Source organism: Artemia sp. Qi Xiang Cuo, chromosome 21 (genome assembly GCF_049724085.1).
Source record: "Artemia sp. Qi Xiang Cuo chromosome 21, ASM4972408v1, whole genome shotgun sequence".
NCBI classification, from domain to species: Eukaryota; Metazoa; Arthropoda; class Branchiopoda; order Anostraca; family Artemiidae; genus Artemia; species Artemia sp. Qi Xiang Cuo.
In genome coordinates this window covers 53992856-54137034 of record NC_142814.1, presented here as the reverse complement: position 1 = coordinate 54137034, position 144179 = coordinate 53992856, and positions in this window count along the sequence as shown.

Genomic DNA, 144179 nt, shown 5'->3' with positions numbered 1-144179 from the left:
TAGTATACTACCAAAATGGCTCCTGGTTGTGTAAGATCATGTTGTTGGAGCTACAGGCTATTGGAACTCTGTATGACTCAAAATAACTAAAATTATGTATAGAATGTAAATCTTCATTAACAAAATTAATTTTCGTTTGACACATTCAGAAGTCTTATATTATTTACAGTTCTTTTGATATGGCTCAATATGTCAGGTATTTCGCCCAAAATCTCGATTTTTTCAAACATTGAGCGACGCACGCTGTTTGATCGAGCCAAATTTAGACCATCACAATAATCTGAAAATGGGAATCATGTTTCGTTTTGATCGATAAACAAACTTGACATTGAATTTTCGATGTCGCCAATAATTTTCAAAATAATGCAACACCTTGAATTCGTGTAGGCCATTTAAAAACAAACAATAATATAATACATCTCATAAATAATGAGAAAAAAAGAAAAAATATTGATAAATATTTTATACTATCTATACAATTTTTTTTCAATATTTATAGATTTCTAAACTAAAACTTGGGTGGCAAAAATAATAAATTATAAAAACAATTCATAATTCTTTTTTTGACTGAAAAAAAATTCCTGAAAAAATTAAATTAGACATCTCTGCAGATCAAAATTAAGTGAGTTAGTTTAATAGGGGGACAGTGGTGATAGTCTTGTTCGTTTATTTTTGTCCCCTCCCCCCTATCAATAGTTCCCAGAGGATCCAGTGTGTTTTAATTGACACATGCTTTTTTTTTAGTATGTTAGTGAAAAAACTTAAAACAATTCCCCGCACAAAGATTTTGAAAAAAAATATATTTTATCACTCAACAACATTCGAGAAACTAACACTATTTATTTTTTTGAAATTTTGATAAATTACATAAATTTTCACCATAAAAATCTACTCGAGTATACAGATGACCCTACTACTACGTAAACGGTGGTTTTTAGTACTAATGAGAAAACAGCTAGGTAAACATGTGCTAGAAAAAGGATGCGATTAATCAGATTAGTTTTTATTATTTGAAGAATAGGACTCAACATGGTTGCTTATCATTAGAAATTCGCCTGTATTCAGTAAAAAAATTCAGAATCTCCAACAATAAGGCATTCAATCTACTGACGTTTTTACTGCACCGAGTGCAAGCATCGAAGTAGGGGTGGTGACGGCAAGCGATGATAAAGGATTTTTTTTCATGGGGGTTTTTGATTCAGTTTTTGACTAATTTTCATGATTTTTATCTCGGTTTTACTAAATTTAGACTTGTTTTCGACTCGGTCAAAAATATTGGGGAGGGTCAAACAGGGTAACCCCCCCTGGAGATGGCCGGGGGGGAAGGGTATGAACAACGGACTGTGTTTTGCCTGGAAATGGGGAAGCCGGGAGAGTCAGGGTAAACTATGAAATTCAATAATTTTTCATTCTGTGACGTAGAGATTTTATGCTTTTGTGCTGCAGAATATTCATTAACGTGCAGCAGTGATCTTGCCTTTATTTTTCTTTTTTAAACTCATATTTTTAGAAATTAATAAAAAGCAAAAAGGAATGTCTAAAAAAAAACATAAAAAAAAGTAGCCTACACGGGAACCCCATCCCCACCGCCTCCCGGTGTGGAAATTTTCAAATGATGAACATCCGGGAGGTTACAATTTGAAAAAAATTATAAAAAATACTATATCCCAAATATTTATAGAATAATTATAAAAAATTACTCTTTTTAAGGCTAAATTCATTGCTGAAATTTCCCTGATTATCACTTACTCTATGGGGGTTTTTAAAAACATTTATAAAATTCAGGTAAAAAAGGCTTTTTCCAGAGAATGAATACGTTTGACCCCCCCCCCTAATAATTTTAAAAAAAGCATGTCTGATTTTTAAATTGTTTTAAACCTCCCCTCCCCCTTCCATGAAAGGTACAAACCCCCACATCCAGCCTCCCCCCCCCGAAAAAATAGTATAACGTATTAAAAATACTGGATGTGGCCCTGAAAGCAAATATTCTCAGGCTTGTAGCTTTTGATAAAAGAGCTTAAATCTGATAATTTTAATATATCTAAAAATACCATAAATATACAATGTTGTTTTTTTTTTTTTTTTTGACTGCCAAGTTTTTAAATTTAAAATATAAAAAACATTTAAAAGTTTTGTTAAATTGTTGACGTAATTGAATTAGATAATTAAAATGTTTCAGCAATTCTCCAAGGCAGTGCTCAAAAATATAGAGCTGTTATAGAATTTATAACTATGCATCCTAAAAAATTTTATGCAATAAACAAGATTTTATAAAGTTGGTTTTTTACATTAATCTATAAAAAAAAATCAAAAACAAAAATAATTAAAATTTTAAAAATAATAAAAAAAAAATAATTAATTTAACAACAAAACCTCATGCAAAGAGTTATTTCAGAGAAAAGTAAAATTAAAACGGAAGACGAGACCAATTAATAACAGTAAATATTCGAAATTAGAATTAGAAATTAGAAGGGCCAAAAAAACTCCCATATGAAAAAATACACGAAATACAACACCCACCACTTCTAAAAAAAAAAATACCAGATACAGTCAATAATAAACATAATTATAATTATAATAAAATACATTTTAAAACTTATGGAAAGTAAAAATCATACTCAGGTAACTTAAAATTAAAAGAATTTATAACCTACAAGATTTTGGCAAGTGTACACTCCCCCCTCACCACTATAAGTTTATTTTATATTTAATGTATTTAAACTTTATTAAAATCTAACATTTTTATTTATTTTTTTTAAGTTATGTAACCAAAGTCCGTTAAATAAAGTATGGATCCTTGAACTATTGAAATTTGCAGGAATTAAAATCATTATATATTAAACATTCATTTTTTTTCATTACTTCTTTAAACTAATATTAATATTTGTATTATTTTTATTTTTAGTGTCTGTAAAAATATTGCTTAAATAAAGAAATTTTCAAACATCCGCCCAGTTCCTGATATCAAAACCCGACGTACAAGGAATTAAAAACGTCATGAAGGGCAATTGGTAGGGGGCAGGGGCAACGAAGGTCGCTGACATTATTACCCGGACTTAAGGGGGTAGTGGAAACTGCACCTGGGAGGGGGGCTCTAAGGCGAAACCAGGTTTATTTTAGGGGGGCGCAAAATAGGATGATCCGATAAAAAAAATTTAGGGGGGGGGCAAAAGCTCGTTATTAAATAAACGGTACATCGGATAACGTTGAATCACCGTACCAGTGTCTTGAATATGTAACACACACTCCTGTATACTCCGCTAGGGGGGCAGTCTGCGACCTAATTTCTGCGACCACACTTTCTAATACTGACAAAACAAACGAACATTAAAGAAGGGAGACCAATGATAAGACCAGTCAGTAACAAATCGATGAAAAGTATATAGACATTTTGGTCGAGGCCTCGGTTCGACCGTCTTGAATGCTGAATAATAAAAAAATACTGGTGAAAGAATGATAAAGTAAAACATCCTAAAAATTTATTTTTAATCTTAGATTGGAACAATTTTCGAAAAAAGATTTTTTGTTTCATGGCACAAATAGTCAATTTCCTTATTAAATTTATATTTTATTCTATTTGTTTCATTTTATTATTGTTGTGGTAATAATAAAATTAAATGTTTTAGCTATTTCAGGCTTTTTTTTTCAAGTTAGCATTAAAAAGTTACATACTACAAAATATTACAAAAATTTATTAGTTTTTAAAATTTTTTACAATTTTGTAATTTTCTGTTTACGAAATTAATCTATGAATCACCTAAAAATGCCTAAACATGACTTATCAGCATTAATTAAGCAGTCACTCTAAAGTCGTACAAATCTCTATCCCAGTTAAGATTAGATGAAATTTTCATTGTATTTATTGTTCAATTCTGTAATTCTATTGTAAATTTAGATTTCGGGTATTTGAACTTATATAATAATAATTATTGAAAAAAAATGTAATTGATGAAGCGCATTTTTCAATTTTATGTACTAAGTAAAAATCTACGTTTTTCGCGGTTGTTTAGACGATTTTTTTTTGGTAAATTAAGTTACAATTTATAAATTTTTTTAAGTCTTTTAAGACGGGGTTTGTTTTAGCCTAGGATCCGGTGTTTGTCTTTAAATCAACCCAAGACTCTTGGCAAATCCTTGCAAATTTGCGTGATTATTATCCTGTAATTATTATTCTTTAATTATTCTTAAAAATTTGTGTGATTGTTATCCTGTAATTAAAAATTAATTATATTATATTTCAATTTATTATCCTTTTCGGTGCTAATCTGTCATTATGCAGCAGAATGCTACATGGTTTTTTACATAGGTTTTTTTTAATTTTTTTTTTTTTTTTATACTTTTCTTTTTTCTCTCTCTCTTTTTTTTCAATTGCTTTTTCTTGTTATTTTATATGAAAAATTATAATGTCTGATAAAGACCGATTTAGTCTTCATTATTATTTCTTAAGAAGTATTGCCGGCGATGATGATATACATATTTTTTAGCTCTATACTAAGAGGGAGAGTAATTATATTTGGTTGACGTACATTAATGATGTAAATGAAAAATGTTTCAACTGTTTTTTTGGACTGTTCACGTGCCTACAAGTTAGCTGGATATTTTAGAATTAATTGAACAATTTTATTCTTCTTTTAATATAATAGGATTATGTGAAACATTTTTTAGCTCAAACCAGTCTCTCTCACTGTATTCATTTCCAGGTTTTGATCTCTGCGTTAAGAATCGAGTGGTGATGGGGCATCACCACTAGACAAATATAGTTTCCCTTAAAACAAGTGATTGGATACTGCCTCCTTTCCTTACTGTAAATAAAAACCAAAAGCCTACTGCTTCACTGTTTCGTTGCTGAAATAGGAGTATATTAAGAAAAAATTATTTTAAATTTATTAAATAATTTAAAAAAAAAATAAAGATAAAGCTAAATAATTTATTTAAATTATTTATATTTAAAAAATTAATATCATATTCAATAAATTTTTAATTATTTTATTTTTAATAGTTTCTAAGGCTTTTAAAAACAAATGTAGTTTTCAGAAACACGCCAATGACGCAGTAGGCTTTAGACTCTTACAGTGAGAGAACAAGGTCATACACAACCTTTGTTTTGTGGTGATTTTTGTTCGTTTCAAGCTAAATTTGCATGATAAATTCAAGCTGCAATCGTTTTAAGATTTTTTTTATTAATTTGTTTTGATATCTATTGCGTTTTTGTTTGAATTGATAGTTTAATTAATTTATGTTCATTTTAATTTTCATTTCCACTTGAATATGGAAATATTTTTTCGTCTTAACATTGATATTCTTGCTCAGTCTAAGCCTTAATCGTTCTAAGATATATTTATTAATGTATTTAATTATTTGTTGTATGTTTTTGCTATGATTGTTTATTGCATTTATGTTCGTTTTGGGTTAAATTTGTTCTTTGATGGTAATTTTTGTTTGTTTTGAGTTTGAATTTTTAAAGATATTTTTATCAAAGTAAAAATATAAAATTGAAAAAAATTTGTATGCGTCAGCTTAGGAGTTCTCATCGTATGACATTTTAACTGTTCTTAACAAAATTGCTATCGCAAAATTTTATTAGATGGGTTTTGGGAAAAAGGGCGTGGGGGGACTAGATTAAGCTTCGGTTTCCTTTGACTCTTTAAAAGTGACATAGAACCTTCTATTTTCAATAAAATGAGCCGTCTCGGAAGTTTATATGAGTATCCCTCTTATATAAAACACGTAAATACTCAGCGTATAACTTGCTACGCCTGTCCTTGGGCTCTGGGATGGTGTGTCCACCCATGAGTTTTGATATCTGATGGTTGAACTTTTTTTTACCGATATCAAATTAAGTAAGGCAGTTTTATTATATAATCTTTGAACTATTATTAACAAAATTGTTCCCTCAATTTTTTTATCAGAGGTATTTGGGGGGAAATGTGCATGGAGGCCCAGTTAGCCTCTGATCAGTTTTGACGATAAAAAGAGATGGATTTCATTATCCAATCAAAGGCGCCTTCTCTGGAGTTTATACGCGCATCTCCTTCGGGCGACCCAGATCGGATCCAGGCTATAACTTACCCCCCCCCAGCCGGCGCGGGGGGGGGGGGTTGTTATGACACCTGGGTTGTGGCTGTAGGATTTTTAATACATTTCTAAATTAATGACTGTAAAAAAATTTTACTTGTTGCTTTTGGGGACGAGGGGTGTGGAGGAGAGTTGCCGTCCAATTTTTGGAGGTGCCCATCTAGCCTTCCCAGAGTTTTAGGCAAGTGACCCTAAAATTGATATCAAGTGGAACTTTGCTCAGATTTCTGAACTGAACTGAGGCAATGACTAGATACTATTGGAAAAGGGAATGGAGACTCTGGGCATCCGTGAACAAGTACTGCATTGAGAGAGGACTTTAGGAAACTTTATGGGAGCACCCAACAGCCCAGAGTCTCAGGCAAGTGACCCAAAAATTAGAAAAATTCAAATTTTTTTCAGAATGTGGAGCTGAGATTAGGCAATACATAGGTACTATTTATAAGATAAAGACGGCTTTAAATGATTGTTCACCTGCTACATAAAGAAAATTTATTGTTTAAGTTCTTTGTGAATTATAAAGTTAAGGTCACCCTTTTTGAGACCATAGGCAACCGTGTCTTTCTTGCATCTCATTACAGGCAATCTGACGGTGTTATGTCAATTTTAAATTCTTGGTTAGCCTGCCTGAGACGCTTGGCAAACAAAACTAGCAAACCTGTATGTCACCAATAAGAGAGTCAAGCACACTCTTGTCATTTACCCATGAAACTTCAATTTAAGCATTCACGTCTCAAATGCTTTGACTATGTGTTTTAGCTTTTATCTGTCTACAATTTAGCCATGTCTTGATGCAGCCTATGCAACCTACCGCAAAATACTTGATAACTTTAAGTCAATTCAATTCAATTCAATTAATTCAATTTTAGTATAAAGATCAAGGCACAGAGGAGTGGGGCAGTCCCCTCATATACAAAATAAAATAAAAAAATTGTGAAAAAAATCCACTAGTATAATTATAGGATATTTTCAATTCATCGATGAATATTCTACCAAAAAGCGTTTTTTTCGAAATTTACAACAGTATGATACGACTTTCTCTTATAGTATCAATCATTAAATTTCTAAATTCACGAAATTTTTTTTGAATTTCATATAATTTATAACCTAAGATCTATATTTTTTTCGTGATGATGAACGAAAAGTTAAGTGTCCTTTTTGCACGTCCTAAATTTATGAAGAGATGTTTTCCTTCTCAAATCGCGGGTTATCAAATTTAACATCTCGTATCTTTAACAATGTCATCGGGGTTAACTGAGGAGCATTCCGTTTTGGATGTCTTTAAGGAGTTCTGAGGGTAGAAGTTTATTTTGATTTTTTCTTCAAAAAGCTCGATGTAGCTAATGCTGTATTTAATCCGTAGCTTGCTGACTTCTAAGTGCCAAGGACATTTTCGGAGGGAGGGGGGTGAACAATCTATATAATTAGTCCAAAATACTTTTGGACAGTGGCCATCTCATGGTTCAAGTGTTAAGCTTCCAGATACAAGCGATTCATTCTGAAAATAAAATATTTGATTTTCATGTAAAGTATCTATCCCATGTTTAAAAACTATCGTCAACAAAAGTATGTTATATTGAGAAACTATTAGGAAGTTAATAAGTGTCTCAAACTTTAACGTAAATATTTTATTGGATGGTCCGGCGTTCCACCAGCTCTGGAAATATGCTTTCATTCCAATTAGTGTATTCACTCCACGTACCAGTGTACACACCATTTTCAAAATATTTCAATAACTTCTTAGTTTTAACTTTTAATCATCGATCCTCTATGTCACCATATTCCGAATTTTCACCCTTCCCTGGTACCGGTGCCATTAAACACAGGGTAATAGAATGAACCAAGGAGGTTCTTTTACCTTTCAAGTCATGAACTCCCCCCCCCCGCGCTATTCGTATTAATAACAACATTTTCTATTTGGTCTATGTAGCAGAGCCTTATTCAAGTTTATGGTCATGAATTTGGTAAAGTTAGAATCAGAGAAAATTCATTCGAATTCTTTGGTGCAGGTTACAACGTTTCAAAACGATATGGTTCTTAAGTTTTCAATCATTTTATCTTGACCTGAATTTAAAATTAGTTTATGCAATTGTTTTTGAATTAATCTTTTTGACTTTGAACTTTTATTGACAAAAGATTCAAAATACGATTTCAAGTAAGGTTTCTGATCAAATTTCAGGGTTCTGTGTATCCCTGTGACCCCGAAACCGTTAGTTAACATCTACCGCAATAGGACGTGGTAACAACAATATTCTGTTTAGGGTCCAAATCTGCACTTAGTTTTTGCTCAGAAGGGGTCCAATGCATGCCCATATCCTAGACGAAAGACCGATTTTATGGGCTCAAAGACTCCTTGGTCACCGGTCTATTTACACACGGAAAAACAAAATCTTTTACAGTGTCGTGGAGTTCCAATGTTATTTGACCGTCAATTTCAAAAATCCATCCTTGGGGACCATTTTCCTCGACAGTGTGAATGCGAGATCCATATAGGGCACAAGAATTTTCAAGCCAGCTGTAATTGCCACATGGTCAACTGTAATGAGACATTGCCAAAGAGTAGAGTGAGCTCATGTCAAGAAAAACAGCCTCGGACTTTACATCATCAACAGAGTTCTGCCCACTTGGATCTGTTGTTAAGATGCGATCCTCGTAAAAAACGTATTCTCCTTGATAGGTCTTTCAACAAATGGGTTCTGATCCACAACAGTGATCAGATCTATTTCCTCCCTACAAATTTTTAGAACTGATTCCATAACAAGGTGTGATATTGAAAAATAGTAGACTATGTCTAGCCTAAATTCTTAATAAATTTGGTTAATATTCTTGCAGACAATGTTTAAAAGAGTTAGCGCCTCGCTTACCAAGTATAGTCTACAATAATCTCAACTGTTTTTATAGCCAACCTTGGCGCAGGCTATCTTAGCAAATTCATAGTTCTCGACAGTGCATTCACTATCGGTAAGTGAATTATAGAATGCTTCAATGGGGGAAGGGGGAAGTTATTCCTCACTTAACCTTGCACCAGAGTTGCAATAACCATACGCATACATGCTTTTACAAGTCATAAGCTTTTACAGTATATGCCTTTAATGTCATATGATTTTTGTTAGAACATTCATCGATGAATTGAAAATTTACTATAAATATGGTAGTGTTTTTTTCACAGTCCGTAATAAATTCTTTAATCTTCAACATACAAATGAAAAATTGAGAAAGTCGTAATTTTCGGCTACGAAAAAAACAGAGATTGCTTCAGGTGAGAGTGAGTTCATAATGATTCAATTTCATCATCCATAATATTCAAATGTATAGCTCAATATTTCTATGGACCTTTCAGCAATAGGAATATTAAAAAGTCATAGAATTTTATTTGAAATAACTAAAAATAACACTTTTAGAGGAACATTCACAAATCGAATTGGAAATGTACCATAATGATACTACAGGATAGTTCCCTGCATTATTTAGCTGCGCAGAACGTCTTATATCTCTTCCTTTAAACAGATGAGAAAGTTTATATTTTTTCTGCGATTCTATAAGCACTTTTATGAGATTTCTTGTAGCACGAGAATGTTTAGTAATATACAAGGGGGTATTTTCATTATCTATTTTTCCTTGCTCTGTCAGGCATCGAAGATTCTCTCTATTATGAGGTGGTGCTGTGGTTAATTTCATTGAAATAACTTGTTGTATAACCGGTTTTATGGGGGGATCTCCCTCGACAAGTTCACACAATGCCTTTTCTTCTTCTCCACTCAAAGGAAATGTGCCCCAATTATCATCATCGTCATCATCAATAACATAATACAGCGAAAAAAACCATAACATGAATAAATACTGTTTTTACTTGGAAAAGAAGAAGAAAAAAAACAGTGGTGTATAAAAAAACATTTAAAAAGAAAAGTTAGAATATGGATCTAGTTCGTAACATTGTGCTTGATGATCGTAATTCTTCACGAAACTACTCCTTTTTTAATACTGATTGTGCATTATATGATTTTTGCTTCTTCCTCATTGGTTATTGGAAAGACACTTCTTAGACTGTGTTATGGATACGTTATTTCTATTTCAAATATTAGTATTATCTTTGCCGAACTGAATGATGTTAAATATTTTTCCTTAAATATGAATTAAATTTAAGTAAAATGATGTTGAAGCATTGAATGTAAAATAAATAGAACGAATATAGCATTGCATAATGCACTTCTCTCTTAAATTTGCAATATTCATTATAACTTCTTAGTTTTTCTTAACAAATAATCTAGTGGAAAGAAAAAAATAAAAATAAATGCGCATAATGTGCTGCTGCTGTCCACACTAAAGTATAATACTCATAAATTTACCATTTTAATTATACCTTCTTAGTTTTCTTATCAAATTATCAACTAGAAAGAAAAAAAATGACAAAAAGAAGCAGCGTATAATCCGATACTGCCCGTATTAAAACACTTAAAATCAAAAACCATATTTTTATACGAATTTACTCAACATGACCAGATATTACCAAATTAAAATATCTATCCTGTGAAACATCTACCCCCCCTTTTTTTCAAGACTTCAAATACAATTATCTTAAGTTTCTGATATTTTACCTACTCAATTGTACAAATGCGAGAAGTTTTATTTTAATTTAATTTAATCTATAAAAAAATATCTAAAATTCTGTCATTAAGATAAGAGGAAGGATCTGTGTACTTGGAGCAAGTCCTGTCTTTATAAAGAGATATTTTTCGTCTAAAATATCAGGTTATCTAATTGAATGTTGTTTGTTTGAACCAATAAAATATCGTATATTTGACAATGTCATCGGGGTTAAATAAGTAGTATTACATTTTGGAGGTCGGTAAGTAGTACTGAAAGTAGAAGTTTGTATTTATTTATTCTTTAAACAGTTCAATGTATCTAGTACTATATTAAATACGTAACCTTTTGATTTTTAAGTGCCAAGGACAATTTTGGAGGGAGGAGTCTATAATACTTTTCATCTGTAAAAAATAATTTTGGACACTACCTGTCACATGATTCACAGGCTGAACTTCCAAAAAAAAGCAAAATTTTAATAAATTGAAATATCTTAAACCCATATCCAGTCTATAGTCTAGGTTTAAAGACGATGGTAAAAAAAGTATTTTATATCGAGAAAATATAAAGAAATTTATATATTATAGCATGAATGACATGCAAAAACATGAAATACTACTACTACTACTACTAGCAGCCTACTGTAACATAAGGACACCTGATACAATACAACTACGTTTATGAATGAATGCTTATATCGACACCTCTCTTAGAGGTACTTATAGTCATCCATATACCACATCCACAGGGCTCTTTTGCCATAACCTCAACCGTCAGTCCCCTCCTGTGTAGATATTTAGATACATAATCGACCTAAGTAGGATAGAGCAATGCAAAATGAATATACAATTGAATTTTAATAATTCAAATTAAATATAATTTATAAAAATGAATTTTTCGTTCAACACTTCCCTGACGAAAATAACATCATGATCGTTATCAGTGATAATGTAACAGCACGTTCAGACTTGATTGGTGCAATGCCTGACTTCTCTTGTTGTCGAATCTCTTGGGTTACAGCATGAGTGTTTAACCTGATAATGCGCTCCAACTTCATTGGGGCCAAGCCTGACTTCAATTGTTGCCTAATTGCTGGGATTTCAGCTAAGGTGGTGATAATGTCCCTCTTTAGCTCCTGTATTATAGAATATGAATAAGTTGTTTAATTCAAGAATCCAAATTGAAATAAAAAAAAAATTGGCTAAGGACAGTTAAAATGCTTATTTCTAAGGAAAAATATAGTTTTTTCTAAATAAATGGCGAGCAATACTGGGCCTATATATAATTAATTTAAAAGTCTTGATATCTCGTAATGTATAGGGACAGATAAAATTTTTTGTTTCTAGCTGAAATTATCGTTTATTATAAATAAATTGTGCGCAATAATGGGTTTATAGATCCCTAATTAACAATTCTGAATATTTCGTAATTGACAAGGACATATTAAAACTATTTTTTCTGTAAAAATTTTAGTTTTTTCTAAACAAATGTTATTCAAACATGGGTTTATAGGTCTTTTAATTACAGGTTTGGCTATGTCTTAATAGTTGTAGACATACAAAAACATATAATTATATAAAAAATCACCGTTTATTATAAATAAAATGTACGCAAAAATTGTTCTATTGATACCCAATTGACAGGTTCTGAATGTCTCAAAATGTCTGAGGAAAGATGAAAACGTTTATTTATACCAATAAATTTATTTCATTGTAACTAAATGTTACGCAAAACTTATTTTATAGATCATAAATTCACATGACTGGCTATCTCGTAAATTCTAAGGACAGCTAAAAATATTCATTTCTAGCGTAATAGCAAACTATTTTTATCTCGTCTGCCAAATGTCCATTCTGTTTAACCAATACAATCTCTGGCTGTCTCGTAATGAGTAAGGACAGGTAAAAATTTTCATTTTTAACAAAATGATATAATTTATTCAGAGCGAATAATACTCACGCATGGATTTACGGATAATGAATGGACAGGTCTGACTGTCTCGTACTGGGTCAGGACTGCTAAAAATGTTTATTTCTAGAAAAAATACAGTTAATTCTAAATAAATGGTACGCAAAAATGGGTTTATAGATACTTAATTTATAGGTCTGTCAGTCACGTAATGGCTCAGGACTGCTAAAAAAGTTTATTTCTAGCAGCAAATATAGTTTATTCTAAATAAATGGCACGCAAAAATGGGTTTATAGATACTTAATTTACAGGTTCTGGCTATCTCATCAAGGAGGCACACTAGTGCCTCTATAAAGAGCCGACCCACCACAATGTTAAGCGATTTCCGGTCCTAGCGGTTGCAGAGAGACAGCGGTAATCGCATTTTGTAGCCCAAGCTCAAACTAAGAAACGTGCAAAATTTCACCCACCTCCGACTTTATCTTCATAGGTAAAAGTGGGCCGGAAGTTTCGATCCTCCGACCACAGCCCCCCTTTAACGTTGTCTGATTGGGTTGAAATTTAGAATTTAAGCTTTCCTAGGGCTCGGGAGCTTATCCTCAAAATTTCAGCTCAATGCGAGCACTCCTTTCTTGTTTTCCAAAAACCAAATATAGCCACTTAAAGTTCAAATTTTTTTTTCTTCTTAGCCACGCCTACAGGCCACAGTTGGCAACTGATCCGGGTGAATGAGGACTCATTCGAAACAAAATTTGACCTTTTAGGGCCTTTTGATATTTTCAGACCGAAAAAATTATCCCCCGAATTTACATTTACGAAAAACCTCGTTTTCCTATAAGAGCCCGCTATAAGCGGGCTCTTATCGTTTTCCTATAAGAGCCCGCGAAAACGCGGGCTCGTTTTTCTATAAGATCCCGCAAGCCCGCAAGCTGTCAAATCAGCTAACAGTTAGTCAAGTAATAATAAGTAATAAATTGTACAAAAACGTGCAAAAATTATTTGAAAAAAACTACGTTTTCTAAAGAGTTAAAGAGGCTGAGTTACAAGGTCGAACCTTAAAACGTACAGGGATTAGGAGGCACAGTTGGGGGCTGCCGCCCCCAAACCCCCACTTTCGCAGCCTTTAAATAAAAAAAAAGTTTTTTAAACTGAAAGTAAGGAGCGACATTAAATATTAAAACGAACAGAAATTATTCCGTATATGAAAGGGGCTGTGCTCTCCTCAACGCCTCGCTCTTTATGCTAAATTTTGAGTTTCTCACAACTCTTTTTTTAAACAATAAAAACTTTAGCGTAAAGAGCGAGGCGTTGTGGAGGGCACAGCCCCTTTCATATGCGGAATAATTTCTGTTCGTTTTAAGATTTAATGTCGCTCCTTTCTTTCAGTTTAAAAAACTTTTTTTTTATTTAAAGGCTGCGAAAGCGGGGGTTTGGGGGCGGTAGCCCCCCAACTGTGCCTCCTAATCCCTGTAAGTTTTAAGGTTCGACCTTGTAACTCAGCCTCTTTAACTCTTTAGAAAACGTAGTTTTTTTCAAATAATAATGGCTAAGAACAGCTAACAGTGTTTATTTCTACAAAAAATATATATCCATTCTAAATAAATGATACGCAGAAATTGATTTATAGATGCTTAATATACAGGTCCGGCTGTCTCTTAATGGTTAAGCACATATAAATTTTTTTATTTCTATCAAAAAATATAGTTAATTTTAAATAAATGGTACGAAAAAAACTGAACATTAATTCACATTTCTGGCTACCTCTTAATGGTTAATAACATATAAAAATGTTAATTTTCTATCAAAAAATATAGTTAACTCTGAACAATAGGACCCATAACGGGGTTTATAGATGCTTAGTTTACAGGTATGTCTATCTCAAAATGGTTAAAGACAGCTAAAAATGTTTATTTATAGCAAAAAATATAATTAATTATAAATAAAGGGTATGCAAAAATGGGTAATATATACCTAATTTTGAGGTTTTTCTATCACTTATTGGTTAAAGACTACTAAAAATGTTTGTTCCTACCAAAATATTATTGATAATACTAAATAAATGTTACCCAAAATGGTTGTATAGATACTTAACTTACAGGTCCAGATATTTCGTAAAGGCTAAGGACAGTAAAAATGTTTATTTAGAGGAGCAAATATAGTTTATTATAAATAAATCATATAACCACATGTGTGTATAGATAATTAATTTGCAGGTCCGGATATTTTGGAATGGCTAAGGACAGTAAAAATGCAATGAATATTTTAACCACAGCTTCAACTATTTATATCGTTTACAGCATAGGTGGAAGGTCCACACCTCAAGCAAACTATGAGATTTACTTTTTAATTTGTTTGACAATTTACATATTTTAAGGTTTTCTTTTTTTTCAAAATTTTTTTAAATTATAATATAAAAATTTTTCTAAACTTTTAATGTGCGCTATTTAATAATTTTTTTCAGGTTGACGGGAGTTGGAGGACTGAGCCATTTCATCCCTCCCAAATTGTCTAGGACGTTGATTTTCTCTGTATTAAATTACTGAGTTTCGAATTATAAGCAATAGCTACTTAAAATAAAATTCCTGAACCTTTTTTGAGAATTTACTTCATTTAATTGTTATCTTCAGTTACAAGATGTTTTCGATTTCTTACCGCTGAAAAGCTTAGACATAGTTCCAGCTAGTTATTTTCTTGTCCGGCGTAGTTTAAAGGTCCATACCTCAGACAAACTAAGAGATTTTATTTTGACTTAGTTCGACAATTTAACTCTTCTAAACAAAAAAAAACAAAAGTCTTACATCGGTTGAACCATTCATCACTGTTCTCTAGTTAATATATCTTTAGTTCGAAGTAGACATTTCTAAGAATTAACAGACACAGACTTATATTATGAATGAAAGTAGTGGTATACTACATGCAAAATTTAGATTAGCCTATGTTATCAGACAAATAGAAAAAACAAACGAATTTTTCCTATCGTTTCCACGAAAACATAATCATAACCCTTAATTCGCTGTACTCATCATATGAAAAACTATAATTTAATTCTCCTCTATAAATCGAGAAAAAATTCGTTATAACACATAAGAGATGAGAACCCCCTCATTTGAAAGATAATGGCCATGGAAGGAAGGGTATATTGAAAAAGTGTGGTCCCCCACACATCAAGTACTTTTTTTGAATTTAAGTTAATTTTTCTAAACAGAGTTGTTTTCGATATTACATCAGTAAACTAAATAAGAAGAAAGGTAGAGGCCGCGGGGGACTACCCTTACACCATTCTTGAGTACATAGACATTGTCAGATATGCAAGACATGGCATTTTTTTCACTCTAACAGTATAGTTCTTATATTGTAGAGAGCGAATCCCCATTACTTTTGCTCTTGGCACTAGACAACAGTCCACACATTTTTTGTAGACACTAATGTCGAAATTATTTTTTACAAAGTGTGTAGGCATCCCTTTCCCCGCCTGTTTTACATCCTTGCCGTGTGTTTCCACACAGTATACTTTTGGACCGGGGAACAAACTATTGGATGTTAAATCGCTCCCTGTCTCCGAGTTTAAAATTAATAATTGATTGGGGACCTTGCGTTTCACCAACTCGGGATAGATGCTCATATTCCAATTCGTGTAGTCCATCCGCGGGCCAATGTACACACTATTTTCCAAATCTTCCAATAAATTCTTAGTTTTAACTTTTACCGATAGATAAAATGCGGCCCCATCGTAAACCAGCCCCTCCCCCTCCCGGTTAACGGTGCCCGGACCCACGTTGAACCGTAGTAACCAATTATGGTCGTGTACCTTTCCCTTCGTGAACTCCCCCCCCCCCGAGATCCTTCGTCCGAACTACATCTGTCTTTTTTATGTATAGCAGAACCATCTTCGGGTATATAGTCGTTAATGTTTTAAAGTTAGGATCAGCCAAAATTTAGGCACAGTATTTTGGACAGGCTATAAAGTCTTAACGAGATATGTTTTTTACGCTTTCACACCGTTTTCAAACATCTGTATTTAATATGAGTTTATCCATTTATTTTTTAAAATTACTTTTGGACTTTGAACATTTACTGACACAAGTGTCCAAAAACGTTTTCATTTAGTGCTTCTGATTGACCTGCAGGACTCTGTGTATCTTAGTGACACTGAAAAAAATGGTCAACATCCTCCGCAATAGGACATGGTGAACAACATTATTCTGTTTAGGGTTCAATTCTGTGGTTAGTTTCTGCTTGGAGGGGATCTAATGCGTGCCCATATCCTTAGCCAAAGACGAATTGTATGGGTTTAAAGTTTCCTTGGTCACTGGCCTATTTACTAACAGAAAAAAATCTCTTACAGTGTCGTGTAGTTACAATGTTATGTGACCGTTAATTTACAAAAACCATCCTTGGGGATCATTGTCCTCGACAGTGTGAATGTCAGCAAAATCTTGGGCGCAAGGATTTTCAAGCCGTTTGTAATTGCCACTTGGTAAACTATAGTGAGACATCACAAAGGGGTAGAGTGAGTTCATGTCAAGAAAACAGCATCGGACTTTACACCATCAACAGAGTTCTTCCCACTTGGATCCGGTTTTAGGATGTGACTCTTATGAAAAACATTTCCCCCCTTATAGATCATTCGACAAAGAGGTGTTGATCCACTTCGATGATCAAACATATTTCCTCCCTACTGATTTTTAGAATTAAGTCCATGACGAGGTGCGGTTTTGAAAAATAGTAGCCGATGTATAGCCCAAATTCTGAATAAATTTGGTCTTTATTCTTGCAGACAATGTCTAAAAGAGTTAACCCCTCGCTTCCCAAATATATTCTACAATAATTCCAACCATTTTTACAGCCAACCATGCTCTCTTGGCAAATTCATAGTCCTTGACAGTGCAATCACTATTGGTAAGTGAATTATAGAATACTTCAATGGGGGGAGTTTTTCCTCACTAAACCTTGCGCCAGAGTTGTAATAGTCATACGCATATTTGCCTTTACACGTCAGTAAGTCATATATTTCACGGTCTGGAAAGCGCTGTTTAAGCAGAGGAAATTATCGAAATTGTCACTTTTCTGCACTTGAATTAGTTGACTGAGAGAAAAAAGTATATATTTCCCCAATTAGATAGAAAAAGTTCGTTAACTTAGCTTATAGGCCTAAATTTATATCAAATGACAGTTTGAAAAGCTAGCCTAGTAGAAAATACATGCGACCAGATAAAAAATGCTAGCTGGTTTACACTTAACATAGACTTCATGCAAAAAACCCCCTCTAATTTGCGAATATATACTTTGAATTTGAATATATTGGGGTGGTGGGGCTAAAATTCATTTCCGACAAAAAATGATTATATTTGGAAAGAGCATAAAAAAGGGACATTGAGTTGTATATCCCCATTAGTCAATAATGGGATTTAGTAAAAATTATAAAGAGGCACGTGATCTTGTATAGTTAGTATTCAATGAGCGTATGGATGTGATGTCACTCCCGTTATTAATCAATACTCGCCCCCAACTGATTTTTGAATTCTTTCGGGTTTGTTCACCCTTTAAAATTCTAAATCAACAAATCAAGGGCTTGAATTTTAATCGTACCTTTGCAATACCTAGCCACCACTCTTTCCACCAACACTACTCACTACCGGTGTGCTCTCAACCCCCCCCCCTCCCTGTTAACCAAATATTGTCTACGAAAAACAGTTTTGAGTTTTGAATACAGCCTATGACAGAAAGGATGGAAATACCATTGTGTAAATAATAATCATTATATTCATCCTGTATTTGGGAAGAAAGCTTTAACTGCGATTCTCATAAAAAAAAATCAAATAATCCATACAAACCTTCTATTAAACAGCAGCAAAAACTAAAAATTTTAAAAGCCTTATCGTCAGTAATCCTTGGAATTTCCGCAAAGACAGATGTTAGAGACCACAAATTCACGAAGATTGATTTTCGCTCTTACAGAGCAGCCAGTTTATTACTAAGAGACTGTTTAATGATAAATCACCCGTTTTATTAATAACTGTCCTAGCTGAATTCTAAGGATTAGTGTCAATAAGGATGTTTGAGTTTTACTTTTGAAGTTTTTTTTATTAGAAAGTTTGTGTGAATTGTTTGCTGTTTTTATCGAGTTCTTTTTTTTATATTTTGAAAGACTTCGTGGCAACAAGTTGTAAGGAGCGACGCTGCTCAATAGTAACCAAAACTGTAAAATGGAATTAGACATCAATAAATACATGAAATCGACTTATTATTCTAATTCCAAATAAATAAGATTTAATAGGTTTTATTGTTACCCATTGAAAGCTATGAGCCTAAGAATATTTTCCGAATTTTTGAAAAGGGTGGAAACAAACTCTGAAAGTCAAGGAATGGTAATGGAAATCCTACAATCAGATTCAGTGTGTCAGAGAACTCTACAGTTGAGAAATCAAGGTTCTCAGTTGAGGATTAAAGTTGAGGATTCAATAGATACATCCTAAAAATTGAATTATTACGTTAATTTCAATTATATAAGATTCATTATGTTTGTTGTTACCTATCAAAGTCTACGAGTCTGAGAAAATTTGCCTAATTTTCGAAAAAAGTGGGGTGGGCACCCCATAAAAGTGAAGAAGTCTTAATTCATCCTCCCATCTGTTGCTATTCAGTCTCTGACCTGTGAAGACCAATTTGTTCTTTTAAAAGGATACAATCCCAGTTTTAAACAAGTGTTGAAAACGGATCATATCCGGAATCAATTAGAGTCCGTAGCTAATTCAGTGACTGTTATTTCGTAACATTTTGCTGTAGGTTAAAGTGACCTAGATTTAGGATATTCATTTAGATTTTGGATAATTTTTACACCCAACACCCAATTGTTAATGGTGGCTTGTGCTTAACCCCCCCCCCCCCCCCCCGGCATCCTTGGAAAATACTTCCGAGGCAAGACCTATTTTCATTTCACCCGTGTTGTGACGTAATAATCGAGTGAATACCTGTTTTGGTTTATGCATTAGCTGGCTGGCGCTGGACTTATTGAATATTTATTTGGAATATTTCGTTTGTCCTCACGTAAAGATAAGTCTTTTACTTTTTTTTATCTTGCTACTGATAATCATGGCTTTTAAATAGTTTGATCTTGCTCTTGCAAAGTTCAAGGATTATCCCCTCTGTCCAGTAAGAATAATCAAAGCTGGTAAGGATACACGAGGCAAGCCGTTTTATACGGCATTTTGCTATGGATCGCATGATGAATTTCGCCTCGTGGATGCAAATCTCCATGTTTATGATCCTACCACTGTTAATTTGTCTGCTCCTGCTTCAAAAAAAGCTTTTGGAGAGCTTAATACTACGCCTGATATTTACATGAGACTGTCAAAAACACACCTTGCACTGAGAGGTAATGATAAAAGCAGAGCAAATTGCCCAGCATTAGCATTATCTAGCAGTATTATCCCGATACAACAGAAAACTGTAGCTACCCAAGCTGAACTGGATAAAACCAAAAATGACCTGATGGAAAGTATAACTCAAAAAGTTTTGTAAAAACTGGCTAGCTCAGACTCTCTTAAGGAATCGACTAATCTTATTGCTAGTCAAACATATGATGCTCTCACGATTGAATTTAACCCCAACTTTCAGCGAATTTAAAAGTCGCTAAAGGGACTGAGTAATGAACTTGAAAATTTAGGGGACAGACTAAACAGGATTGAGAATAAGTTGGATAGTTATGAACCAGAATCACTACTAGACAGCCTGGTTTTTCACGTTGTTAGGGAGAAAACTGGTGTTGACACTCGTTCTGCTGTGTTGCTAACTATTAATCAAAAGATGTCCTTGCCTGAAATTAGTACAAATGAGGTCGTGAACGTGTATAGACTTAGGCTGAATAATGTTGCTACAGCTGATTCAACTCAGGCGGTTCCATCTGCACCAAGGGTTGCTCCGATAATAGTGAAGCTTTCGAGCAAAAGCGTTACTTGTAAACTGTTCAAGACCAAATCCAAGTTGACCTCTAGTGGTATTTTTGTTATTGAGTCTCTGACCAAGCAGAGACGGGATATTCTGAATGCGGCGAAAGACAGATTCGGTCAGCGGAATGCTTGGTCTGATCAGGGTCAAATATTGGCAAAGCCTAGTGACGGGACTCCAATAAAAAAGAAAATGTCTCTCGCTGACTGTATCTAGTTGTTTTTTCTTTCTGTTTGTTTTTGTTTTTTGTTTTTTACTTTCTCATGGATTGTTTGTTTATTATCCCTTTTCTTTTTTTTCGCTCTACCAATTCACTAGCTTTTTATTCATTTTTTACTTCTCTGTTTTTTAAAATCTTTTTTGTATTAATTTTCTCAAAAATATTGTTTGTTTCTATTTATTTTTGGGTGCACTTTATGGTATTTTTTCTCTTTTTATTACTTCGGTTGTGTCATTTTTCGATGTTAATATTTTTCTTAATTTGTAAATGCCTTCCTCAGGTAATTAATTTTAATTTTGTTTTGCTTTATTTTTATTTGTTTATTTTTTTAATTTTTTGTTTCTCCGTCCGTGCTAATGGTTCTTAATATGGTTCCGTCTGGTACCTGATGTGCTATTAGTTAGTTATATGTTTGTAATCCTTTGACAGGTTTTTCTTTTGTAATTAATCTAAGTAATGATTTCTTTTTGGTTCCTCTGGTGACTTGAATGAACTCCAAGTAAAACCTTCTCTTATGACTATTTTAGGCCATGAGAGTCGCCTTTGCGAGCTTGAAAATAATCCTTTTGATGTAATTAGTATAGTAAATATTTCTGTGGGTCAGGCTAATAAAAATATGATTAATATAAACCCTATTTGTAATAGTAAATATGTTAATACATTCTTAGACCACACTGGCTATACATGACAAATGAAACTCAGAGAGAAAAGAAACTAACAAAATGAAAAATAAAATCAAAAAGGGTGAAAAACGAGGATTTTATCAGCCAGTGGTAAACCATGAAGAAGACAAAATATAAGCAAATATTTCGACAACAACCTCCAGCAAGTCGTCCTCAGTGCTAAACAAAAAAAAAGAAGAAGACAAAGAAACAAAAACGAAAATCTAGCCTTTCAAAGTTTACTATACAAAGACAGAACTGACACTGAATAAAAACCAGGCAGGAATCAATGAAAAAGAATTTACCAAGATGAATGGGCAAGAACCTTTTGCTTTGCAATAGTTTTAGCTGGTCTACATTTTCGTTTTTCATTAGATGTGCAAATAGGTTCTTTTAAGTTATACCGGGTGAAAATATTGATTGAGTCCTTCAAAATTATAATGTCGTAAATTGGGCTTAATGAAATATCTCCAGTATCTCTATTTAATGCTAAATTTTGGTTCATATATTTTTTTTATCTCAATTAACTCTTTAAAAGTTTGTGGTACGCCATTTACAGTTGATATTAAGGTTGCCTCGTCAAAAAGAACTAGATGGGTTGGATTTACGAAAATATGCTAAGCCAACGCCGAATCAAAGTTGTCATTGTTATTTTTTAATATCAGGGACTTTTCTATTGTAATTTTGTCTTCATGCAAACTTTACCTAGTTGTTGATGGGTCCTACCAATGTAAAATTTCCCACAAGAACACGGGATTCTGTAGACACCACTACCCAGTACAGGGTCAGTTTTATCCTTTCCTGAGTTGAAAAAGTGCTCAACTTTTTGTTCAGTTTTGAAAGAAACAGAGAGATTTTTTTTTAATTTTTCCTAGTTTATCGCCAAGTTTCGGGATGTATGGTAAAGCGATGAAAGTTTTTTTCTCAATTGCCGGGGCAACTGAATCAAGGGGGGCAAGCTCCCTATTTCGTTCTTTTATCTTTTTTAATCGTCTATCTATGATATTTCAATAAGTTTGATTGGGTAGCCGTTGCAGAAAAGAGTATCCTTGACATAATATAATACAGAATTTATAATATTACGGGAACAAATTTTTTAAACTCTGTCAACTAGAGACTATTACCCCTCTTTTCACAGAAGGAGGGTGACGAGAAGAGAAATGTAGATATCGATCATTATGAGTCGGCTTTCTATATATAGAAAACTCAAGGCTATAAGTAGTTTTTATAATCAAAACATCCAAGAAAGGCAGCTTACCTGAATCTTCGAGTTCCATTGTGAACTGGAGAATCGAATCAAAAAAGTTCAAATGTACCAAAAAATCACTTAGAGAGTCTTGTCCATGTTCCCAAACAGAAAGGATATCATCAACGAAACGAAACCAGATAGAGTGTTTTAAGTGGAAACTATTCAAAGCAGACTGTTCTATGAAATTTATATAAAAATTTGCCGAATAAGGAGACAAGACAGTGCCCATGGATAAGCCCATTATTTGAAGGAAAAATTTGTTTCGGAAATTAAAATACGAGGAGAACTTGTTGCAATGACGGACAAGGGTCATTATTGTATCAATTTCCAAAGTTTTGTAATCCGACCGAGCTGAATTTTCCTCTAATTTTCTTTGTAAGGCCTGTTCACATTTATGGACATCGCAAGAAGTGTACGTAGAAACTGCATCAAAACTAGATTAGATAGTTTTTTCTTTTTTAATTTGATTTTTTAACTTATCAACAAGATCTATGGAGTTTTTTTATATAGAATTTCTGTGTGCTTTATAGAGGATTAAAATGGTGGCTAAGAAATTTCCTATACCCGTAGCTGGAGAACTATAGCATGCTACAATAGGCCGCAACGGAATATCTTTCTTATGGATTTTAGGCAGACCATAAAACTTTGGGGCTGAACAGCCTTTGGGGTAAAATTGTCTGTACATTTGAGGGGTAATAAGTCTAGCATCTTTTAAAATTTTAATTTCTTCCTTTGATTGAGTTAAAAGTGACAAAGATGGCCTATAATCAATAATACTCTTTACAATTTCACCTCTGAGTAGGTCTGGATTCTCAAATTCTCCATGAGAGCTAAAAATAGCAGACTCCACGCCCGTAATAATTTCTGATGTATTTACGTGTGTTTGAGTCATTACAAATTTTGGTCCTATTGAAAGAATACTTAGCTCCTTGGATGTAAAAAACCTTAGAGAGGATAGATTTTCCAAAGGAGGGCCAGGACAAAATCTAGGAAGGAAAATCCGTGTTTGTTGAAACTGTTGAAATTATAGTTTTGAGAATTTTTCCGATAAACGAGTTTTTGTTAAATGGAATATGTGTCTGAAAGACCTATGTGAGATTTGTAAAATCTGGTGAAAATTTTGAGGGTACAAAATCTGATATAATAAGGATTTTAAATTAAGTATTTTATTACTAAGGACGTATCTTCTGGATCTATGGTCTTTTTAAATATGTGTTAAAGTTTTGAAACCTATTCTCTGAATAAACGGGCTCTCCGATTGTGTGCCTAAATGTAGGTTGAACGTAAAGGAGGTGGAAGTTATTCGATGTCTTTTAACAAGTTTCTAAGAAATTAAACTGACAAATAAGATTAGTATGTTTCTTAACACAATTTAAAAAATCTAAAACAATATTGGTCCAATGCTCCCCGTAAGCTTGACATAAATACATTCTTAGACCACACTGGCTATACATTACAAATGAAACTCAGAGAGGAAAGAAACTAACAAAATGAAAAATAAAATAAAAAAGGGTGAAAAACGAGGATTTTATCAGCCAGTAGCGAACCATGAAGAAGACAAAATATAAGCAAATATTTCGACAAGGACTACCGCCAATTCGTCCTCAGTGCTAAACAAAAAAAAAAAAAAAAAGAAGAAAAAAAAATTCCTCAAGAACACGGGATTCTGAAGACACCACTACCTAGTACAGGGTCAGTTTTATCCTTTACATTTACATTTCGTTTTTTTCATCAGTTTACATTTCGTCAGTTTACATTTTCGTTTTTTTCTTTGTCTTCTTCTTTTTTTTTGTTTAATACTGAGGACGACTTGGCGGAGCTTATATTTTGTCTTCTTCATGGTTAGCCACTGGCTGATAAAATACTCGTTTTTTCACCCTTTATGATTTTATTTTTCATTTTGTTAGTTTCTTTCCTCTCTGACAGCCTGATGTTGTCAGTTTGTGTGAGAAATTTATGGATTCTGGCAATTAAATCCTATTGGATATCCTTGGTTTTAAAATGGAACGTATAAACCGCTGCAAGATGGCTAAGGGAGGTCTAGCCATGTATATATCTTTCAATTTGCATCCTTTTTTCATCCATCCCCCCAAGAGTAACTAATGTTGCAGCTTCTTTGATTGACAATATCTTCTCTACGCTTAGTTTGATGGAAAACCCAATTTTAGTTAGTGACATCTCCGATCATTTTTCAGTATATTCTCGATTCAGCTTTAAACAAGGGAAGAGTGACCGGGCTCAGGTGTTTAATTCTTATTCTGTTACGTTTGGCGAGAAAGAGTTATCTCTTCTTGGGTCCAAATTAGTGGAAAATTCATGAAGCTTGCTTGATAATGATAAGGATTTTTCTTGTTTATTTGAGTCCTTCTATGGAACCATAAAAGAGGCTATTCTTAGCATTTGAAAAGTATCACCTTCTAATCATAGGTCTAAAAGGATTGTTCCTCTAAGCCCATGGATGACATCCGGACTTCTCAAAAGCTGGAGAAGGAAGAATAATCTCTGGAGAGCTTATAAATGCGCTACACTTTCAGCAGGTGCTATTCGTCTTTGTCAATTCAAGATCTACCGAAATATAATTAATTCCTTTTGTAGGAAAGCCATGTCTCTGTATTATCTAAATAATTTTGCTACTTGTGGCAATGATATTCGTAAAACTTTGAAGGTGATAAATTTTGTACTTAAACCCGGTTTTCAATCTAGCTCTTTACCTATGAGTCTGGTCATCGGTGATAAAGCTGTGGAGAGTGAGCTTAATGTCCAAGAGGCATTCACTTCATTCTTCGGTAATCAAGGAGGCACACTTGTGCCTCTATAAAGAGGCGACCCACCACAATGTTAAGCGATTTACGGTCCTAGCGATCGCAGAGAGACAGCGGTAATTACATTTTGTAGCCCAAGCTCAAACTAAGAAACGTGCAAAATTTCACCCCCCTCCGACTTTATCTTCATGGGTAAAAGTGGGCCGGAAGTTTCGACCCTACGACCACAGCCCCCCTTTAAAGTTGTCCGATTGGGTTCAAATTAAGAGGTTACGCTTTCCTAGGGCCCGGGAGCTTATCCTCAAAATTTCAGCTCAATCCGATCACTCCTTCCCTGTTTTCCAAAAACCAAATATAGCCACTTAAAGTTCAAATTTTTTTTTCTTGTTAGCCACGCCTACAGACCACAGTTGGCAACCGATCCGGGTGAATGAGGACTCATTCGAAGTATAATTTGACCTCTTAGGGCCTTTTGATAATTTCAGACCGAAAAAATTATCCCCCGAATTTACATTTACGAAAAACCTCGTTTTTCTATAAGAACCCGCTATAAGCGGGCTCTTATCGTTTTCCTATAAGAGCCTGCGAAAACGCGGGCTCGTTTTCCTATAAGAGCCCGCAAGTCTGCAAGCTGTCAAATCAGCTAACAGTTAGTCAAGCAATAATAAGTAATAAACTGTACAAAAACGTGCAGAAATTATTTGAAAAAACTACGTTTTCTAAAGAGTTAAAGAGGCTGGTTACAAGGTCGAACCTTAAAACGTACAGGGATTAGGAGGCACAGTTGGGGGGCTGCCGCCCCGCAAACCCCCCGCTTTCGCAGCTTTAAAAAAAAAGAAAGGGTTTTCAACTGAAAGTAAGGAGCGACATTAAATCTTAAGACGAACAGAAATTATTCCGTATATGAAAGGGGCTGCGCCCTCCTCAACGCCTCACTCTTTACGCTAAAATTTGACTTTCTCACAACTCTTTTTTTAAACAATAAAAACTTTAGCGTAAAGAGCGAGGTGTTGAGGAGGGCACAGCCCCTTTCATGTACGGAATAATTTCTGTTCGTTTTAAGATTTAATATCACTCCTTACTTTCAGTTTAAAACACTTTTTTTTTATTTAAAGGCTGCGAAAGCGGGGTTTGGGGGCGGCAGCCCCCCAACTGTGCCTCCTAATCCCTGTACGTTTCAAGGTTCGACCTTATAACTCAGCCTCTTTAAGTCTTTAGAAAACGTAGTTTTTTTCAAATAATATTGGTAAGAGTATTACTTCTTCAGTTACTTTGTCTCGGCCTAAGCCGGACTTTAGATCATACCTCGGGCTATCTTGTGTTAAGTCTATTTTTTTAGAGCCTGTAACAGTAAGTGAAATTACTAAAATTATTAATCGCTGAAAAAACTTGTCTTCATCTGGGCCAGATTCTATCCCTACTAAGGTAATTAAATCTATTCTTCCTTCTATAGTATTGCCTCTAACAAAAATTTCTAATCTTTCATTTGAATTTGGATTTTTTCCAGATGCTCTCAAGCGTGCTCGGATTATTATTTTGTACAAAGGTGGACCAAGAAATGATCCGGCAAATTATCGACCAATTTCAATTTTATCAATATTTAGTAAAATATTTGAAAAGGCTATGGTGTCTTGTCTCCATACTTTCTTAAAATCTATAAATTTTCTTCATGATTTTCAATTTGGTTTCCGAATGAAGCACTCCATTGAACATGCCTGTACGGCTCTTTTGAATTTTATTCATTCTGCGTTAGATTCGGGATTGATTCCGGCTGCTGTATTCCTGGATTTTCGTAAGGCTTTTGATTCCTTAACCCATAGAATTCTTCTATCAAAGATGTCTCATTTTGGCATAAGGGGAAGTGTATTTTTTTGGTTCCAGTCTTATTTGAAGGATAGGTTAATTTCTGTTGATCCACTTTTCCGATCACCCTCGCAAGTCAATTTTGGTGTCCCCTAGGAATCAGTTTTAGGGCCAGTGCTATTTTTGATTTATGTAAATTATCTTTATTATGTTGTAAAAAAGTAGAAACTTATTAATTGCTGTAGACTTTGTCATCCTAAGCCTTCCTTTGCCCATAGTGGCAACTATAGTTCACCCTCTTCCGATGTCCTTGTTTGTTTTGCTGATGACAGCACACTTGGCACTTTGGGAAACTGCGAATCCGAATCCGAATTTTATGGCTTAGTGCTAATTATCTTACTCTAAATTTTTCCAAGTCCAGTTTTTTTTTATTTTTTCGCGGGTTTCTCAGGTTTATCCCCAGTTCTCCGAAATTCGCCAGCCAAATGGAATAATTCATAGATCTAAAGACCGGTATGTTCGTTTTTTGGGCATTCTTGTTGATGAAAACCAATCTTTTAAACGTCACATTCATTTTATTAAAATGAAGATATGCAGGAGTTTTGGTATTTTAAGGAAACTCAGACATACTTTTCCAGGATCGATTTTGAAAATCCTTTTTCACTGCTTGATCCAATCTTACGTTTCTTACTGTCCAATTGTGTGGATGTCAAATTTTCCTTCACCGTTGATATCACTTTCTATGGTTTTTATCAGCCAGTAGCGAACCATGAAGAAGACAAAATATAAGCAAATATTTCGACAAGGACCTCCGCCAATTCGTCCTCAGTGCTTAATAAAAAAAGAAGAAGACAAAAAAAGAAAAGAAAATCTAACCTTTTGAAGTTTACCCTACAAAGACAGAACAGACAGTGAATACAAACCAGGCAGGAATCAATGAAAAAGAATTTACCAAGATGATTGCGCAAGAATCTTTTGCTTTGCAATAGTTTTAGCTGGTCTACATCTTCGTTTTTCATTGGATATGCAAATAGGTTCTTTTAAGTTATACCGGGTGAAAATATTAATTGAGTCCTTCAAAATTAAACTGTCGTAAATTGGGCTTAATGAAATATCTCCAGTATCTCTATTTAATGCTAAATTTTGGTTTATATATTTTGTTTATCTGAATTATTTAAAAGTTTGTGGTACGCCATTTACAGTTGATATTGAGGTTGCCTCGTCAAAAAGAACTAGATGGGTCGGATTTACGAAAATATGCGAAGCCAATACTGAATCAAAGTTGTCATTGTTATTTTTTAATCTCAGGGACTTATCTATTGAAGTTTTGTGCTCATGCAAACGTTCACATAGTTGTTGATGGGTCCTACCAATGTAAAATTTCCCACAAGAACACGGAATTATGAAGACACCACTACCCAGTACAGGGTCAGTTTTATCCTTTTCTGAGTTGAAAAAGTGTTTAACTTTTTGTTCGGTTTTTAAAGAAACAGAGAGATTTTAAAATTTTTCCAAGTTTATTGCCAAGTTTTGGGATGTATGGTAAAGCGATAAAAGTTTTTTTCTCAATTGCCGGGGTAACTGAATCAAGGTGGACAAGCTCCCTATTTTGTTCTTTTATCTTTTTTAATCGTCTATCTATGATATTTTCAATAAGTTTGATTGGGTAGCCGTTGCAGAAAAGAATATCCTTGACATAATTTAATTCAGAATGTATATGATTACGGGAACACATTTTTAAAACTCTGTCAACTAAAGAGATTATTACCCCTCTTTTCACAGAAGGAGGGTGATGGGAAGAGAGATGTAGATGTCGATCATTATGAGTCAGATTTCTATATATGGAAAATTCAAGGATAGGAGTAGTTTTTATAATCAAAACATCCAAGAAAGGCAGCTTACCTGAATCTTCGAGTTCCATTGTGAGCTGGAGATTCAAATCAAAAGAGTTCAAATGTGCCAAAAAATCTCTTAGAGAGTTTTGTCCATGTTCCCAAACAGAAAGGATATCATCAACGAAACGAAACCAGATAGAGTGTTTTCAGTTGAAACTATTCAAAGCAGACTGTATCTTTTAAAATTCCTAGTTCGTTTCTTAACTGCTGTGTGCATTTGTCCGTGGGATCAATTTTTATTTTTTTTAAGTATTAAAAGATACTTATTTTAAAAGACACTAGACTAATTACCCCTAAAATCTACAAAAAATTTTACCCCAAAGGTTGCTCAGCCCCAAAAGTTTTATGGTCTTCCTAAAATCCATAAGAAAGATATTCCATTACGGCCTATTGTAGCATGCTAATGTTCTCCAGCTACGGGTGTAGGAAGTTTCTTCGACACCATTTTTAAGCCGTTTTTAAGCACACAGAAATCATATATAAAAAACTCCATAGTTCTTTTTGAGAAGTTAAAAAATCAGAGTACAACAGAAAATACTATTTTATCTAGTTTTGATGCAGTTTCTATGTACACTTCTTGCGATGTCCATAAATGTGAGCAGGCCTTACAAAGAAAATTAGAGGAAAATTCAGCTCGGTCGGATTACAAAACTTTGGACATTGATACAATAATGACCCTTGTCCATCTTTGCAACAGGTTCTCCTCGTATTCCAAATTCCAAAAAATAAGTGTTCCTTCAAATAATGGGATTATCCAGGGGCACTTTCTTGTCTCCTTATTTGGCAATTTTTTACATAGATTTCATAGAACTTTCTGCTTTGAATAGTTTCTCCACGCAAAACACTCTATATCTGGTTTCGTTTCGTTGATGATATCCTGTCTGTTTTGGAACATGGACAAGACTCTCAAAGAGATGTGTTGGCACATTTGAACTCTTTTAATTCGAATCTCCAGTTCACAATGCAACTCGAAGATTCAGGTAAGCTGCCTTTCTTGGATGTTTTGATTATAAAAACTACTCCTAGCCTTGAGTTTTCTATATATAGAAAGCCGACTCATAATGATCGATATCTACATTTCTCTTCTCGTCACCCTCCTTCTGTGAAAAGAGGGGTAATAATCTCTTTAGTTGACAGAGTTTTAAAAATTTGTTCCCGTAATCATATAAATTCTGAATTAAATTATGTCAAGGATTCTCTTTTCTGCAACGGCTACCCAATCAAACTTATTGAAAATATCACAGATAGACGATTAAAAAAGATAAAATAATAAAATAGAGAGCTTGTCCCCCTTAGTTCAGTTACCCCGGCATTTGAGAAAAAAACTTTTATCGCTTTACCATACATCCCGAAACTTGGCCATAAACTTGGAAAAATTTAAAAAAAACATAATCTCTCTAGCACGTTCAAAACCGAGCAAAAAGCTGAGCACTTTCAACTCAGAAAAGGAAAAAACTGACCCTGTCCCGGGTAATGGTGTCTTCATAATTCCATATTCTTGTGGGGAATTTTATTTTGGTAGGACGCATCGAAAAATATGTAAACGTTTGCATGAACACAAAACTTCAATAGATAATTCCCTGAGAATAAAAAATAACAATGACAACTTTGATTTGGCATTGGCTTCGCATATTTCCGTAAATCCGACCCATCTAGTTCTTTTTGACGAGGCAACCTTAATATCAACTGCAAATGGCGTACCACAAACTTTGAAAGAGGTAATTGAGATAAAAAAATATATGAACCAAAATTTAGCATTAAATAGAGATACTGGAGATATTTCATTAAGCCCAGTTTACGACGGTTTAATATTGAAGGACTCAATCAATATTTTCACCCGGTATAACTTAAAAGAACCTATTTGCATATCTAATGAAAAACGAAAATGTAGACCAGCTAAAACTATTGCAAAGCAAAAGATTCTTGCCCAATCATCTTGGTAAGATCTTTTTCATTGATTCCTGCCTGGTTTTTATTTTGTGTCCGTTCTGTCTTTGTGTAGTAATCTTCGAAAGTTTACATTTTCGTTTTTTTTTCTTTGTCTTCTTCTTTTTTTTTTGTTTATTACTGAGGACGACTTGGTGGAGGTCCTTGCCGAAATATTTGCTTATATTTTGTCTTCTTCATGGTTCACCACTGGATGATAAAATCCTTGTTTTTTCACCCTTTATGATTTTATTTTTCATTTTGTTAGTTTCTTTCCTCTCTGAGTTTCATTAGTAAATATGTTTCGGATTTGGGGGAGGAGGAGATTACCAAAAGAAATTATTCTCTGACCGCACTTCAGCTTAATATTCAGGGTCTCTCCTCGTCAATAGATAATTTGAGACAAATTGTTTTTGATGGACAGCCTGATGTTGTCAGTTTGTGTGAGACATTTCTGGATTCTGGCGATGAAATGCAATTGGATATCCATGGTTATAAAATGGAACGTATAAACCGCTGCAAGATGGCTAAAGGAGGTCTAGCCATGTATATATCTTGCAATTTGTATTATTGCTTGCGTGATGACTTATCAAGGAATTTTGAAGGTATTTTCGAGTCGCAATTTATAGAAATTAGATCTAATGGTATTGATCTAATCATAGGCAATATTTATCGTTCTCCTAGTGGTGCTATTCCATTGTGTCTTCGGAATCTTGAGGAAATACTTGACATGATACTGAAACATCCGTGTCAGTTAATCATAATGGGTGACTTTAATATAAATTTGAAGGACTCAAACTCTTCGGCTTCAGTTGATTTTCTTTCAACCATGCGTGCCGCAAGAACTCTACCATCTACATCCATCCCCCCAAGAGTAACTAATGTTGCAGCTTCTTTGATTGACAATATCTTCTCTACGCTCAGTTTGATGGAAAACCCAATTTTAGTTTGTGACATCTCCGATCATTTTTCAGTATATTCTCGATTCAGCTTTAAACAAGGGAAGAGTGACCTGGCTCAGGTGTTTAATTCTTATTGTGTTACGTTTGGAAAGAAAGAGTTATCTCTTCTTGGGTCCAAATTAGTGGAAAATTCGTGAAGCTTGCTTGATAATGATAAGGATTTTTCTTGTTTATTTGAGTCCTTTTATGGAACCATAAAAGAGGCTATTCTTAGCATTTGTAATGTATCACCTTCTAATCATAGGTCTAAAAGGATTGAGAGTGGAGAGCTTATAAATGCGCTACACTTTCAGCAGGTGCTATTCGTCTTTGTCAATTCAAGATCTACCGGAATATATTTAATTCCTTGTGTAGGACAGCCAAGTCTCTGTTGTATCTAATTAACTTTACTACTTGTGGCAATGATATTCGTAAAACTTGGAAGGTGATAAATTTTGTACTTAAACCCGGTTTTCAATCTAGCTCTTTACCTATGAGTCTAGTCATGGGTGACAAATCTGTGGAGAGCGAGGCCTAATGTCCAAGAGGCATTCACTTCATTCTTCGCTAATATTGGTAAGAATATTACTTCTTCAGTTACTTTGTCTCGGCCTAAGCCGGACTTTAGATCATACCTCGGGCTATCTTGTGTTAATTCTATTTTTTTATAGCCTGTAACAGTAAGTGAAATTACTAAAATTGTTAATGACTGAAAAAACTTGTCTTCATCTGGGCCAGATTCTATCCCTACTAAGGTAATTAAATCTATTCTTCCTTCAATAGTATTGCCTCTAACAAAAATTTCTAATCTTTCATTTGAATTTGGATTTTTTCCGGATGCTCTCAAGCGTGCTCGGATTATTATTTTGTACAAAGGTGGACCAAGAAATGATCCGGCAAATTATCGACCAATTTCAATTTTATCAGTATTTAGTAAAATATTTGAAAAGGCTATGCTGTCATGTCTCCATACTTTCTTAAAATCTATAAATTTTCTTCATGATTTTCAATTTGGTTTCCAAATGAAGCACTCCATCTAACATGCCTGTACGGCTCTTTTGAATTTTATTCATTCTGCGTTAGATTCAGGATTGATTCCGGCTGCTGTATTCCTGGATTTTCGTAAGGCTTTTGATTCCTTAACCCATAAAATTCTTCTATCAAAGATGTCTCATTTTGGCATAAGGGGAAGTGTATTTTTTTGGTTCCAGTCTTATTTGAAGGATAGGTTAATTTCTGTTGATCCACTTTTCCGATCACCCTCGCAAGTCAATTTTGGTGTCCCCCAGGGATCAGTTTTAGGGCCAGTGCTATTTTTGATTTATGTAAATGATCTTTATTATGTTATAAAAAAGCAGAAACTTATGAATTGCTGTAGACTTTGTCATCCTAAGCCTTCCCTTGCCCATAGTGGCAACTATAGTTAACCCTCTTCTGAAGTCCTTGTTTATTTTGCTGATGACAGCACACTTGGCACTTTGGGAAACTGCGAATCCGAGCTTTGATTGAATTTGGAAAATTTGTTTGAAAGGGTGATTTTATGGCTTGGTGCTAATTATCTTACTCTAAATTTTTCCAAGTCCAGTTTTTTATTTTTTCAAGGGTTTCTCAGGTTTATCCCCAGTTCTCCGAAATTCGCCAGCCAAATGGAATAATTCATAGATCTAAAGACCGGTATGTTCGTTTTTTGGGCATTCTTGTTGATGAAAACCAATCTTTTAAACGTCACATTCATTTTATTAAAATGAGGATATGCAGGAGTTTTGGTATTTTAAGGAAACTCAGACAAACTTTTCCAGGATCGATTTTGAAAATCCTTTTTCACTGCTTGATCCAATCTTACGTTTCTTACTGTCCAATTGTGTGGATGTCAAATTTTCCTTCACCGTTGAAACCACTTTCTGTGGTTTACAATAAAGCTAGAAACCTCATACAGGAAACCAATCGTTCATTAGTTATACCATTACTTGATCTTGAGTCACTATACATTCTTTCATGTGCATGTTTTACTTTTGCTCAGCTTCATGGTGACCTCCCCCGGCCCCTAAGTGTTCCGCTATCTTTTACCTCTGATCAAAATAATTATAATCTTCGTAATATGACAAATCATGTTCAAGTTCCATTTACTCCTTGCATAAGGTCAGATTTTAACCCTCTAATGGCGTGTCATATTGTTTGGAATAGGTTTCCTGAATCAGCTCGAGGGTGCCACTCATTCGGTTTGTTTAAAAAATTGTTAAAAATTCTTTTGCTCCGTAGATGTTATTTTTTTTAGTCTATTTAATCTAATTAATTAATTTAGTTTATTTATTTATTTTTTGTATAGTTTTCATTTTATTTATATTTTCTTTTCTTCTCCTTCGTATATGAGTAAGTGATCATTTTACATTTTCTTTTGTATTTCATCTCTGAGTAAGCATTTCATATGTCTTCCCCCTTTGTACAGGCCAATGAACGTTTAGGGGAATAATAACATGTAATATTGTATGTGTATATAATGAAGAATAAAACTTATCTTATCTTATCTGCAAAATGTGAAATTCTCTGTTTTTACCAGAAGAAAGATACGGAAGCGTGTTTATTTGTTGTTTTTTCTTTGATAGGAGGATCGCATCAAACAAATAGTCTTGGAATATTGAGAGAGAACTCATTCGAACAAAAATCAATAGTTCTAGTGCTTTTTTAAGTGATCATAAGGATTTGAGGGCAAATAGTCCCCCTCCGACGCCCCTTTTTTCCTCACAGTTGTTCGATCAAAATTTAATGATAGCCGTTTTGTTCAACCCAGTTGAATGATACAGTAACTATGCCTTTGGGAATAACATACCCCCTCAAAGTCCTTGAAGATAGGTTTGTATTTTATAAAATTGGTCCATTGTCTACGTATACTATTTGCTTTTGGGAAGCATACAGACGTTTTTCAGGGAGGGGGGATTTTCTGCTGGGGGTGTTCCAAGAGGGAAATTTGTCGTGGTGAAGGAAGTTTTTTTTTTTTGGGGGGGGGGGGGTGAATTGCAGAAAAATCTTTTACATGAAGGAGTGTTGTGATTTTCCGAATGATTTTTAAAGAATCATAAATTAAACTTTGTTTCAAATGAAAGTGGGCGTAGAAAAATGTTTCACCCGGAATCCCCCGACATTTTGCGGGGGAGGGTTTTCCGAAAAAAATTAAATTGTCTTTGCAAAATTTTCTTGGCGGGTGAGATATTCTACGTGGAAGAAACTGTCTATGTAGGTGTTTTCCGGAGGGAGGGATTTTCCATGGAGGGGGAGCTGAATTACCTGGCATTATTTAAAACGGATTTAAAATTGGAAAAGAAAACAAGTTTTTTCAAAAGATAGTAAGGATCAACATTAAAAAATAGAGCGGACGGAAATTATTTACCTATATTAGGCAGGTTGCGCCCTCTTCCATACCTTGCTCCTTCCGTAAGGGTTGCTCTTTACGCTAACTCTAAACTGGTTAAAAAAGAACCAATTTCAAAGGGAGCAATTATCTGAATATTTTTTTTGCATATTAGGCCCTTAGGCTCAAGGACTTATGGCTTTAAATTTCAAATTGGTCAGGAAAAAAGTTCTTTTGGGTTAATTTCCGGGCCTCTGACCCCTCCCCCTTCCCATAGCGAAATGTTGATGATCATTTTGACGAAAAAAATAACACCTAAAAGTTTCATGTCACTGGACTCCCGAGATCAAACTTGACAACTCATTTTTTCCACTATAAAATATATCTGTAAAGAATTGATAGTTCATATTATTACGGTCCTTATCCCATGTTCTCCTGGAGCTACGTCATCCTGGGAAACAAATTTATTGACATTTTCTCTTTCTAACAAAATGGATACCTCAAAATACATATCAACTGGGCTAAGGTGTTACAAAGGGACCTGATATAAACATGTTTCTTGAAAAAGAGATAGTTGCCCTCCAATCACTTTTGACTTTTAAAAAGGGCACTAGAAATTTCAATCTCCGATCTAATGAGCATCCACTAAAGTTTTCTACAGCCATGATGCAGGCTTAGGAAGGGCAGCAACCGTCTTTTTTTTCTTCTTTTTTTTGGGGGGTGGGTGGGTGGGTTGGTTCGTGGAGGGAGGGCCAAGGGTTGGCTCCAATATTTTTTGAAATAAAATATGGTTAATAAGTTTTTTCGAGGGGGGATGGGCCATGGAGGGATGACCAGTGGTGAGTACTAGTGATTTTTTTAATAAAATATCGTTAATATGTTGGTGTTTTTTTGGGGGGGACGTCAGGCCACGGAGGGAGGGCCAGGGGTCAGCTCGTATGATTAATCATTGATAAGTTTTATATTAGATCTAGTTTTAATTTATCATAGATGAGATGTAGGGGGAGGTTGGGCCACGGAGGGAAGACCAGGGGTCAGCTTCCATAATTTTTGGAATAAAATGTCATTAATAAGTTGTTGTTTTCTTTTGGCAGCGGGGGTGTCGGGGCCGGGGGTGATTTCCCATAATTTTTGGGTAATAATGTTGCTAATGAGTGTTTTTTGTTTTATTGGGGGGGACCTGCAGAGGTCAAGGGGTTAGCTCCTTTAAATTTGAAATAAAACATCGTTTATAAGTTATTTTGAGGGGGGGGGGGGGTCAGGCTTATCTGATCTTTGAACTGCCTTGAAACCCTTATGTTAAAACCGTATACGCCCCCAGGGTATAATATTCAGCACCTGCCCCCGGGTTCTGGGGTTTTTTGTTGACCCTTGAGTTTTTGTTTTCTGATCTTTGGACTTATTTTAACAAAATGGCTATCTGAAAAGTTTGATCAGATTGAGGGGGGGTAAAGAGGGTAGGGGGGCTAGTTGCCCTCCAGTCTCTTTTTACTCTTAAAAGGGAACTAGAACTTTCAATTTCTAGCAGAATGAGCCCCCTCCAAAGTTTATGCGACCATCCCTTCCATAAGAAGCCCCCACCCCCCAAGAGCTCCCGGGCTCTGGGGGGTTCTGTAAGTTTCAGATTTGTATTGTATAACCTTTGGTCAATTTTGGAAAAATGATTATTTAAAAAATTCAATCGAATGCATTTGGGGAAAAGAGGATTGGTGGAGGCGGAGGGGCTAATTGCCATCGGATCAGTTTTGAATCTTAAAAAGGGAATTAGAACTTTCAATTTCTAGTCATTTGAGTCCCACCCGAAGCTATACCCCCGGGGTATAATTTTCAACCCTCCTCCGGGCTCTGGGGGGATGTTGGCACCGAAGTTTTTGTTATATGATCGTTGGACTATTTCAAATAAATTGTCTATCTCAATTGTCTATGCATTTGAAGAAAAAGAGAGTGTGCGAGGGGGAGGTAGATGCCTTCCGACCACTTTTGACGCTTAAAAATATAACTAAAACTTTCGACTTCCAATCAAATGAGCCACTTCTGAGGCTCAGACGACCATCCCTTGCGTAAAAACCTTAAATGATCCCGGGGCCTGACTTAAAACACCTTGCCCCAGGCTCTGGGAGGTTGTGTCGACCCTGCAGACGTGTTATTTGATGTCTGAACTATGTTTAACAAAATGGCTATCTCAGAATTTTTATCCGGTGGGTTTGGGGTGAAAAGTGTGTAAGGGGGGATTAGTGACCCTCCGATCCCTTTTGACATTTAAACAGATAACTAGAACTTTCAATTTCCAATCAAATTAGCCCCCTCTGAAGCAAATACGAACACCTCTTTCATATGAAGCATCTGTGAAAAAAAAAGAATAATGCTCCATGGCCTTTACTATAGGCAACGCTATAGCGTCGCCTCTGATAATTACAAATGTAAAAGATATGACACGGGGCAAAAGCTTAACTTGTCTTCAGTTATATTAAATAAAAACAAACAAATTTTTGTAACTGAAAGTAAGGAGCGACATTAAAACTTAAAACAAACAGAAATTATTCCGTATTTAAAAAATACAAGGCTGTCCCCTCCTCAATGCCTCGCTCTTTGCGCTAACGTTTTTTATTGTTTTAAAAATAGAGGCATTGAAGAGGGGACAACCCCTTTTATATACGGAATAATTTCTTATCGTTTTAAGTTTTAGTGTCCCTCCTTACTTTAAGTTAAAAAAACTGATTTTTTTCATTTAATTTCTGAACGTTTTTGAATTAATGCAGGTTTTGATTTTGGCTCATCGTATATGAATAATTAAAACAAAATTTGCACATTAATTTTACTTTTTTTTGGTTAAATGGCTTTCTTGAAAGTTGTTCAATTTTCTTTACAAACGTTTTTATTAGTGATAAATATACGTAACTTACGAATTAACTTACACAACGAACTTCTATTTTCGTATATTTTTATTACGTATATTAGGGTTTTGCCCCCTAGTCAATACCTTGATTTTTGTGCTAAAGTTCAAATTTTGTTCCAATTCTTTAAGAATGATCCTTTAATCACAAAGGCCGTTAATTAGAATACATAGCTCTTATGAAAGTACTAAAAAAAAATTTTAGCGTAAAGAGCGAGGTATTGACTAGGGGGCGAACCCAATCATATACTTAATAATTTCTGTACGGCTTAAGTTTTGATGTTGCTCCATACTTTCCGTTGAAAAACTTCTTTTTTTTTATTTAGTTTCTGATCGTTTTTAATAATATAATGCTATGAAATCCAGTGCCCCCTTCATAGCCATGTCTCTTCCCCCATGAAAACTTCCTCCATGGAAAGATACTCCCACATAACCCTCGAACCACTCCCCCCCTCTACCAGAAAAAAATCCCCCCTGAAAACGTTTGTGTACTCCCCAATAACCAATACTATGTGTAAACATTGGGCAAAGTTCATAACTTGCAGCCCTTCCCCTGGGGACTGTGGGGGATTAATAATCCTCAAAGACATAGTTATTATAGTTTTAGACCATGTTGAACAAAATGGCTATCTCAAAATTTTGATCAGGTGACTTTTGGAAAAAAAGAGCGTGGGAGGGGGCCTAGTTGCCCTCCATTTTTTTTGTTACTTAAAAAGGGCACTAGGACTTTTAATTTCCGTTCGAATAAACTCTCCCGAGATATTCTAGGAGCAGTGGGTCAATATGATCACCCCTGGAAAAAAACACAACAAAAAAAAAACAAATAAACACGCGTCCGTGATTTTTCTTCCGGCAAAAAATGCAAAATTCCACATTTTTGCAGATAGGAGCGTGAAACCTCTACTGTAGGGTTCTTTGATACGCTGAATCTGATGGTGTGATTTTTATTAAAGTTCTGTGCTTTTAGGGGGTGTTTCCCCTTTTCTCGAAAATAAGGCAAATTTTCTCAGGCAAGTAACTTTTGATGGGTAAGACTAAATTCTGTTTTTTAGAGTTTCGGTTACTATTGAGCTGGGTCACTCCTTACATACAGTTCGTGACCATGAACTGTTTGAAATCACAGAATTCGTGAACACTGCAAGAAGTCAAGGATTAAAACATTGTAATAACGAAGCTTTATTAGGACAACATCCTAATTTACACCACTGGTCAAAAACTACTTGTAATCAGTATAACTGGAACCTCAAACATTGAGGGATAGTAAATACCATTAATATTTCTTAATTTTAATATGTTATTTTTAAAACAAATTTAGGGCAATTTCGAAACTAAAGCTCACTAAAAAAAATTGAGTCGCATCAAAAGAAAAGTACATCACAGACGTTGCCATGGCCAAAAACCCTATTCAGGAAACTCATATTCCCAACTGGTGCGTTCTTGTTTTCTTGTTGTTGTACTGCTAGCGGGGCAGTGGAACATCAGAGGGAGCTGTTTAGGGGATCTTTTAAAGAGAATTGTTGCATGTATGTGTTTTTTTTAAATAACAAAACATAATTTCGAAAATGAAATATATTTTTGACTAAATTATTTGAATTGGTATTTGAATAAATTTCACCAGTAAAAGTATTGGTCGTTAAAAGTACCAGGAATAGTCGGATCGGAATAAAAATTGAGTCGAATCGAAAAAAAGTACATCACAGGCGTTGCGATGGCCAAAAACCCTATTCAGGAAACTTATATTCCCAACTGGTGCGTTCTTGTTATCTTGTTGTTGTACCGCTAGCGGGGTAGTGGAACATCAGAGGGAGCTGTTTAGGGGATCTTTTAAAGAGAATTGTTGCATATATGTGTTTTGTTTTAACTAACAACACATAATTTCGAAAATGAAATATATTTTTGAAAAATCACAAAAAAAGCTGCTTTGTATTGCACACAAGAGAGATGAAAGACTAAAAAATGATCCAATAGTAACCAAATATGAAAAAATACCTGAAACCCCCAACGTCATACCCCAAGCTGCTCCTGAGATACGAACAATGCATGGATAGAATACTCGCTAAATTTTTAGTATCGGCTTAAACTATTTCATAGAATTATACGTATAAAGGGGTATGCAAGTGAGCACAGGCTATTACGAAGGAGGGGTGGTGAGTTCTTTTTTTAGACGGGTAGGAGGGGAATTCTTCAAAAAGTTCGTTGATTTTATTCAGATTCTTCAAAGAGTTCATTTTCCCAAATGCTCTAAATTTTAATAAAGCCTTTGGTTAAGCATAAAATAAATTTTTGGTAAGGGGAAGGGGGCTGTACAAAAATGTTTTGTTTTATTTTTAATCAAGATCTGACCCTTTGTGAGAAAGTTTCATTCCTATTTAAAGAAAAAATTAAATAAAAAATAAGTTTTTTTAACTGAAATTAAGGAGTGACGCTAAAACTTGAAACGATCAGAAATTATTCCGTATACGGAAGGGACTGTCCCCTCCTCGACGCCTCGCTCTTTACGCTAAAGTTTTTTATTGTTTAAAACCAATAGATTTGTGGGAAAGTCAAATTTTAGAATAAAGAGCGCGGTGTTGAGGAGGGGACATCCCCTTTCATATACGGAATACTTTCTGTTCATTTTAAGTTTTAACGTTACTCCTTACTTCCAGTTAAAAAAAAACTGGTTTTTTTTGTTAAGTTTCTGAACGTTTTTGAATCAATGCAGCTTTGATTTTGGCTCACAGTATATGAATAATTGAACCGAAATTTGCATATTAATTTTACTTTTATTTGGTTAAATGGCTTTCTCGAAATTTGTTTAATTTTATTTACGAACGTTTATATTAGTAATAGATATACGTAACTTACGAATTAACTTACTTAACGAACTTCTATATCCATATATTGTTAATACGTATATTAGTGGGTTCACCCCCTAGTCAATACCTCGCTCTTTACGCTAAAGTTCGAATTTTGTTCCAATTTTTTAAAAATGACCCCTTAATCACAAAGACCGAAAAGTAGAATAAATAGCAGTTATGAAAGTACTAAAAAATCTTTAGCTTAAAGATCGAGCTATTGACTAGGGGGTTAACCCAATCATATACGGAATATTTTCTGTTCGTATTTAGTTTTGATGCTGCTCCTTACTTTCAGTCGAAAAACTTTTTTTTATTTAATTTCTGATCTTTTTTTTAAATAATGCTGTGAAATCCGACGCCCCCTTCATAGCAATGTCCTTTCCCCCATGAAAACTTCCTCCATGTAAAAACCCTCCCACATAACCCCTGACCTCCCCCCGCCTCCTCCCCACCTACTACCAGAAAAATTCCCCCCTGAAAAAGTCTGTGCACTTCCCAGTAACAAATACTAGATGTTAACATTGGGTATAGTGCATAACTTTCAGCCCTCCCCCTGGAGACTTTGGGGGATTAAGTCATCCTAAAAGCCATAGTTATCATATTTTCGACCATGTTGAACAAAATGGGTATCTCAAAATTTTTACGGGGTGACTGGGAAAAAAATATTTGGGGAGGGGGCCTAGTTGCCCTTCATTTTTTTGGTCAATTAAAAGGGCACTAGAACTTTTAATTTCCGTTCCAATGAGCCCTCCCATGATATTCTAGGACCACTGGGTCGATACGATCACCCCTGGGGAAAAAAAATAACACGCATCCGTGATCTTTCTTCTGGCAAAAAATGCAAAATTCCACATTTTTGTAGATAGGAGCTTGAAACCTCTACAGTCGGGTTCTCTGATACGCTGAATCTGATGGTGTGAATTTCATTAATGTTTTGTGATTTTCATTAAGGTTCTATTTTAGAGGGTCTCTCCCTTTTTTCGAAAATCAGCCAAATTTTCTCAGGCGCGTAACTTTTGACGGGTATGACTAAACTTATCGAAATTTGTATATTTTAAATCAGCATTAAAATTTAATTCTTTTGATGTATTTATTGGTATCAAAATCTTGTTTCCTAGAGTTTTGATTTCTTTTCATCCGGGTCGCTCCTTACTTACAGTTCTTTACCACGAACTGTTTGATTATGTACATTTTAATGTTCAAATATGTTTTACTTAGCAATACTTACAAAGAACTAAAAGATCAAGAAAGAGATTTTGAAAAAAATACAAAAAGGTAAAGGGATATGTGTAATTTTTCTTTGATCAAACCTAGTCAGAAAGAGATATGGGAAAATCAGAAGGTCAACAAACATTAACTATGGAAGTTTGCCAACAGCAAAATATAATAATAATTCAGCTAGTGGAATGAAAGTGTTAACGCAGTTTTACACGAAAGTTATACAATGACAAAGAAACTTCCTGAATTGAAACTCACTGTATTCATGGAAGGTGACTATATCCTGTGTATCTCTAAGAATTTCAACAACTAACCGGAACAACCAAATCAGAATTCTGGGATACCGCCTATTCCTAAATCTTTTTACCAACCCAAGGAGAAGCGGGTCCAATTACATAGGAGATGGAATACAGGTTGGAGATTTATCATTTGTTAAAGATTATTATCAACGAGGGCAAATCATTTCTGGTAGGTAGCAAATAAAGAGGCCTTAGCTACCCGTACGGCACCACCTTATACCAAGCACTAATTCAGCTGGCTGAAAAAGCATTCCAATAATAATAATCACCAGTAGATTATTCTTGGAGACCTTAATTTACCGGAAGTCAAGTGGGTTGGGGGCTTAGGGTATCATAAAGACTCTATTGCCAGCAATCCGTTTTTCGAGAGCTTTGGGAATAATAACCTGTATCAAGTAATAAACCTGTATAATCGTGTAGTAAATTTTACGGTGTTATGAATGCTTTAGGCTCCATAAATAAGACAATTAAAAGCCTGACAAGATAAAATGACAATTGAAAACTTTGAACGTCAATTCTTAATTTTGTGTAGTTTATTGTTAGGTTTCATTAGTCAAAAATAAAAGAAAAGTTTTTTTAAATATAAAAGCTCAACTATCATAGGCAGCGCAATCGTGCTGCCTAGGTAAAGAATGATGTTGGCACAATATATTATTTTTTATTTATTTATTTTTTTTATACCAGGGCACTTCGTATCGAAAGAGTTGTCGTAGAAACTTCAAAAAGGGCTCATTCGCTTAGAAATTGGAGTTGGCTAGTGGCCTTTTTAATAGTCGAAAGTGATTAGAGGGCAACTAGCCTCCCCCCACGCCCATCATTCCCCCAAACACATCCAATAAAACTTTTGAGATAGCCATTTGCTCCAGCGTAGTTGATTTCCAGATAGAAAATATGTTGTTGAGGAGTACACTTCCCCACAACTCTCAGGGAAAGGGTTTAAAGTGATGCCCTGGGGGCAAATAAGAACGATGTTGGCACAATGTATTATTTATTATTTTTTTCCTTTAGGGCACTTTGTATCGAAAAAGATGTCGTAGAAATTTCAAAAAGGGCTCATTCAATTGGAAATTGGAGTGGCTTGGGCCCTTTTTAATAGTCGAAAGTGATTGGAAGGCAACTAACACTCCTTCCACCCCCACCATTTCCCAAAACACATCTAATTAAAATTTTGAGATAGTCATTTTGTTCAGCGTACTTGATTTCCAAATAGAAAGTATGTTTTTGAGGAAGACCCTCCCCCAGAGCCTTCAGGGCAAGGGTTGTAAGCTATGCCCTGGGAGCATATAAGGTTTTTATAGAAAGCGTTGTGGTAGAAACTTAAAAAAAGGCTCATTTGATTGAAAATTCAAAGGGCTATTGCTCTTTTCAATAGTCGAAAGTGATTGGAAAGTGATTAGGGCAACTAACTCCCCTTTTACGGCCATCTTTTCCCCAAATAAATCCAATCAAAATTTTGAAATAGCCATTATATTCAACATAGTTTTAAGTTCTGGAAATTAGGTCTTTGAGGATGACAACCTCCCCACAGCCCTCAGGGCAAGGATTATAAGTTGTGCCCTGGGGGCATATACGGTTTTTACTCAACGCGTTGTCTTAGAAACTTCAAAAAGGGCTTCAAACTTCCACTTCCACGCCCATCATTTCCCCAAACACATCTAATCAAAATTTTGAGATAGCCATTTTGTTCCACGCAGTTTAAAGTTCAGGAAATTATACCTTTGAACAGGACACTCCCCCCACAATCTTCAGGGCAAGGTTTATAAGTTATGCCCTGGGGGTATATAAGTTTTTATTGAAATCTTTTTGTTGGAGAAACTTGAAAAAGGGCCCATTCGATTGGAAATTCAAAGGTCTAGTGCCCTTTATAATAGTTGAAAGTGATTTGAGGGCAACTAACCCCCTCTCACGCCCACCTTTTTCTCAAACACATCAAACGCCCACCTTTTTCCCAATCAAAATAATTAGATAGTCATTTTGTTCAGCGTAGTTGATTTCCGGGTAGAAATTATGTTTTTGAGGAGGACACTCCCCCATAGCCCTCAGGACATGGGTTGTAAGTTATGCCCTGGGGGCATATAATGTTTTTATAGAACGCGTTGTCGTAGAAATTTCAAAAAGGGCTCATTCGATTGGAATTGAAATGGCTAGTGCCCTTTTTAATAGTCGAAAGTGATTGGAGGGCAACTAGCACCCCTTCCAGGCCCACCATTTCCCCAAACACATCCAAACAAAATTTTGAGACAGGCATTTATTTTCATCGTAGTTGATTTTCAAATAGAAATTATGTTTTTGAGGAGGACACTCCCCCACAACCTTCAGGGCAAGGGTTGTAAGCTATGCCCTGGGGGCATATAAGGTTTTTATAGAAGGCGTTGTCGTAGAAACTTCAAAAATTGCTCATTCAATTGGAAATTCAAAGGGCTAGTGCCCTTTTTAATAGTCGCAAGTGATTGGAGGGCAACTAAACCCCCTCTTACGCCCACCTTTTCCCCAAACACATCCAATCAAAAATTTTAATATAGCCATTTTATTCAACATAGTTTTAAGTTCTGGAAATTAGGTCTTTGAGGATGACAATCTCCCCGAGGCCCTCAGGGCAAGGGTTGTAAGTTATGCCCTTGGGGCATATAAAGTTTTTATAGAATGGGTTGTCGTAGAAACTTCAAAAAGGGTTCATTTGATTGGAAATTGAAATGGCTAGTGCCCTTTTTAATAGTCAAAAGTGATTGGAAGGCAACTAGCACCCCTTCCACGTCCACCATTTCCCTAAACACATTCAATCAAAATTTTGAGATAGCCATTTTGTTCCACGGAGTTTAAAGGTCAAGAAATTATACATTTGAGCAGGACACTCCCCCCACAATCTTCAGCGCAAGGGTTATCAGGTATGCGCTGGGGGCATATAAGTTTTTATTATAATCTTTGTCGCAGAAACTTGAAAAAGGGCCCATTCGATTGGAAATTCAAATTTCAAGTGCCCTTTTTAATAGTTTAAAGTGAGTTGAGGGCAACTAAACCCCCTCTCTCGCCCACCTTTTCCCCAAACACATCCAATCAAAAATTTTAGATAACCATTTTGTTCAGCGTAGTTGATTTTCGGGTAGAAATTATGTTTTTGATGAGGACACTCCCCCCCAGCCCTCAGAGCAAGGTTTGTATGATACGCCCTGGAGACAATTAAGGTATTTATTGAACGTATTGTCGTAGAAAATTCAAATAGGGCTCATTCAATTGGAAATTGAAACAGTTTGTGCCCTTTTTATATGTCAAAAATAATTGGAAAAAAACTAACACCCCTTCCCCGCCCACCACGCCTACCCCTTCCCCAAACACATCTAATAAAAATTTTGAGAAAGCCATTTTGTTCCACGCAGTTCAAAGTTCAGAAAATAATAGCTTTGAGCAGGACGCTCCCCTCACAGTCTTCAGGGCAAGGGTTATTAGTTTGGCCCTTGGGTGATATAAGGTTTTTATTGAAATCGTTGTCGTAGAAACTTGAAACATTACTCATTCGATTGGAAATTCAAAGGGCTAGTGCCCTTTTTAATTGATTTATGCAATGGTTACTTATTTAATATATGTAATGCTTTAGCCTCACACCCCAATGTTGGCATAATGTTTTATTATTTTTTTTGTTTTTTCTATTTCTATTTTCTTTTTCCCTTACAGTGCACTTCGCATCGAAGGAGTTGTCGTAGAAATTTCGAAAAGGGCTCATTCAATTTGAAATTGGAGTGGCTTGTGCCCTTTTTAATAGTCAAAAGTGATTGGAAGGCAACTAAAACTCCTTCCTCGCCCACCATTTCCCGAAACACATCAGATCAAAATTTTAAGAGAGCCATTTTGTTCAGCATATTTGATTTCCAGATAGAAAATATGTTTTTGAGGAGGTCACTCCCCCACGACCCTCAGGGCAAGGGTTTTAAGTTATGCCCTGGGGTCATATAAGAACGATCTTGACACTGTGTATTATTTATTATTTTTTTTCCCTTTAGACCAAGGCAATTCGTATCGAAGAAGTTGTCATAGAAATTTTGAAAAGGGCTCATTCAATTGGAAATTAGAGTGGCTTGTGCCCTTTTTAATAGTCGAAAGTGATTGGAAGGCAACAAACACCCCTTCCTCGCCCACCAATTCCCGAAACACATCAAATCAAAATTTTGAGATAGCCATTTTGTTCAGCTTATTTGCTTTCCAGATAGAAAATATGTTTTTGAGGAGGTCACTCCCCCACGACCCTCATGGCAAGGGTTTTAAGTTATGCCCTGGGGGCATATAAGAACGATCTTGGCACTATGTATTATTTATTATTTTTTTTCCTTTAGACCAAGGCAATTCGTATCAAAAAAGTTGTCATAGAAATTTTGAAAAGGGCTCATTCAATTGGAAATTGGAGTGGCTTGTGCCCTTTTTAATAGTCGAAAGTGATTGGAAGGCAACTAACACCCCTTCCACGCCCACCATTTCCCGAAACACATCAAATCAAAATTTGAGATAGCCATTTTGTTCAACGTGGTTGATTTCCAGATAGAAAATATGTTTTTAAGAGGGCACTCCACCAAAGCCCTTAGGGCAAGCGTTGTAAGTTATGCCCTTGGGGCAAATAAGGTTTTTTTTATAGAAAACGTTGTCGTAGAAATTTAAAAAAAAGGCTCATTCGATTGGAAATTCAAAGGGCTAGTGCCCTTTTTAATAGTCGAAAGTGATTGGAGGGCAACTAACCCCCCTCTCACGCCCACCTTTAACCCAAACACATCCAATGAAAATTTTAAGATAGCCATTTCGCTCAGCGTGTTCAACGTAAGGTTTTTATAGAACGCGTTGTCGTAGAAACTTCAAAAAGGGCTCATTCCATTGGAAATTGAAATGGCTAGTGCTCTTTTTAATAGTCGAAACTGATTGGAAGGCAACTAAAACCCCTTCCACGTCCACCGTTTCTTCAGACACATCCGATCAAAATTTTATTTCACGCAGTTTAAAGTTCAGAAAATTATACGTTTCAGCAGGACACTCTCCCCACAGTCTTCAGGGCAAAGGTTATAAGTTATGTCCTGGAGGCATATAAGTTTTTATTGAAATGTTTTTCGTAGAAACTTGAAAAATAGCTCTTTCGATTGGAAATTCAAAGGGCTAGTGCTCTTTTTAATAGTCGAAAGTGAATTGCCATTTTATTCATCGTAGTTGAAAAATTTGGAAATTAGGTTTTTCAGAATGACAACCCCTCCCCCTAACAGCCCTCAGGGAAAGGGTTGTAAGTTATGCCCTTGGGGCATGTAAGGTTCTTGTAGAGAGCGAAGCTGTAAAAAATTCAAAAAGGGCTCATTCAGTTGGAAATTGAAAGGCTTAGTGCCCTTTTAATAGTCGAAAGTGATTGAAGGGCAACTAACCTCCCTCTCACGCCCACCATTTCCCCAAACACGTCCAATCAAAATTTTGAGATATCTATTTTGTTCAACATAGTCGAAAGTTTTGGAAATTAGGTCTTTTAGGATGATAACCCCCTCAGAGCCCTCTCTGAAAGGATTGTGAATTATGCCCCGGGGGCATATAACGTTTATATAGAAAGTTGTTGTAGAAATTCTAAAAAGGGCTCAATTGATTGTAGATTGAAATTTCCCTTTTTAATAGTCGAAATTGAGTGGAGAGTAATTGACCCTCCTCTCACGCCCACTATTTCCCCAAACACATTCAATCAAAGTTTAGAGATAGCCATTTTGTTCAACGTAGTTGAAAGTTCTGGAAGTTATGTATTTAAGGATGACAAACCTGCAAATGGTATCAAGTTTTTGATTTCAGGTCAACTAGAGGAGGTATGAAACGAAAGTAAACACTACTATTTGTTTTCAGATTTTTAAAAGGGTGTATGTAGTTAAAAATTGCTGAAAATTTAATAAAAAATACAAATGAATGTGCATTGTCAGTTTAATATACATATTCTGATATTTCGCAATCAAAATGTTAATATTATTTGATTTATTAAAGTTATAAAAGTAAAAATATTTTTTTCAGTAAAGCACAAATTATGTTCGGGCCTTGGGAAGGCATTGGGGTTTTGAGCCAAACCTATTTTAATTTCTTGTCGTTTTGAGTTTGACTAGGTTATTTATTGTTATTTCTGTTCGTTTTGGGTTTTATTTATTTATCGATGCTGATCTGAGGTAGTTTCACGCTCGGTAGATTATTTGATTTTATTTTTGCTCATTTTTTGTTCAATGGAGTTCTTTACTTTTCTTTGAAAAACTTATTTTGTGGAAAAAGTTTTTTTAATTATTTGAAAAAAACTGACATTTTTGCTAGCATGCAAAATATTTAGGCCGCTTAATGTCGTTTTTTTTCTACTTCTCTTTTATTGCGTTGTATGTTTTCATTAATACTCTAGTTTTTAGAAGGCTTAAAATACAATTAAGCATCGTTTACAAATAAATAAATGAATAAATAAATAAATAAATATATATATATATATATATATATATATATATATATATATATATATATATATATATATATATATATATATATATATATATATATATATATATATATATATATATATATATATATATATATATATATATATATATATATATATATATATATATATATATATATATATATTAGGCCTTTCGACTATTTTTAAGAAAATGGCTGTCATGAAACTTTAATGAAATATCTTCGGGGGAGTAAAGGAGGCTGGATAGCTAAAATTGTGTTAGGGGGGCTGGTGGCCATTCGATTATTTTTTACTTTAGAAAAAAGTACACTTGGATTTTCATTATTTCCAATGGAATATCTCCCCCCCCCCGTAGGTTTTATATCAACTCACATGGTCAAAAAAGAAACACATGAAAGTTATATAGTTTTTACTTAAGGGTATCTAGTGAACTACCACTGATAAAGCAAATCTTTTAAGCTTTTCTCTTGACATACAATTTTAACTTGAACAAATGTTACGTATTTGGGATCAACATTAATAGTCGTCATTCCTTGTCATCAATTGCATATCACGATTAATAGCCTCCATGCCTTCTCAAGACGAGGACACAATTTGCAGTTTACTGAAAAAAGACCGTGGATTATCAGTTTAATTGACATATACTGACATTTCTTCCTTAAGGTTTTGATGATTTTTTATTTATGAAAGTAATAAAGGTGAAAACATCTCAAATGTTTTTTTTTTCATTAATGTGCAAATTGTGCTTTGGTCTTGAAAAGTCATGGGGTTATCAGCCCTAATCATGTCAATTTTTGTAATTACTGTAAAATAATTTTTTATTGTAATTACTGTTTGTTTATAGTTTCATTTACTTACTGATAGTGATTTGTGGTAGTTTTACGCTTGGAAGATTATTTGACTTTATTTTTGCCCATTCATAGCTCAATGGAGCTCTTTACTTTTCTTTGAAAAACATGTCTTGTGGAAAAAGTTTTTCTAATTGATTTCTGTTCATTTTTTATTGGCAATGTCTTTTTCATAGAAACAAAAATATGGTATATCTCCAGTTTCTGTCTATAAGTTAGTTATTTGTATTTGTATGTATATAGGTTGCTATTTGTATATTGAAGAAACTTTTTCAACAATTTTTAATCCTGACGCAATAAGTATTTTTTAATTTAATTTTATAGCTTCTGAAGTTGACCTGAAAAATAAAACTTTATATTATTCCCAAGAGATTCTGTCTATTCTCTTTGACAACCTGAATACAGTTACACTCTTTTTATTTATTTAAATTGTAAGAGCAGAAGAAATAATTGTAGTATCCCTAAAAGTTTCAACTTAATACCCCCTCGTTCTCTGTACATTGTTGAGGTGTCTTATTGGCAACCATAAACAAAATGCATTTTGATTTATTTTAAAGTAACATTTAGTTTTAAAGCATAATAGACCAATTGCATAATTATGGGGGGGGGGGGCACGCCTGATAAACCTAATGTCATAGTTGCTAGACTGTTCGACTATGCTGAACAAAATGGCTGTCTCAAAATTTTGACTGGATATGTTTGGAAAATGAATGGGCTTAAGAAGAGGGCCGCTTGCCATCCAGTCTCTTGTCTAATCCAAACCCCTTCTGAAGCCTATTGCTGATTCTAGGTGGGAGCAAAGGGCTAGCTAAGCCTGGAAATTTCCACGGTGGTGGTGGGTATTCTGGCAATGAGGCTTGACCTTCCGTCCCTAGGCAGCATAGAAAATTTTGCTAGCGCACCTCCAAGTGGTGAAGGGGTGTAAACATCACTTAGCTCCACTCCGAGCAAGGTAATAGCCATCGCGCTTCGGGTGACCGCAAGACTGGGGACCTTTTGGTGTACCTTATCCCCAAGAAACGCTCAATGATGACGACAAATATTATGATGAAAAGCTTGACTACGGCATCCCCGGTATTATGCAATGTGACGAGAATGGCGCTCTCGTCGAAAAGTATGCTAGCTACCGTCCTATCAAGAAGACAAGGTCTGAATATCGGCTGCTGGAACCTGTGCTCGATTAAATGTTCATTGACATAAGCTTTTGTAGCTGATGAATTTTATCTTTATAACCTAGATATTCTTTGCGTTTCTGAGACAAGACTAAATGGACGTAACATCTTGACCCCCGAATCCTCGGCTGGGACGGCGGTCTGTTCTTATAACTCGGGACCATTAGATGGATTTTGGCCGAGCAGGAGTAGGCATTCTTTTTTCCCCCACAGCAGTCACTGGGCTCATCGAATATGAGCCTGTGTCTGAGAAAATCACACAGGCAAGAATTAAAGGTCGGCCGAACAATCTGACTGTCCTTAGCGCTTAGGCCCCAATAAGAGATGCCACTGAACAGCAAAAATATAAGTTTTACTGTGCCCTGCAGACAGTCATTGATAAGGTTCCCCGGAAAGATATCCTCCTAATTGGAGGTGACTTCAATGCCAGAATCGGTGGAAAGCTGAAAAACTCAGAACAGGCGATCGGCAAGCGTGGCCTCGGAGACGGGTGCACAAATGAAAGCAGGTTCTTGCTATTCGTAATGCAGAACAATTTCGCTGTGGCTAACACTTGGTTTAGGCACAAGCCGTGTCATATGTATGAATGGGAATCCCGCGAGGGAAGAGTAAAGGCCCAAATAGATTATCTCCTTGTATCCCGACGATGGAAATCCATGGTGTTGGACTCGAGAGCGCACAGAGGTGCTGACACGGGATCGAAAAATGGATCTGACCACATCTTGCTGAAGACAAGGCTAAAGCACAGACTTAGCTCAAGGAAGACTACTATGCTATACCAGAAAATAGACGTGTCGAATCTGAAAGTAGATGAGTACCGAGGAGCATTTGTCCTTGAACTCTCAAATCACTTCGCTGTCCTTCAAGATGACACCGAGGAGGCAACCCCGAGTGATAAGTGCCCCAACTACCCCAAGATAGAGATTGAGAAGAAATGGAGCAAATTCAAGGACCACATCAATGAAGCTCCCTCAAACATACTTAGGTTTGTCAAGCGTAAAACCAAGAAATGGATCTCAGAAAAGACACTCAAACTATCTGCCAAGAAAAAGAAATGACCAACAAGAAGTCCCCCACATACAAAGTGCTACGACAAGAATGTCACAAATCGGCAAGAGCTGACAAAAAAGCCAACTGGTCAAATGTTGACAGGGACATGGAAAGACCCGCGTCACGGAACGATACAAGAAAACTCTATCAGATACTTGGAGAATGCACTGGGAAGAAGAAGCAAACTACCACCCCCTCCCTTAAGGCGAAGGATGAGAAAATACTCACAATCAGCGAGGAACGTATCGAAAGATGGTGAGTTCACTTCCAAGAGCTATTGAGACCAGGAGACAATAGTAATCGAAAGCAGACACTTACAGCACCGCAGAACCTCCTGCAAAACCAGGCTTATGAAAATGTATGTACGGACCCCCCCCCTCCAGGGATGAAGCAATTAAGGCGATCTGAGTTTTGAAAAACCATAAAAGCCCAGGAATAGATGGGATTTCTGCCGTGGGCGGGTGTAAAAAGGGAGGCTTTGAATAGATTGGGGTGGAGGAGGAGCGTGCGTAGCTGTGTTGGCCTCAGGCGGCTTGGTGCTGCGATGAACTGTTAGTAGTAGTAGTAGTAGTTAGTAAAAGCTAAGTTCACTACACAATTTATGTTTGTTTGATGCGTGTGCAATATTTATTTATTTATTTTGTATTTTTTTTTAATTTAACAAAGTAACGTTTTGCTAAATAGTAACTTTTCTTTGTTTTGGCTTGAAGAAAAATGTTCTATAGAAGACTTAGCGAAGGATTAGACTATCTTTACTTGGTAACTGATTGGTACCCCCCCCCCCCCCCGATCAAGTGGATGAATGCATGCAAGTGTGGTCCCAGGATCGGGACAGCTGGGCTGCTACATATTCTGTAAATTATTAATTCCGAATAAGTGTATCGTAATGTGAGCAGTGTGAGACAGCCTAACTTTTGGTTCCTTAACCAGTTCCGTAAAAACTAGCTTTTTCCAGCTCTCAACTTTGATGTATTTTATAAAGTTATTATTAAGTGTATAATTTGTATTTATTTTAACTGGTTATAGCAGGCTAATAAAACCAATAAAGGGCAGAGCTCCTTACTTTCTATCTTTGGCTCAGAACCAAATTTAAAAAAGCAACAAAAGTAGAACAAGAAGCTGAATGTAATTTTAAGACATCTATAAACTGCATTTAGACGTGTGTCTTTCACAAGTTTTCCAACATCTCTTTCTTTACAGTGGTCTTAGAAGAAGGGGGTTGAGGGGGCACTCACCCTGGGTGCAAAAATTTTAGGGGCACAAATTTGAAATAAATAATAAAACATTTATAATCGTTTTGTGGTTTTTGAAATTGTATCTTTATTAAAATAAAGTAGAAGTAGTAGTTGGCAGTAAGTTACTTACTGCAATGCTTATATTATAATACCTAATAGAAAATGTAAATATAAGCAAATTGAAGAGGCCAGAACCGCAACTGGCTTCCTCTGAATGCCAGTCGATGCTCAATGACTATCTGGATGTGGACCCCCTCTTTCTCCTCGCTAATAAATATTCTTCAGCTATGGCCCTGAACAGCAGGATACGGAACTCCCCGAACGTGGTTTCCCCCCGCCCAAGTTAAATATACTTGTATGCTAATGACCCTAAGCAATTATACGTAACGTTTTTAGCCTTAACTGAATTTTTTCATTCATTCTAAAACCCTCATTCGTTTACAACTCAAAATAATTTAAAATGTGGGTAATTTAAGTAAATTTATTGCAATTTCACAAGAATCAGACACAAAAATTCACAGATTAGCTAATTTTCGCAGATAGAGCTAAAATTCCTAAAGAGCAGACAAATGCAGCTAAAATTATCATTGTAATAATGACGCAGAATATCTTGCTAATCCGAGTTTTAACATCGTCAATCAACTTTGAACACATTTTATGACTTGCTGATGGTTTATAACCAGGTTATCAATCTAGTTCCTTTTCCTAAGAGTTAAACTTCCCATCTTTGCTACTATTTGAAAAAGCTCAGAAATATTACTTATGTTTGTTTAACCCTATTTTTGGTCAACACATCCTTCATACCTCAAACAATTATTTTAGCGACAGTCTCTTTTTAGCAACATTTAAGATAGCGCTGAAACATCCCCTTAGTTTTGAAATAAGATATTGAACATCTGTTTTAAAGGAAAATTGAGATTTTTTAAAATGTTTTCATCTTTTTATTTTTTCCTTTCTTGAAAATTTGCTCTTTCTAAATTATAATCACCTTCTCAAATAAACCTAGAAATATAGATGGAAACACAGTAGGTAATTGGGTGGGTTTTCCAGGGTTGAACACTTCTCCGTCAACAAGAAGCTGTCATCAGCCCAAAAATACTGTAAACGAGAATGCAAAAGCTACCAAAAAAGATAAATCAGTCAAATTAAAAAGATACAAGTTTTCAACGAAAAGATTTTACAAACTTCAACGAGCATAATTCAGCTCACAAGTATCAGTCGGGCTAATCCCTTTTCACACCCCCAAACAGCTAATGTCATTGTATCAAGGCAGCGCAATAGAGCTTCCTAAGTAAAGAGCGGTTTAGGTATAATATATTATTATTATTATTATTTTTATTATTATTATTATTTTATTATTATTATGGTACTTTTTTAAACCAGGGCACCTCGTATCGAAGTGCCTTGTCAAAAGTACCCTGAGTTGTCGTAGAAACTTCAAAAAGAGCTCATTCGATTGGATATCGAAAGCACTAGTGCCCTTTTTAATAGTCAAAATTGACAGAAGGGCAGCTGACCCCCCTCCCACGCCCATTATTTCCCAAACACATCCAATCAAAATTTTGAGATAACCATATTGTTCGTAGTTAAAAGAACCGAAAATTATGTCTTTGAAAAAGACAACACCTACAAAGCCCTCAGGGTAATGGTTCTAAGTTATGCCCTGGGGCATTTACGGTATCTATAGAAAAGGTGGTCGTATAAACTTCAGAGGGTGTTCAATGAATTGTAATCAGAAGTTCTAGTGCCCTTTTTAAAATTCAAAGTGATCGGAGGGCAGATACCCATCCAAGGTTACCGGCAGAAAATTTTCCAGGGGGAAGGGCGGGCACACGCCAATAATAGTAGTGGTGGTTGGGTGACAGCTTATGTGGCTTAGGACACCAAACTACGACTCTAACAGGAAGAGGAAGGATTTGCAATCGATTTAAAATCCTGAGAAATTAGCAGATTTAAAAGTATCAGTAACTATGCTTCAGGCTCCACAGTTGCAAAAGAAATAATGCCACACGGTGGCAGTACCGGATTTAACCATGTTGATTCACTTTATTTTGAATAAAATTAGGCTACATTTGGTGATCTGTAATTGTGTATCAGCTATAATGAGGGAGGAGGGAGAGTCATTGTTTAGGTGGGCGTAGTGTAGATTCCTAGAAAAGTACATTTTAATGGACAAACTGCTTACTCTTCATGAGGCTTCAGATAAATGTTGAATTTTAGGAATTAATTAATATTTTTCTTTACAAAACTAATATACTACATTCCCATATCTACCAGCAGAGGTGGAAAAGGCAAGGCAGGTCATTATCAGCCTCGCCAGGCTGATGAGCAATAGGAACTTAGTTTTAAGCAATTTTAAATGGTATTATTTTTCTTTTTCTATTTATATGAAGTACTTTAGTTTATTTAAAAAAAATGTATACAATTCATTTATCGATAAGAAAATCCTATTGTGGAGGGTGTGATGCCCTCACTTATGTATAAGATCAAAAGTCTTACATAATTTCCATCCATACAAACATTAATACTCCTTTTCATCGAACCGAAATTCTTTAGTATTAATATTAATAAGGACTTCTCACAAAAATCTGTATTCATCGCCAATTTTTTAAGTATATTCAAATTAAATCCAAAATTGAAATTACAAACTTAAACGTAAGATGATACTAATCAGCGTACAATTATTGATTTACACATTTTAAAAGCAATTGACCAGGGATTTAAGGGACCGGTACTTCAAATTATATCCGGGTTAGGCTTGGGTATGATTTGGCAAACAATAAGAAATTAAATAAAAAAAAATGTTTTCAACTTAAGCAAGGAACAGATTTAAAACCTATAAACAGATTATTCTTTGTATAAAACGGGTTTTCTCCTCCTTAGCTCCTTACTCTTTGCTGTGAAGTTTGCCTTTTTTCCAAATTTTGAAAAAAAAATTGCAATTAGGCAAAAAAAATCATTTTTCAAAGCACTAAAAACTTTTGTTTAATGAGCAAGGTGTTGAAAATGGGGCAGTCCCCTTATATACAGAATAATTTATATTTGTTTTAAGTTTTAAACTTGCTCCTTCCTCTAGTTGAAAATTTTTTATATTTGTTTAATTGTATTTCGTGAAACGGTAAAGTTTTATGAATACAATATTTTCGGTAATGCAGAAGAAACGACTAATATTTCAATGATCAGTGTTTGGATTTTGATGGGTAATTAAACAGTTTGTAGTTACGAACTGTAAGTAAGGAGCGACCTGGCTCAACAGTAACCGAAACTCTAAAAAACGGAATTTTAATACCAATAGATATATCAAAAGAATTGGCTTATTATGCCGATTCCAAATAAATAAGTTTGATTAAGTTTAGTCTTACCCAAAAAAAGCTAAGAGCCTGAAAAATGTGACTGCTTTTTGAAAAAATGGGGAAAGACCCCTCTGAAGTCATAAAATTCTTATGAAAATCGCACCATCATATTCAGTGTATCAAATAATCCTACTATAGAGGTTTCAAGCTCTATCAACCCAGGAGGATCGTATCGACCCAGTTGGCAGAGAACGTCGGGAAAAGGCTTATTCTAATGGAAATGAGAAGTTCTAGTGCCTTTTTAACTGACCAAAAAAATTAGAGGGCAACTAGGCCCCTTCCTACACCACTTTTTCCCTAAACCGTTTGATCAAAATTTTGAGATAGCTATTTTCTTCATCATAGTTTAAAGGCCCAATAACTATGTCTTTGGAAAAAATGACCCACTACAGCCCCTGGGGAAAGGTTTAGAAGTTATAAAATTTGCCCATTGTTTTATTTGTTATTGCGAAGTATGCATACATTTTTTGGGTGGGGAGGGGAGAACGAAATTTCTGCGGGGAGAATATTCCATCGAGAGGGCATTTTCCAGGGGAGTGAACTTTTCAGGGGAAATTTTCCAAGGGGTGAATTTGTCAGAATTAATATACAAGATTTTTTTATGTGTCTTGCTTTCTCTTTACCGATTCAATTTTACGCGTGGAGACGTTAAGGGTAATTGTCCGGGGTAAATTTTCGCCAAGATTGAATTGTCCAGAGGATATTTCTATTGGGAGAGGGATTATACAATCTGAATTTCAAGATATCTTTTTCCCTTTCCAAGAAGACGAAGGATATTTAGGCGAGGCTTTCAGAGAATTTAAGGGGAGTTTTGCACTAAATCAAAACACGTTATGTGTATGCGGATTGTCAAAAGGGTGTAACACAGGAATAACTGAGTATATTAAATAGGGGCCGGCGCCGTTTCTGTTTCTGTTTCTGTTTCTGTTTTTTTTTTAACGTTTTCTGTTCTGTTTTTTTTGGGAAAAAGAAAAAAAGAGAAAAAAGGTAGCCGTTTTTTTATTACCGTTCCTGTTTATGTTTCGTTTTTTTCTGGCCGTTTTTGCCGTTTCTGTTTTTTTTAAACCCGTTTTTCTTGATTTTACGTGTTTTTATTACGAATATCACCATAGCGCAGTCTGGCGACTTTTATTGGATTAGCGATACTTGCCATCTATCAAAAAGCGCTGTCTTTACGTCTTCCTAAGAAAAGATTTGCTAATGAAGAGAATGAGCTTCTGCATGAGCAGAAGCGGAACTGGATTAGCGATACTTGCCATCTATCGAAAACCGCTGTCTTCGTCTTCCGAAGAAAAGATTTGCTATTGAAGAAAACATTCGCCATAGTAAAACTTAATCTAAAGCAGTCTACTTGGATTTACACCCTTTGGTTAGTCTTGGTAAGTAGATGGTTACCTGGTTGGGTAAAGGTGCAGATTAACTACCCCAGTAGCGTAGGGTGCAGAGGCCCTGAAAATAGAACCAGGATATACACTAAGAAGTGATTTGTTTACATCCAGCTTCTACTGAACCCTATCTGAACAAATTTACAGCCCAATTGACTGAATAATATACAGTAAGTAATAAGTTGTTTTTATCAGGGGTTGCTAAACTGCACCTTCACCCAGATTAGTTCCCCCTGTAGTGTAGGGCACAGAGCCTACCAACAGAACCAGGATATACAGGGTGAGTTCCAACCATTTAATTTTCACTACCCTAGTAAGCCCTGTAGCACTAGCAGAAGCGGAACTACAGAAAATCTTTGATATCCAATGGTCAGATATAGGAGCTACTCAACGAATCTTGCTGATTTTGCCTCTGCTAGTGCTGCAGGGCTTACTAGGCTTACGAAAAGTAAAAGGTTGGAACCCAGCCACAGCAAGAGATTTTTTTTTATCCTGTTTGTACTGGACAGTATATGTGCAACTTTACAGCCCAATTGAGTGAACAATATACAGAAAGAAATAAGTTGTTTGATCAGGAGGAACTAATCTGCCCCTTTACCCCTGGTTTCTCACATCAACATTATTGAATTAGTTGATTGAAATTTATAATCAAGGGACTGTTAAACAAAGGAGTAGGCTGAACGTGTTGATGATCTACCCTTCAGCATGAGGGTATAAAATTCCCAAATGACATGTTGATTTTAGGCATGTTCACTTGCAGCACCCAGGAAGGAAATGTGAATAGCTTCGATATTCTTTACCGTAAAAATGTCATATACTTTAGTAAATATTTGGAGCAGCTTATTTCCAATGGTCTAATTAGTCAATCTATTATCTGCATTATAAAATCTTCTAGCTACATCAGAGAGTCCTGGGCCTACGCTTTACTATTTCCTGCTTTTTTTAATATTATACTTTTATTTCCCTTAATATAACATATGAGGAGTATTCACTAATACAGAAAAAAGATACTTGCTTATGGAATAAAATTATGCTCTGTCCTACAGAGAAGCGTCTTTTTTCCTTGAATTGTTCTTCTTTCATACTCTTATTTGCAATCACAGGAGTAACTAGACCTGCACTGCTCCATGCACTTAGTAATGATAAGCTTTGCAGGTACCGATACACATGCTGTCATAAATGGCATCAAATCTGACATGAAATATTTCATCAAGTTCTGACTCACAACTTGGAGAGGGCCCTCCATCAAAGAAAGTCAAGTTCTGGGAGCAACTTGGGACCAGGAATAAGAAAGCTACTCTAATTACCTGCAATTACTGCGAAAAAGATGTGAAGTCAACAAAGGGGTCTGCAACATCGTTTAAAAATCACCTTATGGCTAAACACAAAATTGCTGAACAACCTAAACCAAGTACTGTTCCAAAGAAGTCACATTCTACAGCCTTGTCTCAGCTCAGCATGCCTGCACATCATGTGAAACTAACCCAATTCGATTTGAAGGCACTGGAAAGAAAAGGGATATATGAAATTTTTAGAAGTCAACAAAGTAGCAGCAGCTGAAGCTGAACAAGTTGTGTAGCAAAACGGTTTGCATTGACAAGCTTCCTGTTTCAATATTTAAAATACCAGGAGTAAAGGCTCTAATCTCTAAACTTACAGGGGGTCTTACTGGCCCCTTAGCTCGTACTGTTGCAAGACATCTAGTTACAGCAAAGAAAAGGAAGGTCAAGCAGCTCAAAGCTGAACTCCAGAAAGTCCGGAAAGTGAATTTGACCCTAGACTGCTGGTTTTCAAGAACGGGGTCTGGCTTTCTAGGTATTACAGCTCATTATGTGATGAAAAGCACTGACGGCAAGCTCACTTTGGTGCATAGAATCCTTGAGTTTAAGAGACTAAAAGTTGCTCACACTAGCGCCATTATTCTTCGTGCAATCCGTAGTAGCCTCCAGAAGTTCAGAATTCTACGGAAAGTCTACTTTATAATTACTGATTCGGGAGCTAATATAGTATAGGCTCTCAGAGACGGTGCCATTATGCGAAGCTCATGCTTTGCACACAACCTGCATAATGTGGTGACTAATACCCTTAAGCTGTGGGAATGCAGAAACCAGGTAGATTTAGTGAGTGTTCCCCACCTAAATGATTCAGGATCCAGTTCAGAATCTGATGACAACGTTGATACTGCTGAACAAGATGACTTTCCTGACCTGATTGTAGGAGATGATGACATTGAAGAAACTGAGTATACCGACTGCGGTAATGATGATGATAGTAGCTCAGAATTAAATGATCCACACCTTGACAGCGATAGTTAGAGCTCAATACCTAGACAAAGAGGCGTCTCTAGTGAAGTATTGACGCTTGGACCAGCACTGGTAAAAATACGAAAGCTGGTTAGAATCCTGAAAGTATCTTCCAAATCCCACGATATTTTTGATGCTATCTGCAAGACATATAATGTTAGTCCATCCATCATAAAAGACATGAATGTTCGATGGAACAGCACACTTACCATGATAGAAAGGTATTGTTCCCGAAAAGAGCCACTGCGCCACTTCTTCAACCAAAACCTACGTGACACTAAGATTAGAGAGCTTGAACTTCACAGCAATGAGGGGTCCATCATGGAAACTGTCATTGAGGTTCTTCGCCCGTTCAAACAGGCAGCAATGATAGCTAGTGGATACAATTATGTTTCGGCAAGCAAAGTCATGCTGATGATCAAGGGATTACTGTTGTTTTGTCAGACTCCAGATACTAGTATTATGGCTGAGTCAATCAATGGGCTGAAGGAACTTCTAGTTGTTCAGCTCAGGAGATATTTTTCAGTCAGTCCTAAGTTTGATATGATGCTCTTCACAAGAGCTGGCTTTTTGAATCCTGCAATTTATGAAAAAATGACACATGTAGACAGAGAGTCAGCTCGTCAGTCCATCTGCTCGCTTCTCCAGCAATTCATCTCCGAGCAGAGAAGCACAGAAGAACTCGATCCAATCCAATCAAACTCTACGTCTTTCCCTATTGACGTCGCTCCTACGAAGGCAGAGACTAACTGAAAAGTGTCACCAGAGACTCTTGATCAAGAAGACAGCTTGTTTTCTAAGTTTCGCGACATGACTGGGTTACGGATGAACTCTACGAGGCAAAATGCCAACAGTATGAGCATTGACCGCGTGGCAGCAAATATTATCAGGGCATATGAGGAGAGAGTTCCTGTGTTTTTGAGCGAGAGACGAAGATCAGGACAAAATAATTCCAATCCACTAGAACTTTGGTCTGAAAACTTTTACGCTTACCCGGAGTTAAGTGAAATTGCATGTATGCATCTATTAGTCCCTGCAACTTCAGTACCCAGTGAGAGTGCTTTTAGTATTGCTAGGTACTTTACGCGAAAGCAGTGCTCACGAATGACTGCAAAGTCACTTGAACTCTGAATGTTTTAAGTGATAAATTTTAATTTATGTGGTCTTTTCATATATTTGGTCTTATTGTATATTTGGTCTTTTTTATTAATCTATATTAATAAATATTCTCTTTACTCTCGTAAATCTAAAGAAACTGAAAAAAAAACAGAAATATATGTTAAAACGGCCGTTTTTTAAGTAAAAACAGGTCGTTTCTGTTTTTCGGTAAAAAAACGGAAAAACATAAAAGGATTTCCGTTTTTTTTGAACGTTTTCGTTTCTGTTGCGTTTTTTGATTGCCGGCTTTTTCCGTTTCTGTTTTGGCCAAAAACAGAAACGGTGCCGACCGCTAATATTAAATTGGAAAAATTCAGGAAATGATGAGGGAGGTGATCAACAAGGCAATATTTGCGTAATACCAATACTATTGCAACTACCATCACTACTACTACCACACTACTCCATTTACAACATTGAACGGAAGTTTGAACTATTCAAAAGTATCAGAGCCCACACTATAGTAAAGACCATCCGGCTCCAATGTTTTATTATTTATTATTTATTTTTTTCCCAGAGGCACTTCATATGGAAGGTTGTCATATGAACTTCAAAGGGGGCTCATTTGATTGGAAATCGAGAGTTCTAGTGACCTTTTTAAGGGCCAAAAGTGATGGGAAGGCAATTAACACCCCTTCCACACCTACCATTTCTCCAAACCCATTCAATCAAAATTTTGAGATTGTCATTTTGTTCTGCGTAGTTGATTTCTAAATAGAAAATTATGTTTTTGAGGAAGACACTTTCCCCACAGCCCTGAGGGCACGGGATGTAAGTTATGCCCTGGGGGCATATAAGGTTCCTTTAGAAAGGTTTGTTGTAGAAACTCCCAAAAGGACTCATTCGATGCGAAATTTAAAGGACTAGTGCCCTTTTTAATAATCGAAAGTGATTGGAGGGCAACTAACCCCCCTCTCACGCCCAGCATTTCCCAAAACACCTCCAATCAAAGTTTTGAGATAGCCATTTTGTTCAACATAGTTGAAAGTTCTGGAAATTAGGTCTTTGAGAATAACAACCCCCCCCCCTAGCCCTCAGGGCAAGGGTTATTAGTTATGCCCGGGGGGAATATAAGGTTTTATAGAACACTCTGCCGTAGAAACTTCTAAAACGGCAAAGTTTATAGAAAATTGAAATGACTAGTGCCCTTTTTAATAGTCGAAAGTGATTGGAAGGAAAATAACACCCGTTCCACGCCCAACATTTCTCCAAACACATCCAATCCAAATTTTCAGATTGCCATTTTGTTCGAAAGTAGTTGAAACTTCTTGAAGTTATATCTTTGAGCTGGACACTCCCCCCCCCCCATAGTCATCAGGGCAAGGGTTATAAGTTATGCCCTGGGGGTATATATGGTTCTTATGGAAGGAATGCTCGTAAAAACTTCAGAGAGGGCTCATTTGATTGGAAATTGGAAGTTTTAGTTCATTTTTTAAGCGTCAAAAGAAATCGGAGGGTAACCAGCTCCCCCCCCCAAACCTCATTTTTCCAAATGCATCCGATGAAAATTTGAGATGGCTATTTTGTTAAAAGAGTTCAAAGATCATATAATGAAAACTACGGTGTCGACACAACCCCCAAGGGCCCGGAGGAAGGCTTTGTAAGTTAAACCCTGGGGGTCTATATGACGTTTATGGAAGGGATGCTCGTATAAACTTCAAAGTGAGCTCATTTGATTGGAAATTGTAAGTTCTAGTTCACTTTTTAAGAGTCAAAACAGATTGGAGTGCACCTAGCCCCCACCCCCACCTCCACGCTCTTTTTTCCTCAAAACCATAACTTTGAGATCGTAATTTTTTTAAATAGTTCCAAGACCATATAACGAAAGCTCCGTGTTCGACACCCCCCCTCCCTGGGGCCCGAGGGCAGGCGTTGTAAGTTATGCGCTGGGGGAATATTTGGTTTTTATGGAAGGGATGCCTGAATAAACTTCAGAGAGGGCTTATTTCTTTGGAAATTGAAAGTTTTAGTTCAGTTTTTGAGAGTCAAAAGAGATTGGAGGGCAACTAGACCCCCCCCACGCTCCTTTTTCCCCAGACGCATTTGATAAAAAATTTGAGATAAGTATTCAGTTAAAAAAAAACTAAAAAGTCAGATAACAAAAATGCAGGTGTGGACACAATCCCTCGGGGCCTGGAAGCAGGCGTTGTAAGCTATGCCCTGGGCTATATATGGTTTTTTATGAAAGGAATGCTCGTATAAACTTCAGAGAGGGCTCGTTTGATTGGAAATTGGAAGTTCGAACTCTATTTTTAATACTAAAAAGCGATCCGAGGCAACTAGCCCCTCCCCCCCCAGGCCACCTTTTTCCATACCCATCTGATGAACATTTTGAGGTAGACATTATGTTAAAAAAAGTTCAAAGGTTTTATAAGAAAACTCTGGTGTCCTAACAATCCCCACGGGTCCAGGGGAAGGTTTTAATTTATGCCCTAAATGCATGTATGGTTCTTATGAAAGGGATGCTCGTACAAACTTCATAGAGAGCTAATTTGATTGGAAACTAAAGTTCTAGTTCACAGTTTAACAGTCAAGAGAGTTAAGGGCAACTGACCCCCCCCCTCCCGCCCTTGTTTCATTAGATATTCTGTTAAAAATAGTTCAAAGGTTGTATAAGAAAAACTCTGGTGTCCTAACAATCCCCCAGGGCCCAGGGGAAGGCGTTTTAATTTATACCCTAAATGCATGTATGGTTCTTATGAAAGGGATGCTGGTATAAACTTTTTAACAGTCAAGAGAGTTAAGGGCAACTAGCCCCCCCCCCTCGCCCTTTTTTCCCAGACTCATCTGCTACAAATTTCGAGACAGCTAGTTTTTTGAAAATTGTTCAAAAATAAAATAAAAAATATTCCGGTGTCAACACAACCCCCCTGGGCCCAGAGGTAGGCGTTGTAAATGTTGTCCTAGGAGCGTATATGGTTTCTATGAAAGAGATGCTCGTATAAACCTCAGAAAGGTCTCATTCGATTGGAAATTGAAAGTTATAGTTCACTTTTTAAGAGTCAAAAGATATCCAAGGGCAACTAGCCCCCCCCCACATACCTTTTCCCCCAAGCCCATTAAGTAAAGCCCACTAAGTAAAGAACGATGTTGGCACAATGTATTTTTTTCCATACCAGGGCACTTCGTATCGAAGGTGTTGTCGTAGAAACTTATAAAAGGACTCATTGGATTGGAAATTGGAATTGCTAGTCCCCTTTTTAATAGTCGAAAGTGATTGAAAGGCAACTAAAACACCTTCCATGCCCACCATTTCCCCGAACACATCCACAAATTTTTGTATATAGTCATTTTTTTCATCATAGTTGATTTCCAGATAAAAATTATGTTTTTGAGGAGGACACTCCCCCCAAAACCGTCACGGCAAGAGTAGTAAGTTATGCCCTGGGGGCTCATAAGGTTTTTATAGAAAGCTTTGTCGTTAGAAACTTCAAAAAGGGCTCATTCTGTAGCGATAAAAAATCTTTTTTTTTGCTGATTAAGGACTTTTCATTTTTGAAACTAGGTTTAACTTAATTATAGGAAGTCGGAATTATCTTTAGAAAGAAGAAAATTTATTTTGGTATTTTAAATACATCGCATTTTACTCATGGTACAATTCGATTGGAAATTCAAAGAGCTAGCGCCCTTTTTAATAGTCGAAAATTATTGGAGAGCAACTAACCCCCCTCTGAAACCCAATTTTTCCCCAAACACATTCAATCAAAATTTTAAAATAGCCATTTCGTTCAGCATAGTCGAAAGTTTGGGAAACTAGGTCTTTGAGCATGACAACCCTCACAGACCTCAGGGCAAGGGTTGTAAGTTATGCCCTGGGGTCATACAAGGTTTTTATAGAAAGCGCTGTCATAGAAACTTCAAAAAGGGTTCATTCAATTGGAAATTGAAATGACTAGTGCTCTTTTTTATAGTCGAATTTGATTGGAAGGCAACTAAAACCCCTTCCACGCCCACCATTTCCCAAAGCACACCCAATCAAAATTTTGATATAGCCATTTTGGTCAGTACAGTTGAAAGTTCTTGAAATTATATCTTTGAGCAGGACACTCCTCTCACAGTCTTCAATGGTAGGGTTGTAATTTATGACCTGGGGGCAAATAAGGTTCTTATTCAAAGCTTTGTCGTAGAAAATTGAAAAAAGGCTCGTTCAACTAGAAATTCAAAGGGCTAGTGCCCTTTTTAATAGTCGAAAGTGATTGGAGGTCAACTAACCCTCCTCTCACGCCCACCATTTTCCAAAACACATCTAATACAAATTTTGAGACAGCCATTTTGTTCAACGTAGATGAAAGTTCTTGAAATCAGGTTCTTGAGGAAGACAACCCCCCTCCCTCTCTGCAGCTTTCATGGAAATGGTTGTAAGGTTTTTCTTATAGAAAATACTGTCGTAGAAACTTCAAAAAAGGTTCATTCAATTGAAAATTGATAGGGCTAGTGCCTTTTTTAATAGGCTAGTTGAAACTGATTGGAGGGCACTAACCCCCTTTCACGCCCACCATTTCCCCCCGCACATCCAATCCAAATTTTGAGATAGCCATTTTCTCAACGTAGTTGAAAGTTCTGGCTATTATGTCTTTCAGGATTATAGCCCCCCCCCCCCCCAGACAAACACCCCTCATTGCAAGGGTTGTAAGTTATGCCCTGGGGGCATATAAGGTTTTTATAGAGAACGTTGTCATAGAAACTTTGAAAACTTCAAAACTTTGAAGGGCTAGTGCCCTTTTTAATATTTAAAGTGATTAGAGGAAAACTAAGACCCCTCTCAAACTCACCATTTCCCCAAAAACATCCAATAGAAATTTTGAGATAACTATTTTGTTCAAAGTAGTTGAAAAGTCCAGAAATTATGTCTTTCAAGATGACAATCCCCCCCCCCCAGACATCAGTACATGGGCTGTAAGTTATACCCTGGGGGCATATAGGGTTTTATAGAACGTGTTCTCGTAGAAACTTCAAAAAGGGCTCATTCGATTGGAAATTGAAAGCACTAGTGCCCTAATTAATAGTCAAAAGTGATTTGGAGGGCAACTAACGCCCATCTCACGCCCTCTATTTCCCCAAACACATTCAATCAAAATTTTCAGAAAAAAGTTTTGTGGAAAACTGGTCAAGGGTTACTCATTCACAAATTAGAACTTACATTTTTCTTATTATTGGTCAAAATCTATTGGGAGGCAGCCAACTAGGGGGCAGCAAACCTTTTTTCCATGGTTCTTCCGTATTCTGCTCTCTTTCCTTTGGTTTCCTTATAATTACTCTATAGTCAAAAATTCCAGGGGGGTCATGCCCCCCTGCCCCCCTTGCCAGCTCCCATGTCCGTGGTGGCAACCGTAATTACAGGTGAGCCTGTTCTTCATAATCTGTAAATAGACTAACTTTAAAAAAAATTTCACAAAAAAGTTTTTCAAAGAAAAGTAAAGAGCTCCATTAAGCCAAGAATGAGCAGAGATAAAGTCAACCAATCTTCCAAGCGTAAACTACCACAAATCACTATCAATAAATAAATTAACCTCAAAACAAACAGAAATTGCAATAAATACCCGAGTCAGACTCAAAATTTGCAAAAATTAACAAAAAGCTGATAGGTGTGAGACCAGCATGCCTTCTTGAGACTAGAACATAATTTGCGCTTTACTGAAAACAAAATACGTTTTAAAAGTTTCCATTTTTCTTACCTTCATAAATAAAAATTATCAAAACTTTAAGGAACGGATATTAGATATTTGAACTGTCAACCGAACTGAAAATCCACGGTCATTTGTTTTTTTTATTAAAGCGCAAATTATGTTCTGGTCTTGAGAAGGCATGGGGGTTATCAGCCTTACTCGTGTTAAGTTTTGCTTTTTTTGAATTTGACTCGGCCATTTATTGTAATTTGTGTTCATTTTGAGTTTACTTTATTTATTGATAGTGATTTGTGGTAGTTTTATGCTTGGAAGTTTATTTCACTTTATTTTTGCTCATTCTTGGCCTAATGGAGCTGCTTACTTTTCTTTGAAAAACTTGTTTTGAGGAAAAAGTTTTTTAAAATTAATCCCTTTACAGATTATTCAGAAGTGTCTTACTTCAATCATGGTTGCCATCACGGACAATTGGTTGAGTGCCACAATTGCCGAAATATGTGTCCTGCAAAGTCTGTTTTGGTGCTAAAGTCAAAAAATTTTGGCGCGCACTGTCCGTTTAAGTATATTTAGATTTGTTTAATGTCAATATTTTTGTTTTTAATGTAGAAGTAACAACTGTCTTTGGCCTAATAAAGTGAGTGGAGGGGGGGGTATGAAAAATAAAAACTGTAACATATCTTTCAATAGCAGTTGGATAGGACCTTAATAGGATTTTGAAAATATAAAAATTAAAGAAATTTAATGTCAGAAAACTAGGAGAGGGGCTGCCCCCTGCCCAGGTCTAGAACTAACTCTGTGTAAAAGAATGAAAAATGTATCCTGAGCTGATCAAAGCGCTCATGGTAAAATGCAAGCGCACAGCTCGTATTTAAGTGTATTTAGATAACTGCCATCTATAGATAGATAGATAGATAGATATTTATTGCAGAACAAAAGCCTTTTGGGCCATGGCAAAAACAAACACAGTTGCATATAAAGTCAAAACACATGATAATAACATATATAACAATAACTAAACATATCCCATAGCAAATAAAAATAAAATAACATAACAATTGCAACACAAAAGCACACATAATACTATAAAACTAACTCACATAATTACACACAATGTCACACACATAATAATAATAATAATAATAATAATAATAATAATAATAATCCTGTATTCAAAAGCCTTTCTACAGGGCCATATACACTATACATCAAATATATCAGGAAAACAAAAGTAAAACTCCCTTCAGCATTCTTATTCCAAACCATAACAAACCTTCTTCACAATAGTTCCTTTCTTATCTTTAGTGCCTGATCAACAAAATCTACATAATCTACACATGAGGCTAGGTACTGTCTGAGACAATATGCCCCGAAGTGAAAAATTACTTTTCCCCAAAATACCCTCCCTCAAATCAGTAAGCCTCTGGCACCGGCACAGAAAATGGTCCAGATTTTCCTCTTCAATATTACAAATGGGACACGTGTACCTAGATGCCGGGAACCCCTTACCTCTCTCAAATACTTTACTCCTCCATCTTAAAGGCAAACAGTCGGCCCGCAGCTGAAACCAATATGACAAATACTTACTTGGCAAATTAAATTTAAAGTAAATCTCCTGGCCAACCACCTTTTTAAAATCCTTATAAACGCTTAATGTCTCGGATCTCTCAATTTCATTCTCCCATGTCTGTATCTCCTGATCTTCTAATCTTTGTTTAACTATTCCTATTATATCAATCTGACTAATGGCGGGACCTCTACCATCATTCCATATATATGACAGTCCTAATCTGTCTAATAAGGATTTAACCCTAAACGGCCACGACCTCTTACGCCCTGAAGCAAGTAGCTCTTCATAGGCCTCTCTAATAGGTTTACCTCGTGGTGCCTGCACTATCTTCATCCAAAATCTAACTACCTGAACCAGTCTATGTTTACGGAGCGAAAAAAGCCCTAGCTCCCCTTTCAAAAATTGGGTATGCGTAGTCCTATGGAGGCCGAAAAGCCTTTTGTAATAAGTTACCTGAAGGGTCTCCAGCTGTTATATAAAATAATGATACATTTTATTTTGAACTGAGACACAAATTTAGTTACATTTATTATGTCTGCAGCGCATCTAAGCTATCCGCTTTATGGAAAAAATAGGACGTAAAACTAAAAGCAGGATAAGCAGCATAGGCTAGCAGTTTGTTTTTCTAGAAATGTCTGAGCAAGTTGATCCACTATCCTAGGGCCGTAACCAGGATTATTGTCGGGGTGGGGGGGGGGGTGACATATTTTTTTTTTAAAAGCTTAAAAATATTTTTATATGGAGTTTTGTAGGACAAAAATTTTTGAAAGAGGGGAGGGGGATAAAAGATGCATTTGGGGAAGAGGGAATGGGGGAGGCTAGTTGCCCTCTGATTGCCTTTAACTCCTGGCCCTATGGCTCCTGGCCCTTTAGCCCTATGGACTTTACTATAGGCATTGCTATAGTGTTGCCTTTGATTTTCTCAATTTCGGCCATTTTTTCTGTTTAACTTGAAAGGGGGTAAGTTTCTTTTGTCCACTTTGTGAAATTAATATTTATTAGGGGTGAGGGGGAGGGGGTTACACACGCTCCTCCTATATACCAATCTATTCAAGCCTTACCCTTACAGCCTTCCAAGAAGTTACCAATTCATTTAACTATTGACATCCTACCACCCTATTCAGGGACAACTTGCTTTTCGTTCGGCCCTAGACGGTTGGTCAACAATATTAATCTTTGGTAATGTATCAGCAAATATAAATAATTAATTACTAGTAACAAAATTTAACAATTGGAACGCATCCGATGAAAGTGAAAAATGCAGAGTCAAATAGTTGTAAATGCAGAATGCCAGAAGGAGCATAGTTAACTATAGTTTAAAATGGGTTTCCATTTACCCCCCCCCCCAGAGAATACCACCCCGGAAAAAAACCCTGGAAAATACCCCCTCCGGTAAATAGCCTCCTCCCTCCGCGGAAAATGCCCTCAGAAAGTACCCCCAGAAAATACCCCCCCCCCCCACAAAATACCCTCCATGGAAAATAAGGCTTTCCTAATCTGAGAATTTTATTTGATTTTTATTTTTAAATTTCATTAGGGGGAAGAAATTTCGGTACTTGTGTATTACGCGCCACTCACTCAAGTTTATGTTTTCTGGTTTTTTCGTTAGTTTCTTAATTACTTTAACAACAAATTTGGGCAATCGATTTGCACATTAGGGGGGGGGGGGTAAATTGTAGCGGGTCTGTATGCAAAATTTGTTTGGTACAATTATTCTGCATATTAGATATATTGATAGATAAGTGTGTTTTAAAGTCAAATTTCGTATTGCCGAGCAAATGAGCCCCTCCGAAGTTTATACGACTGCCTTTTCCATACAATGTGCCTCTGGGGGAAAAAATTCATTTATAGATAAGTGTTTTATAAAGCCAAATATATGACCCGTAAAATACACAAATACACACAGTATAATAACATAAATAAAAAGTACAAATACCATAAACTTTGATCAGCGATCATCTTAAAACACTTAAATGAAATACTACATTAACCTAATAATTTATTTACTTATCTACTATGGGCTAATTTAGCTAATTTACCTGTTATGGGCTGCCTCCCCGTAGTAGCATCATATATGTAGGCATGAATATATAATGAGTTGGAGGTAATAGGTTTGGTATTGTCTGTGCAGGATTTCAACTCTTGTTGATAGAAGAGCATCGCCAAGTGCTGAAAAACAGGTTGTTACCAAAATGGGCCCAGGATTGCACAAAGCCTCCATTGATGGAGGTCCCAGGGACTTCTTGCTGTCCGGTTTTTAGCGGGCTTAAGCACTTTGGTGTGTTCTTGAGAAGATATGTGATCCCCGTCCTGCACTGGTGTCCGGGATCATTGCTTTTCCTGAGGCCAAAATAATTTCAATGATCTCAATAACATGAAAATTGGAACTTTGAATGTTACGACGTTAAAAAATGACCATCGTATTGACATTTTGACTGACGAATTTAGACAATCCGAACTGGACTTATTAGGAGTTTCAGAAACTCATATCCCAGGGGTAGCAAGCCTAAAATTAGGTGATATAGAATTCGTTTACTCAGGCAGGAAGGACGGGGTAGATAGACAGGTGGTAGGGCTCATGATGAATAACGAAGCTGCTAAGTCTTGTTTAGGATGGGGAGATATTAATAATAGAATATTAATTGCTCATTTTATGACTAAAAAGTTAATGGTATCAGTTATAGTAATTTAAAGTGTAGGTGGCATCTAGTTTTTGTAAATGTTTAAATAGTTTTTTTCTAATTATTGGTGCCATAGGAGATGAGGTGGGATTAAAAAGAAAATGAAAGCTCAAATCGTGACCTCAGGGCAAAATTGTCCTACTACATTAAGGATTTTTTTAGATGCTCTACATCATCTTGCGCATGTTTTACCCGCTTTCGAATGGTTTAGGTTGCGTTGCTGTACGTTCCATAGTTTTCCCGCTACGAAGCGTGCAGTTTTGTTCTGCGGTAGCAAATTCTAAAAAATTTGTGAGCAATTTTGTCCTACGAGCAAAAATATTCTACTTGGCGATTTTTTCATTACTGACATCAGCGAAAGAAGAAAAGAAGACTGTTTGTTTTGGAAGGAGAGAGTTAGAAAACTGCAATCTTACTTGATTAGATTCTGTTGTGAGGTATGTATTTAGAGTTTTCTTTTTGCTTTATATCTTTGTAATACAGTCCAAGTGATTAACCTATATTTTCTTTCTGGAATCTGCTGGATGGAATCAACATTCTTTGCTTTAGGCTGTAGGTACTGCAACTGACCTGGGTGGATTTTTGCCATCCAAAGCGAAATAAGAATCAGAACCCAAGTTTGCCCAGCTGAAATTTATTTTCTGCAAAAAAACTTGCCAAAATTAAGATAAACCTGCATAATTCAAGTATTTAGAGAAACAGGTCAGTTTTCTGACTTGTGTCCGGTTTCTTGGAAAATTGACTCCAACTTTCAATCTCTCTGAAATGTTTTTTTAAATAATGCTGGGAAATCCAGCGCTCCCTTCACAGCAATATCCCTTCCCCCATGAAAATTTCCTCCGTGGAAAGCTTGTTAAAGATTAGGTAATACCCTCTCACCTTGTGCACCAGGAGGAAAATGGGACACCGTCATCTACTTCCTGAGTGTTGTGATGTAGAGGCATCAAAAATTGTGAGAAGTGTAAGATGTTCAATTAGACAAGTTGATGGTTGACGGCATACAATGAAGGCTGTTAAAGCAACAAAAAGAAGTCTAATCCAACCTTTGCCACCTAACATTAGGTTATGCCACCTAATAAACAGTTAAATGAATAGAAGTATATTTCCCAGGGCATTAGAAGTGGCAAAGTTAATTTTGTTACACAAGTTGGAAAAAAAATGTACTGAAAAATGGGAGGCCAATTTTAATTCTCGCTTTTTTCACACTTCTACGCGAAAGCTGTTTTTTTATATTTATTATTATTATTACAGAGCATGACCCTAAACATAAGAAAATATTAAAGTGGAAGCTCTGCTTTTATATCTATGAAACTCTAGTTCAGTGATATACTTTGAGACTCTTAAAAATTTCTGAACTTACTAATCGGCTGGTAAAAGCACAACACAGCAAAACAAAAGAAAAGATTGTTGTTTTAACCGCAGGAAAACTATTTGCTAACCCTTTACAGCTGGCTACTACTGTAAACCACTGCTATCTGCATCCTATTGGGTCTGACAGGTGGCAGGCTTTTGAAATAGACAACAGACCATTTCAGAATAAATAAAACGAAGAAACAAAGAAACGAAGATTAAAAAATAAAGAAACAAAGTTAACGAATGAAAATACTAGACGAAACAAGACAAATAGTTTTCTCACTATTTAGATCTCACTAGATTTGTTTGAAAGGTTACTTAATAGCTTAATACTGAATAATTACTAATAAATTATACTAATTATTAATAATTACTTAGTAAGTAAAGTGTGAGGTCTATAAATACCAAAGGATGGTTCATTCATCTTTTTATTGCAGAGGCTACAGCACTGGGACTTGACAGAAGATTCACTAGCAGATTAGTCTCCTCAAGGGTTGACTTGGATATCATCTTATAATGATGAAGAGAGAGGCTAGAGGATTTAATGCTGCAGAACCAGCCCAATTTAAAAATAGGCCAAAAATTGGCCCTACTGTCCGCCTCCGTTTTACTTCTTTTTTTTCTCAAACAATCACAACCTCTTTCATCACCTCATCGTTTACTTCCTTAGCTATCATTCTTCAGTTGCTTGACCGTGAATTGATTTAGCCTCATATTCTATTGCGTGTCATAATAGTAAAATATCGCTGACCAGGTTGAAGTCTGTGCCGCTTTGGAGGCGTCCTGTTAATCCTGTATAATACATACCTGAAAATTTTTTGTATATATCTTTTTCTTTCAGATGCCACAACCAAGTAGATTGAAGCTTTTAGATGTTGCAGAAGTTCTCGATAATTTACCTTCTGGCAAGAGTGATTCTGGAGATAGTCTTTCTGAACTTTAAGATCTTGAAAGTGATAATGACGAGGACAATAACAAAACGTATGTTCCTTCTGAGGTAACCTCGGATGATGACAATCAACCTGAGAATGTTGCTGACCTCTCCAGTATGCCTGTTACTACAACTACATCATACAGCACTGCTGATGCTGCAGAGGTTCTCTGCAGCATCAGTAGTATTCTGAAAAATCAAGCTTTAGATCAGTTTAACTCAGATGTAAGATCGACAGTTGAACTTGGTACAGATGTGGCTGACTGTAACCAGAGTCAGGCAGTGGTAATGACTGAGGTGACAGTTGAGACAGAATGACTGAAGCGACAAAATAAGTGAGGTGACTGGTGATAAGGTTCCTATAGAAATGTTTGTCGTAGAAACTCCAAAAAGGACTCATTCGATCGGAAATTTAAAGGACTAGTGCCCTTTTTAATAGTCGAAAGTGATTGGAGGGCAACTAACCCCCTTTCACGCCCAGCTTTTCCACAAATATATCCAAGTGACAAGGTAAACTATGACAAAGCACTACTGAAATATTCCAACTCTTGCATTTCAATGAAAGAAATCCATAATGAACTTTGAAGCATCAAGAGAATGTAACAGTGGCACGATAAACCACCACATAACACTACTGAAATATTCCAACTCTTACATTTCAACTAAAGAAATCCAAAAATGAACTTTGAAACATCTTCAGAATGTAATAGTGACCAGGTAAACTATGAAGAGATGTAAAAAAAAAGTTGAAAAAAATATAATGTTAAAAAAAAGAAAAGTTAAAAACTAAAAAAAGCATAAAAAATGGGGGAAGGGCCTAAAAAGTTGGGTGGCGGGAGGGGCCCAAAAAGTTGTGGGCAGGGGGCCCTTCTGTGTCTCAAGTACGCAAAAAAGTATTTTAAAAAATGGGGAGAGGCGGGGGAGGGAGGCGTTTTGGGGCCTGGGGGGAGGGGGGCCCTTTTGTGTCTCAAGTGCGCCAAAAAAAGTGTAAAAAATGGGGGAGGGGCAAAAAGTTGGGCGGGGGTCCCCTTTGGGGTTTGGGTAGGGGACCTTACAACAGTATTCAAATGGAACTTATGTATTATAACGACCACAGAATTTCACGTCAAATCATCTCCTAAAATGTATCAAACTATTTCGCCCAAAAAATCCCTTAAATGCCGATGAATTTGTTTTCGCCCAAATAATCCCCTAAAAATAATTTCTGCGTGTTCCTTTGTTTCGGCCTCCCTGCAATGGCACATTTGAAATTCCCAGGAAACCATTTCCCGCGTAAAATATATTCAATCTGTCATGATCTCGTATGAATTTCTGAAAAAATCTAAGGTGTTCCTAGTTACACTATTATGGCTTCGATTAAATATTAATATTTATCTCTCAGACCTAAAAACCAGAGAAGCCACATTTAAAAATGAAATCCCCTCATGTTTCTTGTGCCAGTCGATTATGCAAATCAATTTCCCAGAAATCTGCTCCCCATCGATTATGGAAATCAATTTCTCAGGAATCTGTCCCCTTAGTGGATCAATAATCCATGAATAAATTATGTACGTTCTGTATTGGATAAGGGTGTTCTACTGACTTGCTCAATTAACTCAACGTAGCAGGAAATGGTTTAAGGAATTTTACCAATATTCTTCCCAGGGATATATGAAAATTCCTTTCAAGCAAAGTGGAATTTGACACTTTTACGATAGTGAAAGGTCATAGAATATATGTCTTTCCTATGTCAATGAGTTTATTGGGCTATGGGGACTAAAAACATGTTGTCTTTATGGAATTTCAGATGAAATCTGATGATACCCAGTCAAAACGCAATAAAGAAAAAAAAATCGACGTTTGTATGATGGCAAAGGGTTGCGAAATATAGCGAACAAAAGAATGGAACGCTAAATTTTTTGGATGTTGCCTCCAAGGATATTTTGCTCTTCTTACCAATTAAAATTTATGAAATTACTGAAATACCTTAAAACATGAAACAAAGGAGGTCACAAGGTCAAGTCAGATTTTGATTTCCTTTTCGTATTACTTAATTGCTTCCTGATTTATTTTGATTTCCCTGTCGCTATTACTTAATCTCTTTGGCATCTTAGTTTTTTTCTTATTCAATCTGGGAAGTGAGTGTGCACAACACCGCCACTTTATTTTTGACAGAATAATATTAATAAAGATAATTTATATTTATTTTATATAACCCCTGTTGCTGTCACTTTTTTAAGCAAAATAAAATGTCATACACTATCATTTAAAAAAAAATAAAACGAATATATACTTAATTATAGTGTCCCACAGAGTCAAAATTAGCCTGAAAACTATTGTAGTGTTCAAAGTAGAGGCAAAATAGAGATTTTGCGTCTAAGTTTACTAAGTTAATAAGGACGCACCTTTTAAATGGGAGAATGAAGCACCAAATCAGATCGAAATATTTTTATACAAACAAAGTGTAAATATTTTTCTGTCGAATATAAACAAAAAAAAATTATTTTTCATTTTAAAACGTACTAAATTCAATTCATTACCATAATCTAAATGTAGCTGAATTTTACATCCTTTCATGATTCCGTGCTCTCCAAGAGCCATAATTTACTCCCCTCCATAAAATATCCCTCGTAAAAATTATCCCTACTTTCGACTTATAAGAAAAGTACTAGAAATATCAATTTTCAAGGTAATGAGTACCCTCCAAAGCTTCTGCGGCCATGAGGTAGAGGTTTTGATTAGGAAGGAAGGTCCACTCTTATACGGAATAAACTCTGCCAACTGAGAGGTTTAATGTTATTCTTTACTTTCTAGATAAGTGTAGACCAGAAATATTTTCAGAAATCAAGAGGTAAAAAATTTCAAAGCCACATTTTTCATTATTTAAATTTTGTTGTGTCCTGTCTCCCTCCAAAAAAAATTAACCCCCAAACAAAAGTCTTGGCTACGGCGCTGGGGACTCTACATCAATGTCTATCTCCAACTTCCAGCCTCCCCTCGTTTTCCCCTCAAAATTCCGAATTTAAAGGCTCAATGAGAGCTGGGATACTTTGGCATATCTCTTATATCAGCTGAGTTAAATATTTAATTTTAATTAATTTAACTGAAGTCTAGATAAATTTGATGACTATGACACATACAATTAAGAGTCCAAGAATTGAAATCGTTCATTTGGTTTGAGTGGGGGTCAGTGGTATGACTTTGTAAGCTCAGCCACAGTTAACCCAGTTCAAAATGTGAACGAAGCAAAATCTGGAAAAGTTAAACAAGTCAGGTGTACGAAAGCACAAGATAGCTGACCCTTGTCCCTCCCCCTATTGAAATTCCTGGCTGAAGAGCTGTGAAACGACGATAAACACCTTCATTTATTACCAAAAACCACTATGATATTTTGACTCAATGAGTTGAGAGGACAGCACAACCCCTCCGGTAAAGGTTTTTTTGTTAAACATTCACATAGTTCTTCTATTGTTTGTGATAAAGTATTTTTCTTATTTATTTAATGGCAAACATTAGCATACAATGATTACTTAATTATAAAAAATAAAAAAATCCAAATCGGACCATCAGAGACATCAGAGATAATTTACAAACAAACATAAAATAGATGAAGCCGTGACAATAAAAGCGTCGACTGATTTGAAACAGATAGAATAAGTAATTTTTACATTAAATACAAAAAAATAATGTAGCCTAAATAATTATACAAAGTTTCCAAAAAACGATTTTGTCAGAATTAAATCAAGAGCCATATTACACTTATGATGGCCAGAAATAAGGTCCCATAATAATTCAAATATATTTCAACCAGAAATTGCTGCCATCAAATGCCCAGATTGAGTAAAATGAAATGATACTCAATTAAAAACTCGAGAAGTTGAAAGAACATCACAGTGTGCGAGTAACTGAACCCCCATGCAACAGAACTCTCGTGCAACGGAACCCTCGTGCAACTGAACCCCAGTGCAGCTAAACCACATTTAACTAAACCTCATGAAACTGAACCCTCTTGTGACTGAACCCTTGTGCAACTGAACCCCAATGGTCAGTTTTTCAGTATTCTACAAAAACCATTACTGTTGTAACAAACCATTAAAGGTGATTAATTTCCCTTGTTTTCAGATGAATCACACTTTTCCTGAACGTTAAGTAATAAATATCTGCGTTGCAAATCTTTGAACTTCTTTGAAATCTGTCAACTTAAATAACGAAATTTCATCAGATATCTGACAACTGTTCTTAAGAAACTGGGACAAAATTCAAACATTAGCGTAAAAAGCAAGGTATTGAAGGGGGCGGCCCCCTCATATACGTAATAATTTATATTCACTATAATTTTTATTGATGCTCCTTTGAAAAACTTTTTTTCTATTGTATGAATTCTTAGTTTTAATACTTGTATATAGACTAGCTATTAATATAATTGTTACGGATAGCATGAAGAGAGTTTACGCCTGGATGAGGATGGCCTGAGTTGGTAAAGATGAGTGAGCGTAAAGTTGCATCACTCTTCGATTAGAAGGATTTGGAGATCAAATTAACTGTTGGAACTGAAGGTTTCGATGACTAAGTAAGGTTTCGTAGAAACACTAATTTATTATTGCAGGCTAAATTGTTTTTTTTATTTGTATTTTAGGTGCGACAAATGCGGCAATAGAGGTTGCAAAAGATTGGCGAATATAGTTGGATTTCCAAGTCTCCTGATTGTCAAGCTAAATCGGTGAGTTCTTATTATTTGGTCTCATTATTTCTGTTAGTGATAAATAAACTCTCTAGAAGCCGGGAGCCGGGTATAGATCTTTACCCCCCCCCCTGTAAAATAATCCCCGTAAATTATCCCCACTCCAGTGGAAAATATCCCCATCCCGTTGAAAACACACTCCCCTATGGGAAATAGCCTTCCAGAAAATACTCTCGTAGAAAATACCTTCCCTTGCCTAGATGGTCGCCAACCACTTTCGACTTATAAACAAAAGACTAGAGCTCTCTCTAAACCTCTAAAATGGGGTTATCTGATTCTTTCGCAATTAGGAAGGGAGGGGGTGCTTCAAAGGGGACATTTTAATGTCAAAATACCATAACCATCATTGAACCTTCAGATAAATTCAGAATTAGTCCTAAGGTACAGACACGGTGTGTATGGTTATAAATTGACGTATAATCCCGAGGGATGTATCTTTGCCTTTTTTTTAATTCTTTAATTTTTTCGGGGGAGGGGGGATAAAAGCCGGCTCCTATGGGAGTCACAGACCCCCACAGTGTTTCACCGTTCCAATTCAGAGATGTTTCTTCATTTATTTAGCTGTTAAGCTGGGCTGTTGAAATTGGGTCTTTCGTACAGTGAATTTTGTTCGTTTATTTGGTATAATCAATAAAAGTGTTTTTGTTTATTTGGTATATATTTATTTGGAATATATAATATTTATTAGCATACTTCAGGTACCGGGTTTATACGAAGTATGCGGATACACAAAACTTTGAAAAAGATTGTGGAATATGCTAGAATGCTAAAACTGCTACAAAGAAATAAAAAAACAAAGTTTAGCTTGTTATTGCATACCATTATAGACCCTAGTTAAAGTTGCAAGGACCAGAGAATTGGAATATCTGTTTAAGCGCTTTAAGGCCATTAAGCTGGAAAAAGAGCGTTGTAATGGCATAACTTCTCACTATCTTTGACTGATAGCAGATAGTGTATTTAGATATATGTTCTATTTCCAAGAAGTTAGGAGCTCCCATCCCCTCTGATGAAGAAGGCTAAAATGACTAAAGGCAACAAAAATGACCCTTTGGATTTACTTTCTAATCTGGTTCGGTTTATATGTGACCACCTCATTTCAGGCATGTGTAACTTATTCCTCTTTTTAGGCCTGGGTACGCTATTTTATTTCCTTACTCCTCTTGAAAAAATGTTTATAGCATACTTTTATTGGAAAAAAAAGCTCTGATCGTTTTTCTGATCACTCCGGAAATCCTTCCGTCCATGTAAATTATTTCCCAGTAATTCAAACATGCTGAAAGTTTCCCCCGAAACATACCCATATGTAAAATTGAGTAGACAAAGAAAAAGTAAGACAAATAAAAATAATTTCATAAAAGTATTTGGTCGAAGTCCTCCAGTGTAAAATTTACCGTGGAAAATTCACCCAAGAAAATTTACCTCCAAATAAAAAATTATACCCATGGAAACCAACCTAATGCACAAACCCCCCTCCTCTCCAAAAAAATTGCATACTTACCTAACAAACTATGTGTAAACAAAGGACAAATTTAATAACTTCAAGACCTATCTCCAGGAGCTGGGGGGGGGATCATGTTATCTCCAAAGGCATTGTTGTGGGACTTGTTAACTATGCTGAACAAAATAGCTATTTTGAAATTTTGACCAAATACTTTTAGGGAAAATAGACGTGAGAGGGGGGCTAGTTACCCTCCAATCTTTTTGGTTTAAAAAAGGACACTAAAGCTTTTAATTTCCGTTCAAATTAGCTTTCTCCTGATTTTCTAGAACTATTGGCTCGATATAATCTTCCCTAGGGAGAAAACAAACAAAAAATTGAAATAAACACGCCTCCATGATCTTTTCTTATGACAAAAAAATGCAAAAATCTACATTTTTGCAGCTAGGAGCTGGAAACCTCAACATCAGGGTTCTCTATTACGCTGAATCCTATGGCGTAATTTTCATTAACTTTCTTTGACTCTTAGAACCTTTTACCCCCCCCCCCCCTTTTTTGAAAATCAGGCAAGTTTTCTCAGCCTCATAGTCTTTCATGGATTCCTTATTAATGCGGAATTTTTCCACATTAATAAGGACTCTCATGAGTCCTTATTAAGGGGAAATACCGCTTTTAGTTCACAATAGCGAGTCCTAAATGCCTCCTAAAAGCTATTTTCATTGGCCAATTTTTCTAATAAGCTTAACTCTGTAGGGCAGATTTGACCATGTTCTGTTAAATAAACAAGAGATTACAGAAAAAAAGAAAGCCATTTCTGACTTTACGGCATTAATATTAAAAAAAAATACAATCTTCAGCATAAATGTCGAAAATTTTACCTCTAGTTGTTTTCTTTCTCTCGACTTCCTAGTTATTTTCTTGTTTACTATCTACTGATTTTTCGGTTATTTTTGTAGCTATTTGATGTTCAACTGACATTTTTATTGCAAATAAACAATATAAGCTTTGAATTTTCCTCAAAATGAAAAAATACAACATTCTTTTTAACCACAATTAAACTTTGTATCTTCAACTCATTTGTATACCCTACATCTAGGAAGGTTGTAGCTCCCGTCCAAATAAAAAAAGAAATTAATGAAATGAAGTTCAAATTTCCCATTCGATCTTATATTCTTCAAATTTCTCTTGTAGTGTTGAAGAAGGGACGGCTCTTTTCGTCCGTTATTTACTTTTCATCTCATATTCTTTTTGCCATTGTTTTGCTTTTCGTCTAATATTTACTTTTTTCATTTGATAATATTGAGATTCTTCAAAAATGCAATTCTTGGCCTCTGTTTCCTTAAATTTGTTTTGTTATAGGAAGACAATGTGGCTGACGAAATTATTTTCTCCATTTAAGCCCTCTTCTCTCCCAAACTCTGCTGTGATCTTAATTAAAAAAATCTGAAACAATAATTTATAAAGAGAGATGAAAATCGAATCCAGTCCTTGAGGACAGAAACTAAAACAAGCAAGTATATTTCGACTCATTACTAGCACAAAGGGCGCCAGATCGATGTTTCGGTGGCTGGAGGATAGAAATAAAGGTAAATTGTATTCTTAAAAGGGGTCAAAGTCAAAAGCTCGAGCAGAGGTTGGAAGAGAAGATTTTGCTAAATGGAATGGGAGATGATGGTTTTGGTTGTAACGTAGCAACTCTAGCTGCTTTAACGACAATGCATTTACTAACACTTGTTGATGCCTGAAACAATCGACAATTCATAATAAGTAAAATATGCATTGAAAAGATTTCAGAAGTCTACACTTTTCAGTTATGAGTCTTATTGCCAAGGTCTGGTCTGGTCATTCTCTTATCATCGCAAAAACCGCAAAATCACGGTATAATTCTTTAAAGCATTATTCATAGACATTTAAAAAAATATTATTATCCTAGACAATGTGCTTCCTGGGGAATTATCGAGTTATTTGCTGCTTTTACTTGAATATTAATTAAAAAAACTTTTTCCACAAAATAAGTTTTTCAAAGAAAAGTAAAGAACTCCATTTAACAAAAAATTAGCAAAAATAAAATCAAATAATCTACCAAGAGTGAAACTACCACAAAATAGCATCGATTAATAAATGAAACCCAAAACGAACAGAAATTACAATAATTAACCGAGTCAAACTCAAAACGAGCAGAAATTAACGTAAATTGGGCGCAAAACCCGTATGCCTTCCCAAGGCCAGAACAAAATTTGCACTTTACTGAAAAAATATAAATGTTTTTACTTTTATAACTTTAATATATCAAATAATATCGACATTTTGATTGCTAAGTTTCAATATATGTATATTGAACTGACAATGCACATTCATTTGTATTTTTTAACAAAAATTCAGCAATTTTTAACAACATACACCCATTTAAAAATCTGGACACAAATAGTACTGTTTAATTTAGTTTCATACCTCCTCTAGCTGACCTGAAATGGAAAACTTGATACCATTCGCCAAAAAAATCTGTGTACTTTCTTTGATAGCTTGGACACACTTACGCTACTTTGATTAGGTTAAATTTTAAGAGCAGAAGTAGCCCCGAAAGTTTGAACATAATACCCTCAGTCGTTCTTGGGATTCCGCTGAGATGTCTTATTGGGAATTAGCATTGTCTCAGTGCATTTTGATTTAATCTTAAGGTAACATTTAGTTTTTAAACAAAATAGGCAAATGGGAGGGTGGGCATGGGAGGGTGGAAATGGAAGGGAGATTAGTTGCCCTCCAATCACTTTCGACTATTAAAAGACTACTACTACTACTGCTAATAGCTCAAGGCAGCACCAAGCCGCCTGAGGCCAACACAGTTACGTAGGATCCTCCTCCATCCCAATCTATTCAAAGCCTCCCTTTTTACACCCGCCAATGAAGTTTCCATTTCCTTTAATTCTTTCTTTATGACGTCATTCGACCCCAGATGGGGACGACCTGCTTTTCGTTTAGCTCTAAATGGTTGGCCGAAAAGAATAATTTCCGGAAATCTTTCATCCTGCATATGCACAATGTGGCCTAACCACCTTAACCTTTTTTTCAATATAACCCTAGAGGGCGGTATTGAACCACATTTTTGTATAGCCTACTGTTTGAAATACAGTCAGTCAGACGGGTGCCCAGAACCATCCCTAAACAATATCTCTGGAAAATATCTAGCAAATCTTCTTCCGCTTTTCGGAGCGCCCAAGCTTCAGAGGTATATTTGACCACTGTCATCACTGTAGCTTCTAATATTCTAATCTTGGTTTGCAGACTTATCTTCCTATTCTTCCAGACTTTTTTTAACTGTGAAAAAACACCCTGAGCTTTGGCTCTTCTATTTTTAACATCTTCACTGCTCCCACCATCTTTACTAATAATACTACCAAGGTAAGTGAAGCTGCCCACCTGATCAATCTTATCATTACCCAACGTCACCTTTTCATTTTTACTTATTCTCAGCCTGAGTGACTTATTATTTTTTACGTTGATTTTTAAACCAATACTAGCCAATTAAACTTGTAAAACTTCATAAATTTTATTTATTTTTTTCAAACTTTCTTCTAGGATGCTTAAATCATCAGTATAATCCAAGTCCATGAGACTTTTTCCTCCCCATTTGATTCCGTGGTCTCCCATTGCCTTTCCTGTGCTCCTTAAAACAAAGTCCATCAAAATAATCCATTCAAAGAGAGATAGAACACAACCCTGCTTAACTCCTGATTTAATACAAAACCAGCTTCTAACCTCATTGCTTACCTTAACCGCAGGAGTGTTATTCTCATACATAGCACTAATCACTTTAATGTATTTGTCTGGTATACCATACAAGGATAAAACCTTTACTAAAGCTCTTCTATCAACAGAATCGAACGCTTGCTCGTAATCTATAAAACTGATGACCAAAGGGGTTTGGTCCTCAACACTCAGGCACTTCTCAATTATTAGCCTAAGAGTGAAAATTTGGTCGACACATCCTCTACCTTTTCTAAAACCGCACTGCTCTTCTCTTAAAACTTTGTCTACGGCATCTCTCAGTCTAAAAAGTATCATATTACTAAGTAACTTACTACTTACAGAGACCAGATTAATGCCTCGATAATTACCATACTCTCTTTTATAACCTTTCTTATAAAGTGGCTTAATTAAGGTTTTCCTAAAATCGTTAGGTACATCCCCTTTTTCAAAAATCATATTCATAATCTTCAATAACTTATTTCTGACCTCAGAGCCACCATATTTAAGAAACTCATTTACCACCCTATCAGCACCTGGAGCCCTATGATGTTTCTTTAATCCTTTTAGTACTGTTGCTCCTTCCTCCTCGTAAAACAAATCTTCCTTCACATCCAAAGTATCACAAACTTTTTCATTTTCCTCTATATTTTTTCCTGCAACTCTATCTCGCTTAAGCAAGTTCTCAAAATGTTAGGCCCATCTCTCTTTAGTTTTTTCCTTATCGCTAATTGCAACCCCATTCCTATCTTTAACTGGGACAAGTCCGGATGGACTAATCCTTCTCAATTTGTTAACGTGCCAGTATAAAATTTTACTATTATTCCGTCTAGCTTCATCTTCCAGATCCTCGGCAATTTTATCCATGGCCTCCACTTCACACCTCCTTAGTTCACATTTTAATGCTCTCTCCACTTTCTTTACATTTCTTTTGTTTTCATACGATTTATAACTCAGATAATTCTTGTACAAGTCCTATCTTTTCTATTAAACATAAAGCTTTTTCACTAATATTGTTAGCTGCAGTTCTAGCTTTCTTCCCTAATACACCTTCAGCAACTTCACAAAATTATTTTTATAAAATTATTCCAACCATCTTCTACATTATCAAATTTTAAACTCTCAAGTTTAGTATTCAACTGTTCCTGGAAAGTTTCTCTCAAATTATCATCCTGGAGTCTACCAACATCATAACTTCCCGGGAGGTAGTTACCCGTCTGATATTTCAGTTTTAAATTAACCCTTGACACTACTAGATGGTGATCTTTACTTTTAACATTAATAATAGCACTCCTATATACCCTAGTATCTTGTATTGATCCTGCCAGTCTTCGGTTTACTATAACATAATCAATAAGGTTTGCTGTCTTACCATCACGTGAATACCGTGTTAACTTATGAGCCATTTTATGACCAAACACCGTATTGGTTATAACTAGATTGTTATACCTACAAAATTGCAAAAGTCTGTACCCATTACTGTTTTCTTTTCCTACACCAAATTTATCTAGGCTGGGATACCATCTATCCCTATTTCTACCAACATGGACGTTAAAATCTCCCAGTAATAACATCATATTTCTACCTGGGACCTTGTCTATTTGCTCCTGTAACTGTAAGTAAAATTCATCTGAGTCCCTAGTATCTGCGTCAGTCGGTTCTACAGGGGCGTATGCTACTATAACTGATACCTTGAGCTTTCTAGTCATAAAATGAGCAATTAGTATTCTATTATTAATACCTTCCCAGCCTAAACAAGACTTAGCAGCTTCTTATTCATCATGAGCCATACTCCCTGTCTATGTAACCCATCCTTCCTGCCTGAGTAAACAAATTCTATATCACCTAATTTTTATGCTTCCTACCCCTGGGATATGAGCTTCTGAAACACCTAATAAATCCAGTTCGAATCGTCTGAATTCGTAAGTCAAAATGTCGATACGATAGTCATTTTTTAATGTCGTAACATTCCAAGTTCCAATTTTCATGTTCTTTAAATCACTGAAATTTTTTTCGCCTCAGGAAAAGCAGTGATCCCGGATACCAGTGCAGGACGGGGATCACATATCTTCTTAAGTCTACAACGAAGCGCTTAAGCCGGCTTAGAACCGGATAGCAAGAAGTCCCTGGGACCTCCAGTATGAATGGAGGCTTTGTGCAATCCTGGGCCCACCTTGGTCACAAAATGGTTTTCAGCACTTGACGATGCTCTTCTATCAACAAGAGTCAAAATCCTGCACAGACATTCTCAAGCCTATTACCTCCGACTCATTATATATTCATGCCTACAAATATTATGCTACTACGGGGAGGCAACCCATAATAGATAAATTAGCTAGGAAGAGTCAAGCCTTCCAATCACTTTCGACTATTAAAAAGGAAACTAGACCTTTCGATATCCAATCGAATGAGCCCTTTTGGAAACGATAACGCTTTCTATAAGCACCTTATATGAGTAGAAAGGCCTTATTGACTCCCACGATGACCATGTGGTTTATGGTTTTCTCACTGAGAATGAAAAAACAGAATTTTTCTCACTTGAAAAAGCAGGAATTTTCTCACATTTATGGCTGTTTCTTGGACGGTGAAAAAACAGGAATTTTCTCACTTTTATGGATGTTTCTTGGACGGTTATGTATGCTGGTCAATTTATTCGATGTTTTTTTCGGATGTCAACAGTAATTTATGTCTGTTTTATGGTTTTTGTCAGTGAGAATGGAAAAAACAGTATTTTTCTCACTTTGATGGATGTTTTCTGGATTATTGAGTCTAACGGGTACCGGAGTCAATGACACTTTTTTCAACATCTTGTTTTGTCGATGTTGTTATGGTTTTTGTCAGTGAGAATGAAAAAACAGACATAAATTAATGTTGACATCTGAGAAAAACATCAAATAAAATTTCCAACAGAATTGTTTCCGGGGCAAAGTTTATTAATATCTTTGGAGTTTGACCAGAAGAATTGTTTCCGGGGCAAAGTTTATTAATATCTTTGGAGTTCGACCAGAAGAATTGTTTCCGGGGCGAAGTTTTTTAATGTCTGACAGATGATGTCATGGTTGATTGATTTGTCAAGAAAGTGGAATGAAATTGTTGTTTCTAAGGGAAATTATTGATTCACGACAGGGGAATAAATTTGTTGTTTCTAAGGGGAGAAATTATTGATTCACAAAAGGGTCTCCAAGTAATTTGAAATGTGACAGCGCAGGGTTGCCAAAAACAAAAGGAACACGCAAAAATTACGTTTAGGGTTATTTGGGCGAAACTGTTTTAGACATTTTAGGGAATTATTTCGGCGAAACAATTAGAGACATTTTAAAAGATGATTTTAGAAAAGGTTTTAGAAGAGGATTTGAGGGTGAAACTCTGTGGTCGTTATAATACACAAGTTCCATTTGAACAGTGTCGTAAGATCCTCTACTCCAACCCCAAAGGGCTCCGATCCCCCTAACCTAACCACAAAGGGCTCCGATCCCCCAACCCCAACCCCGAAGGAAGCACCCGGCCCCCAAAGGTCCCCCAGGCTCCCAAAGGGCCCCCGGCGCCCCAAAGGCCCCTGAGCTCCCCTATTTTTAATACTTTTTTAAGGCTTTATTATATCTTTTCAGAACAAGTTATTTTCTTAATGTCCATCCTAAACCCATTTTACAAGTTGAAGTACCCCTCCTTTTCACCCACAACTCCTTTTCACCTACTGCTTTTTTGAATGCTCCAACACCAAGCAATACTTTTCAAAGGCATTTCAGAACCAGTTCTTTTCTTAATGTCCCTCCTAAACCCATTTTACAAATTGAACTATCCCATCTTTTTTACAAACAACTTTACTTTACAGCTTTTTCAATGCTCAACACCAAGAAATACTTTTCAAAAGGCATTTCAGAACAAGTTCTTTTCTTAATGTCCTTCCTAAACCCATTTTACAAATTGAAGTACCCATCCTTTTCACCCCCAACTTTACTTTACAGCTTTCTTGAATGCCCCTTCACTAAGCAATACTTTTCAAAAGGCATTTCAGAACCATTTCTTTTATTAATGTCACTCTTAAGCCCATTTTACTAGTTAAAATATCCAAACCTTTTAACCCACAACTTTATTTTACAGCTTTTTGAATGCTCAAAATCAAGCAATACTTTTCAAGGGCTTTTCAGAGCCAGTTATTTTCTTAATGTCCATCCTAAACCCATTTTACTAGTTGAAGTTCCTATCTTTTTCTCCCACAACTATACTTTACTGCTTTTTTGAATGCTCCAACACCAAGCAATACTTTTCAAAGGACATTTCAGAACAAGTTCTTTTCTTAATGTCCTTCCTAAGCCCATTTTTACATGTTGAAGTACCCATCCTTTTCACCAAAAACTTTACTTTACAGCTTTTTGAATGCACAACACCAAGCAATACTTTTCAAAAGGCATTTCAGAACAAGTTCTTTTCTTAGTGACCGTCCTAAACCCATTTTACAAATTGAAGTTCCCATCCTTTTCACCAACAACTTACTTATAGGTAAGAGTTTGAAGTTTTACCTTAGAGACTTAGCTTAGAGTTTTAGTTTGGTTTAGTTTTAGTTAAAAGTTTAGAGTTTTTTAGCTTAGAGTCTTAGCTTAGAGTTTTTGTTAGAGTTATAGTTTAGTTTAGTTTTAGTTAATAGTTTAGATTTTTTATATTAGAGTCTTAGCTTAGAGTTTTATTCAGAGTTCTAGTTTAGTTTAGTTTAGTTACAGTTCAGAAATTAGAGTTTTAGCTTAGAGTCATAGCTTAGAAGTTTACTTAAAGTTATAGTTTGGTTAAGTTATAGTTAATAGTTTCGAGTTTTAGCTTAGAGTCTTAGCTTAGAGTTTTTGTTAGAGTTCTAGTTTAGTTTAGTTTTAGTTAAGAGTTTAGAGTTTTACCTTAGAGTCTTAGCTTAGAGTTTGATGTTTTAACCTTGAGTTTCAGTTAGAGTTCTAGTTTAGTTTACTTTTAGTTAAGAGTTTGGTGTTTTATCATAGAGTCTTAGCTTAGAGTTTTAGTTAGAGTTCTATTTTAGTTTAGTTTCAGTTAAGAGTTTAGAATTTTAGATTAGAGTCTTAGCTTAGAGTTTTTGTTAGAGTTCTAGTTTATTTTAGTTCTAGTTAAGAGATTAGAGTTTTTAGCTGAGAGTCATAGCTTAGAGTTTTTGTTAATGTTCTAGTTTAGTTTTAGTTAATAGTTTAGAGTTTTAGATTAGAGTCTTAGCTTAGATTTTTAGTTAAAGTTGAAGTTTAATTTATTTATTGTTATGAATTTAGAGTTTTAGCTTAGAGTCTTAGCTTAGAGTTTTTGTTAGAGTTCTAGTTTAGTTTAGATATAGTTAAGAGTTTGGAGTTTTACCTTAGAGACTTAGCTTAGAGTTTTAGTTTAGTTTAGTTTTACTTAAAAGTTTAGAGTTTTATAGCTTCGAGTCTTAGCTTAGAGTTTTTGTTAGAGTTCTAGTTTAGTTTAGTTTTAGTTAAGAGTTTCGTGTTTTACATTAGTCTTAGCTTAGAGTTTTAGTTAGAGTTCTAGTTTAGTTTAGTTTTAGTTAAGAGTTTAGAATTTTAGCTTAGAGTCTTAGCTTAGAGTTTTTGTTAGAGTTCTAGTTTATTTTAGTTTTAGTTAAGAGTTTATAGTTTTTAGCTTAGAGTCTTAGCTTAGAGTTTTTGTTGAAGTTCTAGTTTAGTTTAGTTTTAGTTCATAGTTTAGAGTTTAGAGTTTTAGCTCTGAGTCTTAGCTTAGAGTTTTTGTTAGAGTTCTAGTTTAGTTTAGTTATGGTCAAGAGTTTGGAGTTTTACCTTAGAGACTTAGGTTAGAGTTTTAGCTTAGTTTAGTTTTAGTTAAGAGTTTAGAGTTTTTTAGCTTAGAGTCTTAGGTTAGAGTTTTTGTTAGAGTTCTAGTTTAGTTTTAGTTAAGAGTTTGATGTTTTACCTTAGAGTCTTAGATTAGAGTTTTAGTTGCAGATCTAGTTTAGTTTATGTTTAGGTAATAGTTTAGAGCTTTAGCTTAGAGTCTTATCTTAAAGTTTTTGCTTGAGTTATATTTTAGTGTAGTTGTAGTTAAGAGTTTAGAGTTCTTAGCTTTGAGTCTTAGCATAGAGTTTTGGTTGAAGTTTTAGTTTAGTTTAGTAATAGTTAAGAGTTTAGAGTTTTACGTTAGAGTCTTAGCTTAGAGTTTTCGTTAAAGTTGAAGTTTACTTTACTAATAGTTAAGAGTTTAGAGTTTTAGCTTAGAGTCTTAGCTTAGAGTTTTAGTTTAGTTTACTTTTAGTTAAGAGTTTAGAGTTTTTTAGCTTAGAGTCTTAGCTTAGAGTTCTAGTTTAGTTTAGTTTTAATTAATAGTTTAAAGTTTTAGATTAGATTCCTAGCTTATAGTTTTGGTTATATCTTTAGTTTAGTTAATTTTTAGTTAAGAGTTTAGATTTTTAACATATAGTATTATATTAGAGCTGAAGTTTAGTTGAGTTATAGTTATTAATTTAGAGTTTTAGCTTAGAGTCATAGCTTAGAGTTTTACTTAAAGTTGTAGTTGAGTTTAGTTTTAGTTAAGAGTCTCGAGTTTTAGCTTGGAGTCTTTCCTTAGAGTGTTAGTTAGTGTTCTAGTTTCGTTTAGTTTTAGTTCAGAGTTTAAAGTTATACCTTACATACTTAGCTTAGGGTTTTTGTTAGAGTTCTAGTTTAGTTTAGTTTTAGTTAAGAGTTTAGAGTTTTGGTTTAGAGTCATATCTTAGAGTTTTAGTTAGAGTTCTAGTTTAGTTTATTTATAGTTAAGAGTTTAGAGTTTTAGCTTAGAGTCTTAGCTTACAGTTTGTGTTAGAGTTCTAGTTTAGTTTAGTTATAGTTAAGAGTCTCGAGTTTTTAGCTTATAGTCATAGATTAGAGTTTCTGTTAGAGTTCTAGTTTAGTTTACTTCTAGTTAAGAGTTTAGAGCTTTAGCTTAGAGTCTTAGCTTATAGTTTGTGTTAGAGTTCTAGTTTATTTTAGTAATAGTTAAGAGTTTAGAGTTTTAGCTTAGAGACTTAGCTTAGAGTTTCTGTTTGAGTTTTAGTTTAGTTTAATTATAGTTAAGAGTTTGGTGTATTACCTTAGAGACTTAGCTCAGAGTTCTAGTTTGGTTTACTTTTAGTTAAGATTTTAGAATTTTAGCATAGAGTCTTAGCTTAGAGTTTTTGTTAGAGTTCTAATTTAGTTTTAGTTTTAGTTAGGAGTTTAGAGTTTTTTGATTAGATTCTTAGCATAGAGTTTTTTGTTGAAGTTCTAGTTTAGTTTAGACTTTTGGCTTAGACTTTGAGTTTTAATTAAAGTTCTAGTTTAGTTTAGTTATAGTTAAGAGTTTAGAGTTTTAGCTTAGAGTCTTAGCTTAGAGTTTTTGTTTGAGTTCTAGTTTAGTTTAGTTTTAGTTAAGAGTTTAGAGTTTTAGCTTAGAGTCTTAGCTTAGAGTTTATGTTAGAGTTGAAGTTTAGTTTAGTTATAGTTAAGAGTTTGGAGTTTTACCTTAGAGACTTAGCTTAGAGTTTTAGTTTATTTTAGTTTTACTTAAGAGTTTAGAGTTTTAGCTTAGAGTCTCAGCTTAGAGTTTTTGGTAGAGTTATAGTTTAGTTTAGTTTTATTTAATAGTTTAGTGTTTTTAGCTTAGAGTCTTAGCTTAGAGTTTTAGTTTAAGTTCTAGTTTAGTTTAGTTTTAGTTAAAGAGTTTTGGCTTAGAGTCTTAGCTTAGAGTTTTTGTTAGAGTTGAAGTTTAGTTTAGTAATAGTTAAGAGTTTAGAGTTTTACCTTAGAGTCTTAGCTTAGAGTTTTTGTTATAGTTCTAGTTTAGTTTAGATATAGTTAAGCGTTTGGAGTTTTACCTTATAGACTTATCTTAGATTTTTATTTTAGTTTAGTTTTAGTTAAGAGTTTAGAGTTTTATAGCTTATAGTCTTAGATTATAGTTTTTGTTAGAGTTATAGTTTAGTTTAGTTTTAGTTAAGAGTTTGGTGCTTTACCTTAGAGTCTTAGCTTAGAGTTTTAGTTAGAGTTCTAGTTTAGTTTAGTTTTAGTTAAGAATTTAGAATTTTAGCTTAGAGTCTTAGCTTAGAGTTTTTGTTAGAGTTCTAGTTTATTTTAGTTTTAGTTAAGAGTTTATAGTTTTTAGCTTAGAGTCTTAGCTTAGAGTTTTTGTTGAAGTTCTAGTTTAGTTTAGTTTTAGTTCATAGTTTAGAGTTTTAGCTTAGAGTCTTAGCTTAGAGTTTTGTTAGAGTTGAAGTTTAGTTTAGTAATAGTTAAGAGTTTAGAGTTTTAGCTCTGAGTCTTAGCTTAGAGTTTTTGTTAGAGTTCTAGTTTAGTTTAGATATAGTTAAGAGTTTGGAGTTTTACCTTAGAGACTTAACTTAGAGTTTTAGTTAAGAGTTTAGAGTTTTTTAGCTTAGAGTCTTGGCTTAGAGTTTTTGTTAGAGTTCTAGTTTAGTTTAGTTTTAGTTTAGAGTTTGGTGTTTTACCTTAGAGTCTTAGCTTAGAGTTTTATTTAGAGTTCTAGTTTAGTTTAGTTTTAGTTAAGATTTTAGAATTTTAGCTTAGAGTCTTATCTTAGAGTTTTTTTTAGAGTTCTAGTTTAGTTTAGTTTAAGTTAATAGTTTAGAGTTTTTATATTAGAGTCTTAGCATAGAGTTTTTGTTGAAGTTCTAGTTTAGTTTAGTAATAGTTAAGAGTTTAGAGTTTTAGCTTAGAGTCTTAGCTTAGAGTTTTCGTTAAAGTTGAAGTTTACTTTACTAATAGTTAAGAGTTTAGAGTTTTAGCTTAGAGTCTTAGCTTAGAGTTCTAGTTTAGTTTACTTTTAGTTAAGAGTTTAGAGTTTTTTAGCTTAGAGTCTTAGCTAAGAGTTTTTGTTAGAGTTATAGTTTAGTTTAGTTTTAATTCATAGTTTAGAGTTTTTATCTTAGAGTCTTAGCTTAGACTTTTAGTTAGAATTCTAGTTTAGTTTAATTTTAGTTAAGAGTTTATAGTTTTACCATTGAGTCTCAGCTTAGAGTTTTAGTTAGAGTTGAATTTTAGTTTATTTACAGTTATTAATTTAGAGTTTTAGCTTAGAGTCATAGCTTAGAGTTTTACTTAAAGTTGTAGTTTAGTTAAGTTTTAGTTAAGAGTTTTGAGTTTTAGCTTAGAGTCTTACCTTAGAGTTTTTGTTAGAGTTCTAGTTTAGTTTAGTTTTAGTTAAGAGTTTAGAGTTTTACCTTAGAGTCATAGATTATAGTTTTATTTATAGTTCTAGTTTAGTTTAGTTATAGTTAATAATTTATAGTTTTATCTTAGAGTCATATCTTAGAGTTTTAGTTAGAGTTCTAGTTCAGTTTAGTTTTAGTTAAGAGTTTAGAGTTTTAGCTTATTTCTTAGCTTACAGTTTGTGTTAGAGTTCTAGTTTAGTTTAGTTAAAGTTAAGAGTCTCGAGTTTTTAGCTTAGAGTCTTAGCTTAGAGTTTCTGTTAGAGTTCTAGTTTAGTTAACTTCTAGTTAAGATTTTAGAGTTTTAGCTTAAAGTCTAAGCTTATAGTTTGTGTTAGAGTTCTAGTTTTAGTAATAGTTAAGAGTCTCGAGTTTTAGCTTAGAGTATTAGCTTTGAGTTTTTGTTATAGTTCTAGTTTAGTTATAGTTAAGATTTTGGTGTTTTACCTTAGAGACTTAGCTTAGAGTTTTAGTTTTGTTTAGTTTTATTTAAGAGTTTTGAGTTTTACCTTAGATTCTTATCTTAGAGTTTTTGTTAGAGTTCTAGTTTATTTTAGGTTTAGTTAAGAGTTTAGAGTTTTTATCTTTGAGTGTTAGTTTAGAGTTTTTTGTTGTAGTTCTAGTTTAGTTTAGAGTTTTAGCTTAGAATTAGAGTTTTAATTAGAGTTCTAGTTTAGTTTAGTTTTAGTTAAGAGTTTAGAGTTTTAGCATAGAGTCTTAGCTTAGAGTTTTTGTTTTAGTTCTAGTTTAGTTTAGTTTTAGTTAAGAGTTTAGAGTTTTAGCTTAGAGTCTTAGCTTAGAGTATATGTTAGAGTTGAAGTTTAGTTTAGTTATAGTTCAGAGTTTAGAGTTTTACTCTAAAGACATAGCTTAGAGTTCTAGTTTAGTTAAGTTTTACTTAGGAGTTTAGAATTTTACCTTAGAGTCTCAGCTTATAATTTGTGTTTGATTTCTAGTTTAGTTTTGTTATAGTTAAGAGATAAGAATTTTAGCTTAGAGATTTAGCTTAGAGTTTTAGTTTATTATAGTTTTAATTAATAGTTTAGAAGTTTATCTTATAGTCTTTGATTAGAGTTTTTGTTAGAGTTCTAGTTTATTTTAGTTTTAGTTAAGAGTTTAGAGTTTTTGTTGAAGTTCTATTTTAGTTTAGTTTTAGTTTAGAGTTTTATCTTCGACTTAGAGTTTTAATTATAGTTCTAGTTTATTTTTAGTTAAGAGTTTAGATTTCTTAGCTTAGAGTCTTAGATTAGTTTTATTTAGAGTTCTAGTTAAGTTTAGTTTTAGTTAAGAGTTTATATTTTTACCATAGAATCTTAGCTTTTACTTTCAGTTAGATCTAAAGTTTAGTTTAGTTACAGATAAGAATTTAGAGTTTTAGCTTAGAGTCATAGCTTAGAGTTTTACTGAAATTTATAGTTTGTTTAAGGTTCATTTAAGAGTTTTGAGTTTTAGCTGAGTCTTAGCTTAGAGTTTTTTTTAGAGTTCTAGTTTAGTTTAGTTTTAGTTAAGAGTTTAGAGTTTTATCTTAGAGTCTTTGCTTAGAGTTTTTGTTAGAGTTCTAGTTTAGTTTAATTTTAGTTAAGAATTTGATGTTTTACCTTTGAGTTTCAGTTAGAGTTCTAGTTTAGTTTACTTTTAGTTAAGAGTTTAGTGTTTTACCTTAGAGTGTTAGCTTAGAGTTTTATTTAGAGTTCTAGTTTAGTTTAGTTTTAGCTAAGAGTTTAAAATTTTAGCTGAAAGTCTTAGCTTAGAGTTTTTGTTGAAGTTCTAGTTTAGTTTTAGTTAATAGTTTAGAGTTTTAGCTTAGAGTATTAGCTTAGAGTTTTTGTTAAAGTTGAAGTTTACTTTAGTTATAGTTAAGAGTTTAGAGTTTTAGATTAGAGTCTTAGCTTAGAGTTTTTGTTAGAGTTCTAGTTTAGTTTAGTTACAGTTAAGCGTTTGGAGTTTTATCTTCGAGACATAGCTTAGAGTTTTAGTTTAGTTTAGTTTTAGCTAAGAGTTTAGAGTTTTTTAGCTTAGAGTCTTAGCTTAGAGTTTTTCTTAGAGTTCTAGTTTAGTTTAGTTTTAGTTAAGAGTTTAGAATTTTAGCTTAGAGTCTTAGCTTAGAGTTTTTGTTGAAGTTGTAGTTTAGTTTAGTTTTAGTTACTAGTTTAGAGTTTTAGCTTAGAGTTTTTGTTAGAGTTCTAGTTTAGTTTAAGTTAAGAGTTTAGAGTTTTTAGCTTAGAGTCTTAGTTTAGAGTTTTTGTTGAAGTTCTAGTTTAGTTTAGAGTTTTAGCTTAGACTTAGAGTTTTAATTAGAGTTTTAGTTTAGTTTAGTTTTAGTTAAGAGTTTAGAGTTTTATCTTAGAGTCCTAGCTTAGTGTTTTTGTTAGAGTTGTAGTTTAGTTTAATTTTAGTTAAGAGTTTAGAGTTTTATCTTAGAGTCTTAGCTTAGAGTATTTGTTAGAGTTGAAGTTTAGTTTAGTAATAGTTAAGAGTTTTGAGTTTTACCTTAGAGACTTAGCTTAGAGTTCTAGTTTAGTTTAGTTTTACTTAAGAGTTTAGAGTTTTATCTTAGAGTCTTAGCTTAGAGTTTTTGTTGGAGTTATAGTTTATTTTACTTTTAGTTTAGAGTTTATAGTTTTATCTTAGAATCTTAGCTTAGAGTTTTTTTTTGAGTTCTAGTTTAGTTTAGTTTTAGTTAAGAGTTTAGTGTTTTTAGCTTAGAGTCTTAGTTTAGAGTTTTTGTTGAAGTTCTAGTTTAGTTTAGTTTTTGTTAAGAGTTTAGAGTTTTTAGCTTAGAGTCTTAGCTTAGTTTTATTTAGAGTTTCAGTTTAATTTAGTTTTAGTTAAGAGTTTAAAGTTTTAACATGGAGTCTTAGCTTAGAGTTTTAGTTAGAGTTAAAGTTTAGTTTAGTTACAGTTAAGAATTTAGAGTTTTAGCTTAGAGTCATAGCATAGAGTTTTACTTAAAGTTATTGTTTTGTTAAGTTTTAGTTAAAAGTTTCGAGTTTTAACTGAGTCTTAGCTTAGAGTTTTTGTTAGAGTTCTAGTTTAGTTTAGTTTAGTTTTAGTTAAGAGTTTAGAGTTTTATCTTAGAGTCTTTGCTTAGAGTTTTTGTTAGAGTTCTAGTTTAGTTTAATTTTAGTTAAGAATTTGATGTTTTACCTTTGAGTTTCAGTTAGAGTTCTAGTTTAGTTTAGTTTTAGTTAAGAGTGTAGTGTTTTACCTTAGAGTCTTAGCTTAGAGTTTTACTTGGAGTTCTCGTTTAGTTTAGTTAAGAGTTTAGAATTTTAGCTTAGAGTCTTAGCTTAGAGTTTTTGTTGAAGTTCTAGTTTAGTTTAGTTTTAGTTAATAGTTTAGAGTTTTAGCTTAGAGTCTTAGCTTAGAGTTTTTGCTAGAGTTGAAGTTTAGTTTAGTAATAGTTAAGAGTTTAATTTAGTTAAATTTAATAGATTGAAGTTTTATGTTATAGTCTTAGCTTAGAGTTTTTGTTAGAGTTGAAGTTTAGTTTATTAATAGTTAAGAGTTTACAGGTATTAAATAGAGTCCTAGCTTAGAGTTTTTGTTTGATCTCTAGATTATTTTACATATAGGTAAGCGTTTGGAGTTCTAAGCTTCGAGACTTAGCTTAGAGTTTTAGTTTAGTTTAGTTTTAGTTAAGAGTTTAGAGTTTTTTAGCTTAGAGTCTTAGCTTAGAGTTTTTGTTAGAGTTCTAGTTTAGTTTAGTTTTAGTTAAGAGTTAGGTGTTTCACCTTAGAGTCTTAGCTTAGAGTTTTAGATAGAGTTCTAGTTTAGTTTAGTTTTAGTTAAGAGTTTAGAGTTTTTAGCTTAGAGTCTTAGCTTAGAGTTTTTGTTGAAGCTCTAGTTTTGTTTAGTTTTAGTTAAGAGTTTATAGTTTTAGCTTAGAGTCTTAGCTTAGAGTTTTTGTTAGAGGTCTAGTTTAGTTTTTGTTAAGAGTGTAGAGTTTTTATCTTAGAGTCTTAGATTAGAGTTTTTGTTGAAGTTCTAGTTTAGTTTATTTTTAGTTAAGAGTTTATAGTTTTAGCTTAGATTCTTAGATCAGAGTTTTTGTTAGAGTTATAGTTTAGTTTAGTTTTAGTCAAGAGTTTAGAGTTTTAGCTTAGAGTCTTAGCTTAGTGTTTTTGTTAGAATTAAAGTTTAGTTTAGTTTTAGTTAAGAATTTAAAGTATTTTAGCTTAGAGTCGTAGTTTAGAGTTATTGTTAGAGTTCAAGTTTAGTTTAGTTAAGAGTTTATAGTTTTATTATAGAGTCAGAGCTTAGAGTTTTTGTTGAAGTTGAAGTTTAGTTTAGTCATAGTTACGAATTTAGAGTTTTTAGCTTAGAGTCTTAGCTTAGAGTTTTAATTAGAGATCAGTTTAGTCTAGTTTTATTTAAGAGTTTATAGTTTTATCTTAGAGTCTTAGCTTAGAGTTTTACTTAGAGTTGAAGTTTAGTTTAGTTATAGTTAAGGGTTTAGAGTTTTAGCTTGGAGTCTTAGCTTAGAGTTTAAGTCAGAGTTCTAGCTTAGTTTAGTTTTAGTTAAGAGTTTAGAGTTTTACCTTAAAGTCTTAGCTTAGAGTTTTATTTAGAGTCCTAGTTTAGTTTAGTTTTAGTTAAGAGTTTTGAGTTTTACCTTAAAGTCTTAGATTAGAGTTTTAGTTCGGGTTGAAGTTTAGTTTAGTTTAGTTATATTTAAGAGTTTAGAGTTTTAGCTTCTTATCTTAGAGTTTTCAATTAGAGTTATTGTCTAGTTTAGTTTTATGTAAGTGTTAGAGCTCAGAGGTTTAAACTATAATATTATATTAGATATTTATTTAGAGATGAAGTTTAGTCTAAACCATAACCACAAAATTACACAATATTGCATAGAAATACCAAAACCATAGTTTAGATTAGATTAGGTTAGGTTTCTCCCCGTTTAAGTTAGGTTAGATTAGGTTTAGGTTAGGTTAGGTTAGCTAGTAAATATCTCTCCATGTTTAAGTTAGGTCAGGTTAGGTTAGTTTAGGCTAGATTGAGTTATGTTAGGCTAGGTTGAGGTAGGTTAGGTTAGCCTACGTACGCACGCGTACGCAGGCTAACCTAACCTAACCTAACTTAACCTAACCTAACTTGATCTAGCCTAACCTAACCTAACCATACTCGCTGGAAAATTCCCCATGTCGACTTTGTACCAGTTAGATTAGGTTAGCTTATCATGAGCGCTCATGATAAGCTAACCTAATCTAACCTAACTTAAACGTAGAGAAACCTAACCTCTAACCTAACCTAATCTAATCTAACCTATGGTTTTGGTATTTCTATGCAATTTTGTGGAATTTTGTGGTTATGCTAGTTCAGACTAAACTTCAACTCTAACTAAATCTCTAAGCTAAGATTCTAGGCTAAAACCTCTAAGCTATAACTCTTAACTAAAACTCTTAACTGTTACTAAACTAAACTTCAACTCTAACAAAAACTCTAAGCTAAGACTCTAAGCTAAAAATCTAAACTATTAACTAAAAGTAAACTAAACTAGAACTTCAACAAAAACTCTAAGCTAAGACTCTAAGCTAAAACTCTAAACTCTTAACTAGAAGTAAACTTAACTAGAACTCTAACTACAACTCTAAGCTAAGACTCTAAGGTAAAACACTAAACTCTTAACTAAAAGTAAACTAAACTAGAACTCTAACTGAAACTCAAAGGTAAAACATCAAATTCTTAACTAAAAATCAAACTAAACTAGAACTCTAACAAAAACTCTAAGCTAAGACTCTAAGGTAAAACTCTAAACTCTTAACCAAAACTAAACTAAACTAGAACTCTAACAAAATCTCTAAGCTAAGACTCAGCGAAAACAAGAAACTCTTAGACATGGAAAACGAAATTCTTGGACATGGAAACACCAGCCCAGACATGCAAAAAAATAGAATCAGACACACAAACAGAGAATGACAGACACTTTAGACATTCAAAGCAACAAAGACAAATACTTGGACTTGCAATCATCAACCCAGACATGCAAACAAATAGAATCAGACACACAAACAGAGAAAGACAGAAACTTTAGACATTCAAACCAACAATGACAAATTCTTGGACTTGCAAACACCAACCCAGACATGCAAACAGATAGAATCAGACACACAAACAGAGAATTACTGACACTTTAGACATTCAAATAAACAAAGACAAATACTTGGACTTGCAAACACCAACCCAGACATGCAAACAAATCGAATCAGACACACAAACAGAGAATGGACTCCCGTCACGACCTCCTGATAGGGTTCTACCGATTATGTAATCAATTTCTCAGAAATCCATTTGTCCTTGTCGATTACGTCATTCTATGCCCATATATGGACTCCTTTCACGACCTCCTAATAGGGTTCTACCAATTATTTAATCAATTTCTCAGAAATCCATTTGTCCTAGTCGATTACGTCATTCTATGCCCATATATGGACTCCCGTCACGACCTCCTGATAGGGTTCTACCGATTATGCAATCAATTTCCCTGAAATCCTCTCCCTTCGATTACTCATTCAATTTCTCATAAATACTCTCCCCTCGGGGGTTTCTATGCCCATGTATGGACTCCCGTTCGGACCTCATGATACTTCGATTACGCAATCAATTTCTCGGAAATCCTCTCCCCTCGAGGGATTCTATGCCCATATATGGACTCCCGTTCGGACTTCATGATACTTCGATTTCGCAATCAATTTCTTGGAATCCACTTTCCCTTCGATTACGCAATAAATTTCTTGGAAATCAATTTCCCCTAGGGAGTCTATGTCCATATATGGAGTCCCGTTCGGACCTCCTGATACTTTGATTACGCAATCAATTTCTCAGAATCCACTTCCCCTTCGGATTAATAAAATTCCCCCACCGATTATGTAAATCAAGTTCTCGGAAATTCTCTTCCCCTAAATCAATACATTCCACACAGATTATGTAAATAACCCCTCGTCATTACACTTGGCCAAACAACAAATCAATCAACCTTGACCTCATTAGACTAGATCGATAATCCTTGAATAAATTATGTCCCGTCAGCGTTAGACTCAATTGTAGATGGCAGCACATGTGTTCTCCCTGGGGATTCTATGCCCATATATGGTGCCCTATCGGCATTAAACTAAATTGTAGATGGCAGCACATGTGTTCTCGTGGGAGTCAATAGGTCATCCCTACTGAAATGAAAGTTGGAATACCCTTTTTAAGTGACCAAAGAAATTGGAGGGCAACTTTACTCCCCTCCAAGCCACTTTTTTCCAAAAATCGTCCGATCAAAATTTTGAGATATCTTCATCATTTTCTTCAGAATAGTTGAAAGGCCCAATAACAATGTCTTTAAAGATACAATGACCCCCTACAGCCCCTGGGGTAAGGTTTTTAAGTTATAAAATTTATCTATTGTTTTATTTGGGAAGTATGTATACATTTTTCGAGCGGGGAGGGGAGGACGAATTTTCTGCTGGAAGGATTTAGCACGAGGAGAATTTTCTATGGAGAGGGAAGTTTCCTGGGGGTGAAATTTTCAGGGGATATTTTACACTTGGTGAATTTGCCAAAATTCCTATACGAAATTTCTTTATAAGTCTTGCTTATTCTTTACCGATTAATTTTAGTCGTGAGGATGTTAAGGGTAATTGTGTGGGGTAAATTTTTTCAAGGATTGAATTCGCCAGGATATTTCTATGGGAAGGGAGATTTTTTCATGGAGGAGGAGCCAGGTATCCTGGCGTTATTTAAAAAATGATGAGAAATTAGATAAAAAAAGTTTTTTCAACTAAAAATAAGGAGCAACATTAAAACATAAAATGAACAGACATTATTACATATATGAGGGGCGTTGCCTCCTCCTCAGCACCTCGCTCCTTACACTAATGTTTAAATTTTGTCCCAATTCTTTAAAAACAACTCCTGAAACACAAGGGTCGTTTTATTAGAACGATAAGTAACTTATTTTAAAGTCCGAATAACTGTAGCGGGAAGAGCGAGATGTTGAGGAGGGGGCAATCCCCCGTAATATACGTAATAATTTCTGTTCGTTATGAGTTTCAATGTTGCTTCTTACTTTTAGTTGAATATCTTGATTTTTTTTTATTTAATGAAGCTTAGAGACAATTATTTTTCTAAAGGCAATGGAAAAAATATATAAATTAAAGTAAAAGTATATAAAAATAAAAAGGTAATTAATTACAAAAAAATACAAAAAACAATTGCCTACTTACAAAAACTAACCTGCAATCAGTTCTGCTGAGCAATACTAACCCAGCAATCAGTTCTGCTTAGCAATGCTAAAGCGTTGGACGGATGTTTTTTAACAATATCGAAATTTTTGAACTTGGTTATCAAACACCAAAATATTTAATGCCTTTAGACTCAATTATTTATAAAAAGTAACGTAATATTAAAGTAGTTTGTTCAAAGTAAAACATTAAAACTAAAATTAAGAAAATAAAATAAAATCTTTTAATTCAATATTTTTAGAATACCAAACACCAATATATTTGACACCTTTAGACTTCAGAAGTGTAAAAAATTAAATATTTTTCAAAGCAACAAATAGATAAATACAATCAAACAATCACTCCTGGAAAAAAAATGATAATGAAACACAGAAAAAAGTATCCGTTCAGAGGAAAAATACAAAAATTCCCAGCATTCCGTTCCCGGGAAACATTTCTGATTATAGTGGCTTCATGTATCAGCTCATGTGTTGTTGTTTTCCTTGTGTTTTCTACAATTAAACGAGCTTTCTTGTGTAATAATAGCTGAACTAATTAATAATAAACAAATACATATTTAGGATCACCGTAAAAGCTGATTCTTTGATTGAATGTTATCAATAATTTGGTTCTTATACTTTCGTTACTGACAAAGATCGGTTTTTAATACTGTTCATTACTATGAAGATTTTTTTTTTTTTTTTTTTTTTTTTTTTTTTTTTTTTTTTATTCAAACCAAATCATATAGAAAAAGTGTTTGTGGAAAACTGGAAACAGGTCACTCAGTCACAAATTAGAACTTATATTTTTTTTTCCTTAAGCATCAAAATCTATTGGCAGGCAGCCAACAATTGGGCAACACACATTTTTTCTATGTTTTTTTCCTATTCTCCTCTTTTTCCTTTAGTTTCCTTATAGTTATTTTATGGTCCCACATTTCCAGGGGGTCATGGCCCCCCTGCCACCCCTTGCCGGTGCCCATGATCATCGCCTTCATAATTAAAATTTATCTTTTTTTCCGAAGCCTTTTATTTCGAAATTCTGTTGATACTTCCAAATCTTTTGCAACAGTTTTTGCCTGAACTAAAAATTGTTCAAATTCAGTATTTCTGTAGTTCCTTAGCTATTTTAAAAGTTTTTCAAATGAAGAAAGTTCAAGTTCAATTTCTTTACTAATCAATAAAAAATGTTTTGACAAAACTCAAATCAATGACCCATCGTAAGAATAACTCGTGTGTGTGTTAAATTACACTCAACAATAAATAAATAATACTATCTCGGCATCTCCATATACTGGAATAAAAAGATTGCTCTTCAACTCTCCTTATGGTAACAGCAAACAAAACCCGCATAGAATCAAAATAGCCACATAAATAAAGTGAAATGAGGAGGATGCACCCCATAAAATAAATCAAATTAATAATTACTGATTAGGTGATTCATTAATATAATTTTATTATTAACCAACGATTTATTCAAATCCGTAAAACTATGAAATTTATTCCAATTATTTATAATACTATGCCTAGGTGAAAAACAGGACCTTTCAGATTTTATTAAAGCCTGACGGACTACAGAACTGCCACGGGTCCAATATGCATGCAAAACCTGATTATCATCCTGAAAAAAAAATTTATTATGCCAAAAAAATAATCAGGAAAAAGACCTTGAACGTGTTTAATCGTATAAAGAACAGAATAGAAAGAAGAGAAAACATCCAGTGGAAGGATATTTAAAATTTCATACATACTTTTTGTTGACGATTTACCAGGGTAAGAAAACGGGCTAGACAGGCAATTTTTCAATAGACGCAGAGCTTTATTTTGTTGCCTCTGAAGAGGAAGAATGTGAGTTTTAAAAGTATTCAAAAAAATAATGGGACAGTAATATATATATGAATGCACTAGAGAATGATAAAGAGAATTCAGGGATAAAAACTGCAGAAGAAATTTCAGAAGATTCATCATGCCAATATTTCTTGCCAGTTTTATTCGAATATAAATTGAATGGCTTTTAAAGGATAAACTTGAATCCAGTACGATCCTGAGGTATTTAATATCATCAACTCTATCAATTTCAATGGGTAGGCCTTGAATATTAATCATCATAATTTTCGATGCTGTTTTCCCAGTACGAGAGAAGATGATGAATTTTGTCTTAGTACAATTAATAGTCAATTTATTTCTCGAAAACCATAAGATAAGCTTCGACAGTGCTGATTCCAACCTAAGCTTCAAAGATCTAGAGTCGGGGCTGCTGGCATTGCAAGCCGTGTCATCGGCGAATGATACGTTAAGGCCAATGTCTTTGATGCTATTACTGCTATCATTAACATAGATAAGAAATAGGAGTGGACCCAAAATAGATCCTTGTGGGACTCCAACTGACTGAGATTGAGATACTGATGAGGAAGAAGTATCACCTCCGTCTAAATACTGATTTCGGTTTTTTAGGTATGACATTACTAAGTCATTTACCTCTTATGCCGCAGTTATCAAGTTTAGTATGCAATATTTTATGAGAAATCGTATCAAATGTCTTTTTAATGTCAATAAAAATTGTAGCAGGAATATCACCTTTGTCGAGGGCGTCATGGACAAACTGAGCCATTGCCATAATAGCATGCTCAGTAGAGTGAGGCTTCCGGAACCCAAATTGCATCGGACTAAAAAATTTAGATTTCATTAGAAAGCTGACTACAAGGTTATATAGGCACTTTTCGAGCAACTTCCCAAATGTAGACAGGATCGAAATCGGCCAATAGTTTGTTGGGTTCTTCGGGTTTCCTCCTTTATACAAAGAGTTAATTCTCGCAGACTTGAAACAAGAAGGAAATTTTCTGGTTTTAAAACAGAGGTTGAACACATGGGAAAGCGGGATTACAATATTTGGTGCTATGCATTTAACCAGATTAGTCGATGACCCATCAATCCCTTCCAAAAATCCATGCTTTAAAAGGTTTGTTGTAAGTAAAAGTTCATCTGGGGTTACAGCAGTAAGAAAAATGGAGCAATTGTGAAACGGGGGTAGATATGATTGAAAGTCCTCTCCAGTTTCTATATCCAGATGACGGGCCAGGTTGTTTCCAGCAGTTGACGAGGTTTCCTCGCCAATTTTTGTAAAGTGTATATTTAATGCGTTGACAACTTCTACTTTCCCTGTAGCAAGTTTAGTTCCATCTTCAGCTATTAATTCATCAGGAAGATCATGGGTCTTATGCTTTCCTAAGCACTTATTAATTATTTCCCATGTCTTCTTAGGCCCTTCTGCTTCAACAAATGCTTTGGCGAAGTAATGTCTTTTTGCTGATCTTAAAATTTGTGTTAAATAATTTTTGTATCTGCGAAATTCAGCTAATTTAACTTCAGATGGATGCATTAAGTATGCCTTACATAACAGCTTCTTATTTTTTATTGATACCAGCAATCTAGAAGATATCCAAGGTTTAATCGGCTTTAAACTATTTCTTCTTGATATTTGGCGGAGAGGAAAAGCATTATTGAAACAACGTTTAAACTGTTTCACAAAAAATACAGCATCAAAATCAGGGTCCGAAGACTCTAAACAAGAAGAAAAATCACTTGAAGAAAGCAATACTTTAAGTTTACTTAAGGAGTTTCTAATAGTCCTTCTCATTTTTCTTTTAGTAGGACTATTAAACTCTATAATCAAGTAAAGATCCGTCACTAGCATCAAATGGTCTGAAAAATCTGAATTAATTTTGTTAAATGCTAAAAAATTTGTTTGAGCATTTAGTAAAAACAGATGAAATCTAGTAAATTTTTCCTCTCCGATTTAGTAAATTCTTTTAGGTCAGGGTGGCAACCCTGACGCATACACACTAACCCGCTAATGCATGAAGAAGTGGGAGTAGCTTTTTGTTCGCACCGAGAATGAAGAGCCAAAAATTATCTACGGTAAACTTACTGCTAATAGCGATATTCGAGCCTGATAAAGTCCCATCCGAAACATATCTGATGCTAAAATATTTGTTCCTGATGACTGTCATCTGGAGTACAATCAAGAATCACGGCAAAATATTTTGCCATATTTTATTCTATCAATAATTTTGATTTTTACTTCGTTGCCTATTAAGTTTATGCTTTCATTTTTGTATTGTTTTACTTAAATAACTTTGGTGGATTTGTTTTGTGGCAATTCTTTGCATATAATCCTGCATTACTGGATCAAATTTTCCGAGGAGGAATTGGAGTATACATAGAAATATCCCATTTCGTGCTTCGCTTAGGTCTCCAATGGCTCCTCTAAACGCAATATTACGTTCTGCTAGAAACTGAACTACAGAAAATGAGCTTTTAAAAATCTTATACAAACCAATTTTTTCTTGGTTCAACAATTTCTGCTGAACATTATCTATGGTTTGCACAGCAAATGGTCGTTTTTGCACCTCTGTACATTTTAATACAGCTACCAAATGATTTTTGGATTTTTCATGTGCGTCTAATCTATAATATATATTTGGCCAGTTATTAAATCCTACAGTGGCAATTTTCCCACAAAACAAGTTTTGGGAGGAAGGTTCATGGTATTAAGTTGAAACTTTCACTCAGGGTCGTACCCAGAGTAGGGTGGTTTGAACCCCCCCCCCTCCCCCGAAATGTGTGTTTGACTCTTAAAACCGCAACAAAAATGGATATAAACAAATTTTGTATGTTTTTTAGTTTTTTTTGTGTAACCCCCCCACCTGAAAAAAAATCTTGGAGTAAAATCCACTCCGAAAAAAAATCCCACCGCTATAAACTGTATCAAGGAAACCAGTCACGAAATCCCGTCAAACGGGCTATTTGCAAGAGATCGCTATGGATGAATGATTGTAAACCACTGTTTCTCAATGAGTTACAATATTTAAACGATTACTTTTTGGAGTTTAGGGGAGAAAAAGGTACCTAGGTTGGGTTAGGCTACGTATTTAATATATGCTATGATTTATCCCCCACCCCCCTAATGTACCAATGTATAGCCCAAATTTGTTTCTAAACTATTATATATTCATCCTATTTTATTTTATTTCATTAGCATTAACCAAACTTAACTTCTTCGCAGTGCCCGCATAATGCAACAGTACCGAAATATTTTTTTTTAACAGAAAGTAAGGAGCATCATTAAAATTTAAAAAGGAGCGAACTTAATCTGTGTATAGGTTGGGGGGTCTACCCCTCCCTAAACTCTCACTCTTTACGCTAAATATTGCCCTTTTGTCACATTTCCTTAAGAAAGACTGCTTAAACACAAGGACCGTTGAATTTTCCTGACAAGTGCTTTTAAATAACTTTATGTCTTTAGCGCAAAGAGCGAAGGATCAAGGAAGGGTTAACCTCCCTCATTTACCAAACAATTTCTGTTTGTTTTAAGTTTTGATGTCATTCCTTACTTTTAGTTGATTTCTTTTTGTTTTTTATTTAGTTCAAACTTAAAATGAACATAAATCCTTCTTAAGGTAAATGTGTCATTTTTGTTTTACTGAAAACAAAATATATGCAAGCTATTTTCTTTAAAAAAATATAAGGGTATATAAAGGTAAAAATATAAGGGTAAAAATTTAAAAGAGAGGGCACATGCCCCCGGCCCATAATTGACGCCAGCGAGTAACTTTTATTTGTTTTAAGCTTGAATCAATATACGACTTTATTTCTTTTTGTCTTAGGTTTTAATAGGACTCTATGCTTTCTATCGAAAAGCTTGTTTTTTGGAAAACATTTTTATGGTAATTTGTGTGCATTAACCAATTACACCTAAACCAAAGGGTAGCTGGCTTCCCGCGATGCTTGGAAACCTGGCCTGGTGTAGATGATTTCAGGGGCGTCGTTTGATGGGGAGAGGGCAGGGGGGGTTCACCCCCCCAAATAATGTGAAGAAAGAATTTAGTATATACCCAAGCCCCTTGACTATCAAAATGTGGAACCCTCTTGCCCCCCCCCCAAAATAAAATTGCTGGAATTTCTCAGATTCGGCCAGCCTTCAACTTAAATAGCCGATTTTGTTTTCAAACCATTGCAACTCAACTGTTAAATATCGATTTAAAGGGAGAAGGAAGGGATAAATATAAGTCCATTTCGAAACTGAAAAATATTGTTTTCTCAAAATGAAAGAGTATACACGACAAGGCCATACACAGGATTTTTTTTTCGGAGGGGGTTTTACTCAAAGATTTTTTTTTTGGGGGGGGGGTTTACACAAAAAATCCTCAAAAACGCATACAAAATTTGTTTATTTCCATTTTGTTACGTTTTTTACGAGTCAAACAAACATTTTGGGGGGGAGGGGGTCAAATCTTCTAGCCCCCTTTGGGTACGACCTTGATACACGAGGGGGTCACCACCACTCTCAACTCTGCCGTGCCAAAGCTTGACTTTTTTGCCCATGTTCCTAGACTGACACAAAACTCAGCAAAAAATTCCCAATAAAAAGTTTACAAAGCTTCTAGAAAGAAAAGGCTCATGTAGTTGTAATTGCTTTAAACAGGAAAATTTTCGGCATAAGTGTTTTGAAAGACAATCAGTAAGACTAAGACTTGATATTAAGAACTGACTATATTCTTAGCATTATAAAAAGTTTTCAGAAAAGCACTAGTCAGAGTCCAAAGCACTTTCAAAAAACCTTGGGCCCATATTATCAAGCAGATAGCGAACCCACTGTGCCATTACGTGACGGAAGTTTTAGCCCCGTTCATATTTGAGGCAATTTCTCTGGACTTCAAAATCACTTTTTACTTTCATTTATGTGGACAGGTTTTGTTATACTTAATAAAAGAAAGAGGGTAGCCAAGGGTATAGAATTTGTAGCCCCACTACCCCGGTTTTTATGGAATGGACCTCAAGTAAGAGGTATGCCACTTTAGAGTTCAGTACTGTGGTATTTTTGAATAACGAAAATTAAAACTTTAATTACACGTTAGTAGAATGTATCTATGGAATTCCACGAGACGTATACACCTTTTCAAAGAGAGTGAGAATCCTCTCACACCTGATCCATTTCTTTGAAGTATGTGCTATCAGACTGGTTTTTCTGATTTTTTCGGACAATTGCCTTAACTCGAGAGTAGTTTGTTACTAATGCGTCGTTGCTAATTAAAAACTTGGATGCTACAATCAGAATTGTTTGATTGACATTTGCAAAAAGGGATTTGCGAATTGGACTGTACGAACGATCGTATTTGAATAACAGGGAAAAAACAGAGCTAGATAACATTAGTGAACTGGATCGTAGAAAGATGGAGAAAAAGGGTTAAAGTGATTAGAACTTAAGGTAAACTCAATGGCATTTTAACAGTGTTGTGAGTTTCAAAAAGAGTCTAACGTTAGAGTATACTGCAAAGTTGATACTAAGAGAGATGTAGATGGTAAGAAAATAATTTTAATAATGGATAGCTTTACTTCTTCGATGTGGTCTGTATAATACACAAGTGGCGTTTGAACAGTGTTGTCAGTTTAAAATAGGGTCTAACGGTATAGTATACTAAAAAGTTGATACTAAGAGAGATGTAGATGGCAAGAAAATAATTTTAATAATGAAATTCAGAAAAAACCTTAAAAATCCTTGCAAAGCATGTAGTATGGTTTTTGTAAGTCCGAACCATCACGGATACAAAGCACCTACGACCCTAACCAGCACACATCAACCACCCAAAGATCCTCTACCCCCAAACTCAAAGGGTACCCCCCCTCCAACTTTTTGGCCCCTCTACTTTTTTTTGGATTTTTTTTTTTTTAATTTTTTAATTATTTTTTTTAACATATTTTTCTTCAACTTTTTTTACATGTCTTCGAATGAGATGAAACACTTGAAACGAAACAAAAAATCACATTTATTATTTTCCAAACTCAAAATGAGAATATTATAGACATGCTAGTCATGACCTTTACTATTAGAAAAATAATATTTGTAGTAGCACTTTTTTTTATTCGACTAAAATTTTTTCAGACTTCGAAATTATTTAGCTTTTTTATGTATCTTAAAATGACATAAAATATGCTTACGGCTCTAACAATTGTACTCTATGCTTGCTCAGAGACACGATGCGGCTTTCCCACTGGTACTTTATGGCGGGTTACACTACCTATTTTATTGCATGTATTAAATCATTATTTTTCTACGCGATGGAACGATAAACACATAAGTCATATCTTTAAAAAAAGTGAAGATGGAGCATTTTAATAAATTGTGTTCACATGAAAATGTTATTGTAGCATTTAAAGCCGACAAGGAGAAGTATTTAAACTATGAAACAAGTACAAGTGGTAGCACTATTGGAAATGTATGCAGGCATTGTCATGACAGTAAGGAATTAAATTTCTTTGGAGTACCAAAAAAATTCAACTCTTATGTTGGTGGATTGGATTTCTTTCATTGAAATGCAAGAGTTGGAATATTTCAGTAGTGTTCTGTCGTGTTTTACCTTGTCACACTTACATTCTCTTGATTTTTCATAGTTCATTTTGGATTTCCTTCGTTGAAATGCAAGAGTTGGAATATTTCAGTAGTGTTTTGTCGTGGTTAACCTTGTTACACTTACATTCTCTTGATTTTTCAAAGTTCGTTTTGGATTTCTTTCATTGAAATGCGAGAGCTGGAATATTTCAATAGTGTTTTGCTATGGTTTACCTTGTCACAGTTACCTTCTCTTGATTTTTCAAAGTTCATTTTGGATTTCTTTCGTTGAAATGCAACAGTTGGAATATTTAAGTCGTGTTTTGTTATGGTTTACATTGTCACAATTAAATTCTATTGATTTTTCAAAGTTCATTTTAGAATTTCTTTCGTTGAAATGCGAGAGCTGGAATATTTCAGTAGTATTTTGTTATGGTTTACCTTGTCACACTTACATTCTCTTGATTTTTCAAAGTTCATTTTGGATTTCTTTCGTTGAAATGCAAGAGTTGGAATATTTCAGTAGTGTTTTGTCGTGGTTTACCTTGTCACACTTACATTCTCTTGATTTTTCAAAGTTTATTTTGGATTTCTTTCGTTGAAATGCAAGAGTTGGAATATTTCAGTAGTGTTTTGTTATGGTTTACATTGTCACACTTACATTTTCTTGATTTTTCAAAGTTCTTTTTGGATTTCTTTCGTTGAAATGCAAGAGTTGGAATATTTCAGTAGTGTTTTGTTATGGTTTACCTTGTCACAGTTACATTCTATTGATTTTTCAAAGTTCATTTTGGATTTCTTTCGTTGAAATGCATGAGTTGGAATTTTTCAGTAGTGTTTTGCTATGGTTTACTTTGTCACAGTTACATTCTCTTGATTTTTCAAAGTTCCTTTTGGATTTCTTTTGTTGAAATGCAAGAGTTGAAATATTTCAGCAGTGTTTTGTTATGGTTTACCTTGTCACACTTACATTCTCTTGATTTTTCAAAATTCATTTTGGATTTCTTTCATTGAAATGCAAGAGTTGGAATATTTCAGTAGTGTTTTGTCATTGTTTACCTTGTCACAGTTACATTAACTTGATTTTTCAAAGTTCATTTTGAATTTCTTTCTTTGAAATGCAAGAGTTGGAATATTTCAGAAGTGTTTTGTTGTGGTTTACCTTGCGAAACTTACATTCTCATGATTTTTCAAAGTTCATTTTGGATTTCTTTCGTTGAAATGCAAGAGTTGGAATATTTCAGTAGTGTTTTGTTATGGTTTACCTTGTCAAAGTTACATTAACTTTATTTTTCAAAGTTCATTTTGAATTTCTTTCGTTGAAATGCAAGAGTTGGAATATTTCAGTTGTGTTTTGTTATGGTTTACCTTGTCACAGTTACATTCTATTGATTTTTCAAAGTTCATTTTGGATTTCTTTCGTTGAAATGCATGAGTTGGAATGTTTCAGTAGTGTTTTGTCATGGTTTACCTTGTCACAGTAACATTCTCTTGATTTTTCAAAGTTCATTTTGAATTTCTTTCGTTGAAACGCGAGAGTTGGAATATTCCAGTAGTGTTTTGTTATGGTTTACCTTGTCACACTTACATTCTCTTGATTTTTCAAAGTTCATTTTGGATTTTTTTCGTTGAAATACAAGAGTTAGAATATTTGACTTGTGTTTTGTTATGGTTTACCTTGTCACAGTTACATTAACTTTATTTTTCAAAGTTCATTTTGAATTTCTATCGTTGAAATACAAGAGTTGGAATATTTCAGTAGTGTTTTTTTGTGGTTTACCTTGTCATAGTTACATTTTCTTGATTTTTCAAAGTTCATTTTGGATTTCTTTCATTGAAATGCAAGAGTTGGAATACTTCAATAGTGTTTTGTTGTGGTTTACCTTGCCAAACTTACATTCTCTTGATTTTTCAAAGTTCATTTTGGAATTTCTTTCGTTGAAATGCAAGATTTGGAATATTTCAGTAGTGTTTTGTTACGGTTTACCTTGTCACAGTTTCATTCTCTTCATTTTTAAATTTCATTTTGGATTTCTTTCGTTGAAATGCAAGAGTTGGAATATTTCAGTAGTGTTTTGTTGTGCTTTACATTGTCACAGTTACATTCTTTTGATTTTTCTAAGTTCATTTTTGAATTTATTTCGTTGAAATGCAAGAGTTGGAATTTTTCAGTAGTTTTTTGTCGTGGTTTACCTTGTCACAGTTACATTCTTTTGATTTTTCAAAGTTCATTTTGGATTTCTTTTGTTGAAATGCATGAGTTGGGAACATCATTTGTCGAATATGTCGGACAAAATTTTTTTATTAAGGAAATATCTGAATCCGTTTAAGGTATAGTACGAATGGCTTGCAAAAAACACGAAAATACTATCAGAATGAATAAATTCTTTATCAAAATCCGTTGTTGGATATGTCATTATGAAAAATAAATTGTAAGTAAGTAAGTAACAAACTCTTGCTTGATTTCACCTCTTGGATAAACAATACAGAAATTTAATTCAGGAAATTATGAAAAAAATTGAACAAATTCTTTTTAACATTAATTATCGATTGATGTCGCTTCCTAGACAGACTATACAGCAATTTCACAAAATCTAAGTATAAGAGTGATTAAATTCTATATCAACATCCTTTTCTCGGATGCATAGGAAAAAGTTGACAAAATCTAAGTGTTAGAGTGAATAATTTTTTTTTATCAACATCTTTTGTCAGATACATCGGATAAAATTGACAGAATTTAAGTGTCAGAGTGAATAATTTTTTTTATCAACATCCTTTGTCAGATACATCGGATAAAATTGACAAAATCTAAACTTCAGAATGAATAAATGTTTTAACAACATCCTTTATCGGATATGTCGGATAAAATTGACAAATTCTAAGTATCAGAGTGATTAAATTCTATAAAAACAACCCTTTCTCGAATAAATGAGATAAAATTAAAAAAATATAAGCGTAAGAGAGAATAAATTTTTTTATACCATTATCTATTGTCAGATACATCGAATATAATTGACAAAATCTAAGTATCAGAGTGAATAAATGCTTTATCAGCATCCTTTGTCGAATATATCGGATAAAAGTGACAAAATGTAAGTACCAGAGTGAATAAATGCATTATAAACATTATTTGTCGGACATGTCAGTTAAAATTGACATGTCGGATAAAATTGACAAAATCTAAGTGTCAAAGTGAATAATTTTATTTCTCAACATCTTTTGTCAGATACATCGAATATAATTGACAAAATCTAAGTGTTAGAGTGAATAATTTTTAATCAACATCCTCTGTCAGCTACATCGGATAAAATTGACAAAATCTAAGTATCAGACTGAATAAATGCTTTGTCGACATCATTTGTCGGATATGTCGGACAAATTTTTTTTATCAAGGAAATATCTGAATGCGTTTAAGGCATAGTACGAATGGCTTACAAAAAAGACGAAAATACTATCAGAATGAATAAATTCTTTATCAACATCCGATGTTGGATATGTCATTATGAAAAAAAAATTGTAAGTAAGTAAGTAAGTAAGTAACAAACTCTTTCTTGAATTCACCTCTTGGATACAAAATACAGAAATTTTATTCAGGAAATTATGAAAAAAATTAAACAAATTCTTTATTAACAGTCATTATCAATTGATGTCGCTTCCTAGACAGACAATACAGTAATTTCACAAAATCTTAGTATAGGACTGATTAAATTCTAATTCAGCATCCATTTCTCGGATACATGTAAAAAAGTTGGCAAAATCTAAGTGTTAGAGTGAATAAATTTTTTTAATCAACATCTTTTGTCAGATACATCAAATAAAATAGACAAAGTCTAAATTTCAGAATGAATAAATCCTTTAACAACATCCTTTATCGGATATGTCCGATAAAAGTGATAAAACCTAAGTATCAGAGGGACTAAATTCTACATCAGCATCCTTTTCTCAGATATATAGGATAAAATTGAAAAATTATAAGTGTTAGAGTGAATACAATTTTATATTAACATAATCTGCAAGATACATCGGATAAAATTGACAAAATCTAAGTATCAGAGGGAATAAATTCATAATCAACATCCTTTGTTGGATATATCGGATAAAATTGACAAAATCTAAGTATCAGAGTGAATAATTTTTTTTAAAAACATCCTTTGCCAGATACATCGAATAAAATTGATAAAATATAAGTATCAGAGTGAATAATTTTTTTTGTCAACATCCTTTGTCAAATACATAAAATAAAATTGACAAAATCTAAATTTCAGATGAATAAATGCTTTAACAATGTCCTTTATCGGATATGTCGGATAAAATTGACAAAATCTAAGTATCAGAATGACTAAATTATATATCAACATCTTCTTCTCGGATACATAGGATAAAATTGACAGAATCTAAGTGTCAGTGTGAATAATTTTTTTTATGAACATACTTTGCCAAACACATCAAATAAAATTGACAAAATCTAAATTTCAGAATGAATAAATTCATTATCAACATCATTTTTTAGATATGTAGGATAAAATTGACAAAATCTAAGCATCAGGGTGAATAATTTTTTTTATGAACATCCTTTGCCAGATACATCGAATAAAATTGATAAAATATAAGTGTCAGAGTGAATAAATTTTTTTTATCAACATCCTTTGTCAGATACATCGATTAAAAATTGACTAAATCTAAATATCAGAATGAATAAATGCTTTAACAACATCCTTTATCGGATATGTCGGATAAAATTGACAAAATCTAAGTATCAGTTTGATTAAATTCTACATCAACATCCTTTTCTCATATACATAGATTAAAATTTACAAAATCTAAGTGATAGAGTGAATTTTTTTTTTATAAACATCATTTGCCAGTTATATCGGATAAAATTGACAAAATATAAGTGTCAGAGTGAATAAATTCATTATCAACATCCGTTGTCGAATATGTCGGATAAAATATATAAAATCTAAGTATCAGAGTGATTAAATTCCACAACAACATCATTTTCTCGGATACATGGGATAAAATTGACACAATCTAAGTATCAGAGTGAATAAATTCTATATAAACATCATTTAAATGCATTATCAACATCATTTGTCGGCTATATTGGATAAAATTGACAAAATCTAAGCATGAGGTTGATTAAATTCTATATCAACACCCCTTTTTCAGGTACATGGGATATAATTGACAAAATCTAAGTATCAGATTGATTAAATTCTATATCAACATCCCTTTCTCGGGTACATGGGATAAAATTGACAAAATCTAAGTATCAGAGTGAATAATTTATTTTTTATCAACATCCTTTATCAGTTACAACAATTATAATTAACAAAATCTAAATATCAGAGTGAATAAATGCTTTTTTCAGCATCCTTTGTCGGATATGTTGAATAATATTGACAAAATCTAAATTCATTATCAACATCCTTTGTCTGATATTTCGGATAAAACTGACAGAATCTAAGTATCAGAGTGATTAAATTCCATATCAACATCCCTTTCTCTGATAGAAGGGATAAAATTGAAAAAATATTAGTATCAGAGTAAATAAATGCTTTATCAACATCCTTTACATGCATTATCAACATCATTTGTCGGCTATATCGGATAAAATTGACGAAATCTAAGTAGCGGATTGATTAAATTCTATATCAACATCCCTTTCTCGAATACTTGGGATAAACTTGACATAACCTAAGTGTCAGAGATATTAAATGTTCTATAAACATCCCTTCTTCATATACATGGAATTGAATCGACAAAAACTAAGTATCCGAGTGAATGAGCGTTTTATCAAAATCCCTTAAATGCATTATCAACATCACATGTCAGATGCACTGGATAAAATTTACAAAATCTAAGTACCAGAAAGAATAAATTCGTTTTCAAAGTTTTTATCGGATACATCAGATAACAGTCATAAAATCCAAGTTCTATTCGTTTTGACTTCATGCGTCGTTACGTTGAAGTTAGGTTAGACTGGTTATAGATGGCAGCAGTGCCACTGGGAAAGCACCTCGGAAATATCAAAACTATAAGGTAAGGTTAGGTTAGCTTACGTGCGCACACGTAAGATTACGTAGAAAGGGATGTATTCGAGAATATAGTAGAATGTACTATAGTATTCGAGAAAGTGATGTTGATATAGAATTTAATCAATCTGATACTTAGATTTTGTGAATTTTATCCGATATAGCTGACAAATGATGTTGATAATGCATTTAAAGGATGTTGATAAAGCATTTATTCACTCTGATACTTTGATTTTGTCAATTTTATCCCATGTATCCGGGAAAGGGATGTTGATATGGAATTTAATCACTCTGATACTTATATTCTGTCAGTTTTATCCGACATATCCGACAAAGGATGTTGATAATGAATTTTGATTTTGTCAATTTTATTCAACATATCCGACAAAGGATGCTGAAAAAAGCATTTATTCACTCTGATATTTAGATTTTGTTAATTATAATTGTTGTAACTGATAAAAGATGTGGATTAAGAATAAATTATTCACTCTGATACTTAGATTTTGTCAATTTTATCCCATGTACCCGAGAAAGGGATGTTGATATAGAATTTAGTCAATCTGATGCTTAGATTTTGTCAATTTTATCCCATGTACCCGAGAAAGGGGTGTGATACTTAGATTTTGTATATTTTATCCGACTGATCCGATAAAGGATTTTGTTAAAGCATTCATTTATCTGAAATTTAGATTTTGTCAATTTTATTTGATGTATTTGACAAAGGATGTTGATAAAAAAATTCATTAACTCTGACACTTATATTTTATACGTTTTATTTGATGTATCTGGCAAAGGATGTTGTCATAAATAAATAAATTATTCACTCTGATACTTAGATTTTGTCAATTTTATCCGACATATCCGACAAAGAATGTTGATAAATAATTTATTCACTCTAATACTTAGATTTTGTCAATTTTATCCGATGTATCTGGCAAAGGATGTTGATACAAAAAAATAAATTCACTGTAACACTTAGAATTTGTCAATTTTATCCTATGTATCTGAGAAAAGGATGTTGATATAGAATTTAGTCACTCTGATACTTAGATTTTGTCAATTTTATCCGACTTATCTGATAAATGATGCTGTTAAAGCATTTATTCATTCTGAAATTTAGATTTTGTCAATTTTATTTGATGTACCTGACAAAGGATGTTGATAAAAAAAAATTTACTCACTCTAACACTTAGATTTTGTCAATTTTTTCCTATGTATCCGAGAAATGGATGTTGATATAAATTTAATCACTCCTATACTTAGATTTTGTGAAATTGCTGTTTTGTCTGTCTAGGAAGCGACAGCAATCGATAATGAATGTTAATACAGAATTTGTTCAATTTTTTTCATGAATTTCTGAATTAAATTTCTGTATTAGGTATCCAAGAGGTGAATTCAAGAAAGAGTTTGTTACTTATTCACTTACTTACAATTTTTTTTCATATGAGATATCCAACAACGGATGTTGACAAATAATTTATTCATTCTGATAGTATTTTCATGTTTTTTGCAAGCCATTCTTACTATACCTTAAACGCATTCAGATATTTCCTTGAAAAAAAAAATTTGTCCGACTTATCCGACAAATGATGTTGATAAAGCATTTATTCAGTCTGATACTTAGATTTTGTCAATTTTATCCGATGTATCTGACATAAGATGTTGATAAAAAATTATTCACTCTAACACTTAGATTTTGTCAATTAAATTCGATGTATCTGACAAAAGATGTTGAGAAAAGAAATTATTCACTCTGACACTTAGATTTTGTTAATTTTATCCGACATGTCAATTTTAACTGACATATCCGACAAATGATGTTGATAATGCATTTACTTACTCTGGTACTTACATTTTGTCTCTGTTATCCGATATATTCGACAAAAAATGCTGATTAAGCATTTATTCACTCTGACGCTTAGATTTTGTCAATTATATTTAATGCATGTGACAATATATATTGATATAAAAAAATCTGTTCTCTCTGACGCTTAGAGTTTTTCAATTTAATTTGATGTATTCCAGAAAGGGTTGTTGATATAGAATTTAATCACTCTGATACTTAGATTTTGTCAATTTCATACGACATATCCGATAAAGGATGTTGTTAAAGCATTTATTCATTCTGAAATTTAGATTTTGTCAAATTTATTTGATGTATCTGACAAAGGATGTTGATAAAAAAAGTTAATCACTCTGACACTTAAATTCTGACAGTTTTATCCGATATATCTGACAAAAGATGTTGGTAAAAAAAATTTATTCACTCTAACGCTTCGATTTTGTCAACTTTTCCTATGTATCTGAGAAATGGATGTTGATATAGAATTTAATCACTCCTATTACTTAGATTTTGTGAAATTGCTGTATTGTCTGTCTAGGAAGCGATATCAATCAATAATGAATGTTAATAAAGAGTTTGTTCAGTTTTTTTTCATAATTTCCTGAATTAAATTTCTGTATTGTGTATCCAAGAGGTGAATTCAAGAAAGAGTTTATTACTTACTTACTTACTTACTTACAATTTGTTTTCATAATGACATATCCAACAACGGATGTTGATAAAGAATTTATTCATTCTGATAGTATTGTCGTGTATTTTGCAAGCCATTCGTACTATGCCTTAAACACATTCAGATATTTCCTTGATAAAAAAATTTTGTCCGGCATATCTGACAAATAATAATTCCAACTCATGCATTTCAACGAAAGAAATCCAAAATGAACTTTCAAAAATCAAGAAAATGTAACTGTGACAATGTAAACCACGACAAACCACTACTGAAATATTCCAATTCAAGAATTTCAATGAATGAAATCCAAAATTAACTATGAAAAATCAAGAGAATGTAACTGTGACAAGGTAAACCACGACAATACACTACTGAAATATTCCAACTCTTGCATTTCAACGAAAGAAATCCAAAATTAATTTTAAAAAATAAAGAGAATGTAATTGTGACAAGGTAAACCACGACAAAACACTACTTAAATATTCCAACTCTTGCATTTCAAAGAAAGAAATTCCAAAATGAACTTTGAAAAATCAAGAGAATGTAAGTGTGACAAGGTATACCACGACAAAACACTGCTTAAATATTCCAACTCTTGCATTCCAACGAATGAAATTCCAAAATGAACTTTGAAAAATCAAGAGAATGTAAGTGTGATAAGGTAACAAAACAAAACACTACTGAAATATTCCAACTTTTCCATTTCAACGAAAGAAATCCAAAATGAACTTTGAAAAAATTAAGAGAATCTAACTATGACAAGGTAAACCACAACAAAACACTACTAAATATTCCAACTCTTGCATTTCAACGAAAAAAATAAGAAATTAAATTTGAAAAAGAAAGAGAATGTAACTTTGACAAGTTAAACCATAACAAAACACTACTGAAATATTCCAACTCATGCATTTCAACGAAATAAATACAAAAATGAAATTTGAAAAATCAATAGAATGTAACTGTGACAAGGTAAACAATAACAAAACACAACTGATATATTCCAACTCATGCATTTCAACGAAAGAAATTCAATAATGAACTTTAAAAATCAAGAGAATTTAAGTGTGACAAGGTAAACCATAACAAAACACTACTGAAATATTCCAACTCTTGCATTTCAACCAAATAAATCCAAAATGAACTTTGAAAAAGCAGGAAAATTTAATTGTGACAAGGTGAACCATAACAAAACACAAGTGAAATATTCCAACTTGTATTTCAACTAAAGAAATCCAAAATGAACTTTGAAAAATCAAGAAAATGTAACTGCGAAAAGGTAAACCATAACAAAACACTACTGAAATATTCCAACTCTTGCATTTCAACGAAATAAATCCAAAATGAACTTTGAAAAATCAAGAGAATGTGTGACAAGGTAAACCACAACAAAACACTACCGAAATATTCCAACTCTTGCATTTTAACGAAAGAAATCCAAAACGAACTTTGAAAAATCAAGAGAATGTAACTGTGACAATATAAACCATAACAAAACACTACTGAAATATACAAACTCTTGCATTTCAACGAAAGAAATCCAAAATGAACTTTGAAAAATCAAGAGAATGTAACTGTGACAAGGCAAACCATAGCAAAACACTACAGAAATATTCCAACTCTTGCATTTCAACGAAATAAAACCAAAATGATCTTTGAAAAATCAATAGAATGTAACTTTGACAAGGTAAACCACGACAAAACACTACTGAAATATTCCAACTCTTGCATTTAAATGATAGAAATCCAATCCACCAACATAAGAGTTGAAATTTTTCGTTACTCCAAAGAAATTTAATTCCTTACTGTCATGACAATGCATGCATACATTTCCAATAGTGCTACCACTTGTACTTGTTTCATAATTTAAATACTTCTCCTTGTCGGCATTCCATGCTACAATAACATTGTCATGTGAACACACTTTATTAAAATGCTCCATCTTCACTTTTTTTTAAAGATATGACTGATTTGTTTATCGTTCCAACGCGTAGAAAAACAATGATTTAATAATTTCAATAAACTAGTTAGTGTCGATAACCCGCCATGAATTACCAGTGGGAAACCCGCATGGTGTCTCTGAGCAAGCATAGAGTACAATTGTTAGAGCCTTAAGCATATTTTATGTCATTTTAAGATACGTAAAAAAAAACGTGAATAATTTCAGTCCAAAAAAATTTTAGTCCAATAAATAAAAAAAGTGCTACTACAAACATTATTTTTCTAATAGTAAAGGTCATGACTAACATTTATATACCATTCTCATTTTGAGTTTGGAAAATATTAAATATGATTTTTTTTTAAAGTTTTTCATCTCATTCGAAGACATTTAAAAAAAAGTTGAAAAAATATAACACGTTAAAAAAAAAAAATAAAAAAAATTTAAAAAAAACAAAAAAATTCCAAAAATTGGGGGGAGGGGGCCAAAAAGTTGGAGGAGGGGGGTGCCCTTCGAGTTTGGGGGTATGGGAACTTTGAGGGGTTGATGTCTCTGCTGTTTAGGTTCGTTGGTGCTTATGATCCTTGATGGTTCGTTCTCACATACACCTTACTACTTGATTTGCAAGGATTTCTAAAGTTTGTTCTGAATTTCATTATTAAAATTCTTTTTTTGCCATCTACATCTCTCTTAGTATCAACTTTATAGTATACTATAACGTCAGACTCTATTTTAGACTGACAACACTGTTCAAACGCCACTTGTGTATTATACAGAGCACATCGAAGAAGTAAAGCTATCCATCATTAAAATTATTTTCTTGCCATCTACATCTCTCTTGGTATCAACTTTTTAGTATACTATAACGTTAGACTCTATTTTAAACTGACAACACTGTTCAAACGCCATCGAGGTTACCTTAACTGCTAATCACTTTAACCCTTTTTCTCCATCTTCATACGATCCAATTCGCAAATGCTATCTAGCTCTGTTTTTTCCCTATTGTTCAAATAAGATCGTTCGTACAGTCCAATTCGCGAATCCCTTATCCCTTTTTGCAAATGTCAATCAAACAATTATGATTGTAGAATCCAATTTTTTAATTAGCACCGACACATTAATAACAAACTACTCTCGAGTTAAGGCAATTGTCGGAAAAATCAGAAAAGCCAGTCTGATAGCACATACTTCAAAGAAATGGAACAGGTGTAAGAGGATTCTCACTCTCTTTGAAAAGGTGTATACGTTTCGTGGAATACCATAGATACATTGCACTAACATTCACAAAAGATCTTCCTTGGTGTGAGGGGGAGAGGGATTTTTTAGTCAAAACAGAATATGATTTTTTAAAACTCAAATCGTAAGAATTTAGAGCCATATCCCTAGTTTCAATTTGTTAATGAGCATTAGTAATAAGCGTTCGATAAGAGCATTGAAGCCAGCGGTGACGGCCCTGATGGTGATTAAATGAAAAAAAAGCAAGCTTTTTTTTAACTGAAAGTAAGGAGCGACATTAAAAATTACAACGAACAGAATTATTCCGTATATGAAAGGGGATGTCCTCTCCTCAACGCCTCGCTCTTTACGCTAAATTTTTTTTATTAAAAAAAAAAGATTTGTGAGAAAGAGTCAAACTTTAGAGTCAAAATTAGTTTAAAAAAAGTTTTCCCCCAAAACAAGTTTTTCAAAAAAATTAAAGAGCTCTATTAAACCAAAAATGAGCAAAAATAAAATTATCGTCCAAGTGCAAACGAACAAAAATTAACATGAGTAAGACTAACAATCCCCCTTATGCACTAACAACCCCCTTATACCTTCTCAAGACAAAAACATAATTTGGACTTTACTGAAAAAAAAAGATCGTGGATTTTTACTGATATTTATTCCTTAAAGTTTTGATAATTTTTTATTTATTAAAGTAGAAAAAGTGAAAACATTTAAAATTAATTTAATTGTCAGTAAAGTGTAAATTATGTTGGGGTCTTGAGAAGGCATGGGGGTTGTTACTTCTACTCATGATAATATTTGCTTGTTTTGAGTTTGACTCGGTTTTTTATTGTAAGTTTTGTTCGTTTTGGTTTCATTTATTTATTCATAAAAATTTGTGGTAGTTTTAAACTTTGAAAATTATTTGACTTTATTTCTGCTTATTTTTGGTTTGAGGGAGCTCTTTACTTTCTTCGTAAAACTTGTTTTTTGGAAAAAGTTAAGTTATGTCAGGTTAGGTATTTAATATAATGTGTTCTGGGTGGCCTGATTTTCTAAAGTATTATATTTTCATCCTATTTTGGTATGTTTCATTATGATTAGCCTGACTTCCCTTCTCTAGTTACAGAAGCAAACTTATAAGCAAACAACTCAGGTGTGTACTGGCTAATACGGAAGTACCAAAGTTTTTTTTTAATTACTTATATAATAAAAGCAGGAGATAGTTGAATTTAAGAAAATTCCTTAAGGTGAGAGATGAACCAAAAAGTGAATGTAACTCTAAAGATGAAAACTTAAATAGAAAGTGACAAATTTAAATATTTGGGAGCAATGTTTTCAGCTAAAGCGATTTGAAGGAGTATGTAAAAGAGATGATTTAATTTAGAAACAACGCTGCCAGGATTTTTTTTTTTATACGGAATAATTTGTGTTCGTTTTAAGTTTTAATGTTGCTCCTTGATTTCAGTTGAAAACTTATTTTTTTATATAATTTCTAATTAACTCCAATCTAGGGGAGATAAGACACCTCTACCCTTATTAAGGAGCTAATAAGTTTAGGAGCTAATAAGAAAAATAAGTTTAAGAGTGGAAAGAAAAATCAAAACATAGTGTCGCTTCTTTTTGTATTTTTCTTTTTTTAATAAGAAAGGGATTTATAATTCTTGGTTTAAAAAAGTTAAAATTATTAGCACTTAAGAAAATAGCTCCAGTTGAGCAGCTCCGTCAAAAAACTTTAACTAAGCGGACATGTTTGCATACCGACATGCTTTTGTAAAATTTTGCTAGCTCAGCATCCATGTGCGTTTAGGCTTATTTGACCAGTCCCTTTATAGAAAATATAGAAAAGCCATCATTACTTATAAATGAATCGAAATTCCAAAAAAGACCATCTTACGTATGGAGACAATATTACAGTGGAATTGTCAAGTAAATAATTTGAATAGGTAAGTATAATAATAAGTAATTCTTCCTTTAATATACAACTTTTAGTAGTTCCAGAACCACATGCCTTCATTTCTCTAAGCACTAAGTGGGAAGGGGTTGGGGTCAAGGGTGTAATTTGCTACGAGGCAGAGGGGGCAGCTACCTCTCTCAGACCTTAGTTTTCCCCCAGATCCCAGTTTGCCCCCCCCCTAATGAAATTCATTTTCTAAAAATGTCAGTTTTTTTAGTATATCTACCATTTTTATTACTATGTGGCTCGTTTTTCAGTTTTCTCTGTCATTTTCACTTGATTTGAGAAAGTTCTGGTAAGCCACTAGCCCCAGCTTTTCCACTTAAGATATGGCACCAAAAGTGCCGTTTTTAGTGAAACGAAAAAAAGATCATTTCTTGTGTAGGTAGCATAAATGTTATTATAAAATAAATTTGTTTTCATTAAAAAAATGATACAGATCTTTAATTCTTTGTTCTAATATTGAAATAGATTTCCTTCCCGGGACATGCTTTAAGAAATAAGTCTAGAAAATACCGAAAAAAACAACAACACAGGGTTCCGATACCGATATACCGAAATGCCTTATACGATGTAAATGATACCAATACGCCCGACACCGATATTCCAAGGACTACGGAGGGTTATATTATCATCAAAACCATATTTATTTAACCTTTGAACTATATTAAACAAAATGGCTATTTCGAAATTTTTATAGGACAACGTTGGGGGGATGGGGCATTTAGGGAGGGGGGGGGCTAGTTGCCATCCAATCTTTTCCGATATTTAAAAAAGGCACTAGCAAATTTAGTTTCCGTTCAAATGAGCCATTAAATATCTCTCTACGATGTTCTCGTCATTTGCTAGCTTTGGTGAAAAAAAAAGAAAAAAAAAGCCGGAGACAGATCAGTGCTACCCATCCAAAAAAGTGATTTTACTTGTTGTTAAAGGAGGGGGACTGTAATTTCCTTACTCAAGGTTTTCGACCATGTTGATTTTAATGGTACAATTTGGATTTTTATCTGACGCCATTTACTAAGGGTTTTAGTTCTTTTTTAAATCCCCATAAATTTCTTTTCGCAATAAACTTTTATATTTAAGACAAACCGAAATAAAAATTACTAGGTTGCAGCTACCGCTGCAATCATGATGGCTCATTTTTCAGTTTTCACTGTTATTTTCAATTGATTTGGGAAAATTGGATCCAAATTTACCCCCCCCCCCCTCCTCCCAGGATTTAGACTAAATTACGCGACTGCAGTTTACTCTTAGAAGACGCAGCAAAACAAAACGTTTTAAAAGGTATTCCCCTGAAGTCTATTCACATTGATAGAAATAAAGAGGTTAGACATATTTTGTTATGAAAATATCTGCGCGTCAGATTGGGCTCTTTCCCACATGAATTCTGTAATAGCATTTATTGATTCATGATTGTGGACGAAGAAAGTCTATATGAAATGATTTGAATTTTTTAGACGTATGTTTCTGTTTTGTTTTATATTTCAAAGTATTGAAATGGGAATAAATGCAGGTTTTGATTCATAGTGAAAGGACTGATATTGGTAAGAAAGGACCATGGGCGTAGGCAGCATATTGTCGGGGGAGGGGGGGGCAGTCGATAGTGTGATGGAGTTTTATCAACTGCTTTTTCCAAACCATCTGCTTTTTCAGCCATATCTAATGTAAATTTGAAGGTCTTGGGGGGGCCTCGGCCCCCCACCCTATGCCCAGGGAAAGGACGGATATTGGTAACACTTTAGATTTGTAACTGTAAACTCTCCAAAAGGAAAAACTAAAGGAGTAGCATTTTTAAATTTTTTTTATTTACGTTTAAATTTGTTTTTGTGTCAATTTATTCCCCTCTAAATGATATCGGAGAATTATACTATCTAAAAATTGTGGTAAATATTTCGCAGTTCATATTATTGACTTACGAATAAAGTGAACATGTTACTTAATGACTTTTTTATGCTCTTTCCAAATATAACAATCATTTTTGTCAGAAATGAATTTTACCCCCACCCCTATGTATACCAATTCAGGGTATATATTTGCACATTAAGGTGTGGGGTAAATTTTATTTCTGATGTAAATGAGAGTTAAGTTTAAATCCCCCCCCCACCCTCCCCCCTAATGTGCAAATATATACCCTGAATTGGTATATATAGCCTAGTGGTGGGGTAAAATTCATTCCCCACAAAAATGATCATTATATTTGGAAAGAGCATAAAAAAAAGGCATCGAGTGGTATGTTTACTCTAGCCTATGCTAGCCTATTCATAAGTCAATGATATGAGTAAGTTTAAACTTTACCCATATCCCTAATGTGCAAATATATACTCTGAATTGGTATATATATAGGGGTGGGGGTAAAATTCATTTCTGACAAAAATGATTATTATAATTGGGTACTAGTGCGTTATATGGGCCGTTACAAGGAAACCAGTCACGAAAAACCCGACAGACGGGTTAATTCAAAAGACAGCTAGATTAATGCAAGGCAAAGCGTGGTTTTCATTGCGTAAACGAAATTTAAACTGTTGTTTTTGGGGGTTTCGGGGGGAGGAAGGTGCCTAGGTGAGGTTATGTATTTAATATATGCTATGCTTTACCAAAAAAACCAGCCCATAATGTGGAAATATATAGCTCAAATTTGTTTCTAAAATATTATATATTCATCCTGTTTTATTTGATTTCATTAGTATTAAGGAAAATATACTCTTTAGAAAGGCCCATATACTGTCCAAGTTCCGTCCTTTTTTAATTAAAAAGTCACAAAACACAAATCAGCCATTCCGGGGTAATTTCTAGGTAGGTATTCTTCACATGAGGGATTTTCAGCAGAAAAATATTTACTGGGAGAGGGGGGGGGTATTTTCCTTGGAGGATATAGTAGGGGGGATGGGTAAAGACCTAGACCAGTAGACAGCGAAAGGGCGAAGGGAACCCTATTTAAAGATTAAACAAAGGAGAAAAAAATCTGGGTTTAATGGTTTGTGACGTCCGATTTAATTTGTTTTTGGTACAACGAAATAGCTTTTTTATGAAACATCTTGACAGGCATTTATATCATGACTTTAAAATACAAACAATTCCAATAAGTTTCAACATGTAAAGATTTTAACTTGTGTTTTAATCACGGAAAATGCCTCGCAGAATACTGAAAAGCTGAGTATGATTGTTCAGCTGCACGAGAGTTCAGTTACACAAGGGTTCAGTTGAACGGCGGTGGAATTACAAAGGGGTTCAGTTGCAAGGGGGTTCAGTTACAAAGGGGTTCAGTTATAAAGGGTTAAGTTGTGTGGGACTTAATTTGCACGAGGGTTCAGTTAAATGGGGTTCAGATGCACGGGGGCTCAGTTACACGGTGGTTCAGTTACACGGGGGTTCAGTTGCAAGGGGAGTTCAGTTTTACAGTGCCTACGATGCTTTGGGGTCCAGTTGCAATGGAACCAAGATAAACTATACCACGCATGTATATTTTTATTGAATATTTAAGATATAGAGCTGGTTTGGTATTTACTATGTACGTTCTGGGCGGCCTTCTTTCCATTATTTCCTGTTTTAGTTCCCATAATTTTGTTACTAAAGTATTAAATTTTCATTAGATTTTGGTAGGCTATATTTCATTAGGATAAACCTAAATTCACTTATTTGGTGTGGTCGCTATACCACGTGAGTTCCTGTTTTTTTTGTTACCCCCCGCCCCCTCACGAGAAAGTAACTTATAACCCCCTCCCCCCTCCCGAAAAAATATCGTGGATACGACCCCGGCTATAACTACTAATGCTCTAACTACAACTACTAGGCTACTGCCTGAGGGTTAGGCTTTTTGAAAATAAATGAAAAGGTACTAGTTGCAATCTGGTTGTGGAAAGGGCGGATCAGGAATGCTATTAGCATTAAGTTGAAATTCTCAGGGTTACTGCTACTACTACTATTGCGAAGATAAACTAATAGGGTGTTAAGTAGAAACTTTCTAGAAAGTTTATGTTGAAACAAAACTAAATGAAAAGACACAATGTAACTGCTGGTTTTCAAAACGGCAAATCAAATATTTGGGCAAGTACCTTTGCCAAGCCATCCTTAGCGCCTGAAAAAGGGAAGGACAAACTAAATTTTAAATATAAACAAAAGTAAACAGTAAGTTGAGTCAAGAGGTAGAAATAACTTGGTACTTGTGTATTATCCAGAACACACTAAAGAAGTGAAGTTAGGTTAATAATAGCGAAATATAGCAAAATTTGATGAAAATATAAGACTATACTAGTTACAAAATTATGGAAACTAAAAAAAAAAAAATTATGCAAAGTATAATTGTTTTGTATATGATTCCCAGAGCACATTAAATAGAATACCTAACATAGCCTAACCAAAATACCAACTCTATATTAAATACCTTTTTTTATTTTAAATACCTATATTAAGTACCTTTGCCAAGCCATCCTTAGCGCCTGAAAAAGGGAAGGAAAACTAAATATTAAATATAAACAAAAGTAAACAGTAAGTTGAGTCAAGAGGTAGAAATGACTTGGTACTTGTGTATTATCCAGAACACACTCAAGAAGTGAAGTTAATCATAATGAAATACACCAAAATATGAAATATAACTGAAATAATATATAACTGAAAAAATAGTTTTTCAGTTTATATGTTGTGTTTCGTTCTAAATCCCCGAATTCATAAATGTCCTTGTCTTGTTCCAGTTTTTTTTTATGTGCTTGTATAAGTTTTGTTATTGTTTTCTTTTAGTATTAATAAAGGGATTAATTGATTGATATATAATTCCCAGAGCGCATTAAATTGATTTATCAAAATACCAAATCTATATATTAAATATGTAATTAAATAAGCCTATCTAGTAGTTTATCTCACTGTGTATAAGTTTTGTGTCTTTGAATGCAAACAGACAAACCAGTTTACACAGACTGATCATATCAAACCTCTTGAGTGTGTTCTGTATAATACACATGTACCCAATGACTGAAACAACAACCAAGTCAAAACGAGGTAAGATTCCATTCAGAAACTAGATTAGGCAAATACTCTTGTACTAGCAATTACTCTATCTAAAACGGTCCCTTTGATTTGAGTATTTGTGTATTATACACCACTGACTCCGGTTTGCGCTTTGTGAAATTCGAGCACAATCCGGTTTCTTTGTTACTTTAGAAAAATTGGGGTACTATCCCATTTTCGGGCCTCTCTAAAGAAGTCAAACAAGAGTTGCTACAGTTAAACCCACAGTTTATAGACCTAATTATACAGTTATAGACCACAGTTTTATAGACCTAAGACCTTATAGACCCTAACCTAATTATATAAACTGTGGTTGAACCGGAGAGACGCGTTGAAAAACCCGTTTTTACAAAATGATGCAAGACACTGCTGTAGACAAATACATTGTATAGCGTGGTTTTAAGATATTTAAAGTGTTGTTTTTTAGTTTAGATACCTAGGTTCTAGGTTAGGTTACGGTTCTAGGAAAAGGTACCTAGGTTAGGTTAGGTTACGTATTTAATATATGCAATGCTCCCCCCCCCCTAATGGGAAAATATATAGTCCAAATTTGTTTCTAAACTATTATATAAGCATCCTATTTTATTTCATTAGCATCAACCAAACTTAACTTTTTAGAGAGGCCCGCAAAATGGGATAGTACCCAAATTTGGGTTATATATTTGCACATTAAGGGGGTGGTGGCAAGGTATAGTGGGTCTAGAATCTAGATGCAAAATGTGTTAGGTATAATTACCCTGCATATTATGAAATAAGAATGTTTTCTATCTTTAAACTGTCCAAATACTTTAAATTTCATCTGATTTTTTCTCTCATCTGAAAGTAAGGAGTGACATTAAGAACTGGGTACTTAATTCAAAAAACACCAAGAATTTGGATCTGCAATATAAGACAATAACCGGTTGATTGCTGTGTGTACAGGAAGTGAATTAGCTTTGGCTCAGTGGAAAACTACATTGTAGCTATATTTCAATTAAATATTTAGTATTTAGTTGGTTTTTTGGCTAGGTTAGGTTAGGTTGCATTTTGCATGCAGGCCCGCTATACTTAACCCCCCTCCTAATGTGCAAATATACAGCGCCAAATATACATATCCTGTCGATCTCCCAAGCGTCTCAGTTGTTTCAAACCGTGTACCTGTAAACTGAACCGACCTGACTGTTTTCTGAATAATGGACAATTACCAAAAACTGTTCGAAAAGAAGGAATGCTAATTTATTCTCGTTACATTACATTATCAATTATAAAAAGACAAAGTTTTTCTGAGGGAAGTAAAGAGCGAAGTTTGAATTAAAAACGAACAAAAATTATTTCTTTACGGTCCAACTGATGCCATTTTTCTATGTTTTTACACTTTTTGACACTTGTGACACTTTTTACAGTATAAAAATAAAGCATTTTAGGGACATTTCATGATTATTTTGTAGACAATTTCAAAGTGAAGTCATCTGGATATTATTAGGACTATAGACTAGCTTTAGAATTTGCATCATAACTTGAAATTCCATCGTATAGAGAGAATAATCGGATCTCCAGAGTTCAAAATACTGTTTTATTTGTTCTTCATTTCGAGTAATACTAAAGCGTGTCTGTATGCTCACTTTTGACTCCTAAATCAAAATTCTTTTTTTTTAATTGACTTGTTTTTTCAGTAAAGCGCTAGTTTTCTTTAATCCTTTGTTAGTTTTTAAATCCATCGTATGTTGAAAGAACCTTTGTAATGTGAAATACCTAGCCAATTACAAAATTCTGCTTATTTTTTTTTAATGCTTTGATGCTATCAGAAATATGAATCATATTTATATAGAATATACTGGGTATTCCTGCAAATCATCTAATTTACAACAAAAAGTTTATTATTCTTAATATAAAAAAATACCACATGTTTAGGCACTGAGAACAGGAATGTAGCTTAGAACTAGTTGAGGATTTCAAAACTAGATCTGACATTTGTTTGGGCGTGGCCTTTTGGATCATTTGAACGTCGTGCTCAACTAGCAAGCAAACGTGCGCTCTTAGATATTAAAAAGGAAATTCGCCCTAAAAAATAATTTCTAAGATTTTATCACGCATCGACTAAAAATGAAATGCACACTAAAAGAATATTCTAAGATTTTATCACGCATCGATTTCCTTGGCCTTCTTGAAGTAACTATGTTTCTAAAGAAGATTTATAAGGTTTTTAAAACATACGCAAAATAGTTTTAGTACTTGTAAAGACTCCACAAAAAGTAGTGATTCAAAAAGACTTCAGCAGTCTCCTAGCAGTCTCCTTTTTCTCTTTTCTATAAACTGACTTGAACTTTGATCCTCCTTTTCCAGAAGAGAGGATTGTCATTGTAGTGTAGTAACTTAATGTAATACTTGTCAAATATCCCGAAAACACTCAAGTTCTTAATCTGATTGATGTGAGTAAAACCGGTTTGTCTGTCTGCATTCGGTTATAATTCGCTTAGTCATAGTGAGAAAAACTACGATGCAGGTAGGCTATATCTTAATTAAATATTGAATATAATGAGGTGTTTAGGTATTTTATAAAATGTGTTCTTGGCGGCCTGCTTTCCGTAATCTTATTTTGTCATTTCCATAATTTTGTTACTGAAGTATCATATTGGTGTATTTCATTAGGATTAAACATAACTTCCCTTCTTGGGGGTTTTTGGGATATTTATTATTTTATTTATAACCCACTGTACAATAAATGTAAAATAGTGGAGTAATACAAACACAAAAAAAAGAAGAAAAAGAACAGCGACAATCTAACCACAAATATAATCACTAATAAAAAAAACGGATGAGACTGTGATGTGGGCCCAACCGAAAACTAGCATCCTGACTGATCTTTGCTTGCACCATTTCAAGCGAGGACAGAATTTTTGTAGCACCATAACGACCAACAAGTCGCCTATTGCGCACAGCAAGCGGCAAATATAATAGGAACTTACAATATCTAAAATAATTAACCTTCATTTGTTTCAGATCATGCTTAGTAAAAATCGGATACAGCCCAGAAGCGGATAAAATCGCATGGTCACAGAAACTACAGTAGAGTTTAGCAAGACCACGCCTATTAAAACGTCCACGGTTTGCAACAATTTTCCCATAACCAGCTTTAAGCTTATCCTTAGAATCACAAATAAATTTACGTCGGATACTTCCTACGGATTCACAAATGGAAATACCAAGCCATTTAATAACAGGGACCCTAGGTACCGTAAAGGTATTGCAAGCAAGGGGAGTAGCAGGGGGATTAACAGCGTTGAAGAGTAAATATTCACATTTCAAAGTATTTAATGATAGGCCTATTTCACTAAGCATAGATCCCACCATGCTAACATTCCATTCAAGCCTCCTTTTGGAACGACTAATCAGGAGGAGGTCATCAGCATATGCTAAATACTTCCGAAAAACCAAAAAAACAACTGGAGGGAATCTTATTAATCACACTCGAAATACAAGCATTAAAAATATAAGGCGAAAGAACTCCTCCTTGCCTAACCCCGCTTTTAACAGGAATATTTCAAAAAACACATCCATTCGATTTCAATCTAACATATGAATTCGAATACCAAAAACGTAGCAGAGAAATAATCGATGGGTTTATACCAAGCTGATGTAAAGAATAAAAAGCCTGAGGGTGCACAACACTGTCGAAAGCTTTAGATATGTCTAAAGCACATATATGTAATGATTGACCTTTCGTTTGTGCATCCTTAAAAAGGAGAGCAAGCACCGGATGTGCATAATGACAAGAAATCCCCTTTCTAAATCCAAACTGATTAGCATCATAATTCACAAAATCAATAATATAAAGAAGAAGCACATATTCAAAAAGATCGCTAATATTGCAGGCGACAGTAATAGGCCTATAAGAATCACATTTATTTACATCTTTTCCTCTCTTTACAATTGAGGTAACAGTACGACATAGGAAACTATCAGGCACTAAAGAACAACAAAGACACATTTGAAAAAGTAGCTGCAAATGTTTTACTAGTTCCCGCGAATCTTTCCGTAAATGAAAAACGCTTATACCATAAATATCAATAGACTGAGACTTCAGCCGCCTGATCGATTCAGTAATTATATAAGCTGACACAGGAAGGACGTGCTTTTGTTGCATTTTTTCGGGAAGGCACTTAGCAAGGAGTTGGGAATATCGGCTATGTACAGCGAAATTAACACTGGAAAAAATATTAGAATAATGTTGGATCCAAGCTGATTGCGGAATATTATCACTCTTATAATCAGTAAACTTAGAAGAATTCGTCACTAACTTCCACTCTTTCGAACTGTTTGGAAAATTAACTCTAGCTTCACGAACGGACCGCAGTTGTCTTTTATAAGCCGTTTTCATTTTACGTTTAATGTCAAAAACAGTACCACGAGAGCGACGCCCACAAGCAATCCAAATACGTAACCATAGCTTGGCCTGATTTTTCACTTTTTTCAAAAGAGGGTCGTAATTCCAAACAAACTTTCGCGTGTTGGACTGAATACGTTCAATTGGGACAGCTACTTGTTCGGTTTTTTCAAACATAAAATAATTTGATGATAATACGTATTCAATTGCAAACGAGCACTAGGTGAGCTAACTCCACATCAGAGGAGGTTATAAGGCACATTAATGGTACTCAGCAGGCTTGCAAGCGTGGCCACATATAAAGGCCAATCCCAACGATTCCAATTTCGCCGTTGAAACCACTTTTTTTCTACGGATTGGGGAGCATTTATTACTAATTTAGATGTGACTGACACACACAAAGATATGGGTATGTGATCATAATCTCTTTCATCTTCATCAACATGGACAGTTGAAGTTGTAACACCAGCAGACCATACACAGTGGTCAAGGTTAGACCGGGAGCCGCTGGCATGTATGTAAGTAAATGGAAGATCTTTTGTCAGAATCCGGAAACCAAGGGGAGGCACTCGAGCAGTGAATCGGATCGGGGGAGGACATTGTCATATCACAGTTCATGTCACCCATTAGTAGCCAATCATAACCAAGTTTCTCAATACCCGATACCAAATTTTTCAGTTTTTTGCACGCTTTAACAAAATGGGTGAATGACGCAAGATTATTCTTATTATGCGGCAAATAAACATTGACTAATACAAGATCACCAATCCTGACGGCTAAATAAATATCATCAGATCCGTAACACTGTGGGGAAAGGGAAGAGAGTTTCTGATTCAGCACGCAAGCCAACCCACCGGAGGGACGACCACGAGTTCTTCGGGCATTTGTAGAAAACACAATGTGACCGGCGCTACGTCGAGGGAAATTTACGCTCACAGCCGGCAATAAATGTTCTTGAAAAAGGACTACATCAAATGTATCAAGAAGATTATCAATACAAATGTCCTTATCTTTGGTCCCATTAATATTAAAAGAACAAATAGAGATAGGCAAAGATATCATTTGGCAATACCTTTGGTAGCAATAGCACGCAACTTGGGACATCGCAAACTATATGACACATGGTCTCCACCACAGTTAGCGCATTTAGGGGACAACTGACAGGGAGAGTCTTTTGATGATTCGTGGGGATCGGAGCATCGGGAGCATTTCACTACTGGGCTTTTGCAATTGGCAACTACATGGTCAGGAGAACGGCATCTATGTCAACAACGCGGGATCTGAAAATACTCAAAACGCGCAAAAATTCATAGTCAACTTTCAATCCATTTTTAATGGCATTGATCTTAGTTGCAACATCTACAAATGAAATTCTGAGTGCATGGGAAGTTCCAAGCCTTGTTACGTCAGAGACTCCAGGGTATTTAGTAAGGCGAGAGATATCGTAATCAGTGCCTATACCCTTTAATAGACCAAAATATTTCTTTTCGATAAGTTTGGCTTTAGAGTTCGCTAAAACTGAGGGCACAGCCTTGCAAAAATCATTTACGGCCACATTATCGATTCTTACAACAAGTTTATCGTTAGACGACCGTTTGCTGCTAATTGCCTCATGACCGGAGATCTTGTCAATTACCTCTCTACGTTTTGCTGGGTTATTCAAAACCTTAGGCACATTCGAGATAACAACTGTGGCTAGATTATCATTCGCGGGGACAGTAGGTAATGCCGGGAAATTCATATCATAATTTGTGAGCTTAGAATCAATAACTTCTAATGTTCGGCCAATATTATTAATCTTGGTAGCTAAGCGTGAATATGCTACAGCCGGTATGGTAGGAACTTTGGTTGGAAGTCGGATCACATAAATAGGAATAATTATATTCTCAAAATCACAATTACGGATTAAATAAATCATATCTCTTATATTTTTTGTAATTGCTTTATTCCCAACGCGCTTAGGACAACAGTCATCTGGAACTGTAGCTTACTAAAGTTCAAACTTTGCAGTTGAAACGGCCGAATTCTCGAAAAAATCAACCGCATGACTCACAATAATATCTTCGTCAATTCCCGCTTCGAAATTCACTTGGATAAAGTTCAAAACAGGCGAATAAACATACCAGTCATTATCGCTTGCAGCACTCATAGTCCGCTTTAAACCGGTTTATCTAGGCAGGCAATTCACATCACGTCTTGTCTTGGCAAGAGCTAAATGGATATTTAACAAGTACTCTAAATGTTTTCTGTATTTCATCAATTTTTGCATCCTTTGCCTTCAAACAAATCTGTTTCCCCTAGCAGGAACAACGCGTTACTCATAATGCAACAAGTCACCTCTTCAGTAGTTGAATTTTGGGTTAAAAATGAATTTGTTGCAGATAGCCTGTCTTGATTAATGCTTTTTAGTACTACATAGTTCCGGTTCTTTTACCTGCCCTTGGGAAACTATAGGGTTGCGGGTAGACGCATCAATAATCATTTTTTTTTCTGATGTTTGTTGACTGTCCGTTTTCGTTTGAGAAGTAAGTCTTAAAACTATTATAAGTAATGCTAGGTAATGTACATTGTAAAATATACAATGTAAAATGTACACTGATTTTTGATTCCAGATGGACTTATCATAAACAATGACTCTAAGAACTATTGGAGTCAAATTTCTTTCGGGGCACCATTTAGGTGAGGGGGGATTTGCCCCCTCACTTCACTCTTTACGCTAAAGTTTTTATTGTTTTAAAAAGTAGGGTTGTGACAAATAGTCAAACTTTAGCGTAAAGAGTGAGGTGCTGAGGAGGGAACAGCCCCTTTCAAACACGGAATAGTATCTGTTCGTTTCAAGTTTTAATGTCGCTCCTTACTTTCAGTTCAAGTTCACTTTTTTTATATTTAATTAAAGTAAAGCGGAATAATGTTGCTCCTTACTTTCAGTTAAACAAACTTTTTTTGTATTTAATTAAATTAAAGAGAGAAATTGAAACTTTTCACAAACTGAAGATTCTACTTCCTAGTTTAGGCATCATATTTTTGAAAACCTGCTATCAAATACACTGGCTCTTGATGTTTTCCCATGCTCCTAGATATGAAAAAATAGTGCTTGACTGAAAACGCAAAACAAGATTAGGAGCAGAACAATTTTTTACTAGCCCGCAGAAAATAAAAGACAAATTTGTGAAGTTCTCCACTGTCTTACCAGCCATGGAATTTTCCAATAAATAATTTTAGGTCTCAATGCTCTAATAAACCTTAGTTTTCAGTAAAGCGCTAGTTTTTCACCATGATAACTAAAGTTTGATCTTCTAACACGTCTATTTGTGAGTCCTCCTTCAAAAGAAACTTGAGATAGTATCAGAGGCAATGCTGTAGCGTTGCTTATAGTAAAGGCCATACGGCTCCAATGTTTTATTATTTATTATTGATTATTTTTTCCCCAGAGGCACTTTATACGGAAGAGGTCGTCGTAGAAACTTCAAAGGGGGCTCATTCGATTGGAAATCGAGAGTTCTAGTGCCCTTTTTAATAGTTGAAAATGATTGGAGGGCAACTAGCCCCCCCCCCCCTTACGCCCATCATTCCCCCAAACACATCAAATCAAAATTTTGAGATAGCCATTTTGTTCAGCATAGTTGATTTCCATATAGAAAATATCTTTTTGAGGAGGACAATCCCCCACAACCCTCAGGGCAAGGGTTTTAAGTTATGCCCTGGGGGCATATAAGGTTTTTATAGAAGTGTTGTCGTAGAAACTTCAAAAAAGGCTCATTCGATTAGATACTCAAAGGGTCAGTGCCCTTTTTAATAGTCGAAAGTGATTGGAGGGCAACTAGCCCCCCCCCCTCGCCATCCCCCAAACACATCCAATCAAAATTTTGAGATAGCCATGTTATTCAGCGTAGTTGATTTCCAGATAGAAAATATTTTTTTGAGGAAGACACTCCCCCACAACCATTAGGGCAAGGTTTTAAGTTATGCCCTGGGGGCATATAATGTTTTTATAAAAGGCGTTGTTGCAGAAACTTCAAAAAAGGCTGATTCGATTGGAAATTCAAAGGGCTAGTGCCCTTTTTAATAGGCGAGAGTGATTGGCCATCCATCACCACAAAAAGTTTCAGCGAACCAAACAGATGCTCCACCTGAATTAGAGAGCATACAGTTTATCAAATACTGGCTGGAAAAAGTTGAGACTGAGAACATTGGAGTAAACTATGACATGGGGACAGAAATGCGTGCGGAAAACAATGAGACCGCTACAGAAGATATGTATGCGGATACGAGTGAGTTTAGTGACAGAGACGGTAAAATAGTTTTAGACTTGTCCACTCAATCTAGCCGTCATGCAGCTGGTAACGAAGATATCAGACAAAGCCTACATCAAAATTTACTTGATTCAGACGAAGACTTGGAGACCAACTGAGCAAGTGTGTATCTGCCAGATGGAGAATCAGAAGATTCTGATTCTACAGGTGCTAGTGTTCGAAGAGCAGCTAGACAAAGTACTGATGTACAAGGCGAGCTTATCTCATTATTACCTGTGAGTGAAGTCTCTATCGCCAGTGTTGAACGACAAGAAATACTAGATGTTGAAGAACCTGCTTTTGTGACAAAAAAGAAGACACAAGTCTTAGAAGAAAGGAGAAAGCAGATTGAAGAGAAAAAGCAATAACATCCATTCATAGAGAATGGGTGCAACCCCGAAAAGTGTAAGAAAAAGTGGAGATAATTTGCACTTGATCAGAGGAGACAGATCTATGACAAGTTCCAAGAATTAAGCCAGAGAGAAAGAATTGCATACATCAAGTCGTTTTTGTTTGTGACACGCAAAAAAAGAAACACCGGGAAATACTCAAAACGTACAAAATTTAGAAACTGCAGTTTCGTGTATCGCCTACCTATTGCTGCTGGAGAACTCTCGCTTCAACTTTGGGTTACACCAGTTCGAAAGTCATCGAGGTAATATCGAGACAGCTAAAGACCGAGGGCGTTGTATTTTCCCCTTCAGACAAAAGAGGAGGTGCTAGAAAGGTGGATATGGACCGTGAAGCTATATGTATGCGTATAGAATCGTTCAAGCCGTGTCAGCCCCACTACAGGAGGTATAACAGTCCTTATGTGAGATATATCCAAAGAGATATTACGTTCGAAGCTATGTTTGCTGACTTTCAAGAAAAGTTTCCCGAACAGCGTTGTAGTAAGAGTTCTCACCTTCGGGTTTTGCAAGAAATGAACATATCAAACAAGATGTCAAGGTCAGATGTATGTGAAATCTGTGACTTGTTCAAAATAAAGGATTCCAGGCAAGGTGTGTAAGACGAAGAAAGGGAGACGCAACAGGAGCAAGGAAACCAGGCAGAAAAAGCTAGGAGAGAACTTTAAAAAGATGCTGATCACCCACAAGGCGAGGAGAAGGCTGTGTTTAGAGTTGATATGCAAAAAGTCCTAATTCTTCCCATACGACCAGCAGTTAAAGAATCGCATTTCACAAGCATGCTCGTGTGTTTCAATGAAACTTTTGTTCCTCCGGTTTCTAGTGCTCGCAATGGCTCGTCACCAGAAGTGGCCTACTGTGTAGTATGGCACGAAGCAACATATGATAGAACCGGGGTTATTGTCGCCTCTGCTTTTTTTGTTCTTGTGGATGAGTTAAGGGATACAAAAGAATTTACATTCTGGGCCTATAACTGCTCGCCACAGAACAAGAACTGGATAATCTTTTCCATGTTCGTGCAAATACATTCTTAGACCACACTGGCTATACATCACAAACGAAACTCAGAGAGGAGAGAAAATAACAAAATGAAAAATAAAATCAAAAAGGGTGAAAAAACGAGGATTTTTTCAGCCAGCGAACCATGAAGATGACAAAATATAAGAAAATATTTCGACAAGGACCTCCGCCAAGTCGTCCTCAGTGCTAAACAAAAAAGAAAAAAAAAACGAAAATCTAACCTTTCGAAGTTTACTGTACAAAGACAGAACAGACACTGAATAAAAAACCAGGCAGGAATAAATGAAAATAAATTTAACAAGATGATTGTGCAAAGATCTTTCGTCCTGCAATAACTTTAGCTGGTCTACAATTTCGGTTTTCATTAGATATTCAAATAGGTTCTTTTAAGTTTTTTCGGGTGAAAATATTGATTGAGTCCTTCAATATTAAACTGTCGTAAATTGGGCTTAATGAAATATCTCCAGTATCTCTATTTATTGCTAAATTTTGGTTCATATATTTTTTTTATCTCAACTACCTCCTTAAAAGTTTGTGGTACGCCATTAACAGTTGATATTAAGGTTGCCTCGTCAAACAGAACTAGGTGGGTCGGATTTACGAAAATATGCGAAGCCAATGCCGAATCTAGATGGCCATTTGATTCGGCATTGGCTTCGCATATTTTCGTAAATCCGATCCATCTAGTTCTGTTTGACGAGGCAACCTTAATATCAACTGTTAATGGCGTACCACAAACTTTTAAGGAGGTAATTGAGATAAAAAAATATATGAACCAAAATTTAGCAGACTTTATCTTCATGGATAAAAGTGGGCCGGAAGTTTCTACCCTCCGACCACAGCCCCCCTTTAATGTTGTCCGATTGGGCTAAAAGTTAGAGATACGACTTTCTTAGGGCCCGGGAGCTCATTCTCGAAATTTCTGATCAATCCGAACACTCCTTTCCTGTTTTCCAAAAAACAAATATAGCCACTTAAAGTTAATTTTTTTTTTCTTGTTAGCCACGCCTACAGGCCACAGTTGGCAACTGATCCGGGTGAATGAGGACTCATTCGAAGCAGAATTGGACCTGTTAGGGCCTTTTGATATTTTCAGACCGAAAAAATTATCCCCCGAATTTACATTTACAAAAAACCTCTTTTTCCTATAAGAGCCCATGTTAATTTTTCCCACCACAGCCCCCCTTTAACGTTGTCTGATCAGGCTGAAATTTTAAGGATAAGCTTTTCAGAGGCTTGAAAGCTTTTTCTTGAAAGTTCAGCTCAATCTGATCACTTCTTCCCTGTTTTCAAAAAACAAATATCAAGTTTTGTTGGCATTTGCTTGTGTCAAAATAGATTCCACATACTAAAAAATACAATTACAATTGTGTCTCTGTAGTACAGCGGTCGATACTTCTGACTGTCAGGTGGAAGACCCGGGTCCGATTCCCCGTCAGAGGAAATTTTTTATATACTGAATTTAAAGTTTAAAAAAGAAACTCAGTTTCCTTTATTTATTTGTTAAATTATTTGAAAAAAATTACGTTTTCTAAAGAGTTACAGAGGCTGAGTTACAAGGTCGACCCTTAAAACACCCTGTCGAGAAAGAAAAGAATTATACACAATCATCTAACAGTTACACATATTTCAGTGAGTTAAGTCAGTGAGTTACACATATTTTAAGTATTAGGCTAAATATGTCACTCAGTTATATATTTCTGTATATAACTTAGATAGGCCTAGTCAGTGAGTTACATATATTTATAAGTAGTAGGTTAAATATGTCACTAAGTTATATATTTCTGTATATAACTTATATACCTAGTCAGTGAGTTACACATATTTATAAGAAGTAGGATAAATATGTCACACAGTTATATATTTGTGTATATAACTTATATAGGCCTAGTCAGTGAGTTACACATATTTTAAGTAGTAGGCTAAATAAGTCACTCAGTTACATATTTTTCTATATAACTTAAATATGCCTAGTCAGTAAGTTACACATATTTATAAGTAGTAGGTTAAATATGTCGCTAAGTTATATATTTCTGTATATATATGCCTAGTCATTGAGTTACACATATTTGTAAGAAGTGGGCTAAGTATGTCACTCAGTTATATATATCTGTATATAACTTATATAAGCCGAGTCATTGAGTTACAAATATTTATAGGCAGTATGCTAAATATATCACTCAGTTATATATTTTTGTCTATATACTATACAGGGCTAGTCAGTGAGTTGCACATATTTATAAGTAGAAAGCAAAATATTTGCCTCAGTTAAATATTGATGTATATAACTTATATAGGCGTAGTCAGTGAGTTACACATATTTTAAGTAGTAGGCTAAATATGTCACTGAGTTATATATTTCTGTATATAACTTATATGCCTAGTCAGTCAGTTACACATATTTATAAGTAGTAGGCTAAATATGTCACTCAGTTATATATTTCTGTATATAACATATATAAGCCTAGTCTGTGAGTTACACATATTTATAAGTAGTAGGTTAAATGTGTTACTGAGTTATATATTTCTGTATATAACTTATATAGGTCTAGTCAGTGAGTTATGTATATTTATAAGTAGTAGGTTAAATATGTCACTGAGTTATTGCCTTTGCAAAACAAAAGTGATCCGTTTATCTGGCCTCCCCCAGGCCATTCAGCATGTCCCCAGGTAGCGATAGGGGAACGGTCTACAGATATGTAGGGTACCTCCATAGGAGGCATGGACCACGGGGGGACCTTGTCACTGGGGGTCCATAATAGAATCTTGGGCACCCTTGCCCGGGGTCATAAATACAGGCGGAGGAGGAAGAAGGCCCCTCAAATGTACACTCACAAGGGCCCTCTGGTCTATCCACAAGTTCCATGAGTTGCAAACCTTCTCCCAGCAATGGGTTAAATTGCATGGTGATGCAAAACACCATTACGGGAGGATCCTCTGTTGGAGGACAACTGCGGCAGGGCGGAAGATCCAGATCTATGGACAATAGCCTCTGTAAAAGGCTGCTTCGACCTTTTCAGGGTACCTGCAATACTGGAGACCTTGCGGTCAACTCTATTCTTACTTGAGGAGTGGCGCCCCTCAAGGAAATTATAGCCTAGTAAACGACACAGCATTCGCACAGGATTCTGACTAATGGACAATTCTTCTGGGCTTGGTATGTTTTGATGGGCGTCTTTGGGCTGAAAAACCTTTTCCTAGCTTATTTATCTATTATGGGTGGCCTCCCCGTAGTAGCATAATATTTTTAGGCATGAATATATAATGAGTCGGAGGTAATAGGCTTGAGATTGTCTGTGCAGGATTTCGACTCTTGTTGATAGAAGAGCATCGCCAAGCGCTGAAAACCATGTTGTGACCAAGATGGGCCCAGGATTGCACAAAGCCTCCATTCATGGAGGTCCCAGGGACTTCTTTCTGTCCGGTTCTAAGCCGGCTTAAGCATTTCGGTGTAGACTTGAGAAGATATGTGATCCCCGTCCTGCACTGGTATCTGGGATCATTGCTTTTCCCGAGGCGAAAATAATTTCAATGATTTAAAGAACATGAAAATTGGAACTTGGAATGTTACGACATTAAAAAATTACTATTGTATCGACATTTTGACTGACGAATTCAGATGATTCGAACTGGATTTATTAGGAGTTTCAGAAACTCATAACCCAGGTGTAGGAAGCATGAAATTAGGTGATATAGAATTTATTTACTGAGTCACGAAAGATGGGGTACATAGACAGGGAGCAGGGCTCATAATGAATACGGAAGCTGCTATGTCTTGTTTAGGCTGGAAAGGTATTAATAATAGAATACTAATTGCTCATTTTATGACTAGAAAGTTCAAGGTATCAGTTATAGTAGTATACGCCCCTGTAGAACCGACTGATGGAGATATTAGTGACTCAGATGAATTTTACTTACAGTTACAGGAGCAAATAGACAAGGTCCCAGGTAGAAATATGATGTTATTGCTGGGAGATTTTAACGCCCAGGTTGGTAGAAATAAGGATAGATGGTATCCCAGCTTAGGTAAATTTGGCGTAGGAAAAGAAAACAGTAATGGATACAGACTTTTGCAATTTTGTAGGTATATCAATCTAGTTATAACCAATACGGTGTTTGGTCATAAAATGGCTCATAAGTTAACATGGTATTCACGTGATGGTAAGACAGCAAACCTTATTGATTATGTTATAGTAAACCGAAGACTGGCAGGATCAATACAAGATACTAGGGTATATAGGAGTGCTGTTATTGATGTTAAAAGTAAAGATCACCATCTAGTAGTGTCAAGGGTTAATTTAAAGCTGAAATATCGGAAGGGTAATTACCTCCCGAGAAGTTATGATGTTAGTAGACTCCAGGATGAGAATTTGAGAGAAACTTTCCAGGACCAGTTGAATACTAAACTTGAGAGTTTAAAATTTGATAATGTGGAAGATGGTTGGAATAATTTTAGAAAAATAATTTGTAAAGTTGCTGAAGGTGTATTAGGGAAGAAAGCTAGAACTGCAGCTAAGAATATTAGTGAAAAAGCTTTAAGTTTAATAGAAAGGAGAAAAGACTTGTACAAGAATTATCTGAGTGATAGATCACATGAAAACAAAAGAAATGTAAAGAAAGTGGAGAAAGCATTGAAATATGAACTAAGGAGGTGTGAAGTGGAGGCCATGGATAAAATTGCCGAGGATTTAGAAGATGCAGCTAGACGGCATAATAGTAAAATATTGTACTGGCACGTTAACAAATTGAGAGGTAGTAGTCAATCTGGACTTGTCCCAGTTAAAGATAGGAATGGGGTGGCAATTAGCGATAAGGAAAAAGCTAAAGCGAGATGGGCCGAACATTTTGAGAATTTGCTTAACCGAGATAGAGTTTCAGGAAAAAATATAGAGGAAAAGGAAACAGTTTGTGATACCTTGGATGTGAAGGAAGATTTGTTGTGTGATGAGGAATTAGAAACAGTACTAAGAGGATTAAAGAATAATAAGGCTCCAGGTGCTGATAGGGTAGTGAATGAGTTTCTTAAATATGGTGGCTCTGAGGTTAGAAATAAGTTATTGAAGATTATGAATATGATTTTTGAAAAAGGGGAAGTACCTAACGATTTTAGGAAAACCTTAATTAAGCCACTTTATAAGGAAGGTAATAAAAGTGAGTGTGGTAATTATCGAGGCATTAGTCTGGTCTCTGTAGGTAGCAAATTGCTTAGTAATATGATACTTTTTAGACTGAGAGATACCGTAGACAAAGTTTTAAGGGAAGAGCAGTGCGGTTTTAGAAAAGGTAGAGGATGTGTTGACCAAATTTTCACTCTTAGGTTAATAATTGCGAAGTGCCTAAGTTTTCAAACACCTTTGGTCCTCAGTTTTATAGATTATGAGCAAGCGTTCGATTCTGTTGATAGAGGAGCTTTAGTAAAGGTTTTATCCTTGTATGGTATACCAGACAAATACATTAAAGTGATTAGTGCTATGTACGAGAATAACACTGCTGCGGTTAAGGTAGGAAATGAGGTTAGCAGCTGGTTTTGTATAAAATCAGGAGTTAAGCAGGGTTGTGTTCTATCCCCCTTTATATGGATTATTTTGATGGAATTTGTCTTAAGGAGCACAGGAAAGGCAATGGGAGACCACGGAATCAAATGGGGAGGAAAAAGTCTCCTGGACTTGGATTATGCTGATGATTTAAGCATCCTAGATGAAAGTGTGAGCAAAATGAATGAAGTTTAAGAGGTTTTGCGAGTTCAGGGTGCTAGTATTGGTTTGAAAATTAATGTTAGGAAGACTAAGTCACTAAGGCTAGGAATAAGTGAAGATGAATAGGTGACGTTGGGTAATGAAAAGATTGATCAGGTGGGCAGTTTCACTTACCTTGGTAGTATTATTAGTCAAATTGGTGGGAGCAGTGAAGATGTTCAAAATAGAATAGCCAAGGCTCAGGGTGTTTTTTCACAGTTAAAAAAAGTCTGGAAGAATAGGAAGATAAGTCTGCAAACCAAGATTAGAATCTTAGAAGCTACAGTGATGACAGTGGTCATATATGGCTCTAAAGCATGGGCGCTTCGAAAAGCGGATGAAGATTTGCCA